This window comes from Pseudophryne corroboree, chromosome 7 (genome assembly GCF_028390025.1).
Source record: "Pseudophryne corroboree isolate aPseCor3 chromosome 7, aPseCor3.hap2, whole genome shotgun sequence".
Lineage (NCBI taxonomy): Eukaryota > Metazoa > Chordata > Amphibia > Anura > Myobatrachidae > Pseudophryne > Pseudophryne corroboree.
The window spans coordinates 466,457,656-466,601,834 of NC_086450.1; the positions used below are offsets into that span (position 1 = coordinate 466,457,656).

At 41.8% G+C, this 144,179-nt stretch overlaps 1 protein-coding gene across 1 annotated transcript; it reads left to right on the plus strand.

Moving 5' to 3' along the window:
- Positions 1-49,624: 49,624 nt before the first annotated feature.
- On the plus strand, positions 49,625-50,572 carry LOC134944314 (olfactory receptor-like protein DTMT). The gene has a single exon (XM_063932894.1). The coding sequence runs from the start codon at positions 49,625-49,627 to the stop codon at positions 50,570-50,572; it is 948 nt and encodes a 315-aa protein (XP_063788964.1).
- The last annotated feature ends 93,607 nt before the right edge of the window (positions 50,573-144,179 follow it).

Sequence of the window (144,179 nt, forward strand, 5' to 3'; positions counted from 1 at the left end):
TCTCACATGGGTGTAAGTATTTATAAGGTAAGATTGTATGTATTGTCTTTGTGTATCCTGATGATAGTGCAGAATAAAAAGCACTGAAACATTTATATTATAAAAAGCTTTTGGAATCTTCTTTGACTGCTAAGTACCGCACCTGTATGCTGTCTGTCTACTACTTGCTGTGAGGGCACCAGCTTTATTCTGTGAATGTTATTGTGAGTGCCGGACTGGTGTATCGTTTTATATATATATATATATATATATATATATATGTATATATATATATATATATATATTGTATATACAGAACAAGCAGGGTCAATTGGCATTGCACGGGTCTGATTTCTAAAGTTTAACAGTTTTTATATACTGTATTAACAAATTATTTGGTAAATTTACCAAATTACATTAAAAAAATAGATTTCAGTAAAATTAAATTCATTTTATGGTGACTGATTCAATAATTAATTAAATAAATGTATTAATGTAAACTTTTCTTATGACAATAATTATTTTATAAAAAATTAACAGCAAAAACAAAAAAATATTAATTTCTTTAATTTTAACAAATCTTAGTGCTAAAATTTGTACTAATATTTAATTTAAATAAAGTTACAATTAAAATTAGAATTTACAGTACTTTATATACAATATTGCAAGTATTTTTGAAAGGAGAGTACAGTATACATACAAGTTTGTATCTTTAACTACTCTAGAACATCCTACATACAGTTGACCATGGGAGAAGCACTACTCATGTAGTTGAAACCCAACAACTCTAAGTGTTTGTCCCTGAGATTTATTGATCGACATGTCAAAATGTAATCTTATTAGAAATTGCAAGCATTTAATTGGAAACGGTATCTCATATGTTATTAGTGGTATTATAGGAAGAATAGTATTTTCTACTTTGGTACAACCAAATTTGTATTTTCCTTGAATGACATTAGACCATTTAGCTTTTATTATTAGCCTTGTACCATTGCAGGGTTTAGGTGGATCTAAATTTCATAGATGCATTATAGGAGCTCTGATTTTAATTTGCAGTTGGTGGGGTGGCAATCCTGGAAATTCCAAAAAATTTAGAAACTCTGTTGGACAGTTGACATTATCATGTTGATCGATAACAGTGTCAATTGATTTGTAAATATTTGGATCCTCTGTAATGTTTTGCAGTAGTTGGTAGTTGATAGAATTAACTCACATTTTTTGGTGAAAATATTTTTCTTTCACACAGCCAAGTGAAGTCTTTATAGGGATAATTAAAGTTAGTAAATATTTGTTCTACTTCTTCAGCAGTCAATCAATTGTTTACATCCAAAAAATTATGTTTTCAATATTCATCACTATATTGAATTGTGCTTAACTTTATTGTCTAACTAAATAGTGAAGAATGGTATTTTGATTGTGGTATTTAATTCCAATAAAGACTATCTTTCTCATTTGATTGGAGTGTAATGTTTAGTGGCATTTCTTTTGGACTGTATAGATGCCCAAAACTCTTAACAATTTTAATACACCCTTATGTAAACAAACATATATTTGAAAGTATATACAGTATATATATATATATATATATATATATATATTCATAGAGGCAGTCCACACTCTGGCCTTATCCATATATGCTGGGGTGCCTTCCAAATAATAATGAATCCTCAGAGATCCATTAGTGCAAATATATCCAGTCAAAAAGTAGGAGCACTCACCAGTCTTCTTATTATTCTCATTGTTTATTAGCAGCAAAGCATCAATAGAGGGGTGTAATCGACGTTCCACTTGGGAACCGAAACGTCGATTACACCCCTCTATTGATGCTTTGCTGCTAATAAACAATGAGAATAATAAGAAGACTGGTGAGTGCTCCTACTTTTTGACTGGATATATATATATATATATATATATAAACAATTTGGCAAAATGATGTTTCCCAATGTTAACACAATATGATTCATATAATACACATTTTGATAGTTTATCAAAAGGTCTTCCACACCTAAATAATCTCCCTTGATCTATAGACACAAATTTCCTTCTGTGGATTTTCAGAGTGGGTCCTAAAATCTTTACCCTACGTGTTTTGCCTTAGAAAGACTTATTCAGGGGTTCAGAAAAAACAACAACGAGAATGTGCTTATTCAATCTGATTGTGTATTTTAATCTCTAAATACTGTAACATTAATTACAATAATGATACCGGCCAGCATCACATATAATACATTTAAAAAACATACAATCAAAAACACAAATTAAAAAGCTCCTTATAGGATAATAATCAATATACACATTATATATTTCTCCTCTGCTTTTTATTGTTAATGTTTAAACGGATCATGCAAGCGTCCTTATATTGTCCGTATATCCCAAAGCAAAGTTAGTAGAAATTACAGAATAACAGAGCAATAGGTCCTTTTCACAACTTTTGTTAGTATCAAATGGATCCTGTACTAGTACGGTATTATTATATAACAGTCCATGTATATACGAGATTTTGTTAGTAATCACACAATTTGTATACCAATGGATTAGTTATTGTGTAACAGAGTCCACGTTTCTTGGACCTTACTGCTAGCAGCAATTAATTTCAATTGTTAGGGGACATACTTGCATTTAGTCCGTAATGCTTCTAGGCAGTTTTGTGTTTATCCTCCCGGCTGACTCCTCTCTCTCTTAGCCTTATCAAGAGTACATAAGCAATAATATCAATACTCTCACCAAGGTCCCCTTAGCACTGGGGTTTCAAGTTGTGGGGCTGGCCGGCCAAATGAGCACTGATCTCTGAGCTCCATCCTTTCAGTGGAGATCCCGACAAATGCATATCTCCGCCTCTTTTTGCATGTCAGCGGTTTCCTCAGTGTCACATGTTCTCCCTCACCTCTCCACCATTTAAATACCGCTTTTTGCGGTTTGCGCATGTGCAGATGGCCAGCGGTTCAAACCTCTCTCTCACTTTGCTGCACTGCGCATGCGCTGGGTACTTTCAATACACCCCGGCTGTCCATACCTCGTTTGCAATTTCTATACTTGTGGACTTAAGCAGCTTAATATAGAGATATCTTTTTATAACTTACTATAAATATATATATATATATATATATATATATATAGGAGCATAGATTAATAATTTTACCAATAAAACATACAACTTTTTCCCTTTTATACATATAGTTCAATAAATTATTATTACAACTATCAATTATATACTTAACTTGGTATTGTTCACTCTCAGTTATTTATCCAGCGCTGCCATCTAGTGGTCAAGATTTATATATAAAAAATATATGTAATAATTTACTATTTATTTAATAATTTATTAACAGTTTCTTATATAGCACAGCAAATTCCATTGTGCTTTACAATTGGAAATAACAATGATATAACAAACTGGGTGATAACAAACAGTCATAGTGGTAGGAAGGCCCTGCTTACAATCTATAGGGAAATAGGCATGTATACACAAGGAAAGGTGCTATCTATTGCATAGTTGTCTGCCAGATTGCAAAGGTTCTTGGTGGGCTGTATGATATGGTCATACAGCAATGATAAACCGGGATCGAGAGGAAGGGAAAGTGAAGAATGAGAAGATATGTGAGGATATGTGTGGACTGTACAGAGTGGATGCAATTTGATGGGAAGGTTTATGAAAGTTATGTGGGCGGTTCTGGAATTTGATATGCTTGCCTAAAGAAGTGAGTTTTCAAGGAACACTTGAAGGTTTGGAGACTAGAGGAGAGTCTTATTGTGCATGGTAGGGCACTCCACAGAGTGGGTGCAGCCCAATGAAAGTCCTGCAATCGTGAGTGGGAGCGAGTACTGAGTGTGGATAAAAGACGTAGGTCTTGTGAAGAGCGAAGAGGTCTGGTTGAGAGATATTTTGGGATAAGTGAAGTGATGTACATTGGTGTAGTTCGGTTAATGGCCTTGTGTGTGAGTAAAAGTATTTTATATTGAATGCGGTAGAATACAGGTAACCAATGGAGGGACTGACAGAGTGGATATGCAGACTATGAACATCTAGCGAGGAAGATTAGCCTCACCGCTGCATTCAGAATGGATTGTAGTGGTGAAAGTCTCATTTTGGAAAGACCAGTTAGGAGACTATTGCAATAATCAATGCGGGAGATAATGAGAGAGTGGATTAGAGTTTTAACAGTGTCTTGTGTAAGGTATGGTCGGATTTTGGATATGTTTTTTAGATGCATGTAACATGATCTTGAGACAGATTGAATGTGGGGAACAAAGGACAGATCAGAGTCAAGGATGACACCTAGGCAGCGAGATTTGATATCCGGTTGATACCTACTTTTGGCCAGTGGAAATATAATTAACTCTGTCTTTGAAATATTAAATTTGAGGTGGCGAGATGTCATCCAGGATTAAATGGCAGAAAGGCATTCAGTGACATGCTCCAGTATAGATAGGGACAAGTCAGGGGAGGATAGGTAGATTTGAGTATCATCTGCATACAGATGATACTGAAATCCAAAAGAGCTGATTAGTTTACCAAGAGATGAGGTATAGATAGAGAAAAGCAGAGGACCCAAGACTGAGCCTTGCGGTACTCCAACTCAAAGAGGTAGCGAAGAGGAGGTAGATACAGAGAAGTGAACACTGAAGGAGCGATTAGATAGGTAGGATAGGAACCAAGAAAGGGCTGTGTCTTTAAGACCTATGGATTGTAGTGTCTGTATGAGAAGAGAGTGGTCAACAGTGTCAAATGCAGCAGATAGGTCTAGAAGAATAAGTAGTGAGTAATGGCCTTTAGACTTCATAGTGACCAAATCATTACCACTTTATTCAGTGCTGTCTGTGTGGAGTGTTGGGAATGGAAGCCTGACTGAAGTGGGTCCAATAAAGTGTATGAGTTAAGAAAGTGTGTGAGTCTAGTGTAGGCAAGTCTTTTAAGTAGCTTAGAGAGACAAGGGAGCTGAGAGATAGGGCGGTAGTTTGAGAGAGCGTTAGGGTCAGAATTTTGTTTTTTTTAAATGGGAGTAATCGCTGCATGCTTGAAGAGTAAAGGAAAAATACCAGTAGAGAGAGAGAGAGAGATTACAGATGTTGGTTAAGGTAGGGATGAGCACCAGAGACTGAACTTTACTTATTTGTGAGGGTAAAGGATCAAGAGGAGAGGTAGTAGAGAAGCAGGATGAGAAGAGTGATGATACTTCATGATCATTTGTTGGATCAAATTAAGAGAGAGTGCCAGAGGGTTCAGGTAAAGAACCGAGCAGGTCACTGGTTGCCGAAGAGCATACCATTTGATCTCAGATCTTATCAATCTTGTCCTTGAAGTAGGAAGCAAGATTCTGTGCCTTGATAGTGGCTGGTTGGGTAGGTGAGGGAGGATTCAGAAGTGATTTAAATGTATTAAAGAGTCATTTGGGGTTAGAGGCTTGAGCAGAGATAAGAGTTTCGAAATATGTTTGTTTGGCAGTGTCCAGGGCATTTCTATAAGAGTGGTAGACAGTCTTAAATGTGAGGAAGTCACTTGAAATATGAGATTTACGCCACTGACGTTCAATTTTTCGTGTGATTTTTTGTAGTTGTTTTGTAAATTTGGAGTGCCATGGTTGACATCTAGGCCTACGTAGAATGTGATGGGTAGCTGGAGCCACTTCATCAAGGGCTAGCTCTAGAGTCTCGTTCAGGTGTGATACAGCCATCTCAGGAGAGGTAAATGCAGAAATAGCTGAAAGCAGTTGTTGGAGTGTAGTGGAAAGTTCTTGAAGATTAATGGTATTAATATTTCTGTGGGTTTGAAGAAGATTGAAGGAATTCAGCAACACAGGGTTTGAATTAATGGAGGAGAGCATGCAGGTGATAAGGTTGTGATCTGAGAGGGGGAAAGGAGTGTTAGTGAGTTCAGAGACGGAGCATAGTCTGGGGAATACTAGATCAAGGCAGTGGCCCTCTTGATGAGTAGAGGAGTCAGTCCATTGGGAGAGACCAAGAGAGGAGGTTAGAGAGAGTAGTTTAGAGGCATGAGCAGCAGATTTTGGACAATCAGTAGCAATATTGAAATCACCCATGATAATGGGTAATAAAAAAGACTCTCAATTTAAAGTCTTTAATCCTTCAAGACAAAACATAGCACCACTACGGATATTCAGTATTAAATACTCTACTCTCCATTTCTCACATCAAAAGTCAAAGAAGTAGATAGGACCTTTAATTTTAAAATATAATGCTCTATAATCTTTATTTTCCAAAGGAACATGAATAAAAATATATATATCGGGATACTATTCCAGCAACCAAATCACATATACACATTTTTTTATATATATAGTAATATATTGTCATACATTTTCCTCTTAAATTCTTATTTGTAAACATTGTCTTACTTATATTAAGGTAAATATCACACAAACTTAGTAGTCATTTATAACATATAATTAACTCTTTGGATACTGATGATCTTTTCCTTATATCCCATTTAATTTGACTGTATCATTCAAACCAGAAGGAACAAATGTAACCAATCTAAATATCCAATAGGCCTCGCGTCTGCGTTGCAAACTAAAATTATCACCTCCCCGATTTATTTTAATATGTTCAATTCCAATCATAATCATATTATATCAATTAGAATTTTGACAATTGCTTACATTATTAGATAATGGGTGCTTGGCCCCTTTAATTATATTTCTACAATGTTCCATATATTGGAAATGCAAAGTTCTTGTGGTATGTCCTATATATTGTTTTCCACATGTAATTAGATATATGATATATGTATACATGAATCTTTTATGGGGAAAATTTCTTTAGTTGTAAAGGACTGGAAATTAGTACTTTTTCTAGGCACACTACAGAATTACTGACAATTATTTATCCCACATTTATGGTAGCCCAACAGTCTTTCTGGTAGCCATGTATTTTTCAGATCTCTCACCTTTTTATTTTCCTTTATAAAATTACTAGGTACCAGTTTTTCTATAAATTGTCGGCTCTTTGGAAAATAGTATAACCCCTCGGATCTATCTGAGGTTTTAATACTTCATCTAACAGCAATAAAGAGGTGTTCTTTCTAATCACCTGGCATATTATGTGGGCACAACTATTATATTGCGTGATGAAAACTGAACTTCTGTTGTCCCCTTTCCTCCTTAGTTTCTGGGGGGTTCTGAATTTTAGTAACTCCTTCCTATCCATAGCTTCTACCTCTAGATATGCTCTTTCCAATATTGCCTGTGGATATCCCTGTTCCAGAAATGATTGCATGAGATTACAAGCCTGTGCCTGGTATGTAGAGACAGAAGTTCAATTTCTACGTAACCTGACAAATTGACTACTGCGGATATTGTTTTTCCAGTCCCATTTATGAGAACTATTGTAATTCAAATATCTATTTTGATCTACTGGTATTATATAAGTTTTAGAAACCAATTTATTTTCCTCTACTAGTTGTTCTATATCTAGGAAACTTATAGTTGTAGTACTATAATTAAATGTGAACTAAAGATCATATTCATTAATATTCAGACTATTAGTGAATAAGTGCAGTGATTCCAAACTACCACCCCAAATAATAAATACATCATCGATAAAGTGGCATAGTAGACCAGATACGCCCTGAACCCACCTTCCACACATGTTGGTTTTCAAACACCCCCATATACAGGTTGGCGAAACTCGGGGCAAATCTGGCCCCCATGGCCGCACCCCGTGTCTGTAAATAATATTGTGAGTCAAAAACAAAATAATTATGAGATAATATAAACTTAATAGGATCCAATAAAAAGACACGTAGAGGGTCCGAGACATCACCCTGTTTTAAATAATGATCTACTGCTAAGGGTCCTTTCTCGTGCAGAATGTTCGAGTACAATGACTGTACATCGCATGTTAATAGATAGTAATTATTTTTCCATGTGATTTGATTTATAATATTTAAAAAAAGGAAAATATTTTAGTATGCACTCTGACAATCCACAGCCTGAAATTTGTGTCCCTAGATCAAGAATGAAAAGTGAGTATTCAGATGTGGAGGACCTTTTTATAAACTCCTGACAAAAGGGGTTCATCCCCTGAAATGTCTAGAATAATAAACTGAGGAAGATGCTGACAATCCTAATAAGTGGAGAAATGTGTTTGTGGTGGTCAAGACAGGTGGACAATACACCTTCTGACACGTGAGTGAAAGTGCCGGCAGGCCTGCATTCCTTCCCTAGTACCCCGTTGCGAATACCATTATTGGGGGAAGAGTGGGTTATCCTGTATGTGGACCCCAGTGCTAAGGGAGATAAGGATTGCGTCACCATTACCACAGTGCTGCTACTAACAACAGAGGGAAGTTGCTTTTTAAACTTGGCTTAGCAAATAAGCAAATACCTGGACATTTTAAATAAAGTCCGGAGGAGTATGCTATAATCTCTAACCAAGTACTAATTAACTTATTAACCCCTGCACACTTACATACAGCTGAAGTTTTACTAACATGCAGGTGCTTTGTATTAGAGGCATTGCTGTTTAGTGCGGGAAACAAAAGAGTGCTATATTCAATATGAATGGTTTTAGCTCATTGTGAATTTTTTATAGTGGTTTTATGAATTAATGGTTGTGATACTGGCAGGTAGCTTAGTTTTGTTTAAAACAGTGTATTATGCATTAAATGTCCTTTCTTGAATGAAAAGCGCAGTCCTGCATTGTTTCTTTTGTAATAATAAACTTTGTTTAAATAAGACTTTGAGTGCCACCTTGTCTATGCCAAGATACTGGAATCTACATGAGAGTGAGTGGTGAATACACACACACACACACACATATATATATATATATATATATATACAGTACACACACATTGCTCTTTAAAAATTGTAAAACAGTGGTAAATTATAGCAAAGGTTGTATTTTGCAATTATGTTTTAATGAATGTATTATGTTCTGTTGATGTATGAGAAGCAGATTAGTGTGAAAAGGTAATTTCTGATTAGCAAGGGTCTAGCTCATGTTTGGAAGGAGTTGCACAACTGTGCAATTTCATTTCATGAAAATTCAAATGGAACAGGAGGCGTCTGGAGGAGATAGATGCCTTCTGTTAGTATTTGCGAGATCCAAGTGCTACGTCTGAAGACACAGCCTTGGATCACCATTGTGACCATTGGTTGTGATTCATGATGGTTTCAGGCACCAGCCAGCCTGTGTAAGATAAAGCTTACTCAGGCTGGCCATAAAATCCGGACACAGGAGAGGAGTTTATTTGCAGACCTATTGGTTAGGTAGTTTAGCACACCTGCCATTCCTTAGTTTGCCGGTGTGATGGAGAGTAAATTCAGTGCAAGTCCAGAATGCATATTTCTCCTTCCTTACATGTTTCTATGCTGATATGCAATGGCAGTTTTATCAGAGGATCCTCATTCTTCTCAAACATCACAACGGTGAACTAAGGAAAGGCAGGTATGCTAAATTACCTAAACAAGAGGTCTGCAAATAAACTCATCTCCCGGCTGGAATGAATACATTAAACTCCTATACATGACAAGTGTAGTGGCATTCTGCAGAGATAAGTCGAGCATAACGCTGTGATTTCCAGCGCTTACAGCGTTCTCTCTGCCCTGCCTCTTAGAGACATTGGGGTTCATTCTGAGTTGATCGCATGTAGCAACTTTTTGCTGCTGGTGCGATCAACTAGACGCTGCCTGTGGGGGAGTGTATTTTAGCATAGCAGGGCTGCGATCGCTTGAGCAGCCCTGCTATGCTAAAAAAGTTTTGTGTAAAACAAGACTAGCCCTGCAGTTACTTACCCTATGCGATGGATCCACCAATGAAGGTCCCGGAATTGACGTTAGACATCCGCCCTCCGAACGCCTGGACATGCCTGCTTTCGGATCTCCACACCCGGAAAATGGTGTGTTGATGCCATGGAACGCCTTCCTCCTGTCATTCTTCTTGCAGACGCCGCTGCGACTGCTATCTTCATACGTGGTGTCGCTGACCGCTGATGACCGTCACCGGGCAATGACGCACCTGCACAATGCAGTGGCCGCGCATGCACAGTTCTACCCGTTCGCACCGCTGCGATGAACCACAGCGTGCGAATGGGTCAGAATGACCCCCATTATCTGACCGCAATCAGGGCTTCGAATCGTACTATATATTGTGTCTCCTGATCACATATATTCCTTCTGTGCTATTACCTGTGAAAGCGTTATAAGGTGGACAATGCTCATTGATTCTAGCACCAGGGATTCAACTTGTCATCAATTAGTCTTTTAATACACATCAAAAGGATTGGATCCAGCTGAATTAAGGAATTTATAAACAAATGGTGATTATAACCACTCCTTATTCACTATAGAAGCTATAGTTTTTTTTGCCATTACAGAGTAATATTGTTTGTAATATTTTAATGTGCGTGTGTGTATTTTAAATAGTGATGTGTTGCGGGCACATTTCGTGTTTTGTGTATTGGTTTTGGATCTGGATCCCCGCTTGTGTTTTAGATCCGGATTGGTTTTGCCAAAACCACCATTTTGGGTTTCGTTTTGGTCTGGATGATTTTTGAAACAAACAAAAAAACAGCTAAAATCACAAAATTTGGGTGTCATTTTGATCCTATGGAATTATTAACCTCAATAACATTTATTTCCACTCTTTTTCAGTCTATTCTAAAAACCTCACAATATTGTTTTTAGGCCAAAACGTTGCACCGAGGTCGCTGGAAGTGACCCAAGTGGGCGGCACAAACAGCTGGCCCATCTAGATGTGGCACTGCAGTATTAGACATGATGGCGCCTTTAAAAACTAGGTCCCAAAGAGCACATAATGCAAACAAGAAAAAGTGGTACAATGAGGTAGCTGGATGACTAAGCTAAGCGACACAAGTGGGCGGCACAAACACCTGGCTCATCTATGAGTGGCACTGCAGTGTTAGACAGGATGGCACTTTTAAAAACTAGGCCCCAAAGAGCACATAATGCAAAGAAAAAAATAAGAGGTGCAAGATGAAATTGTCATTGGGCCACCCTTATGTTGTATAAACAGGACAAGCACACTTTAACAAACCAATCATTTCAGCGACAGGGTCTGCCACACGACTATGGCTGAAATGATTGGTTTGTTTGTGCCCCCACAATAAAGAAGCAATTAATCCCCCCACCAAAAAATAAGCAATTCATCTCTCCTTGCACAAACTGGCTCTACATAGGCAAGATGTCATCCTCTGATTCCTCACCACTTTCAGTGTGTACATCCTCCTCCTCACAGAGTATTAAGTTGTCCCCACTGGAATCCACCATCACATGTCCTTTGTACTTTCTGGAGGCAATTGCTAGTAAATGTCTTCCTGGAGGACTTTATAATTAATTTTGATGAACATCATCTTCTCCACATTTTGTGGAAGTATTCTCCTATGCCGACCGCTGACATGGTTACCATCTGCACTAAACACTCTTTCGGAGTACACACTGGAGGGGGGGCAACTTAGACAAAATAAAGCCAGTATCTGCAAGGGCCTCCAAATTGCCTCTTTATCCTGCCAGTATACGTATGGACTGTCTGACATTCCTACTTGGATGCTGTCACCCATATAATCCTCCACCATTTTTTCAATGGTGACAGCATCATATGCAGTGACAGTAGACATGTCAGTAATCATTGAAAGGTCCTTCAGTCCGGACCAGATGTCAACACTTGCCCTGCATCAACTGTGGGCTAGGAAATGTTATCCTTTTCCTCGCAGGACCAGGTGCTGGTGAAAGTGAAGGAGGAGCTGTTGACGGGTCACGTTCCACTTGAGTTGACAATTTTCTCACCAGCAGGTCTTTGCACATATGCAGATTTGTATCTGCCATAAAGAGAGATACAGCAAAGGCTTTAAATGTAGGATCGAACATGGTGGCCAAAATGTAGTCCTCTGATTTCAACAGATTGACCTCCCCTGAATGAAGAGCTCCATCTACAAGTCCCACATAATTACCGTAATCACTACAATTTAACTTGATGAGGGGAATGACCCGACTCAAGCTGGCAGTTTCTGAACTGACTTCACGTGTGGCAGGTTCAAAGGGTTGGAGAACCTTGCACAAAATGGAAATCATTCTCCAAAGCGCTTGAGTCAGGTGCAGTCCCCCTCCTTTGCCTATATCGTAGGTGGATGTAAAGGCTTGAATGGCCTTTTGCTGCTACTCCATCCTCTAAAGCATATAGAGGGTTGAATTCCATCTCGTTACCACCTCTTGCTTCTGGTGATGGCAGGGCATGCTCAGGAGTGTTTGCTGGTGCTCCAGTCTTCGGCATGCAGTGGCTGAATGTAAAAATTTGCCAGCACTTTTTTGGGCCACCGACAGAAACTCCTGCACGCCCCTGTAATTTTTCTAAAAACTCTGCACCACCAAATTACATGTATGTGCAAAACATGGGACATGTGTTATGCACACCAGTGCCTGCAGGAAAGTACTGGTGTCAGAACTGTTATGCACTCCAGTGTCTGCAGGAATGTACTGGTGTTTGAACTGTTATGCAAAACAAATGGACTCACAGACAAACTGGGGAATATGACATAACGTACACAGAAGGTGATAGGGTAACAAAATACACACAAAGTGAACAGAGAAGCCCAGAGGCTAAGGAACTGGGTATCTCCCTTATATTAGAACTGCTCAGATGGAAAAAGCAAGATGTTGTGTTTTAATACGTAGAGAACCCGAAATGCTGTTGCTAAGGGCAACAGCAAAACCCTAAAGGGTTACCAACGGGTGTGGCAGTAAACTCCTTGGTCAGAGATAGAATGATAGACACAAGGAGAGTCTCCACAATCCTGATTCTCACTATCAGTGCACAGGTTTTAGCTTACTGCCACTAAACTGACCCCTGACACCTAGCACAGTGAGACAGGATTAGACAGGCAAGTCTTAGAATACAGCCGCAAACTTGCTAAGTTCACAGAGTAGTAACAGAACCCCAGCAAGCTAAACGACTGACTCCAGTCTTACTGCTAGGTCTGGATTGGCAGAGTGTAATACCAAATCCCCAGGCCTATTTGCAGTAAGCAACAAACAAATACAAAGCTACACAGTACTGGCTAACTTTCATGAACTGACTAACCAACAAAGATTCAGCAGCATCTGCTTACCCTGAAAAGAGGCCTTATAAAGCAGGTGCTGTCCACGCCCCACTCAGACCTCACAGACTGTGAGCACAAAAACCAGCACCGGATCCCCTGCCGTGCACAGAGCCTATAACCACTGCACAGCAAAAGACCCGAACCGGAGTATCAGCTGCGCTCAGGTTACTCCACTAGCACTTGTCTCCCGGTTGCCATGACGACGTGGCAGCACAGGGCAGGAGACCCTAACAGTACCCCCCCTCTGACGAGGGGTCAAAGAACCCCTACCACCGGGTTTATCAGGGAACTGCGAGAAGAAAGAGCGTATCAGTCTGGGGGCATGAAGATCACAACTGCGCACCCACGACCGCTCCTCCGGGCCATACCCCTTCCAGTGCACCAAAAATGACAGCCGACCCCGAACCACCTTGGAGTCAAGAATCCTTTCAACAACAAACTCCCTCTGGCCACGTATCAGAAGAGGGGAAGGTCTTCCACTGGAAGAAGGATTACTAATCGCCCGTTTTAAAAGGGAACAATGAAATGTTTTATTGATACCCAAAGAACGGGGCAGATCTAACTGAAATGCCACCGGATTGATAACCCTGGTGATCTTATAAGGGCCGATGAACCGGGGGCCTAACTTATGAGATGGCTGTCTCAACTTCAAATTCTTGGTAGACAACCAGACGAAGTCTCCTAATTTGAAGCTGCAGGGTCTTTTCCGCTTATCAAAAACCCTTTTGGTCACTAATGACACAGACACAAGGGCTTTCTTCACTTTCCACCAAATACCTCTAAGGACCGAAACCACAGAGGAACCACCAGGCGTGGAGTCCAGGGGGTCAAAAGAATTGGCCTTAGGATGATGCCCATACACACAAAGGAAGGGAGAGATCCCTGTAGCAGAGTGAGCCGCGTTGTTATAGGCAAACTCCGCCATGGACAGATGAGCAACCCAGTCAGTCTGACACTTGGAGACATAACACCTGAGGAACTGCTCCAAGGACTGGTTCACCCTTTCAGTCTGCCCATTAGACTGCGGATGGTAGCCTGACGACAAGCTGACAGAAATCTGGAGATCGGAACAAAATGCCCTCCAGAATTTGGCCACAAACTGGGATCCGCGGTCAGAGACCACATCAAGTGGCAACCCGTGGAGACGCACAACATGCAGCATAAATAATTCAGACAGGCGTCTGGCTGATGGCAGCCCAACCAGTGGAACGAAGTGCGCCATCTTCGAAAACCTGTCAACGACAACCCAGATGGCTGTCATCCCCGAGGATTTGGGCAAGTCCACCACAAAATCCATTGAAATGTGGGTCCATGGCTTAGATGGGATAGAGAGTGGATGTAATGGGCCAACAGGAACCCCTCTAGGAGTCTTATTTCGGGCACAGATGTCACATGCCCGAACCCACTGATCCACATCCTTAGCCACCGAGGGCCACCACACCGCCCTAGATAGCAACTCCCTAGTTCTGGCAATACCCGGGTGACCTGCCGACTTCTTGGCATGGAATTCCAGGAACACTCGCTGTCTTAACCTAGGAGGCACAAACAAAAGACCTACCGGAAGGTCTGGAGGAGCCTGCTCCTGTGCTCTAAGGACTAATGATAAGAGGTCCTGGGTAATGCCCACTTTAATACATGATGGGGAAACAATGGGCAACGGCTCCTCGGTGGTCTCCTGGATTGGAGCAAAACTCCGCGAGAGCGCATCAGCCTTGATGTTTTTTGACCCAGGGCGATATGTTATCAAAAAATTAAAGCGAGCAAAAAACAAAGCCCATCGTGCCTGCCTGGCATTGAGACGCTTCGCTGACTCTAAATATGCCAGATTCTTATGGTCAGTGAGAATTGAGACCACAAACTTAGCCCCCTCAAGCCAGTGTCTCCACTCCTCGAGTGCATCCTTAATAGCCAACAATTCCCGGTTACCCACGTCATAATTCATCTCGGCAGGCGAAAATTTACGGGAAAAGTAAGCACAGGGATGAAGGCGATTATCAGACACTCCCATCTGAGAAAGCACTGCCCCAATACCCATCTCAGAGGCATCCACCTCCACCACAAAAGGACGCTCTGGATCTGGGTGTCGCAGCACCTTGGCCGAAACAAATGCCCTTTTGAGACGGGCAAAAGCCGCTTTAGCCTCACAAGACCAGTGAGCAACATCCGCCCCTTTCTTAGTGAGTGCCACCAAGGGCGCCACTATAGACGAAAATCCAGCGATAAATCGTCTATAAAAATTCGCAAAGCCCAGGAAACGCTGAAGCGCCTTCAAACTAGTGGGCTGCACCCAATCCAGGACTGCCTGTACCTTGGAACCCTCCATTTGGAAACCTTCTGGGGAGATAATATATCCTAGAAATGCGATTTGCTGAACTTCAAATTCGCACTTCTCCAGCTTCGCCCCAAGCCGGTGGTCTCTGAGTTTCTGGAGGACTAAGCGTACATGCTTCCGATGTTCCTCCAGGGAATGGGAGAAGATTAGGATGTCATCTAAGTATACAACTAAGAATCTATCCAAATATTCCCTGAGCACATCATTCATGAAATCCTGGAAGACTGCCGGGGCATTACAGAGCCCAAAAGGCATCACCAAATATTCATAATGCCCTGAGTGGGTATTAAAGGCAGTCTTCCATTCATCCCCCTCTCTTATTCGGATTAGATTGTACGCACCGCGTAGGTCAATCTTAGAAAAAATGGTGGCAGTACGAAGCTGGTCAAACAAGACCGAAATGAGAGGCAGTGGGTATGAGTTTTTAATCGTGATACGGTTCAATTCCCTGAAGTCGATGCAGGGTCGCAACGAACCGTCCTTTTTACCCACGAAGAAGAACCCCGACCCAACTGGAGACTGTGAAGGTCTGATAAATCCCTTAGCCAAGTTCTCCTGAATGTACTCTGCCATAGCCTGAGTCTCAGGATGTGACAGGGAGTACAACCTGCTCTTGGGAAGCTTAGCATTTGGCAACAAATCAATGGCACAGTCATAGGGGCGATGGGGAGGTAGTACCTCTGTAACTTTTTTGGAGAACATGTCCGCAAAATCTGCATAACACCCTGGCAATCCTGGCAAACTTAGCTGCGAGAGCCTGACTGGAAGGCTCAAGCAACTCCTGAAACAATCAGTACCCCAACTAAGAATCTCCCCAGAGACCCAGTCAAATTGAGGATTGTGGGCCCTTAACCAGGGTAACCCCAACACCAATGGGGCAAAAGTACAGACAGTCAAATAAAAGGACAATTTTTCAGAGTGTGTGGCTCCAATAAACAAAGAAATCTGGCTAGTGCAAGAGGTAATTTTACCTTGGGATAATGGTTCCCCGTTTAACCCACAAATCTCAATTTCCGATGCCAAGGGTACTAAGGGAACAGAGTGTTTCAGGGCGAATTGGCGGTCCATTAAAACCCCGTCGGCCCCACTGTCCACAAAGGCCTCAGTCTTGACAGTTTGACCGAGGATCTTCAAGGTCACCGGAATGATAAAAGTCTTCTTGGGAAATTCTGACTTCTGGCCTGACAGGATATTTCCCATCACCCTCAGGCCCTGAAGTTTTCCGGCTTTTCTGGGCATGATACTACCACATGACCTTTATTCCCACAGTACAAACACAACCCCTGCTGTCTCCTCCGCATCTTCTCACGCGAGGAGAGGCGGGTAGCCCCAATCTGCATAGGCTCCTCAGAAAATTCCTCAGAGTCTGAGGTTCCCTTGGGAAGGAAGGAAATCTCAGTCTCCCTTTCAAGCCAACGCTCTCTCAGCCGTCTATCCACCCGGATGGATAACTGCATGAGCTGATCCAAGCTATCAGGCAAGGGATATTGTACCAGTTGGTCCTTTATCTGGTTAGAAAGACCTCTTCGGTACTGGTGTCTCAGGGCTGGGTCATTCCACTGGGTATCATGGGCCAACCTCCGAAACTCCGTACAGTAAACCTCAACTGGCCTTCGCCCTTGCTTAAGGATCGAAATCTGAGCCTCGGCTGAGGCCGTCTTGTCAGGGTCATCATACAACATGCCCAGTGCCGTAAAAAAAGCATCAACACTTTTAAGCGACGGACAGTCAGGCTGCAACCCATATGCCCAGACCTGTGGGTCTCCTTGTAGCAAGGAAATCACTATGCCCACCCGCTGAATCTCCGACCCAGAAGACTGAGGCCTAAGCCGGAAGTATAGCTTGCAGCTCTCCTTGAAACAAAAGAACTGCGAGCGATCTCCAGAAAAACGATCCGGGAGATTTACTTTCGGCTCCTTAACCCCTGCAGGTGCTGCTGCTGCGGGAGCTCCGCCAGCAGCCTGGGAGGTGTGCATTTTAATGGACAAATCATTAAATTGTCGAGTCAGGACCTGCACCTGATCGACCACCTGTTGCAACGTATTTTGAGGGGTATGCTCTATATTCCCACAAAATTTCAACAGGAGTATTAGGCTGCTGAATATGTTATGCACACCAGTGCCTGCAGGAAAGTACTGGTGTCAGAACTGTTATGCACTCCAGTGTCTGCAGGAATGTACTGGTGTTTGAACTGTTATGCAAAACAAATGGACTCACAGACAAACTGGGGAATATGACATAACGTACACAGAAGGTGATAGGGTAACTGTTAGGCGCCGAGGGTCCGCCCGTCAGTGCGGCCTGGCGCCTAGCAACTAGGGACGCCACAGGCAGACAGCCGCCGGCTCCCTAGCAACGCTAGACGCCGGGCGCACGGAGCCGCTCAGACCCTAGCAACGGGGACGCCACGGTCAGACCGCGTTCCCCGTTGCTGGGTCTTAATTAATCAGTGCTTGTGTATTCTGGCCGTGCAGCATGCAGCTGCACGGCATCATTATGTGATTACCCTGTCTGGATCATGATTGGAGGGCTCCCAAATTTAAGCACTCTCAGGACTTCTCACAGACGCCGGTGATAGCTTCCTGTTTGCTGTGTCAGTTACAGAGAGTTTCCAGTCCTGCTCAACCCGGTTGTTCCTGTCCTCAGTGATCCAGTACTCGGAATTTGTCATCTATTCCTGGAGTCCGACCGAGCACCTTTAACATCCTGTGGTGTTCGTGAGTCGCGGCGTAGCCGTGTGTTGCGGCTTGACCGCTTACTATTTATTATTTAGTTTATTGTGTTCTGGAGCTTTTGCGGAGGATTCCGCTCCCACAAATCCACTCTGGTATCCAGCGGTGCTGGATAGGAGTAACGGATCAGTGGATCTTTGGTTGTCCTTTTCCCTGGCGGTTTGTCCGCACATACTTTTGGTTTAAGTTAGATAGCTTGTAACTCCTGGCCTGGTTGCTTAGTCAGAGGGCCCCTTGTTATCACCCTGTCTCGGATTTCCCTTTGTCTCCCATTAAGACCTGAGGGGGCATCGGGGTTGGGCAGACATAATCCGCCCTTCGAACGCGGCTGCCATGGGCTCAAGCAACCATAGTCTCGCAGGGGATTTCTGATAACACGGGCGAGACAACGGAGTTAGGGCGCCAGGGGTAACTAGGCTTTCCTGCTCCCATACCAGCATATCCTTCCAGTACTCAGACCTCTGCCATAAAGATCTCCTCTGGTCTGGAGTACGGGAATCATAACATTATCACCGGCCAAACTAAAATTTAAAATTAAACAGGAGTTAATTTTTTCCCTTATTCTGTTGGGAGATTTGTCAGCCTCATGAATCCCTCCGGTGTTGGGCCAAATCCTGGCCAGCTTTTAGTTAGCCAGATTCAAGAGCTTACTCAGATGGTTCAAGATCTGTCCCTTCGGGTGAGGTCACAGGAAGATCTGTTACGGACTTCCCCGAGGGTCATTCCTGAACCAAAAATGCATCTGCCTGACCGTTTTTCTGGGGATAGAAAGCAGTTTTTTAATTTTAAAGAGTCTTGTAAACTGTATTTTCGTTTAAGACCAGTCTCCTCAGGTACGGAATCTCAGCGGGTAGGAATTATTATTTCTTTGCTACAGGGGGATCCTCAGACCTGGGCTTTTGGCTTAAAGACAGACGATCCGGCTTTATTGTCTGTAGACGCCTTTCTGGGGTCTTTAGGGCTATTGTATGACGACCCTGATAGAGAGGCATCCGCCGAGAGTCAGTTGCGTGCTCTCAGACAGGGTAGGAATCCCGCAGAGATTTATTGTACGGAGTTTCGCCGTTGGTCGAACGACTGTGGATGGAATGACCCAGCCCTGCGCAGTCAGTTTCGCCTCGGCTTATCCGAGTCTATAAAAGACAGTCTCCTTCAGTATCCCGCTCCTGAGACTCTCGATAAACTCATGGAGCTCTCTATTAAGATTGATCGTCGTCTCAGAGAGCGGAGGGCTGAAAAAGGAGCATCTGTCGGGTCTTCTCCTTGTGTTTTTTCCATTCCTGTGGACATAGAGGAGCCCATGCAGATAGGCCTCTCCAAACTGTCTCCTGAAGAAAGAACCAGAAGGCAAAATTCTGGTCTTTGTTTATACTGTGGGGGTAAGGGACATTTTGCCCGTAGTTGTCCGAACAAGTCGGGAAACGCCTCGACCAAGTGAGTTGTGAGGGGGTTCACTTTGGTCTGCAGCTTATCTCCTCAAATAATTCACTGTTGGTTCCAGCTAAAGTTTCCTTTGGCAGCCTCTGTTCCTCGGTCTCGGCTTTTGTGGACAGTGGAGCTGCAGGGAACTTTATGGATTTAACATGGGCTAAGGCCTTAGGTATTCCTCAGTTAGCCTTGGGTAGGTGTATCACCATGCATGGTTTAGATGGGAGTCCCTTGTCCAATGGGGTTATTTCTCTCTGTACACCTCCTGTTCTACTTTCGGTAGGAGCTCTGCATTCTGAAAAGATTGAGTTTTTCCTTACCAATTGCCCAGCAGTTCCTGTGGTTCTGGGTCACCCTTGGCTGGCCTTTCATAATCCCATCATTGATTGGCAGTCGGGGGAGATCTTACAATGGGGTACCATCTGTAATAAGGAATGTATTACGCTTCCCATCAGAATAGCTGCTGTCATTCCCGCACCCATTCCTGTGGAATACCAGGATTTTGTTGATGTATTTTCCAAGGGCAATGCGGATATTCTGCCTCCCCATAGGCCTTATGATTGTGCTATCGAGTTAATTCCTGGTGCCACTTTGCCTAAGGGAAGGTTATATGCATTGTCCGGACCTGAAACTGTGGCCATGAATGAGTATGTTAAAGAAAGCCTAGGGAAAGGATTTATCAGGCCATCTAAATCCCCTTTAAGTGCAGGCTTCTTCTTCGTGGAGAAGAAGGATGGATCACTCAGACCTTGCATTGACTTTAGAGCCTTGAATAAAATCTCAGTAAAGAATACTTACCCTTTGCCGCTGATTTCTGTCCTCTTTGATCAGCTACGTTCGGCTGTGATTTTTTCTAAGATTGACCTGAGAGGAGCATATAACCTCATCAGAATCAAGTCAGGGGATGAGTGGAAAATGGCATTCAGTACTCAATCAGGCCACTATGAGTATCTGGTTATGCCATTCGGCCTGTCCAACGCTCCGGCAGTTTTCCAGGATCTCATTAACGATGTGCTCCGTGAATTTCTTGGAAGATTCGTTGTAGTCTACTTAGACGATATTTTGATATATTCTGACTCTATTGAACAACATGTTACCCAGGTGCGTCAGGTTCTAAAAAAATTACGTGAAAATCACCTATATGCCAAGCTGGAGAAGTGTGAATTTCATGTCACGGAGGTATCCTTTTTAGGGTACATTATTTCCCCTCGGGGATTCTGTATGGAACCAAAGAAGCTCCAAGCCATCCTTAGTTGGGCGCAACCCACCAATTTAAAAGCAATTCAGCGCTTTTTAGGGTTTGCGAATTACTATAGAAGATTTATTCACTCTTTCTCTGACCTAGTTGCTCCCATTGTGGCACTGACTAAAAAGGGAGCAGATCCTACCAACTGGTCACGTGAAGCGGAGTTATCTTTTCAGGCCTTGAAACAAGCCTTTGTCTCAGCCCCGGTCCTCAGACATCCCAACCCAGAATTGCCTTTCATTGTTGAGGTTGATGCCTCAGAGGTTGGAGTAGGGGCTATCCTATCTCAGAAGGATCCGGATTCCCTGGAATTACATCCTTGTGCCTTTATGTCCAGGAAATTCTCATCTGCTGAATCCAACTACGATGTTGGTAACCGGGAATTACTGGCTATTAAATGGGCTTTTGAGGAGTGGAGGCATTGGCTTGAAGGAGCCACTCATACCATTTCAGTTTTGACTGATCACAAAAATCTTCAATACATTGAATCAGCTAAACGGCTGAATGCCCGGCAAGCTCGTTGGGCTTTATTTTTTACTCGTTTCAAGTTCATTATCACCTTCAGGCCAGGTTCCAAGAATACCAAGGCAGATGCCCTGTCACGCAGTTTTCTTCCAGTTCAAGACAACAGTCCTGTTACTCCCATACTTCCGTCTTCAGTCATTCGGGCAGGTCTCACACAAGATTTATTTACCCAGTTAAAGCAGCTTCAACATCAAGCTCCTGGAAATACTCCTGCTGGTCGTCTTTTTGTCCCCGAGTTTTTGAGAGCAACGGTTTTGACGGAGTTTCATGATAGCAAGGTTGCCGGGCATCCGGGGATCGCTAAAACTTTTGAATTAGTTTCCTGCTCGGTATGGTGGCCTGGTCTTTCCAAAGACATTAAGGAGTTTGTTTTTTCTTGTCAGGTCTGTGCACAGCATAAGGTTCCCCCGTTCCTTGCCTATCGGTCAACTTATGCCCTTGAATGTTCCTCTTAGGCCATGGTCTCATATTTCCATGGATTTTGTGGTGGACCTCCCTCTGTCAGCCGGATGCCGAGTCATATGGGTGGTAGTGGACCGTTTTAGCAAAATGGCCCATTTCATTGCTCTTCCCCGATTGCCATCTGCCCAGGGATTGGCAGTCTTGTTCCTCCGCCATGTTTTCAGACTCCATGGGTTACCCACTGATATTGTTTCTGATCGGGGTCCACAATTCATTGCACAATTTTGGAAGTCTTTTTGTGCCTCATTAAAGATGAAATTATCTTTAACGTCTGGCTACCATCCCCAATCCAACGGGCAGACTGAGCGAGTTAATCAATCATTAAAACAATATTTGCGTTTGTACTCGGCCAAACTCCAAAATGACTGGTCTGAGTTTCTTCCGTTTGCAGAGTTTGCTTACAACAATGCCTGTCATTCCTCCACCAATGTATCTCCATTTTTTACAGTTTTTGGTTTTCACCCCAGAGCTAATTCCTTTTTTCAACATTCCTCTGTCTCCTCACTGACCTTGACCTCTCATCTCAAACTCATTTGGAGAAAAGTGCACCTGGCTCTCAGAAAAGCGGCATTTCGGGAGAAAAAAATTTCTGACAGGCTCCGGCGGCCGTGCACTTTTAAAGTTGGAGATAGGGTATGGTTGTCGACTCGCAACATTAAACTTCGACAAACCTCAGCCAGATTGGGTCCTAAATTTATTGGACCATTTCATATTATCAAAAAAGTCAATCCAGTGGCTTTCCGGTTACGTTTACCAAAAACTTTACGGATCGGAAATACCTTCCATTGCTCCTTGTTAAAACCATATGTTTCGTCCAGTAGATTTCCTCGCAAGATCTCTCAGGGGAAATCACCAATAGATGTACAGGGTCAGCAGGAGTTCTTAGTGGAGAAGGTTCTCGATTCCAAGTTGTCCCGGGGTCGGCTTTATTTTTTGGTACATTGGAGAGGTTATGGTCCAGAAGAAAGGTCTTGGGTCCTGGATGAGGATCTCCATGCCCCGAGGCTCAAAAGGGCATTTTTTCGAGAATTTCCTCAGAAACCTGGCCTTAGGGGTTCCTTGACCCCTCCTCAAGGGGGGGGTACTGTTAGGCGCCGAGGGTCCGCCCGTCAGTGCGGCCCGGCGCCTAGCAACTAGGGACGCCGCAGGCAGACAGCCGCCGGCTCCCTAGCAATGCTAGACGCCGGGCGCACGGAGCCGCTCAGACCCTAGCAACGGGGACGCCACGGTCAGACCGCGTTCCCCGTTGCTGGGTCTTAATTAATCAGTGCTTGTGTATTCTGGCCGTGCAGCATGCAGCTGCACGGCATCATTATGTGATTACCCTGTCTGGATCATGATTGGAGGGCTCCCAAATTTAAGCACTCTCAGGACTTCTCACAGACGCCGGTGATAGCTTCCTGTTTGCTGTGTCAGTTACAGAGAGTTTCCAGTCCTGCTCAACCCGGTTGTTCCTGTCCTCAGTGATCCAGTACTCGGAATTTGTCATCTATTCCTGGAGTCCGACCGAGCACCTTTAACATCCTGTGGTGTTCGTGAGTCGCGGCGTAGCCGTGTGTTGCGGCTTGACCGCTTACTATTTATTATTTAGTTTATTGTGTTCTGGAGCTTTTGCGGAGGATTCCGCTCCCACAAATCCACTCTGGTATCCAGCGGTGCTGGATAGGAGTAACGGATCAGTGGATCTTTGGTTGTCCTTTTCCCTGGCGGTTTGTCCGCACATACTTTTGGTTTAAGTTAGATAGCTTGTAACTCCTGGCCTGGTTGCTTAGTCAGAGGGCCCCTTGTTACCACCCTGTCTCGGATTTCCCTTTGTCTCCCATTAAGACCTGAGGGGGCATCGGGGTTGGGCAGACATAATCCGCCCTTCGAACGCGGCTGCCATGGGCTCAAGCAACCATAGTCTCGCAGGGGATTTCTGATAACACGGGCGAGACAACGGAGTTAGGGCGCCAGGGATTACTAGGCTTTCCTGCTCCCGTACCAGCATATCCTTCCAGTACTCAGACCTCTGCCATAAAGATCTCCTCTGGTCTGGAGTACGGGAATCATAACAGTAACAAAATACACACAAAGTGAACAGAGAAGCCCAGAGGCTAAGGAACTGGGTATCTCCCTTATATTAGAACTGCTCAGATGGAAAAAGCAAGATGTTGTGTTTTAATACGTAGAGAACCCGAAATGCTGTTGCTAAGGGCAACAGCAAAACCCTAAAGGGTTACCAACGGGTGTGGCAGTAAACTCCTTGGTCAGAGATGGAATGATAGACACAAGGAGAGTCTCCACAATCCTGATTCTCACTTGCAGTGCACAGGTTTTAGCTTACTGCCACTAAACTGACCCCTGACACCTAGCACAGTGAGACAGGATTAGACAGGCAAGTCTTAGAATACAGCCGCAAACTTGCTAAGTTCACAGAGTAGTAACAGAACCCCAGCAAGCTAAACGACTGACTCCAGTCTTACTGCTAGGTCTGGATTGGCAGAGTGTAATACCAAATCCCCAGGCCTATTTGCAGTAAGCAACAAACAAATACAAAGCTACACAGTACTGGATAACTTTCATGAACTGACTAACCAACAAAGATTCAGCAGCATCTGCTTACCCTGAAAAGAGGCCTTATAAAGCAGGTGCTGTCCACGCCCCACTCAGACCTCACAGACTGTGAGCACAAAAACCAGCACCGGATCCCCTGCCGTGCACAGAGCCTATAACCACTGCACAGCAAAAGACCCGAACCGGAGTATCAGCTGCGCTCAGGTTACTCCACTAGCACTTGTCTCCCGGTTGCCATGACGACGTGGCAGCACAGGGCAGGAGACCCTAACAACATGTTGGAATTTGCACGCACAATATTGGTGGCTTTGTCCGATATCAAAAATCCCCAGGAAAATCTAAGTGGGGTAAGCCATTATGCGATGATGTCCCCCATTTTCCATAAGAGGTTGTCAGCGATGTGCCTCTTATGGAAACTGGTGATACACAGCGTAGCTTGAGCTGGCGTTTGTGAGATGCTGCTACTGGTGCCGCTGCTATTGTTGCTGCGGGAGGCAATACATCTACCCAGTGGGCTGTTACAGTCATATAGACCTCAGTTTGCGCATCTCCACTTGTCCACATGTCCGTGGTTAAGTGGACACCGGGTACAACTGCATTTTGTAGGACACTGAGGACATTTTTCTTAATGTCCCTGTACAGTCTGGGAATCGCTTTCCTAGTGTAATGTAATCTAGATGGGATTTGGTACCAGGGACATACTACATCCATCAATTATCTAAATCCCACTGAACTAATGGCGGATACCGGACGCACGTCTATCACCTCCATAGCTGTCAATGCCTGAGTTATCCGCTTTACAACAGGATGACTGCTGTCATATTTCATCTTCCTCGTAAAGGACTGTTGGACAGTAAATTGCTTAGTTGAAGTAGTAAAAATGGTCTTCCGACTTACCCTCTGGGATGACGATAGACTCCCAGCAGCAACAATAGCAGCGGCTGCAGCAGCAGTAGGCGTACCACTCAAGGATCCTCCGGAGGAATCCCAGGCAGGAGAGCACTCGTCAGACTTGCCAGTGACATGGCCTGCAGGACTACTGACATTTCTGACTTAGGAGGAAGTTGACATTAAGGGAGTTGGTGGTGTAGCTTGCAGGAACTTGGGTACAAGAGGAAGAAGGGATTTAGGTGTCAGTGGATTGCTTACGCTCTTACCCAAAGTTTTTGAACTTGACAATGACTTTTTATGAATGCGCTGCAGGTGACGTATAAGAGAGGATGTTCCTAGGTGGATAACATCATTACCCCTACTTTTTACAGATTGACAAAGTGAACACATGGCTTGACACCTGTTATCCGGATTTGTGAAGAAATAATTCCACACCAAAGATGTGGCTTTTTTGGTGTTTTGCCCAGGCATGACAATGGGCTTATTCATCCCTTGGACAACAACTGTCTCCCCCAATGTCTGATTTAAACAAACCACATCACCATCAGAATCCTACTTGTCAACTTCCTCCTCTGCACCAGCAACACCCATATCCTCATCCTGGTGCACTTCAACAGTGATATCTTCAATTTGAATATCAGAAACTGGACTGTGGGTGCAGAGGGCGTGCAAATGGTTGAAGGAGCCACCTCTTCCCGTCCAGTGTTGGTAAGATCAGGCATCGCAACCGCCGACACACTTTGACTCTCCTTGGGGATTTATGATGATACTTTCTTAGAACGCACAGTTCTTTCATGTGCTTTTGCCAACTTAACTCTTTTCATTTTTGTAGTGGGAGGATGAGAGCTTCCATCGTCATGTGAAGCTGAACCACTAGTCATGAAAATAGGCAGGGCCTTAGCCACTCCTTGCCACTCCATGTTGTAAATGGCATATTGGCAAGTTTATATTTCTCCTCAGATGATTTAAATTTATTTTTTGGGGTCATTATACTGAACTTAGGCTTTTTGGATTTTATATGCCCTCTAGTATGACATTGGGCATCAGCCTTGGCAGACGACGTTAATGGCATTTCATCAACTATGTCATGACTAGTGGCAGCAGCTTCAGCACTAGGAGGAAGTGGTTCTTGATCTTTTCCTATTTTAACCTCCAAATCTTTGTCCTCCATTATATTTCAGGAGTTTTATAACAATATGTGGCACAGGAGAGTGTACCCCTAAACAACACACACACGGCAAAGCCTGTAAATTTTTTTGGGATAATAATAACCTTTTTATTTGGAGTTATTATAATAATATGCAGCTCATGAGAGCGTACTCCTACACCACACAGGGCAAAGCCTGTAAAAATTATTTGGATTAAATATTAATAACCCCTTTATTTGGAGTAAATAAAATACAGCACAGGAAAGCACCACTGGACTTATACGGCAGTACCAGTGGAGTTATATGGCAGTTACGCTGGACTTATATGGCAATAGCGCTGCATTTACTCAGCACTACCACTGTACTAACACGGCAGTACTGCTGGAGTTATACGGCAGTACCGCTGGACTTATACAGCAGTACTGCTGGACTTATATGGTAGTACCTCTGGACTTATACGGCAGTACCCCTGGACTTATACGGCAGTACTGCTGGACCTATAAGGCATCACCACTGTACTGGACTTATACGGTAGCACCACTATACTGTACTTATACTGCAGTTCCACTGGACTGGACTTATACGGCAGCACCATTGGCCTGAACTTATACAGCAGCACCACTGGACTTATGGCAGCATAGGACACCACCACTGGAGTGACTGTACTGATACAGCACAAGACAGCACAACTGGCCTGGACTTATACAGCACCACTGGAGTTATATGGCAGCACCGCTGGACTTATATGGCAGTTCTGCTGAAGTTATAGGGCAGTACCCCTTGACTTATACAGCAGTACTGCTGGAGTTATATGGCAGTACCGCTGGACTTATACTGCAGCAGCCCTGGACTTATACAGCTGTACCTCTGGACTTATACTGCAGTACCACTGGACTTATTCGGCAGTACTGCTAGACTTATATGGCAGCACCACTTGACTGAACTAATATGGTAGCACCACTGGACTGGACTTATATGGCAGCACCATTGGACTGGACTTATACGGCAGCACCACTAGACAGAACTTAGATAGCAGCACCACTGGACTTATGGCAGTATAGGACACCACCACTGGAGTGACTGGACTGATGCAGCACAAGACAGCACTACTGGACTGGACTTATACAGCACCACTGGACTTATACAGCAGTACCCCTAGAGATATACGGCAGTACCGCTGGACTTATACGGCAGTACCCTTGGACTTATATGGCAGTACCGCTGGAGTTAAACAACAGTACCGCTGGAGTTATATGGCAGTACCGCTGGACTTATATGGCAGTAACCTTGGACTTATACGGCAGTACCGCTGGAGTTATATGGCATTACCGCCGGACTTATACGGAAGTACTACCTGACTTATATGGCAGCACCACTGGACTTAAATGGCAGCACTACTGGACTGGACTTATACGGCAGTACCGCTGGATTTATAGGGCAGTACCGCTGGAATTATACAGCAGTATCACTGGACTTATTTGACAGCAACACTGTACTGGACTTATACAGCAGCACCACTAGACTAGACTTATATGCCAGTACCGCTGGACTTATGTGGCAGCACCACTGGACTGGACTTATACAGCAGCACCACTGGACTTAAGGCAGCAAAGGACACCACCACTGGACTGATGCAGCACAAGACAGAACCACTAGACTAGACTTATACAGCAGAACTGGACTTATGGCAGCACAGGACACCACCACTCTACTTATGGCAGCACAGGACACCACCACTGAACTGATGTAGCACAAGACAGCACCACTGGACTGGACTTATACAGCCGCAATAGACTTATGGCAGAATAGGATACCACCACTGGACTTATGGAAGCACAGGACACCACCACTGGAGTGACTGGACTGATGCAGCACAAGACACCACCGCTGGACTGATGCAGCACAAAACAGCACCACTGGACTGGATTTATACAACAGCACTTGAACTTATGGCAGCACAGGACACCACCACTGTGACTGTACTGATGCAGCACAATACACCACCCCTGGACTGATGCAGCATAAGACACCACCACTGGAATGATACAAAAGAGCAGGTCGCCTCCCACGCGCCACGCCACTTTCCCGCACAGCACTGATGAGACACGTCCTCTTGCTACACTCTCCAGGATTGGAGTGAAAATGGCGGAGTCGCGCGGCTCATTATATGGAATCCAAAACCCACGAGAATCCGACATGATGACGTTTTGCCTCATTCTTGTTTCTGAGTCTGGCGGGAAATCTCCAGACTCAGAGCGTGAAGTTCGGGGAGGTTCGGTTCTCAGAGAACCGAACCCGTTCATGTCTAATTTTAAATTGTGTAGGAAATTTATTGATATAATAAATTGCTTAAGCATTTTCTTGATAAATTGATCTATTGATCTTATTATTGTATTTTTTTCTTGTATACTATTGGCAGGACAGTACTGCTAAATTGGGAGTGTCATTACAATTATAATTATATAAAAATTGGTTAAGCTTGGTGGCTTGGCAGCACTGGAACTTTGTTGCTGTAAATTATGATCATCAAATGTATGCCCATATTTATTTTTATGTTTTTAGCATAATGACCTAAACACCACAATGAGACAAATTATGACCAATAAGAGGACAAATACAATAGGAATTTGATGTGAGAATTTGTTAAACTGCAATATAATATGTTTAATTGTAGGCCATGAACAGGGAATTTGATTACAGTCCAAGCATTGTATCAATGAGCTGTAAAGGTGTCAATAAATTTGTCCACAACAGTTTTTTTGCCTTCCAAGTTTTGTAAGAGGAGGTGCTAAAACAAAAGGTTATGAGCTGTGGGATGTACTGTACTTTTTCAGGACATATTTGCTAAGAATTCTAAATTAAACTGATAAAATAACCACAAATGTAATCATAATTTTCCTTACAGAATTCACTGAATATGACATGGAAAACCAGACTTGTACTACAGAATTAAAGTTGTTGCCATTTTACTCCAAATCGGACTACACAACATTAACTACCAGTGTGTTTTTATTCCTATATATATTTGGAGTACTCATCAATTCTATTATAATAACAGTGATATATATTGATGCCCAGTTACACACCCCCATGTATGTATTTCTCTGTAACCTGGCCTTAATAGATATCTGTTATACCACCACTACTGTCCCTAAACTACTGTACATGTTGATATCTGAAGATTATACAGTGTCCTTCAAACAATGCATTACCCAGATGTACTTTTATGTTTTGGCTGCTTCCACAGAGGATCTTCTAATATTCATTATGGCATATGACCGATATGTTGCTATATGTGATCCTTTACACTATCACTATATCTTAAATAGCAAAAAATGTATCTTGTATACATCTGGTAATTGGATAACAGCATGCTTAAATTCACTTGCATTTGCAATCCCAGTGTCACACATGTCCTTCTGTCATTCATGTATTATACACCAATTTTTCTGTGATCCTAAAGCTCTGTTTAACATCTCCTGTGGTGGCCAAGAACAGTTTTATATTGTAATCTATGTAGAAGCATTAGTATATGCACTTTTTCCAGTCACGTTCAGTTTGACATCATATATAAAAATTATCAGGGTCATCTTGCAGATAAAATCTAAGGACGGCAGAAAGAAAGCCTTCTCCACCTGCTCATCCCACCTCACCATTGTCATAATGTACTATATGACAAGTCTGTCTGTGTATATGATGCCACCATCAGAAAACTCCAATATCCTGGAACAGACCTTTACTGTACAATACGCAGTTGTCACTCCCATGATAAACCCCCTAATCTACAGTCTACGGAATAAAGATGTGAAAAAACCTCTACTGAGATTACTATGGGGTAAGAAGTAGAATTGAAAAAGGTGTAATCAAAATGCAATTAAATTAGAATGAGCTAAATGTAATTGTATAACTGGGTATTGGTTATGCTATGTATTTCAATAATTATTTTTTGTTCTATTGTCTTTTGAATTTAAAAATAAAGTCATTTTAATCTATTGGGAACAAAAATAAGATAAACACTAAACATTAAATAATACTAATAAATACTACAATAATACCACCATTGTAAGTGTCTAGTTATTATGATATACATACAGAAAAAAAGCTCTGTTAAGAATAAAGTATCCAGTGGTAAAAGTAATTATATTTACAGGGCAAAGAGAGTGACAGAATAGTAGGTTTGTATATTGGTATGCAATAAAACTATTTCTAAACATTTTCTCCATATTTTATGCATATCAGATAAATAACATACTGTATAGTGAGAAGGAAACAAATACAGTAATATTAAAAAATGTTACGTATTGTATCTGAGGCATAGCTGGTCACAACCAGCATTCCTATGCATTCACAGTGTAGCTGCTCATAACCCAGCATCCAAGTGCATTTCCTGTATAGCTGGTCATAACCCAACATTCACACCTGCAATTGTTGTTCACCTGCCCCAGTGGGTTGAAAATAAATCTCCAAAAAAACAGGGGTTAACAGGTGTAACTATGGCACTAATGAACAAATCCGTGAACTTTTCAGATTATGTGAGTTAATTTCCATTAACATATGATAATACCCATTCACAGGCATTAAATAGGGGAAAAGTCAGAAGTCTAAATGAACAGCCTCAGGCACTAAAGCCTCATGCTACCTCCTGTTTTCATTTGGGTAGTTGACAATCTTCTTAATACTGTTACTAACAGAAAACAAAGATGTGAAACATAAAAGGTATGGAAATCCAAAATGTGCACACAGTAGCCTTAACAATTAAAAAATTCCCCAGTAAGGGTGTCACCACTCCCAATAACCAATGACACAAGGAATACATACTGTTCGCCGGCGGTCAGGATGCCGGCTGTCACATGACCAACCATGGCATCCCAACATTAAAGATCCCGTCATCGGAGGGGGTAAGAATTTCTACCCCTTCCCCTAATGCCTGCCGTAGCCCTATTGATATGAGTCACCTGAGCATAACATGAGCTAATAAGGAAACTACTTTTGCAGTGATCCCACAATTGTAACAGCTCCTGAACTGAATGAAGATGGTCAAGGTACAGTAAATGTAGCAGAAATAGTCAAAAGGAACAACATTTTCTCAAGCGTTATCAGTCAATGTGGTGAAAGTATGCCAGGAATAAAACATCTATAGTGTCTGCCAATAATGGTATCCGATCCTCAGCCTCCATATGCTGGGACGCAGCCTGGAGCACAGACCTGAATCAAAGTGATGGCAGTGGGTGATGGACATTGGCCATGCGCTTCCGTCTCCTCTTTGGTGACAGCCGCTGGAGTTGATGGTGAGGTTCTTTCCTTAGCCCCCAGTGCCAGGACCAGCTCTGCAGTTTGGGACAAGTGCCAGGTTGAAACAGCAGCGGTGAGTGACAGAGCATGTCTGTGCGCTCCCCTCCCCTCGTCAGTAATAGCTGCCATGAGTCAGTGCAAGGAGGCATCTAGTGCTTCACAGTGCAGTAAGGGTAACTGACATGCAGTAACACAGTGATACAGGGAAAATTCCTTGGTACTCGGTGGAAGACTATTAGTCACCCACCGGGGAGGTTCAGAAACCTGTGCCTTCAATGCGGTTCACATCACAGCAGGGTGGCTTTCTCAAAAAACAGGATTCCAATTACAAGGCAAAAGCATGCCTTGTATATAACTGCCGCTTTAAAAATTATACAAGATCAGCCAGCATCCTGCACCTCCAGAAATCTCGGCCTCTATTATATCTCACCTACTGTCTTTTGCAGGAGGACTTCAGGCTCTAGCGAGAGCCTCCCTACATGCATGCACTTGGAGAGCCATAAGTACTAGCATACGGGGCATTGAAGGATCAACTGGTACCTATAATACCCCTGTGAAAGAAATATTCAAATAATATTAGGACACAGACACACCATCATAGTAAATCGCTCTAATAAGAAAAAAATCATACTCACCTATCCCTGGTGCTGATCATGTCCTCTGCAGTCAATGTAGGTATCCTAGTTGTTTTTGTTTAAAAAAATTATCCTAGCAGTTTCCACCATTAAACTTAATAGGGAAATGTTGATTGTCAGTCTGGCCATATGAAATGGGACCTATTTTTGGGGTTCACATGTTGCTTTTCCACAGCAACTGCTGTTGCAACAGAAACATATTTTTGCACAAGGCTTCCATTTAACACATTCTGCATTACTGGCACATTCTGCACTGCCGACATATCTGACACATTTTTTATTTACAGACACATTTTGCACTGCTGGCATATTCTGCATTACTAGCACATCCTGCACTGCCGACATATCTGACACATTTTTATTTACCAACACATTTTGCACTGCTGGTATATTCTGCACTACTGATACATTCTGCCCTGCCAACATATCTACCACATTTTTATTTACTGACACATTTTGCACTGCTGGCATCACACTACCCTACTCTTCATCACCTCTGTTTTTGCAAATTAAACGTATTGCAACTTTTGCCCTTATAGGCTCATTAATTTGTACAAATATTGTTTCAATTAAATCTTTCTCTTGGTGACAGGGAATCTCTCTCCAAACAAGGCATACCTTGTGCTGTTTTTCCAAGCTGCCCAGACCCTGCAACCACCTTTGTCAGTTCTTTTCTAGTAGATACAGAGTACATTTGTGCGTCTTTGGTACCATCACCCAAAGTCATCCCTCCCCTTCATTTTTTCTATTTGAAACTTCAATAAAAATCTAATCTTTAAAAAAAGTTTTGATGTTTTCTTAACCAATGTTATTAAGAATTTGAAAAACAGGGCACCAACCCTCCGAATCAAAGAACAAAGGTGGCTTACATTATCATGTTGTTGACTGTGCAGGTTTTGGCTGGACCTCTCCCTTGTGAGAGATAAATTATCCCCTAGTAAATAGTAGTGTTCCTGTCTGCCTTTAAGAAAGTCTTTGATGAGCACATACAGGTGATGTCTAAATCTTCCACCATTTGCATCTGAAACAATTGACTCAATCCATGGTCAGTATTCTGTACATTTTAGGACCTTAGCTTCAGAGCTCCATTGGAATAAAAATGTCCTGTAAATTATTTACTGTATGTCAGGGATTATCAGAATGATTTAAGGTCAAATTGGCATCCAGAAAGCTGCTACTATCCTTGGATAATTTGGAATTTCTCTGCTTCATGGTGAATCTATGCAATAAGGAAAGGGCTGAAGCAAGGGACCAATTCTATCACTCCAGTTAAACTAACTTCCTGGTTTTCAGTTCCTCTTGAATCTCCTGAAGATCCTATGCATGCTGAAAAATGATGTCTCTTTAATGAGGAGCATGAAAGGAAGTTCAGGAACAAGCTCTGTCTGTACTGGGGGGAATCAGGACCAGCAATTGTCCCAAGCATCCAGGAAATGACAAGGCATATTTGATAAAGTGGTTGTTAGTCTTTTATGCCATTTTTGGATTCTGGAGCAAATAGAAATTTTATTACTGACAGAATAGTCAGAATGTATGGAACTTCTGGAGCCTTTACAGTCTCCTCTCAGTATAATTGGAGTGGATGGAAGTAAAATTCATAATGCCAAAGGTCTTCACCAAAATTTCTACTTTACATTGTAAGTTTATACCTTTCTTTGTGCTTCCAACTGCCGTGAACCCAGTAATTTTTTACCTTCCCTGGTTATAGTTGCATGCTCCAACCCTTAATTGGATTAAACACAAATTCCATCTTGGGAAACATTGCCATCAGAAGTGCCTGCAGACAGTAGTTTCATATGCAGGAGTATTCAAACTGTCTCTATCAGTTAGGTTAACTTCTTTCCTCCCCAAACAATCCTTTATCTATGTTTTCAATAAAATAAATAGACCTGTACTCTGAAAGTGGGATTGCGCCATTAATTAAATACCTAGAAAAATGCCTCCCAATGATTAATATTCCTTTTGTCACTCTCATAGACATCTGTAAAAGAATACGTTCAAGAAAACCTCAAACAGGGTTTCAACAGAGAGTCTAAACCACATGAAGCTGGGTTCTTTGTGTAAAAAAAACTTGGGTTCTTAGACCTTGCATTGGTTACTGGGAACTATATGTCATCATGATAAATAATCAATATCTATTACGTTTGATCTGTGAGCTTTTTGTTTTGATTAAAGGGGACATAGATACTTTCTACATCAGATCTATGCTGGTCATATAATTTAATAAGAATCAGATCCATGGAAGAGTGGAAAGTGCCATTTAACACCTATGATGGGCACTACAAATATTTGGTTATGCCATTCAGGTTTTACAATGCACAGTTTTTCAAAAGTTTATAAACAACAAATTCTGGTATCTCCTGTGTAAGAATGTCTAGGTCTAAATAAACAACATTCTTGTTTCTTCCCAAAAAAATTCTTCTCGTTGCAAACATAAACGAGATTTCTTAATAAAATTTTAGGTGAACAAACAATACTGGAAGTTGGGATAATACATCTTTGGACAGGAGGTGATTGCATTATTGGGGTATATAATCTCAGGTACCAGTCTTCGGATGGATCCTAGCAATCTTGCTACCATCACCAATTGGCCTCACACCACAGATTTAAAAGGTGTTTAGTAATTTTGGATATTTTGCAACTTTTATATACAATCCATTAAGAATTATTCAAGCATAGTGGCTGCCACCACTTCTTTTACCAAAAAGTCACAAAATACATAGGTTTGGTCTCCTGAATCTGAGATCATGTTTTCTAATCTATAACAACTCTTCACATCTGCACCAATTCTGAAACAACAAGATAACAATCTGCCTTCTGTTTAGAAGTGTATGCCTCTATGGTTGGTATTGGGGCTGTTTTCTCACAAAAATTGGGAATGGGAAGGAGTACACTTCAAACTTTGTTAAGAGAAATGGCAACACTTATTAAAAGGAGCAAAATCCCCTGTGATGGTCTTCACTGACCATAAAAATATACTTTATCTAAAAACACCACAATGTTTGTTTGAATTAATACTAGGCCAGGTGGTCGTTATTCTTTGACATTTTCAAACTAGTCACATATTGTCCTGGAATAAAAAATATCAAGGCTGGGGTGTTGTCTAGCTCATTCTGAATCACTGATAAAGAAATCCCTTGTGAGAATAAATCTATTTCAATCCAGCTTGCTTCACTTCTGTGTCTAATAAAGTTAGGATTACTCCTGGAAAATCATTTGTACACCTAAACTTGGTCCGATTCTACTCCATGTTTCATTAGATATGTGGATGTGAAGAAAACTTTTGTACAGTACCTGATCCTCAGGAATTTTTGGTGGCTTTCAGTGTGTATGTAAGCAATTTTATGACAGCCTGTTCTACATGAGCTCAGCACAAGATTCAGCCTCAAGTTGTATGGACACATACCTGTATTTCCATGGAATTTATTTTAAATCTACCCTCCTGCCAATGCTTCAATACCATCTGGCTAGTGGTAAATATGGTTTCTAAAGCTACCCATATTGTATTCTTAAAAGGATTACCCTTAGCTTCAAGGCTAGCCAATAGCTTCACTAAATAAACTGTATGACTACAGTACAGGGATTTCCTAAAAACATAACTTCAGATCAGGAAGTACAGTTTACTTCCAGGTTTTGGACATTAAATGAAACTTCTCATTAGCCTATCTTCAGATAAATAGCCTTTCATCATCAGAGTAGTGTCCAAACATACCAAGACCTGGTGAAAATTATAAGGAAATGCATCTTGGACTACTAAGATGACTGGGTTTCTTTATAAGGCCTCATGTTTTTTGCCTTTCTTAAGTCAGTTTCTCTTCTTGCAGTTTACAACACTAATAGACACTTTGTTGAAGTCTGTAGTAAAGAATAATTTACAAAAAGTCTCTTCTCATTGTAAGTTTTCTATTGACAGCAGAAGAAGGAATGTTCCTTTATTCAGTCCGGAAAAGAGGGGTGGGTTTTAACAAAACATCTCCATTTGATGCTGCCCACTAATAAATTTGCTCTTAAATTCATTGGGCCATTCCAAATTTATAGGTTTTTAATCCAGTGGTGTTCATGTTGAAGCTCTGTCTACAAGCAAAATCCCTAATGTCTTTATGTCTCCCTTCTTAAACCTCTAATTCTCAATTGTTTTTCCACTACTTAGTACTCTCCTCCTGCATATCTGTTGACCACTAGGAAGACTATTACGTGAACCAAAGAGAAGAGATATGTGAAGTCCTTGAATGTCAATGCTTCTCAACTTGTATGCAAGATCCATGAAAAACTTCCTCATAAAATGTTTGTTGATGCTCACCTGTAGAAGAAGGGGTAATGTTGCATTGTTCCAGAGCTAAGTTTCTTATTAAGAGTTCAGGTGGCACTGGTCTTCACCACACAGGTGGTGCTCTCTCATAGACCGGCTCTGGTCTTCTACTGTGCAGCATCTGCCTCACTACTCTGCATAGGGGCATATAGTTGTCTCTCACTGCTGTTTTTAATTTGCAGGCATGTTATTGCTGACATCAACCTGGTGCAAAATGAAATGGTCCTATCTATTTAAACTGCTCCTACAGTGTACACCACAGTGTCAGCCTAATTACAGATCTTGTCCTTAATCTCTTCTGAATACAACCAGCCTAACAATAGGAACCTATTCAGAAGGTCGTGATAAGTGTATTGTGTGCAGAGAGGTCCATATTGCCTTATGGGAGTCCCTAGTTAAGGCCTCCAAAGTGTTAGACACTGAACCTCTGTTCTGGGTCCATGATTCCAGCAAGAGTTGTGACAGATGCATTAACATTAACAATACTAATGGCCATGAAGCACTTTTACTTGACAGTTCCCATAGCAATTCCTGGACATTGCTGTGAGATCATACTGATATTATTTTGGATGGCATTGTAATGTGAGACCTAATCTTTACCTCAAATAGTTACATTTCACCAGTCTAAATTTGCCTCAACCTTTACTAACATCTTCTGTCACTTATACATTTACTGAGCAATTTCCTGTTTGTGCAACATTTCCAGCCAGAGTAACAATTGTTACCAAAGTACATTATGTACATTCCCATGTACCAAGGGTTGGTGTTTGCCAATGACCATCATTACAGGATGTCAGAATTTATCAATAGGTAGTTATCCAATACTTCCAATTAGATTACACCCAAAATATTACTGTCTTATTGATATGGAGTTGAGCGATATAATATTTAGGTGATGGAGAAGTTGGTAGAGAAGGTAGTAGTACAGCAGATTACTGTCATTGTCATGTGTCCTCACACACGCTTTTCCAGAACTCCTTCTCTGTTTGTTCCCCTAATAATAGATTGCATAGATTGGTTTCTGAATATAAATTTGGGAAAGAGTGGGAATGCATTACTATTTCTCCATATTTGTCTTACTAGGTAAACTCCATTATTGAGTCTTTTGTAATACTTATTACACTTTAAATAATCTTTACATTTTGACAGAAAAGAACTTTAATATGTGAAATAATTCAAATCTTTAAAACGTTTAGTTAAATTCACTGTAAAATAATATTTAGATTTGCCTTGTGACACTGTACTTGCACTATTTAGTTCTTTCTTAAAAACTATAATGTACAGAAAGCCAGAAAGGAAAGTTTATTTTTCAGAACTCTAAAATGTTTATAATTAAAACACAAGGGGAGAGTATACAGTATGGGTGATGTAACCTGGTAACAGATTCCACATGGTATTTGGAGCCACAGCATATAAGTAAGGTCCCTTCATCCCCAGTGTTCTACAGTATTTTTTGCTGATTTACAGGTGAGTTGTGATCATTCCACAAATCTGCATTACAGTATCTGCTGCACAATGTTTCTGTACCTGATCTGTGGTTATTATGTGACTTAAAATATTTTGATTATTTACAAAGGTCAAATTGTTTCTCAGTAGTAGTAATAACTATAAAAGCAAATATAAAAGTTTCAGTAATATAAAAATGAAGTACAGTAATTTTAAAATGAGTCTGAGATTGCAAGATCAGAACATTATTGTCCTTTGTTAGGTTATTTTTTATTTTATTTTGAGGAGCACGGTAGGAATAAATGTCTGAAAAACCTGATACACAATATGTGTTTGTTCTAAGCGGCAGACTGGAGTAAAAATAATTACAATGTGAAATATTTCAATACCTAAAAACTTAAGCACCTGTATAATATTACAAGATGGCATTTCCTGTTGGTAAAAAGAAAATAAATGTAATCATAGAATTTTATAGAAGGGAAACTCAAACAAATAAGAATACATGTGCACACAGCAGGGACAGTGCAAGATTTATGTGGGCAGGAAGCAGCAATTTCTGTGCGCCAGATGTCATATCAGACTTTTGGTGAAAGCATTGTGTGTGCACAGATAATGGGGGGAATGTAATAGGATGTGACTATCAGAAAGTGAGAGATTTAGTGAGTTTTCTTATTTTTTCAACTACAATCCTTTAAACAGCAAATCCAGGTTAGTATTGCTGTGTCAATCATTGCCGCTTTAAAAAAAACTCCAGAAAACTCTCACAAAACCTCTCACTCCTTGTTTCTCACACCCTATTACAGTCCCCCACAATATATGATTTTAATGGAACCTTATAAAATGTAATTCCTTCTGTCGTACAATTGCCTTTTGCTTTACCAGTCAGCTGCAGACCGTTCTAAATGTGTGCAAATGGGATCCACAAAAAAATTGCTGTGCAGGACCCTGATTTTGTTTTTTTAAGGGTCAAGCTGAAATGTTCCAAATATTTTTTCAGTTAATATTATAAGAAACTAATTGGCTGTGTAAACTTTATCGTGTACTCTAAAGGCCAGATTCAAATGTTTCAAATGTTTCTCCCTCCCTGCCACCCCCTATCATGCCCGCCGGCGGTATTCTAATGTTACTGCCGACGGGCGCGACAATTTAATTTCAGCTTGCTAGCCCGGAGGTAGTGAGCTGAAATGCGTGTGAAGAGACCCGTTTGGGCGCCCAAATGGGACTCTTTCGATCGCGCCCATTACTTTAGTCGGGTTTCGGTGCTTGATGCACCTAAACCAGACTGTAATGAACGCAATCAGCGCAATAATGGGGCACATTTGCATATCACCCCGCGATTTACCATCACTTTAGACGGGAGAAAGCGGGTGCGATATCATTTGATTACGGCCCTAAATCTGTTTTGTTTCTGGTATAGAACAATCAATCCCCCTACACTAACTTCACAGAAGTCTCATATTAATACTCAGTGCTGTTGGAAGACCCAGCTTTTCCTATTATATAACTATCATTGTCAGACTTTCTGTTTGTTTCTTTTCATCCTTGCATTATAAAGCTGATCCTGTTACATGCACAAACGCACCAGTCACTGACTGACAGCAGAAACATGAATCTCTCTTTTGTGCTGCTCTGTCATGATGATCTGATTATCCAGCTGCAGGTTGTTCTGTTCCCAACATCTCAGTCTGGGTTCCATAAATGGGAAAAAGCATAACAATGACTACTAAAGGTGCTTTACATTAACTCAGACTCACCTTTAAAGGTAAAAATTCCGTTTCACTAATGAATAATAAAATATAATAACTTACAAAAGTGTTTTTTTTTGTACATTTTTAATAACACCCTCAATGAAAATCACATTTCCATACTCATTAGAACCAAACATTTAACTAAACAATTGTCACTTGTTATATAAAGGAACAGGACAATACCAACATTTCCTTGTGTACTGGATTTATTTGCTTCTCTGTATTTACAAGAATCATGTGCAAATCAGCAGTGTTTGGTTTATAGAGAGTAATACATCAGCTATTTATAAAACCTATTTATGGCTAGATCCACATCCAATATTCAGAAAAATATTTTCTTGTATCGAATACCCGAGTACAAATAGACAGTTCCCTGACACTAGCACACGGTGTGAGCAAGGTAGATCCAGTATATGATACATGGTGAGAGTGTGACAAACATTCAGATGGATTTGTTAAAGGTTCTATCACTAATAATTGTAATGTTTGCAAACTCCAATGTTGCATGAATGAATATATATTCTCTGAAAAAGCACTGTATAATATTGAACTTGATTATAAAAACAAATGATTTTGAAAAAAAAATGGTTTTATAAAATACGATTAAACAAAGTACAAATGTATCCAAGAAGAATCATTATTAAGCCAAGAATGAAGTAATGTCACAGCTTTCCCTAGGCCAATAAGGTAAAAATGTTTATAAGGCATATATGTAGGCCAATAACATGTTTTTAAGTATCTAGGTATTGTGTGGCTGTCAAATAATTTTTTAAAGTTGAATAAACTTTTTTCATTTTTTTAGTTTAATACAGTGGTTCTCAAACTGTGTGGCGTGGCACCCTGTGCTTCCCTGGGACACTTGCAGGGGTGCTTTGGATTGGTGGTCCAGGACCACTTCAAATTATTTATGGTCAATGTAATAGGCAAAACCAGGGCTGGTTGCTGTCAGTCTTAAAATATGTGGACAAACAGAAGTAAATCTTGTCCCTGACCACACAATTGAACCTAAGGATGACATATAAACACAATTTACCTAATTTAATATTTCTTTCTAAATTTCTCAATAAGAAACTTTTGGCCTAGAGGTGTCGTGAAAAAAACAACAAAACAAATCCAGTGTTTTTTTGCCACCGTGATACCTATGTCAGTGTCGTCTGCTGATGTACCTACTGTATGTTTATGTACCCTGTACTTGTCCTATATTGTCTTCAACTGTAAGTCACTATTTTCCTGATTTGATTATTTGTTTATGTGCTCTGTAATTAGGAGCGGACGATCCCCTCAGGCGCCATATAAATAAAGGAAAATATTAATAATAATAATAATAATAATAATAATCTAGGGCGCAGTGATTAAAAAAGTTTTGTAACCACTGGTTTAAGAAGTTTTATTTTAACTTGTTGCTTTACAGTTGTTACTTTCTTTATAGCAATATTTACATGCCTAGTCCTGTAAGGGTATGTTTATATTTTCTATAATATAATTATATTTTTATAATATTCAGCAAATGGAAAATACTGTCCTTTTTACAAGTATTTTATGTCACTTACTTTGCACAAACTAAACTTTTACCTCTCTCTATGATTGTTTCTAGCAGGTTTATTGGATAATTCATTTTATTAATCCTTTGCACACTGATTGAAAAGTGTTCATTAAATGTCTTACTACAATTCCAAGATGGGCAAAGATAAAAAGGGCACATTTCTATTTCAGCTATAAAAAGACTGCAGAAAAAAAGGAAGATAGTTGTAAGAGTCTACTGTAACTTCATATGAATTAAGAAATTGACCAGTACTTTATCTAGCTCAAACACTAAGGGCCCCAATGATTCTCCAACCAATCAGCTACTTACTGTTACTTTCAAACACAGCCTGTAACATGACAGTTAGGAACTGAATGGTTGGAGCACCAATTAAAATTAGTAACGAGTAGAGGTGAGCGGGTCCGGTTCTCTGAGAAACGGACCCACCAAAACTTTGCGATTTGAGCCCGGATCTGAGTCCGACTCAGAGTTTCCCTCCTGACTTAGATTCCAAAATGTGGCAAAACATCATCCTCCAGCTGTTGGATTCACTTGGTTTTGGATTCTATAAAGGTCCCCGGTGATCACCCATCTTCACTCTGGATGTGGAGCTTGTATTGAATGGACATGTCCATGGGCTGTCTGTCCAAGGGTACTATGTTGTCCATTCAGGGGTGCTATTGTGTTGTCCATCAAGGGGCTGCAGCTGCTGTGTAATACAGGAGTACTCACTCCATCCACAAAGGGGTGCTATGTCAATTTAACAGTTCTCTGCTCCAGTTAAAACAAACTAAAAGCTAAATAAATAAATAAAATATTTATTATTTTTTGGGGGTGATATACCCCAGCATACTATACTATTACTTTTCTGGGCCACTGCTCGTCAGACTGCAGTGTATAATACATGTATTGAGTGAAACTGTAGGTGAAAGTAAACCGCAGTGTTAGATTATAATTCCTGACTCATACACGTATTGTGTGACACTTTAGTGAAAGTAAACTGCAGTGTTAGATTATTAATTCTAACTCATACACATATTGTGTGACACAGTAGGTTGATGTAAACCACAGTGTTTGATTATTATTTTTGACTCATAAACATATTGTAACACTGTGTTTCTTTTTTGTAAAAATTGGGCATGTAAAATAAAAGAAGCAATTCAATTTTACAGTGGTAAAGAAAAAACATCAAAAGGAAAGTAAGCTGCAGATAAACATGAAATTGGCAATATGCCATTCACCACACACTGTTACAAGGAAAGACTCAAGTCTTGGCCTTTATTTATAAGTGGTGGTTCTGCAGTAGTCAGTGAGGCATCATCTGTGTCTCATGATTATGCAAGAACTTTTTACTCAGAATCTAGAACAGATGTCAAAAATTAAAACCACTAAGGCAGTAGAAAAATCTGTAGAATGTTTATGGGTGCCAGGTTAGCCATATTTTAGTCTAAAATTACTCACACTGTCCTCATAGAGAGGTATCTTTCACCTCCTTCCACCATTTCTGCACATGTGGAGAGCAGTACAAGTAAAGATGGTGATGAGAACATAACAGAAATTGATGATCCTTGTGTGGAAGTAGAACAGGATGAGGGGGATATGTGTGTACTGCTGCTATCTGACACTTAAAATGATGATGTTGATGATGTTGTTTGTGTAAGTCAGAAACCAGTGGCTGCAATTCTTGCCTGTGATTTAAAGAAATACATTGTGTTGCCTGGGCATAAGACCAAAAAAACACCTCTTGGGTGTTATATTATTTTTACCCAAATTCTGACAATGTTTGTGAAGGCATCTGATTTATTTGTGAGGCGAAAGTTAGCAGAGCTAGGGACATTAGCCATCTAGGCACTGGAACGGAATGCTGGGGAAGGGAGCAGGACAGGAAAATAGCCCCTGGCGCCCTAACTCTGTTGTCTCACCCGTGTTGTCAGAAATCCCCTGCAAGACTATGGTTTCTTGAGCCCTTGGCAGCCGCGTTTGAAGGGCGAATTATGTCTGCCCAACTCCGATGCCCCCCGGTCTTAATAAGAGACAAAGGGAAACCAGAGACAGGTTGATAACAAGAGGCCCTCTAACTAAACAACCAGGCCAGGGGCTAAGCAAACTCAAAATTATAATATGTGCAGAGAAACCGCCAGGGAAAAGGACAACCAAAATATCCACATGTCCAATTCTCCTACCCGGCACCACCGAGTACCAGAGAGGACTTGTGGAAGCGCAACCCTCCGCAAATGCTCCAAACACAAAATAAAAAAAGGTAAAGCGGCTGCGCCGCAACACATGGCAGATCCGCTACTCACGAACACCACTGGATATAAAACGGTGATCAGTCAGGACTCCAGGGAACCAAACGACCTCTTGGGATGAGATGACAACTCCCGAATACCGGACTTCTGAGGACTGGAATGACCGGATACAGCAGGATCGGAAACAGACTCTCAGCAAACAAAGACAGCATGCAGGAAGCTATTACCGGCGTCTGTGAGAAGCCCTTGGAGTGTATTTAACAAGGAGTCCTCCAATCAGCTGCTAAAGGCTGATTAGAATAAATGCCGTGCAGCTGCCTTGCTGCACAGCCAGAGAGCAGGTGAATATCTTAATTTCCTAAAGCCTAGCAACGGGGAATGCGGTCTGCCAGTGGCGTCCCCGTTGCTAGGGTCCGTGCGGCTCAGCGCGCCCGGCGTCTAGCGTTGCTAGGGAGCCGGTGGCTGTACGCGCACGGCGTCTCTAGTTGCTAGGCGCCGGGCCGCGCAGACAAGCGGACCCCGGCGCCTAACAGTACCCCCCCTTGAGGAGGGGTCAAGGAACCCCTAAAGCCAGGTTTCTGAGGAAATTCCCGAAAAAATGCCCTCTTGAGCCTCGGGGTATGAAGATCCTTATCTAGGACCCAAGACCTTTCCTCCGGACCATAGCCTTTCCAGTGAACTAGAAAATACAGCCGACACCGGGACAATTTGGAATCGAGAACCTTCTCTACCAAGAACTCCTGTTGTCCCTGTACATCCACTGGAGATCTACCCTGAGAGATCTTCCGAGGAAATCTACTGGAAGAAACGTATTGTTTCAACAGGGAACAATGAAACGTATTTCCAATCATGAGAGATCTTGGTAAACATAACCAAAAGGCAACTGGGTTGACTCTTTTAATAATAAGAAATGGCCCAATAAATTTGGGTCCCTGTCTAGCTGAGGATTGTCGTAGCCTGATGTTGCGAGTCGACAACCACACCCTATCTCCCACCTTAAAAGTGCAAGGACGTCGGAGCCTGTCAGAAAATTTCTTTTCTCGAAAGGCCGCTTTTCTGAGAGCAAGGTGCACCTTTTTCCAAATGGCTCTGAGATGGGAGGTTCTGGTTAGCGAGGAGACTGAGGAACGATGAAAAAAAGAATTAGCTCTGGGGTGAAAACCAAAAACTGAAAAGAATGGAGACTCTTTAGTGGAGGAATGACAAGAATTATTGTAAGCAAATTCAGCCAACGGAAGAAACTCGGACCAATCATTCTGGAGTTTGGCTGGATACAAGCGCAAATAATGTTTCAATGATTGGTTAACTCGTTCGGTTTGCCCGTTGGATTGTGGGTGGTAACCGGATGTTAACGACAATTTCATCTTCAATGAGGCACAAAAACATTTCCAGAATTGTGCGATGAATTGTGGACCCCGATCAGATACAATATCAGTAGGCAACCCATGAAGCCTGAATACATGGCGGAGAAACAAAACTGCCAACCTTTGGGCAGAAGGCAATCAGGGAAGAGCAATAAAATGAGCCATTTTACTAAAACGGTCCACTACCACCCATATAACTCGGAAGCCGGCTGAGAGGGGCAGGTCAACCATAAAATCCATGGAAATATGAGACCACAGCCTGAGAGGAACATTTAAGGGCATAAGTTGCCCGATAGGCAAGGAACGGGGAACCTTATGCTGTGCACAAACCTGACATGAATAAACAAATTCCTTGACGTCTTTAGAAAGACCAGGCCACCATACTGAGCGAGAGACTAACTCCAATGTCTTAGAGACTCCTGGATGCCCTGAAACTTTGTTATCATGAAATTCTGTTAAAACAGTAGCTCTCAAAAACTCAGGGACGTAAAGACGACCAGCAGGAGTACTTCTAGGAGCTTGGTGTTGAAGCTGTTTTAAATGGGTAAATAAATCTTGTGTGAGGCCCGCCCAGATGACCGAAGATGGAAGTATTGGGGTAACAGGATTGTTATTGTGAACCGGAAGAAAACTCCCGAATACCGGACTTCTGAGGACTGGAATGACCGGATACAGCAGGATTGGAAACAGACTCTCAGCAAACAAAGGCAGCATGCAGGAAGCTATTACCGGCGTCTGTGAGAAGCCCTGGGAGTGTATTTAACAAGGAGTCCTCCAATCAGCTGCTAAAGGCTGATTAGAATAAATGCCGTGCAGCTGCCTTGCTGCACGGCCAGAGAGCAGGTGAATATCTTAATTTCCTAAAGCCTAGCAACGGGGAACGCGGTCCGCCAGTGGCGTCCCCGTTGCTAGGGTCCGTGCGGCACAGCGCGCCCGGCGTCTAGCGTTGCTAGGGAGCTGGCGGCTGTACGCGCACGGCGTCTCTAGTTGCTAGGCACCGGGCCGCGCAGACAAGCGGACCCCGGCGCCTAACACACTGCTGTGTGGCAATGTTTCATAGATATACTATAAACTGCCGTGTGTTTGTGCTGCTGCTCAGTTGGTTAGTAACGAGCCAGCTCGCTGCAGTCTTTGGCCTAAAATGGATGAAAACAATATTGTGAGATTTGACATGGTCAAAATTGACTGTAAATGACTGCAAATTACTGTCATTGATGATAGTAACACTGCAGGAACAAAAACACAATCCAAGACCAAAACACACACGTGTGTTTATGGAAAAAACAAATACATATCCAAAACACAAAGGAGATACAGATCCAAAACCAAAATCACAATCAAAACATGGGGTTCGGTGCACATCTCTAGTTACGAGTGATAACAAGCATATCACTTTTTATTTAATGGGGCCATTAATACTCAAACTTGTCCTTATCAAAGTTAAAGGGTCTTAATACTTCATATGGGATACTAATAAAGTTGATACATTCCATATGGGTATTGGGTAGTACTAAGAATCAAGTGTTAATACATATATATATAAAAAGTGTATAAGGACACAGATCTAGTATCCAGAATTTTTGTTATTTTTGTTGGTGGGAGTGAGTGCACCCAAAGAAACTGATCCCTTTTCTCTTTACCCTTTCTGTACTATTTTAGGATCAGTGGGTAGCACCAATCTATAACTTCATATCTGTATTATATACAGTTATAGAGAGATCATACTCCTACAGATATTAGTTAATATCTAATCAAGCTGGTGCGGGACTTCTCTTTTTTTGTCTTTCCAAGTCAAAGTTAAAGTAAGTAATTTACACAAAACATAAGTGATTTATACATACTTTTGTGCAACTGCAAAACCTTCTACAGTACATAACTTTACAAGTGTAGTATAGGTTTTTTTATGTTATGCTTTTCTGATGTCCAGTTGTAATAATAATAATAATAATAATAACTTCTGCATAGTTAGTGACAAGAGCAGCAGAAGGATGAGCTAAACAGTTATACATAGTAATAATACAAAATAGTAACATAGGCTGATTTAATTACGACTGTCATTAAAATGAGTTGGAAATGCAAGGAAAGGAAACAAGATTAGAAAAGAGAGGAGAAAGCAGTTACTGACTACAGATGTAGCCACGCTCCTGCATTGTAACCACACTAGATGAGCATGGCTACATCTGTAGCACCTCAACTAGTGCCAGGAAAGAACAGCTAATGGTCTTTCCTAAAATATCTGGGCATGGACAGTGGTACCGAGAGGGGGGGGGGGCAGGTACTATTTACCCGGGCCCAGTCCTGATGGAGTGGCCCAGCAAATGACCAAGTCTCCCTGCCCCCATTCTTGGTAGCAGCAGATGCAGCTCTTCTCCTCAGCCTAGCACATGCTGCGTTGTGCTGGGCTGCATTGTGACCAGTAGCAACTGAGAGTACTATTTTTTCTGTATTTTTTCTAAGGGTGCAGGACAACACCTCTTGTGATTAGGCCACGTCCCCTGAAAAGTACCTGGGCCCTGCCAGACCCTTTACAGCCCTGGGCATAGAGAAATAAAATAAAAACAAGCTGGACATTTACAGACACCATTTCTGGTTCTATAGATAGATGGACTCATCACCTAGTCTTACGCTGATTGAGTACAAAGACTATATGTCTTGGCCTGCTGAAGGTAGGACACTATGCTTTATCAAAAATGAACCAATAGATTAGCTGAGTATGGGTTTTAACTCCCAATGCCTCTCTAAGCCCCCAAGTCTACATACTGTATGGGTGAAAGTGGAAGATTGTTTTGTGCACATAAGCAGAACAGAAATCCAAGAAGTTGAAAATGTCCAAGCCAACATCAGACCCAATGCTTCGAAAAGCAACTAATAGGTCAATATCAAAACCTGAACTGAATTATAAAACTGTATTTCCTCTCAACTAGTTATGTAATAATTGAAGGAAGCATTCAGGTTTAATTTAAGAAGAAATGTGTCCTATGTACAGTAGGTGATTTTCAGTGCTCTGCTTTTCTACTATATTCATATGTGATAAGCCATGAGGGCTGTATTTAGCATGTAGATATATATCTAGGCCAGGACAGTTCCTAGGTCACTACAGCTCCATTAGCAGCAAATACTGTAGGTGTCTCTGTTTTTCATTTATTATCTGTTATGAAAGTTCTGATCCTTGGACTTGCTTCTTGCTTTGAAGTACTGCAGCACAATGTGGGTATGTAGCAGTCTTGGACTTGCTTGAAGTTATGGGAAGCTCCGGTTCTATTAGGATGAGTATCCTATATCCCTCAAGAGGCTTTTCTCCATTAGCAACCCCCTGCAATCCCCTTAGTGCTTGTTGCATACACCGGTATTTAGGGTGCCCCTGGACTGTATTCCTCTAGCAGTAGAAACACACCAAATAGACTAGAGATCCAAGATAACAAAAAATAAAACTAAAGAGAGAAGACCTGACTGTGTCCCGATAGCTAGGACTAGACTTGATACACCTTCGGTTCTACTGGGTCCTCCATGATTTCCCAGTACCAGAGGTTGCATAGAGGCAGAGAAGTAAATTGCCAAATGTGGGCAGAGTAATAGTAGTCAGGTCAGATGTTTTGGAACTGTTGTAGCTTGACCTAACAGGGTGATAGCCGGCAGGTTGGGTATGCAGGTTTAGCTGGAACAAGATCTTGCTGGTTGTTAGCAGAAAGGCCCAGTATATGGGATTGTCTGTATGTTTGACTTAGCAGAATATTAGCAGGTGGTCAGGAGTACAGAATGGATCCAATCCTGAACCTGCTGCGTGTTAATGGACTGACCAGGTGTTCTGGAGCTTGGCCTTGCAGGATGTTAGCAGATAAACTTGGCGTGTAGGATAGGTAAAAGCTTGGCCTTAAAGAAGTTTGCAGACTGAACAAATGTGCAGGATTGGCCGAAATTTAGCCTAGCAGGATATCAGCTGACAGGCCAGGTGAGCAGGGTTGACTGGAGCTCGGCCTTGCTGGATGTTTACCGACCAGCCAGAGGGGACAGATTTAGTGAGGCTCAGTCTTGCAGGAAGTAACTGATAGGCCTGGTATGCAGAGTAAATCAGAGCTCGTTAACTTAATGGACAGATGTGCATGATAAACTGTAGCTCAACCTTGCAGAACATCAGCAGGCAGATCAGGTTTTCAGGATAAACTGTAGCAGATGAAGGAAGCCAGGTTAATCCAAAGTGCTTCACAGAAAGGCAAGGGTTCCCATGAAAACAAAGGACTGTAACCGGCAAAGTCCAACAGGGATGTTTAGAAGATTAGACGATAAAGGAGAGGAAAGCCAATCCGGAGGCCATATGATACAAGCCCCTTTAATTACAAATTCTGTACAGCCGGAGCGCTGCACATTCCTATGGACCCACAATTCCCTGTGTCCGCACAGCATTCCTGTTGAATGGGCGACCATCGCGCAAGCCCCCGGGCAGAAGCCCTATGATGTCCAGGTTACCTAGCAATTACCAGGACAAGTGCTGAGCCACCACAGCAGCTCATAGCATTATCTTATATGTCTTTATTTTATTTTTCATACAGTATTTGTCTCTAGCCAGCAGGGCACAAAATATCTAATTTACCACATTCTTTCTCAGCTCTATCTTAAGAAATGGTGCCCATCACAGTAACCACTAATAGTAGTAATACTTCTTCTTTGCAGAATGTCTGGAATATAGCATGGATAATGAGACTTATATTAAAGAATTCATCCTGGTGCCATTTTCGCTAAAACCTGGATATACATCATTAACTACCAGTGTGTTTTTCTTCCTATATGTGTTTGGAGTGCTCATCAATTCTAGTATAATTGCAGTGATATACACTGACGTAAAATTACACACTCCCATGTATGTATTTCTCTGTAACCTGGCCTTTGTAGATATCTGTTTTACAACCACCACTGTCCCTAAACTGTTGTACATGTTACTATCTGGAGATAATACAGTGTCCTTCATACAATGCTTCACCCAGATGTATTTTTTTGCTTTGATTGGTGGTGCAGAAGATATTGTAATATTTATTATGGCGTATGACCGATATGTTGCTATATGTGATCCTTTGCACTATCATGATATCTTAAATAGGAAACACTGTATCTCATTGGTATCTGGCACCTGGATATTAGGAATCTTAAACTCATTTGTGTTTACAACTTCAGCCTTACACATGTCCTTCTGCCATTCTCACACCATACAACAGTTTTTCTGTGATCCAAAAGCTCTGATTAATGTCTCCTGTGCTGGCAGTGAGCAGTTTTATATTGTCATCTATCTTGAATTATTGATATTGGGTTTTTTCCCAGCCATGTTCAGTTTGACATCTTATATAAAAATTATCAGGATCGTCTTGCAGATAAAATCTAAGGATGGAAGGAAGAAAGCCTTCTCCACCTGCTCATCTCATCTCATAATTGTCATTATGTACTATATGACATGTTTTTCTGCTTATATGATGCCAAATTTAGAATACTCCAATGTCCTAGAACAGGTCCTTACCGCATTGTACTCTGTTGTCACTCCCATGATAAACCCTCTGATCTACAGTCTACGGAATAAAGATGTGAAAAGTGCTCTGCGGAGGCTGCTGGGGGTTATTTTAAGTTTAAAAAAGATCAAGGTAAAGTGAATTTAAAGCAGTAGGTGTCTCAGTAATACACTATTATCACTAAATGAATTTGATTCCTGAATAAAGATACTGTATACAGTATGTGAATATGGCCTACTAGTTTCAATATTACTTTAGAAGATCTGTCACATTCAAACATCATGATGTGACCAGCTGAAGACAGGAAGTGTGAGGCCAAATGCTCCCATCAAACATAATACAGATGTATCTACACTCTCCACTGCTGTAGTTTTGCCATACACGCTTCTTAGTTGCGGTATAAATATTGCGCATGTTGGCGTAGTAAGGTGTTGCAAACATAGTGAGAAGATATAGGATCCACAGCAAGCAATACACAGATTCTCCACTGGGTGGCGATTGCTCCACTAATGAAAACTACAGAGTTGAAAGCAATAGCCGCAGATGAATACAGCATTACAGAATTCTTATTATTATTATCCTTTACACCACAAGGGATAGGCTGCGCCCAACTACAGAGTACAAAAACAAATAATCAAAACAGAAAAATATTGACTTAAAGTTGAAGACTATATAGGACAAGCACAGGACACATAAACATAGCTACAGTAGCAGACAACACTGACATAAGTATCAGGGTGGTAATATCCATGGGATTTGGTGCCGTCAAAGATGGTTTAAGTAAGAGAAGGATAAGCACAGGAGGGATGAGAGCCCTGCTTATGATATCTTACATTCTAAAGGGGAGGGGCACACAGACATGGGTGACACAGATGGGGTAGACAGTGCGCATGGAACAGAGGGTTAGGATTTGATTAGGCTGGGTTTGGTGAAGACATGGGTCTTGAGAGCCCATTTGAAGTTTTGTAGAGAGGTGGAGAGTGTGAAGGGGAGAGGTAGATAATTCCAGAGAAAGGGAGCAGCACTTGAGAAATCTTGAAGGTAGGAGTGGGAGGAAGTAATCAGTAGGCAGGAGAGGCAGCATATATGCAGGGCAAAGAGGATAGGTGGGAGTGTAAAAGCAGATAAGGTCAGAAATGTAAAGGAGTGAGGGCTTTATAGGTGAGTGTGAGAAGTTTGAATTGGATTCTGAAAGGGAAGGGAAGCCAGTGAAGGACATGTAGGAGAGCGGAGGTGAACGTAGTGCATTTGATGAGAAAGATGAGCATGGCTGCAGCATTAAGGATAGATTGGAGTGTAGAGAGGCATTTGTTAGGGATACAAGTTAGGAGGATATTACAGTAGTCCAGTCTGGAAATGACAAGTGAGTGGATAATGGTCTTGGTAGCATCCTGAGTGAGAAAAGATCTGATCCAGTAAATATTTTTTAGATGGAAATGGCCGGTTATTGAGGGGTGCTGAATGTGTGGTTTGAAGGAGATGAGGGCCATGACTTCCTCACCAGATACATGAGAGAAAGATGTCAGAGTAGGTGAGAGGGATGGGGAGGGGTGATAAGGGATAGGAGGTGGCTGATTGCTGACGGTCTGGTTTGATATGATGTCCAGAATACAGATGTGTCCACTTACATATAGCCATCCTGCACGTTAAAAACAGCCCTTCTAGTCATGTCATGCTGTGGCGAGAGTCGGTAATGCTGAGGGTATTTATGTGCGACTTTTCTATTAAAATGCGTCTTATTTGCAAAAATTTTTAGAAGTTCCTGGAAAACACTGTAACGTAGTATTTTGTATGCAGATACAGCCACGGTCACACATACAATATAGGTATGCTGCATATAATTTTAATCAGCAGAGTCTGCTTGTGTGCCTTATTCGCATAGCGAAGTGAGTAAAATGCATTTTTGGCAAAAAAAATAAAAGTCCAACATCAGGCACTTTTAGGTGCATGATGTATTGAGGCAAGATGTATGAGGACGCATCTCTGTACTGCAGTTAGCAATAAAAATCCCTGACAAGTGGGACAGACACTTATACTGTAAGTACTGTAAAGTTTTACAGTGTAAATAATGTTCTTTATGTACAGTAATACATGGCACGCATAGTCACTACAATTTCCGGCAGTGATACTGTATGCAGTGGCAGAGATGCAGTAATAGAGTATCTTACAAATAAATGGTGGGCTCCAAGGGCGCTGTTTGAAATCATCACTTTGTGTCAGGGCCGAAAAAAGACTTTTGCAGTGAGCTGACTTCATCTTTTGTCCAAGTAGAAAAAAAAATCCTTACTAACAGTGACATTACTGTAGTATATCACTGTGGGTGTGCAAGAACTGACAATGTGCCTTCTTTTTTTAGCGGTAACTTGATTGCTTAATCAACAATGTGCCAGGGTTCGATTCTCAGAAAGAGCAGATTTTTTTATACATTTTAATAAAACAATTTAGAATTTTATTGTTATCAATATTGTACAGCAGACATATGTATAATCTCATTTTTATTACACAATGGAAAAGGTCTGTATGTTCTTAGGAAATACTGACCTTGCATCTTTGAATGCACAGTGAAAGTCACACTACTTAGCCACACAGATACACAGCTCCAGAGGGGATTACTTCTTGCTGCTTGTTGTGTTCTCTGGGTCTCTTCCCCCACAAACTAAAGCCAGTATGAGTCATTCATCACAAATCTCACATGGGATTTGGGGGCAGGGAGGCTGCCCACAGTATCAACATGATACAAACTGTGATTTTTAGCATGCCATTGTCATGGTCCTTGCAATTTCAGCAGTGAAATGTGGCAGGGATGCATTGATACTGTAGCAAGTCTTATAAATAAATGGCAAACTCCAGGGCGGCTGCTTGAAATTAATACAGTAATTTGCTCCCAAGACCGAAAAAGGACTTTGGTGTTTGCATTGAAGTGACTGCATCTTTTTTTTCCAACCAATAAAAAAACATCACTATTACACTGCGGGTGTGGAAGCATTGACAATGTGCCTTCTTTGGTCTAGCAATAGCAAGACAGTTTAATATACCCTGGTACCCGAGTTCGATTCCTGGAAATGGCAGATTTAGATTTTTAATAAAACAATTTAGAAATCTCTTGTTAGCAATATTATCCTCAGATATATTTAGAATCTCATTTTATCACACACAGAAAAAGGTCTGTCTGCTAATAGAAAGAACTGACTGTGCGTCTTTGAATGCACAGTGAAAGTCACACTACACATATGTAAAGTGAGGACAGTTTCATGGATGGACCCCTGGAGCCCAGTGATGAAATTGCAAAGTCCATTACCATGGCACTTTTGTAAGGCATGCAATGGAATAAAAAATTTGATTTTAAATACCTACCGGTAAATCCTTTCCTCGTAGTCCATAAGGGATATTGGGGGACACATTAGTACGATAGGGTATAGATGGGTCCAAAGGATCCAGTGTACTTTACATTTCTTCAACGGAGTGTGCTGGCTCCTCCCCTCTATACCTCCTCCTACAGGCAGTTATGGGTAAAACAGTGCCCGAAGGAGAATGACATTCTTGAGAGAAGGAACATATTGTAGCAACAATAAGCGTGGTGAGATTTACACACCAGCACACCATAACATAACCTGGCCAGCAATGGCTGGCAATACAAAACAGCAACAGCTTAACAGGTAACACATAACAGAGAACCTGCAGAAAGTCACCGCACAGAGGCCCCAATATCTCTTATGGACAACCGGTAGGTATTTAAAATCCTATTTTCTCTAGCATCCATAAGGGATATTTTGGGACACATTAGTATGATGGGGATGTCCCAAAGCTTCCAGAATGGACGGGAACATGCAGAGAAATCTGCAGCACCACCTTCCCAAACTGGGTATCCTCTTTGGCCAGGGCATCAAATTTGCAGAACTTCACAGCGGTGTTCTTCCCCGACTAGGTAGCAGCTCGGCACAGTTGCTGGGCAGAGACTCCACGGGCAGCTGCCCAGGAAGACCCCACTGATCTTGTAGAGTGGGCCTTCAGAGACTGTGGAACAGGTAAGGCTGCCGACACACAGGCCTGTTGAATAGTAAGTCGAAGCCAATGAGCAATGGACTGCTTTGAAGCAGGGCAACCCTTTTTCTTTGCATCATACAGCACGAACAAAGAATCAGTTTTTCTGATTTGAGCCGTCCTCCTGACGTAGATCTTCAAGGCTCACACCACATCCAAAGTATCTGGAGGAGCAGAAGTGCCAGAACCGGATGGAACCACAATTGGTTGATTCAATGAAACGCGGAGACCACCTTCGTCAGGAACTGCTGGTTAGTCCTGAGCTCCGCTCTGTTCTCGTAAAAGACCACGTATGGACTTTTACACGATAAGGCCCCCAATTCTGAGACACGCCTAGCAGAAGCCAGGGTCAGTAACATCACTGTCTTCTACGTGAGGTATTTATCTTCTACCATTGTCTGAGGTTCAAACCAGGAGGACTGTAGAAAACTTAACATTACATCCAAATCCCAAGGTGAGTAGGCGGCACAAATGGAGGTTGTACGTGAAGAACATCTTGCAAGAATGTCTGGACTTCTGGCAACATAGCCAAATTCTTCTGGAAGAAGATCGAAAGAGCTGAAATCTAGACCTTAATCGATCCCAGATGTAAGCTTTTATCCACTCCAGCCTGCATGAAACGAAGGAATCTTCCCAAGTGGAACTCTGCAAATGGATAAGTGCGTTCCTCGCACCAGGAGACATATCTCCACCAGATATGATGATAGTGTTTTGACGTCATGGGTTTTCTGGCTTGCACCATAGTGGCAATTACTTTTTTGGAAAGACCTTTCTGAGCTGGGATGTTCCGCTCAACTTCCATGCCATCAAACGAAGCCACCGTAAGTCCGGGAAAACAAACGGCCCTTGCTGAAGAAGATCCCATCTTATTGGCAGAGGCCAAGGGTCTTCTATGAACATGTCAAGAAAAGCCGCGTACCACACTCCCCGGGGCCAATCCCGGGCAATCAGGATTGCCTGAAACTAAATCCTAATGAAATCCTTTAGGCAAGAGCAATGGAGAAATCCCCTTCCAGTTTCAGAAGTGTATCCACAATTAGATGATCAGAAGCAACTAGCTGAAGATGGCAAACATTATTCACATTGGGGTGTATTTACGCTAGCTCTCAGGGATATACAGCATACTGCCTCACTTTGCAATTTTTCAAACTCGCTCTTACTTCGCTAGGTCTGCTTTTGCATAGCCATTCCCACCTCTCTTCTGCTTCTCTAAGTGCAAGAAATGAAAGTGGCAGATATGAATGTGGACATAGGTTTTCCTCTTTTGATGGCATGCTCAGTACATAGTTGAACATTTTACAGTAACAACATGGGTGTAAGACCCAACTGTCAATGTGGACTCTAAATATGTCATATTTTCTAATGGTCCACTAATTTCCAAAGACCTCTGAAAAAAGATTAAAAGCTCTCAGATAATTTTTTGGGAAATTTTAGAAGTCAATGATACCCACAGACATGTACTTGACTGTGCAGTGTGCATAGAGGCACCCCAAAGTATGTTTCTAACATACCTTAAGTAGACCCTCTACAATTAATAACAGTCTCTCAGTTTTTAGATTTTGGTCATTCCAGTCACAATCTAAAAGTGCTGCAAATTTACTTATTCATGCTCGGAGTTTATAGAAAAATATCAGATCTTCAACACTTTTTAATACTATGAGGGGTGGGAAAATTATGAGCATCAAATATGTGCCTATTTTTAATTTTATGTTTTTAACATAATGATCTAAACATCACAAGGAGACAAATTATGACCATAAAAAGGACAAATACAATAGGAATTTGATGTGAGAAATAGTTAGGCTGCAATATAATATTATGTTTAATTGTTGGAAAGGATTTTTTTTATTTCAATTCTGGGGAACATGCAAGCACTTTCTTAAATGTATTCATTTTCAAAAGTCAAAGCTTATTGTAATCACTGTAAAATAAGTTCACATACAATGTCGAGCATCAAAGTATGTGAGCTATAATAAGATATCTTATACTTAGGGGGAGACCAATGCATGTTGGCTAAATTTGATATGCTATTTTTTTTAAATATATATTTGATAATTAGTTTGCGAGGGCAAAGTTCAATGAGCATCGTCTATGTATTTTAAGTGACATTTATTTTTTCAATTTTTTAAATGTTTTTAATTTTGTACAAGTTTATTTACTATTCTCATTCTCTTTCAATTACAAAACACATACAGTCGTGGACAGATTTGTTGGTAAACTTCCATGAAAAAAAAAGTATTTGGTATCCTCCATTGTATACTGTACCAGAATATTTTAAGTAATAAAGCAAATTAAAATAACATGAACAAAAATGATGGGAACCTTAATGTAGTATTTTGGTTCACAACCTTTAATGGTAATCACTGCAATCTTGCACTTTCTGTAGCTCTCAATAGGATCTTTTCACCAGTCAACAGATAGTTTGGCTCAGTGTTCCTGAGCAAACTGCTTCATCTGTCTCCAGTTTAATGGAGGCCACTGCTAAGAAGTTCCACTGCTAAGGAGGTATTCAACTATCCACTGCTGATTATTGAGGGGTCCCAGTCCGCCTGCAGGAGAAACCAGTACTCATCATCAACGTGTTTGGATCTGCAGCCATACACCGGCTCTGGGACTCAGGCATAATCACAATTGGGACATACTGTCCCTAGCCGTGGCGTGCCTGGGGATCAAATGAGGAGGTCGCCGCTACCTACTACTATATAGTGGTGAGATACCGAGCGCAGTCTCAAATTAAGTGCACGATCTAACATCTTGACTTCACTGCTGATTTCCCAGCCACAGGAATATAGAGATAAAGCCTCCATATACTTATACAGATATATATTCATGTTGCAGTGGTGCCACTATATATATCTATTTCAGGAACATTAATTTTTCAATTATTACCTACAATGGACCCATTATAAATACCTGTGATCCACAAAACAGGTTACATATTATTGAAAAAGGAAACCCCACATTTGTCAACATAATTGTGCAACGTATATTAGTAGATTTTTTTTTATCTATGTGTTTTTATTTATGTGATACTCTTGCTTACATACATGTGATATTTTAAGAAGAAATATGTTACCAGTTTTAAAGAAAAATAATTTTTATTGATAGAAAATATTAAAGAAAATGTATTACAAAACTCTTCTGGTGGTTTTTGGTACATATCAGACTGGGGTTAATGAAATTAGCTCACACTTTTATCAGAAAAAAATCTGGTTTGGTTTTGCCAAAACCACCTTTGCAGGTGAAAAAAATCATCAAAACAGCTAAAATAACAGAATTTGGGGGTGTTTTTGTTCCTACAGTATTATTAACTTCAACAACAGCAGCCCTTGGATGTTCAGTATATACTTTGAGGACAAAATATAAAAAAAGGATGTATTTAAAAAAGATGCATTAGGCAAGGCTCAAGATGTAATTTCACAAAAAGATGATTGAGGCAAAGAGGAATAAAAAAGACAATATCTTAGATTTAATTTATTTTAATTTCAATTTATTTTAATTGAATTAATTTAATTTATTTAGAATCAAATTAATTTCCTCAAAGATATCTTTGATATGCAGAAAGTTCACTTTATGAGTGTGGAGAGTTTATTTTTGTTAATTTAATTTTAATTTATCTAATTTATAATTATTATTAATAATATTAATTTGAATTTAATTCAATGTGGTGATAAGTAGAGTTATGAAAACAGGACAATAAGTTATAATAAGAATATGAGCTACAGGATAAGAATAAGTATAGGGCAGTACGGATGGTGTAATGGTTAGCATTACTGCCTCACAGCACTGAGATCATGGGTTCGATTCCCACCATGGCCCCAACTGTGTGGAGTTTGTATATTCTCCCCGTACTTGCGTGGGTTTCCTCCGGGTACTCAGGTTTCCTCCCACAATCCAAAAATATACTGGTAGGTTAATTGGCTCTCAACAAAATTACCCTAGGCGCGAATGTGTCTGCGTGTACATGTGCTAGGGAATATAGATTGTAGGCTCCACTGGGGCAGGGACTGATGTGAATGAGAAATATTCTCTGTAAAGCGCTGCGGGATATGTGTGCGCTATATAAATAACTGGTAATAATAATACTAATACAGACACCACACTCTGAAATGGACGGAGCGTGCCTGGATGTATTCTCGGAGGATACAGCACAAAATATAAAAAAAAGATAACTTTTATATTGGGTGGACTGACAGAACACCCCTAGATGGACGGAGCAGCTGCTGTCCCTGGATATATACTGGGATGACACAGCACAAAATATACATTTAAATAATAATAATAATAAAAATAAAAAAAAAAATATATATATATATATATATATACAACAGAATGAACTCCGGCACTTGGATGGGTCCCTTGCACGGGACTGTCTTGCTCAGGTGCCCTCCTCCGTGGACAGCGTCCACCTTACATGCAAACAATGAAAAACGAGGCGGCACTCGGAGTCTTCAGAAAAGCAGCAAACTTTGTATTAGTGCAGATCAACGTTTCGGGGTCTCCCCCTTCGTCAGGATTAGTGCAAAATGTCAAACAGTGCAAATAAATACCACTTACCCCCAATCAGAACATCCCCGCATGCTGATGCCGCTAGCCACGGCCGCCGGACCTCCGGACTGACGTACCCGCGTCTCAGCGGAAGTGACGCGCCGGGAGCCCGTCGGCGCGTCCACGGCAACGCACCCTGGTAACGGAGTTGTAAACATTACATGAAAAACCCAGTGTCAGTATCTGATGCCAGCGTGACATGCCCAATTAAAGTGCTCGCTGCTGTATAATGCAGCACCATGATTAAAAACATACAGTGAACAATTAATATATTACCAGGTTGCTAAACGACATATAAGTGATAAAAACGTAATGCACATACAAACAGCCTACGAGATAAAAATACACATCAGTGACCTGCAACAAACCGGCCATTACTAGATACAAATATATTTTATAGTGAATATTGCATCTACCTCCTGGGCCAAGCATCTAATCCTAAATAAAATTGATGAGCCCTAGGTTATCATTAAGACCCACAGGCCTGAGAGTGTTAAGCCTGTGGATCCACCGGGATTCCAGCTGCAATAGCTTTTTCCCTCTGTTGCCACCTCGCATAGATTCAGGCACATGATCAATTATTCTATGTTTGAAAGTGGCCATCGTATGTCGGTGCTCCAAAAAATGTTTGGCCACAGGTTGGTCACCTTTCCCTGTGGCCAAGGCATTCCTAATGGCCAATCGATGCTGTGCCATCCTGATCTTAAACTGGCACTCTGTTTTGCCTATATAATATCTGCAACAAGGGCACATGATGGCATACACGACAAATTTAGTGGTGCAGGTAAGAGGCCATCTAATCGGGAATTGTTTGGAGCACCGACATACGATGGCCACTTTCAAACATAGAAAAACTGAGCGAGAGAGTTGGGCTGGACAAACCTTCCTGTCTGGAGAACCGCAAAAAGCCTATTTTGACTTTGAAAACAAGAAATCTTAACTCAGTTGAGAGGCACATTATTTGGTCATGCCCATTCCCCACTGGGAATGCCAAATGGAAAAACATCCCCACTCTCAAATAGATTTATGTCTTTAGTCCCTACCTACAATCCTGCGCAAGAGGGAAAGCCACATGGACCATAAAACAACAGACCAATTGGTTAAAATGGTGGAGAGGTATGTGGCAGCTGAGGAACTATTAAGTGTACTCCACTGGGCCCTAATCCCACAATGGTGATTTCAAGTGACCACTGGCAATAATATTTCAGGGAAGAAGGGTGCAGATCAGTGAAATGAACCTGACTATAGGTTAGGAACCCAGAAGAAGGCCAGCAGTGCCAGCAAGGTTCCTACCCATTAAAAGACATGATAATATATGAGCCAATGTTTTTGACGTGGTGGTTTGGAACATATTGCTGCTAATTGTTCACTTACCTTTGAACCTATGCAATGTGATTCTGTTTATGTCAATCGCAGAGTGTCTTCCGTTGCTCACCTATCATGCACTGCAGACCAACAGGTTTTGTCAGATTAGCAAATCTGTATAGTCACTATAGAAGGCTCTGTTATATTCTGTTAGCATGGTTACTCTTATGAAAGCCAAATTCGGAACCTCTTAAACCATAAGGGGAAAACTATTGGTGTGACTTGCATATATGCGGATGCTCGGTATTATGTTACTGTGGAACTTTTCCTTATCAAAGTTAAAGTAAGTAATTTAAACAAAACATACAGTAAGTGATTTATATATACTTTTGTGCAACTGCAAAATCTTCTACATAACTTTACATGTGTATTATTATTATTTTTTTTAAATATGTTGCTTATGTACAGTTGTTCCAATAATAATAATAATAATAATAATAATAATAATAATAACTTCTGCATAGTAAGTGTTAAGAGCAGTAGAGTATGAGCTAATGTGTGATGTAACATAGGCTGATTTAATTAGTACTGTAGTTTAAAATTATTTGGAAATGCAAGGAAAGGAAACAAGATTAGAAAAGAGAGGAGAAAGCAGTCAATGACTACAGATGTAGCCACACTCATCTTAGCTTCATCTGAGCCCTGGGTGCATTATAAGCACCAACGCATCTCATCTGCATGATTCGGAGCAACACTGTATGCTACTTTAGCGCACTAGGTGCCGTTTCACCTAGCTGTGCAAACAGTGACCTCCTGCATTGTAGCAACACTAGATGAGCGTGGCTACATCTTTAGCACCACATCTAGTTCCAGGAAAGAACAGCTGATGGTTTTTCTTAAAAAGTTCTGGGTATGGACAGTGGTGCCGAGAGGGGGGAGCAGGTACTATTTACCCAGGAACAGGCCTGATAGAGTGAATGCCCAAGTCTCCCTGCTCCCATTCTTGGTAGCAGCAGTAGCTGCAGCTCTTCTCCCATGCCCAGCATATGCTACTGTGTGCTTGGCTACAGTGTGGCCAGGAGCAACTGAAAGTAATGTTTTTTTCTGACTTTTTTCTAAGGGTGTGTGCCACACCTCTTGTGATTAGGCCATGTCCCCTGAAAAGTACCTAGGCCCTTCCAGACTCTTTAATGCCCCGGTCATAGAGAAAGTAAAAAAAGCAACAGGCTGAACATTTACAGGCACCATTTCTGGTTCTATAGGTAGATGGACCCATTACCTAGTCTTAAACTGATTGAGTCCAGAGACTATATGCCTTGGCCTGGTGAAGGTAGGACACTATGCTTTCTCAGAAATAGACCAACATTTTAGCTGAGTATGAGTTTTAACTCCCAACGCCTCTGTGAGCCCCTGAATCTACATACTGTATGGGTGGAAGTCGAAGATTGTTTTGTTCACATGAGCAGAACAGAAATCCAAAAAGTTGCAAATATACAAGCCTACATCAGACCCAATGCTTTGAAAAGCAACTATTAGTTCAATATCAAAACCTAAACTGAATTATTAAAATGTATTTCCTCTCAACTATTATTGTAATAATTGAAGGAAACAATCAGGTTTAATATAAGAAAAAATGTGTCCTATATACAGTAGGTGATTTTCATTGCACTGCTTTTCTACTATATTCATATGTGATATGCCACGAGGGCTGTATTTAGCATGTATACACATATCTAGGCCAGGACAGTTCCTACGTCACCACAGCTCCATGGGCAGCAAGTACTGTAGGTGTCTCTGTTTTTCCTTTATTATACATGTATGTTATGAAAGACCTGATCCTTGAACTTGCTTGTTGCTCTGAAGTACTGCAGCACAATGTGGGTATATAGCAGACTTGGACTTGCTTGAAGTTGTGGGAAGCTCCAGTTCTATTAGGGAGAGTTTCCTAGAGACCTCAGGAGGCTTTTCACAATTAGTAACCCTCTGCTATCCCCTTAGTGCTTGTTGCAAACACCGGTACTTAGTGGACCCCCTTGACTTTGTTCCTGTAGCAGTAGGAGGTCACCAAATAGACATGAGATCCCTAGATAACAAAGAATAAGACTAAAGAGTTAAGACTGTGCCCCGATAGCTAGGACTGGACTTGATAAGGATTCAGTACTACTGGGTCCTACGTGATTCCCCAGTACCAGAGGTTGCAGAGAGGAAGAGAAGTACATTGCCAAACATTGGCAGGGTAACAGCAGTCAGGTCAGATGTTATGAATCTGTCGTAGCTTGACCTAGCAAGATGACCGCAGGCAGGTCAGGTATGCAGGTTTAGCTGGAACAAGATCTTGCTGGTTGTCAGTGGACAGGACAGGTACTGTATACAGGATTGTCTGTAGGCTTGACTTAGCAGAATATTAGCAGGTGGTCCAGGAGTGCAGAATGGACCTAAGCCTGAACTACTGTAACTGGGTGTTAATGGACTGAGCAGGTGTGCAAGAGTGGCTCACGCTTGGCCTTGCAGGATGTTAGTAGACAGATCTGGCATGCAGGGTAGGTAAAAGCTTGACCTTAAAGATGTGTGCTGACTGACCAGGAGCGCAGGATTGGCCGAAATATAGCCTAGCTGGATATTAGCTGACGAGCCAGGAGCACAGGGTTGACAGAAGCCTTGCCTTGGTGGATGTTTACTGACAGGCCAGAGGTGACAGATTGAGTGAGGCTAAGTCTTGCAGACAGTAACTGACAGGCCTGGTGTGCAGAGTTTGGCCTTTTCTGGATGTTACCTAGATGGCTAGATGTGCAGGAAAACTTTAGCTCAGCCTTGCAGAATGTCAGCAGACAGAGCAGGTTTTCAGAATGAACTGCAGCAGACTAAGGAAGCCAGGGTAATCCAAAGTACTAAACAGAGAGGCAAGGGCTCCATGGAAACTAAGGACTATAAGTAGAAAAGCCCAGCAGGGGTATCTAGAAGATTAAGGAGAGGAGAGCCAATCTGGAGGCCAGCTGAGACAAGCCCCCTTTAATTTCAAACTCTGTCCAGCTGGAACACTGCACCTTCCTATGGACTCACAATCCCCCATGTCCGCATGGCATTCCTGTTGCCTGGGCAACCATCAGAGAAGTCACTGGGCAGAAGTGCTATGACATCCTGGTTGCCTAGCAATGACTGGGACTAGCGCTGAGCCGCCGCAATGGCTCGTAACATTATCTTATCTGTCTTTATTTTATTTTTCATACAGTATTCGTCAGCAGGACACAAAATATCTAATTTACCATCTTCTTGCTCTGCTCTGTCTGACGAAAATGTCCCCATCACAGTAACCACTAATAGTAGTAATAATTCTTAATTATTAATAGTAATAAATGGAGAACAAGACATATTACGGGATTCATCCTGGTGCCATTTTCTGTAAAACCTGGATATACATCATTAACTACCAGTGTGTTTTTCTTCCTATATGTGTTTGGAGTTCTCATCAATTATAGTATAATTGTAGTAATATGCAATGACGTAAAATTACACACCCCCGTGTATGTATTTCTCTGTAACCTGGCCTTAGTAGATATCGGTTATACAACCACTACTGTCCCCAGCCTGCTGTACATGTTACTATCTGGTGATAATACAGTGTCCTTCATACAATGCTTCACCCAGATGTATTTTTTTGCTTTGATTGGTGGATATTCTAATATTTATTATGGCGTATGACCGATATGTTGCTATGTGTGATCCTTTGAAATATCATGATATCTTAAGTAGGAAACACTGTCTCTTATTGGTATCTGGCACATGGATAGTAGGAATCTTAAACTCATTTGTGTTTACAACTTCAGCATCACACGTGTCCTTCTGCCATTCTCCAGTTTTTCTCTGTGATCCTGAAGCTCTGATTAACATCTCCTGTGCCGGCAGTGAACAGTTTTATATTGTTATCTATCTGGAATTATTGATATTAGGAGGCTAGAATCTGGGCAGGATTACCACTACCTGCACCGCCCACCAATGCCCATATCAACAGATGGCTTGCCCTGCCTTCAGAGTTGAAGTCAGATCACATGGCTCCTATGAGGAGGGAAGCTGTCCTGCGAGGAAATAGAGTGCCCTTGCGGACGCTGAAGACTGTGAGTGTGAGTCTCACCAACAGAGACAGCTAATAAAAAGGTTACTAAAAAGGGGACCACACAGTGATATATGAGGGGTATTTATGAAAGTTCCTAGATCACAGAGATGTCTGGTATTAGTAATATATAGAGGAGAGGGGACCACGCAGTGATATATGATGGAGAAAATAACAGATCCGGGACTCTTTCTTTTCCTTGCAGCCCACTCAAGACTTAGACAATAATTATTCGGCCCAGTAGGGATTTTGAGTTTGATATGCCTGCACTACAGGATCCACAGAATGCATTACACAGCTTCTCCACTGGGTGGCAATTGCTTCACTAATTAAAACTACAGAGTTGAAACAATAGCAGCAGATGGTCCACGTAGATCTAGCCATTCTACACGATATACAGCCCTTTTATTCACACCATGCTGTGGCGTCACTTGGAAGCGCCGAAAGTATGTGCAACTTTTACCATTAAAATGTGTCTTATTTGCAAAATTATGTGAATTGTACACATAAGCAGCTTTTTCTGATTAAAACAATAGAAAACACTAGAATTTTCCAGAAATTCATAGAAAACACTGTAACCTAGTATTTCGTATGCAGATACAGCCATGGTCTCACATAAAATATAGGCATGCTGCATATCATTTTAATCAGCAGATACAGCTTATGCATCCTATTCACATAACGATACAAAAAAGTCCAACGCTAATGGAGTTGCATGAGACCTGTCAACTTACACCAGGCAATTCCCAGTGCGTGATGTACTGAGATAAAATGTATGAGGACATATCTGTACTACTGTAAACAATATCAAGTGCTGACAAGTGGGCCGGTCATTTAAACTGTAAGTACTGTAAAGTTTTACAGTGTAAATAAAGTTCTTTATTTACAGTAATGCAGGGCATGCTTGGTCCCTGCAATTTTAGCTGTGATACTGTATGCAGAGACACAGTGATAGTGTCCCTTACAAATAAATGATGGGCTCGTAGGGCGCTGATTGAAATCATCACTTTGTGTCAAAACAGAAAAAAAGACTTTTTGCAGTGAGCTGACTATGTCTTTTGTCCAAGAAGAAAAAAAAATCCTTGCAACCAGTGACATTACTACAGTATATTAGTGTGGACAGAGGTGTAGGGTGCAGACATGGCACCCAGAGCAAGCTCATGTCACGGTGCACCCCCACCGCCCCCATATATGTGCAAATATATCCCCATCACCTTCCTCCCACATTACTTTCCTCAGCCCCAGACCCATCACCATCCTCAGCTCCCAGCACCTCACATTCCTCAGCCCCAGCTCATTCACCTTCCCTGCAGGGGCAATCTGAATCTTGCCATGGTAGAGCCTCTTACACACACTACACCTCAATAAGAGCTTACACATTAGGCCAGGTAGACCGTTATATACATTACACCAGGTAGTCCTTATATATACACATAACGCCAGGTAGCCGATAAAACACTTTATGCTAGGCAGTCCCATAAACGGGTGTAGTATGGTATGCCGGCGGTCGGGCTCCCGGCAACCAGCATACCGGCATCGGGAGCCCAAACGCCGGCAAACCGACAGTGTGGCGAGCGCAAATGAGCCCCTTGCGGGCTTGCTGTGCTCACCACGCTGTGGGCATGGTGGCGCGCTACACGCGCCACGCTGTTTTATTCTCCCTCCAGGGGAGTCATGGACCCCCACGAGGGAAAATAAGTGTCGGTATGCCGGCTGTCGGGATACCGGTGCCGGTATACTGTGCGCCGGGATCCCGACAGCCGCCATACTGAAGGCCACCCCCATAAACACATTACGACAGGTAGCCCTATATAGACATTACGCCAGGTTGCCTCTTACACACATTAGAAACATAGAAACATAGAATTTGACGGCAGAAAAGAACTACTTGAGTCACAAAAGAACAATACTTGGCCCATCTATTCTGCCCCTTTTTTATCCTTTAGGTAATCTCAACCCATTTTGAAACCTTAATTATTTGTAAGGATATTCATATGCCTATCCCAAACATGTTTAAATTGCTCTACAGTCTTAGCCTCTACCACCTCTAATGGGAGGCTATTCCACTTGTCCACTACCCTTTCGGTGAAGTAATTTTTCCTTAAATTTCCCTTGAACCTGCCTCCCTCCATTTTCAGTGTATGTCCTTGAGTTCTAATACTCCTTTTCCTTTTACGAATGTTTCCCTCCCGAACTTTGTTAAAAACCTTGGTATATTTGAAAGTTTCTATCATGTCCCCCCTTTCCCTTCTCTCCTCCAAACTATACATGTTAAGATCTTTTAGCCTTTCTGGGTAAGTTTTGTGATGTAGGCCATGCACCATTTTGGTTGCCCTTCTTTGTACACTCTTTAATGTATTTATATCCTTCTGGAGATATGGTCTCCAGAACTGGACACATTATTCAAGATGAGGCCGTACCAATGACCTATACAGTGGCATTATTACTTCTTTTTTCCTGCTACTGATTCCCCTCCCTATGCAACCAAGCATCTTGAAATAGTGACTCCTAAATCCCTTTACTCCTCAGTAGTTTCCATTATAGTACCCTTGATATTATATTTAGCATTTGGGTTTTTGAGACCCAAGTGCAGGATTTAGCTTTTTTGACATTAAACTGTAGTTGCCACATTCTTGACCATTTCTCAAGCCTAGCTAGATCATCAATCATTTGTTTTACATCCGCAGGTGTGTCTAACCTGTTGCAAATCTTTGTATCATCTGCAAAAGGGCATACTGTTCCTTTAATATCATTTACAATGTCAAATTGCGCCATGTAGCCCCATATACATTTAATTTGGAGGGGAAGGAGTGCCCACTAAAAGACTTCCTGGACTACATGAACTCAAATCACAATACCTTAAAACTCACAACAAATTACAGTAGAACAAATGTAGAATTCCTGGACCTGAACATATTCATCGATAATGGGCATCTACAGACAAACACATTTCGTAAGAAGATTGATGTTAATACTTTTATCCTATCAACCAGTTGGCATCACCCCAGTTGGCTGAAGATCATACCAAAGGGACAGTTAATCAGATAACGCAGAAATTGCTCTAAAATAGATGATTACATTACACAAGGAAAATAATTATCTTCACAATTCGAGGAGAATCAGTACAATCAAGAACAAGTGAGACAAGCCTTTGAACAATTTATAAAGAAGGGTTGTGTGAGGAACTGCGCCACTCCTAGATGCGGCTATAGGGTCTGGGTAGCAGCTATAGAACAGATGGAGAGTGTACTATACACACCCCCTAGAGGTATATAGGTGCAGAGAAAAAAGTGTTCAGCGCTCTCCCTTTCCCCTTCCTGAGATATTATATATACAATGTATTAAATAATTTTCACAATCGAGAATGGTGTATAAAAATATATATTTTTATTTAAAGTATATATAAGAACAATGAATATAGATTCCTCTCAAATAATTGATCAATTAATTAATTAAGATGTAATAAAAATAGATGAAGAGGACTTTTATGGTAAAAATATATATAAACCTATACTAATATCCAGTTGATGTCAGATATAACTAAAAATTGAACCAATTAAAATAATGACTTTGTTAAAGTGACCTGAATAAATATGTTACACACCTAATACCGGTATACAAAAACAGAAACAGACATGCAACACAGATGTGGACACAAGTGGATGCTGCAGTACTTTCACCTGTGGGTACACTAATTAGCGTTTTACCCCATTCGGTGCATGTAAAGTCTCTATAAGGTGCAGTAACCTATGGGCAGTCTGTAGTAATAGCGTTGATAGAAATCACTTAGATCTTTAAAAGTGGAGATGTTCCAGGAACAAGGTACTAAATTCCTTGCTTGGAATTAGTCTTTGTTGGTACCTTAATCCGTTGGTGGAGTGGTGAGATTCTCGTGGTCTGCCGGCAGACACCCGCTGCTCCGTGTCCCTCTAATTCCGGACTCCGTGCAGGGATCGATTGTTCCGCAATCGATGCGTTTCGCCTTGGTACAGGCTTCGTCAGGATGGCTGGATAATCGATTTCACGGATCCCCTCCGTCTTTATAGCCGCTGCTGTGCTCCGTTCTCTTCCGCCCTTACTTAAGATGGCCACACTGTATTCTTGCCTTGGTTAGAGTGTGTATTTTGCCCATACATTAGAAATAGCCATATATACTGTTTCTTTGGCTTAAAATGCTCATAATCTATGGCGGTTCAGTAAAGCAGAGTAAATCCAAGATGATTTTTAATACTTTTTTGTACTTTTTTGTAGTCTCCACATTGGTTGCTATTGGTTACAGCCGTTTGAATTATATCACATAAATGTGAGGATCCCTTATAGAGACATTGATGGACATAGGGAGGGAAAACGACATGCAACAAACACAGAACACAAAAATACTTTAGAGGTTTATATTAGGAGATTTAAAAGTCTGTTGAATAGTATTTTATATTATTGAAGGGATTTTTACAAATTTATATAAATTTTATTATTATTTTATTTTTATGTTTCGGATATAAAAATATATAAAAAATATATATAAAAATATATAAAAATATATATAAAGATATGGGAATGATGTTCTATCCTCTATTTTTCCTTATATTAAGTGAGCGAAGAAGTACTAGTATAATGCTTACATATAATAAAGAGGTTCATTTTATTTCAAAAAAGATGCTAATTCTATATCTATACTGAGGCCCCTTGGAACCAGGGTACCTAGTTCATAGATCATTTTTGTTTCTTCTCTGGACAGGAGGTCTTCAGTATTTCCTCCTCTCCATGGTTTTATGATTTGCTTCAATCCAACGAATTGTAGAAGACTTGGGTTTGAATTATGTTTTTCTTTAAAATGCACGGGTACGCTATGGTTATCTTTTCCATTCTTTATATTGCATAGATGTTCCTGTACCCGTACATGGAGTTTTCTTTTTGTTCTACCTACATACTGCAGGCCACACGGGCACCACAGCATGTAGATTACTCCTGTAGTGTGACAGCTTATTCTCCCTTTTATTGTGATCGTTTTTTTATTTGTGAAGGACTCTACCTCTTTGATTATTTTTGTAGAGTTGCATCTTGTCTTTCTGCAGGCTGTACAGACTCCGCATCGTGAAAAGCCATTCATATTCTTTTTCTGTCCACCTACGATCAAGCTCTGATGACTTCTGACCAAGGCTGTCTTGATGGTGGGGGCCCTTCTGTAAATTATCCGTGGGTATTTTGGCAGTATTTCCTAAAGGTCTTCATCTGTTTTAAGTACGTGCCAATGCTGTTTTATACTTTTTTCGAGTAATTTACTCTGGGCGGAATAGTCTGATATGAAAAGAATTTCTTTCTGATCTTCTATTTTCTTACTCTTATATTTCAGCAGATCATTCCTGTCTACTTCTCCGATTCTTTTTCTTTCATCCTTCAAATACTCTGGACTATATTTCTTCTCTATAAAATTGTCCATCATATTATTTGCTTGTAGTTCAAAATCTGATTTTCTGGAACAGTTTCTTCTAATTCTCCTGAATTGTCCTCCGGGAATGTTCCTTATCCATTTTTGATGATGGTTGCTGGTTGCATTGAGATAACTATTACAGTCTGTTGGTTTGACAAATGTCCTTGTTTCCAATCTGTTATTATTTTTGAAGATGGTTAGATCCAGGAAATTGATGGATTCCTCACTGATGGTAAAAGTGAATTCTAAGTTTTCTGTATTATTATTCAGTTGTTTAAGGAACATCTCTAGGTCTTCTCTCTTACCTTTCCATATAATAATGATGTCGTCTATAAATCTTGCCCAAAGTTTCAAATTGTGCAGCTGGGGTTGGTTATTCCATATTTTCTTATTTTCCCATTCTGCCAGGAAGAGATTAGCGTAAGCTGGCACAAATTTACTGCCCATGGCGGTCCCTTTCGTCTGGACAAAAAACTCTTCTTTGAATTGAAAATAATTATGTTGTAGAATGAACATCATGGATTCCACTAGGAACTGTATTTGTTCTTTCTTGAGGCTTGCATCTTCAGATAGTCTTTTCTCCACATATTCACATCCTATCTTGTGGTGTATGCAGGTGTACAGTGATTTGATATCACAGGTTGCTAATAAGAGGGCCTCCTCGTATTCTATGTTGTTGATCAGGTTTATCACATGTGTGGTATCTTTGATGTAACTCCGTTGCTTTACCACTACCGGTTGGAGGAATGTATCCACATATCCTGATAAATTAGCTGTCAGGGATCCAATGCCTGCAATTATAGGTCTTCCTGGTGGTTTCTTCTGATCCTTATGGATCTTTGGCAGGTGGTAAAAATTTGGGGTAATTGGATTTTTTTGATTGAGATATTCAAATTCTTTTTTATTTAAAATTCCTTGGTCCATCCCTGTTTTCATAAGTATCGTCAGTTTCTCCATATATCTTGTAGCAGGATTTGTTTTCAGTTTCTGGTAAGTGGTGCTGTCTTCTAATTGTGATAGCGCTTCTGCTTCATATGCTGATCTGTTCATGATCACAACTCCTCCTCCTTTGTCAGCTGGTTTAATCGTTATGGTGTTATTTTTACTTAATGTCACCAGTGCTTTTCTTTCCTCCTTGGACATATTCCATTTTCTCTTGGGGATGTCCTCTGTCATATTCTCTATATCTCCTTCTATTAATTTCTGAAAAGTTTTTATGGATGGTCCTTTCAGGTAATGTGGATAGAATGTAGATGGTTCTTTTAGACCTGAGTGTATGAATTCTTCCTCGTTTTCATCCTGTTCACCTGCATTTGGCTGTTTTTTCTTATGGAATTTCTTGAGTGTTAATTTCCTGATAAATCTATGTAAGTCTATGAAAGTTGTGAATTTGTTCAGTTTATTAGTTGGTGCAAACTTGAGTCCTTTCTGTAGTACTTTTATTTCCGTAGGGTTCAGACACACATGTGATAAACCTGATCAACAACATAGAATACGAGGAGGCCCTCTTATTAGCAACCTGTGATATCAAATCACTGTACACCTGCATACACCACAAGATAGGATGTGAATATGTGGAGAAAAGACTATCTGAAGATGCAAGCCTCAAGAAAGAACAAATACAGTTCCTAGTGGAATCCATGATGTTCATTCTACAACATAATTATTTTCAATTCAAAGAAGAGTTTTTTGTCCAGACGAAAGGGACCGCCATGGGCAGTAAATTTGCGCCAGCTTACGCTAATCTCTTCCTGGCAGAATGGGAAAATAAGAAAATATGGAATAACCAACCCCAGCTGCACAATTTGAAACTTTGGGCAAGATTTATAGACGACATCATTATTATATGGAAAGGTAAGAGAGAAGACCTAGAGATGTTCCTTAAACAACTGAATAATAATACAGAAAACTTAGAATTCACTTTTACCATCAGTGAGGAATCCATCAATTTCCTGGATCTAACCATCTTCAAAAATAATAACAGATTGGAAACAAGGACATTTGTCAAACCAACAGACTGTAATAGTTATCTCAATGCAACCAGCAACCATCATCAAAAATGGATTAGGAACATTCCCGGAGGACAATTCAGGAGAATTAGAAGAAACTGTTCCAGAAAATCAGATTTTGAACTACAAGCAAATAATATGATGGACAATTTTATAGAGAAGAAATATAGTCCAGAGTATTTGAAGGATGAAAGAAAAAGAATCGGAGAAGTAGACAGGAAAGATCTGCTGAAATATAAGAGTAAGAAAATAGAAGATCAGAAAGAAATTCTTTTCATATCAGACTATTCCGCCCAGAGTAAATTACTCGAAAAAAGTATAAAACAGCATTGGCACGTACTTAAAACAGATGAAGACCTTAAGGAAATACTGCCAAAATACCCACGGATAATTTACAGAAGGGCCCCCACCATCAAGACAGCCTTGGTCAGAAGTCATCAGAGCTTGATCGTAGGTGGACAGAAAAAGAATATGAATGGCTTTTCACGATGCGGAGTCTGTACAGCCTGCAGAAAGACAAGATGCAACTCTACAAAAATAATCAAAGAGGTAGAGTCCTTCACAAATAAAAAAACGATCACAATAAAAGGGAGAATAAGCTGTCACACTACAGGAGTAATCTACATGCTGTGGTGCCCGTGTGGCCTGCAGTATGTAGGTAGAACAAAAAGAAAACTCCATGTACGGGTACAGGAACATCTATGCAATATAAAGAAAGGAAAAGATAACCATAGCGTACCCGTGCATTTTAAAGAAAAACATAATTCAAACCCAAGTCTTCTACAATTCGTTGGATTGAAGCAAATCATAAAACCATGGAGAGGAGGAAATACTGAAGACCTCCTGTCCAGAGAAGAAACAAAAATGATCTATGAACTAGGTACCCTGGTTCCAAGGGGCCTCAATATAGATATAGAATTAGCATCTTTTTTGAAATAAAATGAACCTCTTTATTATATGTAAGCATTATACTAGTACTTCTTCGCTCACTTAATATAAGGAAAAATAGAGGATAGAACATCATTCCCATATCTTTATATATATTTTTATATATTTTTATATATATTTTTTATATATTTTTATATCCGAAACATAAAAATAAAATAATAATAAAATTTATATAAATTTGTAAAAATCCCTTCAATAATATAAAATACTATTCAACAGACTTTTAAATCTCCTAATATAAACCTCTAAAGTATTTTTGTGTTCTGTGTTTGTTGCATGTCGTTTTCCCTCCCTATGTCCATCAATGTCTCTATAAGGGATCCTCACATTTATGTGATATAATTCAAACGGCTGTAACCAATAGCAACCAATGTGGAGACTACAAAAAAGTACAAAAAAGTATTAAAAATCATCTTGGATTTACTCTGCTTTACTGAACCGCCATAGATTATGAGCATTTTAAGCCAAAGAAACAGTATATATGGCTATTTCTAATGTATGGGCAAAATACATACTCTAACCAAGGCAAGAATACAGTGTGGCCATCTTAAGTAAGGGCGGAAGAGAACAGAGCACAGCAGCGGCTATAAAGACGGAGGGGATCCGTGAAATCGATTATCCAGCCATCCTGACGAAGCCTGTACCAAGGCGAAACGCGTCGATTGCGGAACAATCGATCCCTGCACGGAGTCCGGAATTAGAGGGACACGGAGCAGCGGGTGTCTGCCGGCAGACCACGAGAATCTCACCACTCCACCAACGGATTAAGGTACCAACAAAGACTAATTCCAAGCAAGGAATTTAGTACCTTGTTCCTGGAACATCTCCACTTTTAAAGATCTAAGTGATTTCTATCAACGCTATTACTACAGACTGCCCATAGGTTACTGCACCTTATAGAGACTTTACATGCACCGAATGGGGTAAAACGCTAATTAGTGTACCCACAGGTGAAAGTACTGCAGCATCCACTTGTGTCCACATCTGTGTTGCATGTCTGTTTCTGTTTTTGTATACCGGTATTAGGTGTGTAACATATTTATTCAGGTCACTTTAACAAAGTCATTATTTTAATTGGTTCAATTTTTAGTTATATCTGACATCAACTGGATATTAGTATAGGTTTATATATATTTTTACCATAAAAGTCCTCTTCATCTATTTTTATTACATCTTAATTAATTAATTGATCAATTATTTGAGAGGAATCTATATTCATTGTTCTTATATATACTTTAAATAAAAATATATATTTTTATACACCATTCTCGATTGTGAAAATTATTTAATACATTGTATATATAATATCTCAGGAAGGGGAAAGGGAGAGCGCTGAACACTTTTTTCTCTAAGCCTTTGAACAAGTAGGCTCATTAGATAGAGCCGATCTGGTGAAATACAAGGAGAAAAAAGGACATACTTTGTGTACATGCATAGATTCCTGACATATACAGACCAATACTAGGCTTCATGCACAGCAATCTGAAATCAGAAAAGAACAATCAAAGTTCCACACAAACAATTCATTATTGATACAAAAGTAACCATAAAGAACAATACTACTAAACACACAATATGGCTATAATGTTAATAATAGTGCATTCAATTTACATGACAGCATGTTTATTTAATGATATCACAATAAGGCATTAAGCCTCAAACTTGAAAGGAACCATTCAGGAATGATTGATGACTATAGGAACAAATCACATTTAGGCTCGCCAATTTAAAGAGGAGACGAGCTATATTGACGAATGAAATTTCAAGACTGTGAGACCAATCACAAGTGAGCTCTCCCTACAAAAAACAGAGACAAGACTGAGACATTTATACACAATTCCCAGAAGAAGACCTCAAGAGGGTTGAAACGCGTTGGTGGCACCCATTATTGTTACAGAAGAAACATCATCTACAGTTCAGCAAGGATAAAGCGTAAACAGCTCAGATATAGCAGCGGTCATGTGACATGCTGCACCTGGAAGCAGCCACTAATGAGACAGACGGACAAGAGAGGAGAAAGTAAGCCGGTGGGACACTGAGCGTGCGGCAAGGGGGGAGGAAGTAAGGTGAGTCTCTGTTCTCGGAGAAGTACACGTGGTGGGTTGCCCAGCACAGCCCAAACCAGCAAGTCTCTATCCTAGACAGGATCCACCTCCAGCATTAATCAACTCTCATGCCATGTCTGTAAACTGACAGGTACTTGAGGGCTGACACTAACAAGGTAATGATTGGGCGAGAGCTCCCACTTCCCCTAACCCACCCAGTACTCACCATTGTCCAGACCCCGGGGCAACACTGTGATCACCCACTCAGCTTATTCCTAGAGCACAACTAACATCACACAGGGTAGAGGGACATCTGACTCTGTTCCACAAAAACTTTATACTTACAAGCTGACTTGCAGTTAAGTCATTTAGACAGCTGGTTTAAAGCAAAAAGGAACTCACCTACAGCTGGTTCACAGCGGACTATATTGAACTTACTTTATTCAACCTTAGTGGCTATTTTACCGTATCCACTATATTGAACAATTTGCATATGTTGGTTTTGTAATTGGTTTTTTTTTTTTTTTCATTCATTATATTTGTTTCAAACTCCTCAACATAATCCATTGTCCTTTTGGAGATCCATATTGGTATCTCAAAACGGTTAATACATTTCTCAATCAGTGTGATTCATATTGTAATACAGGTGCACATGTAATTTTTTGGACTTTATGCATCTATTTATAAGTACAGCTCTCAATTTAGTGTGATTTATAATACTGTGCAGGTGCACTTTATTTTCTCATCTATTTATAAATATTGTGTTTATTCAGTAAACAACCATATTGATACTACCTTTGTTGTATAGCACAATTTTTTTCATGACAACGTGTAGCAAATTGAGTGAGCATACAACACCCTAGGGGTTGAGCGCTGCATCACCTTATTCTAACCAGCCCCATATACACATTACGCCAGGTAGCTCCATACACACATTATGACAGGTAACCCCATATACACATTACGCCAGGTAGCCCCATATACACATTATGACAGATAACCCTATATGCACATTATGCCAGGTAGCCCCATAAACATATTATGCCTGGTAATCCCATATACGCATTACGCCAAGTAGTCCTTACATACACATTATGCCAGGTAGCCAGGAGAGAGTGAGAGTGTGTGTGTCTCACACTCCCACCAACTCTGGAACCCATCACCCGCTGCTCTGCTACTCACCCTCACTGCATCTCCGGGACCCGCCACTCAACTACTCAGCAACCCTGCAGCTCCATGAACCACCTTTCTGCTACTCAGCCACCGTGCAGCTCCATGATCCACCGTTCTGCTACCGCACTCTATCGGTTTTGGCGACTTTAGCTTGCACTCCGCTGGAACCACCCTCCCTACTCCCCTGACTGTGGGTGTGCAAGAAATTATAACCTGCCTTCTTTGGCCTAGCTGTAATGTGACTGTTTGGCATACCCAGGCACCTGGTTTTGATTCCCAGAAATGGCTTTTTTTTTAAATAAAACAAATTAGAATATTATTGTTGTCAATATACTGCAGAATTATTTATAATATAATTTTATTACACAAAGAAAAAGGTCTATATGTTCATAGGAAAAACTGACCTGGCATCTTTGAATGCACAGTGACAGTCACACTACACAGCCACAAAGATACACAGCTCCAGGGGGGGATTACTTCTTGCTGTTTTTTGTGTTCTTTGGGTCCATGCCCCCACAAACTAAAGCCAGCATGAGTCATTCATCACAAATCTCACAGGGGGTGTGGGAGCAGGGATGCTGCCCACAGTATCAACGTGTTACACACTGCTATTTTCAGAATGTCGTTGTCACTTGCAATTTCAGCAGTGAAATGTGTCAGGGATGCAATTATACTGTAGCATATATTATAAATAAACACCAGCCTCCAGGTCTGCTTCTTTAAATGAACACACTGCTTTGCTGCCAAGACCGAAAAAGGACTTTGATGTTTGCATTGTAATAACTGCAGGGTTTTTTTCCAACCAAGAAGAAAACATCACTATATCAAAGTGGGTGTGTAAGAATTGACTATGTGTCTACTTTGGTCTAGCAGCAGCATGACTGTTTAGCATACCCAGTTATCCGGGTTTGGTTCCTGGAAATGGAAGCTTTATTTTTTTAATAAAACAATTAAGAAATCTCTTGATATCAATATTATACTGCCAATATATTTATAATTTCCTTATATCACACACAGAAAAAGGTCTATCTGCTAATAGAAAGAACTGAATGTGCATCTTTGAATGCACAGTGAAAGTCGCACTACACATACAGTATGTAAAGGTAGGTATGTACTGTATCTTGTATTGACCTCTGTAGCCCACTGTCAAAATTGCAAAATCCATGACCAAGGCAATTTTTTTTGTGTAAGGCATCCAGAATTTAAAACATTTTTAAAAAGTAATTCTTAAACTGCAATCATTATTTGACTTTACATTGGAAAATTCATGCATGCACAATGGTGGTTTTAAAATGTGACACCTGGTGGATGAACATGAATATTGCACATGCCGAATACATAATTATTTACACTGCAACTGCATACGTGCCCTGCGACCGAAAATGCCGCCCTGTGGCCAGGCGCAGGAATATGTAATGTCACTGTTTTCTCCCACTACATGCCATATGGAGGTAAGATGAGCATGGCTACATATGAAAGTTAGCAGTACATCGTAGGCAGTGGTGAGCCTGCACCCTGGTCTGCCGCAGAGCGAACACAGACGCTCCCATTCACTTTGAATGGGGCGCTTCCGCGCCTACGATGCAGGCACCCTGTTTGATCTGTTTTCTGTTACCTTAGGTACTATATCTAAAACTGTTTGCAGGTTACAGGTTGTATTGCAGGTTGAATTTAAATTCAAGAATAATGGCAGAATATTGAATTAAAACAAACACAAACATTAACAATGGAATATGGTTATGGAATAAAAGACCACTCCAAGATGGATGCCTTCTCATTGTAGTTGGAAGAGAGAAGCATTTCCCTCTATTAGGTATTCTATGAGAGATCCCTGTATGATGTCATCTCCGGCTGAGAGCAGGATGACAGGGACCACTTCCGGTCTGGACAGATAACAAGAAGTACAGTATTAGGCAGGAAAATGGCAGTGGGCCAATTTTAGTAGTTAAGATCTGTTGAGTAATTAGGAATGGACTTTGTGAACTGCGTTCTACTTTGTGATGTACAGTATTATATAGTACATTGTTTAATATACTGTAGGTGATCCATGTTTGGTATAAGGATTGTTGTATGTATAATTGAGTGTGGTATAAGTAGCTGCACCTGCCACATCCCCCTCATACTGTATGTTGAAATAGATTATTGTGTATAAAAATGCATTGGTGATGAGGATTATCTGTGGAAAGATTGGATTATAATGTGACTGCTCTGTAAAGGCGGGTACACACTAGCCGATGCAGGGATGCCGGTGATGAATGACTACAGTATATCGTTGAACGACATAGCATTCAACAATATAGCGCATACACACTGAATGTTATCGTTCACCGATAATGATCAATGACGTCACTGCCGACATTCCCAGACATGCAGCTCAGCACGACATTGACAGGTTGAGCTGCATGTCAGCTCAATATTGGTGATAGCTGAACGGTGTGCGGGAGGGCGCATCGTTCATCGGTCACCGATATTACCCCCATACACACTGTACGATATATAGGCCTAAAAATAAATGTTAACGACATTTATGTCATTATCGTTTATTTTTTATGCTGAAATCGCCTAGTGTGTATGTACATGCGAGGATGTTTAATGTTTATTCCATAACTACCTTTGTGTCTACTATTACAGTGTAGACCGCACCATCTGATATGAGTACATTTTTCTACCATATTTTATCCATTTATTTGTTGTTTTACCTGTAAATACATTGCAATGCTACACTATTTGGATTTTTCCTGTTTTCGATGCTCTATGGTGGGAATTCTAAGCTCATGCAGTGCGGCAGGACCTTAGGACTGAAAAGAAAAGATCTTCTAAGGGCAGACCCCTTTCCCAGCAATGTTCCTTTGTTAACACTTAGTGATGACCACTGAGTTGTATAGAAGATTCAATAGCTTTCTATGGACTCTTTACTTTTTATTACTATCAGTATTCATTTATTGTACATGTTATGCCTTAGTTTAAACTAATTTTATTTCTGTGTCAAAGTAGTCTGTGTAATCAACCTTCTCCAGTGGTCAGCACAGAAGTAGCTCCAAAGGTATCTATTCTTTTGACCCTTCTTGCCTGCTGTAGCTAGTCTAGCAATGCATAATGGGCCAAAGGAGCTGTGAGTAGCCACTTTCTATTCCTACATGAACATAGAGATACACCTATTTCACATGGTCCTGTCCACTCTCGCATTCAATCAGGGGCTGGCTGGCAACTTTCAGCCAGGGGGCTCAAGCCAAGTGAAAATCCCAGCTTTTCACAGGGAATGCAATGCAAAAATGGCCCTAAAACACTTAAATTGCACTGTGGATTATCACAGTGTGTGTGATAGAACAGTTCCCTGCTCATCACAAGGATACTCTGCCTGTCTCTGGTCATAGAGGATAATAATGGTAACATAGTAACATAGTTTTTGAGGTAGAAAAAAGACAATGTCCATCAAGTTCACCCTGTTAGTCTTAAAAATATTCCAGTATAGGAGATCACTCAATTTAACTTTGGAGAATGTTTCTACCAATTCCTCTCTTTTTTTATTGTTATATTATTTTATTTTATTTTATTACTATAGTGCATGATTTACCCACCATAACCCTGTATATCCTTATTCATTAGGAATTTATCTAGACCATTCTTAAAAGTAACGACGGAGTCCGCCATTACTCCTCTCTCAGACAGAGAATTCCAAATACGTATTGTCCTTACTGTGAAGAAACCTTTTCGTCTCTGTGTGCGAAATCTCCTCTAACCTCAGCGGGTGTCCATGTGTTCTTTGTGTTGATCTTACCCCCAAAAAAATCCCCTGCTAGCTCTGTGTATTTCCCCCTTATATATTTGTAAATGTTAATCATGTCCCCTCTTAATCTTCTGTTTTTTTTCCAGTGTAAACATGCCTAGCCTATCAAGCCTTCCATTGTATTCTAGCGTCTCTATCCCCTTAATCAATTTGGTCGCCTGTCATTGAACCTTTTCTAGTTCCAGGATATCATTTATGTAGTATGGTGCCCATAGTTCGGCACAGCATTAGAGATGTGGCCTCACCAATGATTTATTCAATGGGAGTATAACACTCTCATCCCTTGCATCCATTCCACGCTTTATGCATGCTAATACCTTGTTTCCCTTTTTTGCTGCATTCCTACTTTGGGTACTACTGATAACTTTGTTATCTATGTGAACAACTAAATATTTTTCCAGTACATAATCCCCTAGTTTTTCCCCATTTAAAATGTAGGTAGTATTTCAACTGTATGAGCGCCTGATAAAGAATAATAATACAAAAACACAGTGAGGAAAATTATATGTTCTACATCCCTTATATGTGATTAATAAGTGTCCATCCTCTGTTTCTTAGTTTCTTTCCTTGCCCAATTTCTTGATAGAATGTGTCTCAATTCCAAATAGCATGTTTGGGAATAATTAAATAAGGAACAATGGCCCTCATTCCGAGTTGATCGGTCGCAAGGCGAATTTAGCAGAGTTGCACACGCTAAGCCGCCGCCTACTGGGAGTGTATCTTAGCATCTTAAATTTGCGACCGATGTATTCGCAATATTGCGATTACAAACTTCTTAGCAGTTTCTGAGTAGCTTCACACTTACTCGGCATCTGTGATCAGTTCAGTGCTTGTCGTTCCTGGTTTGACGTCATAAACACACCCAGCGTTCGCCCAGACACTCCCCCGTTTCTCCGGCCACTCCCGCGTTTTTTCCGGAAACGGTAGCGTTTTCAACCACAAGCCTATAAAACGCCGTGTTTCCGCCCAGTAACACCCATTTCCTGTCAATCACACTACGATCGCCGGAGCGAAGAAAAAGCCGTGAGTAAAAATACTATCTTCATAGCAAAATTACTTGGCGCAGTCGCAGAGCGATTATTGCGCATGCGTACTAAGCGGATTTTCATTGCGATGCGATGAAAAATACCGAGCGAACAACTCGGAATGAGGGCCAATGTGTAATATTGTTTAATATAAAGTCTTTATAGTTAGCACTCCAAAATCCCACATGCCTCTAATCACTGGAGAATGGATAAAGATACATTTAACCAGGGGAAAGAGTACCCCAAATCACAGTGGAACCCCCAAAATGACGTAAATAAAGTTATCCTTTTATCCTATCAATCACCCTTTGTGGCCTCCACCAAATAGATGAAATGGTTCGTACCTAACTTACTTTAAAAAGTAAATAGGTGAAACACATAAAGGTTTTTTTTTTCCTTTTGTATGGTGGTTCTAATATAATATGCGTACCACACTCACGGATTTACTTGAGGAAAAACTCCTATTTGGGTTTCTTTGTGTTCCACCGTAGCTTAAAAATCCCTTACAATGGTGTAATGGGTGTATTTCCAAATCAATGCATAAATAAAGTGCAATTGCATAGACAAATCCATGTATGCATCCTAAAAAGGAATATTTTATTCACAAAAACCCCAAAGTTGTGGTGTACATAACAAAAAAAGCAAAACCATACAGGCATAAAAAATCTTAAACCATTGTTTAAAAAGTCCAAGTCCATAAAAATGAAGCAATATCCAATGGATATTATCCTAGGCCTTCAACCAGGTAAATAATTGTAAATACTTCAGTTTCTGTATCCTGGAACGCCAAAAAAGTAGTCACAGTGCCAAAATGAGTGCCCAAATGAGTGTCGACACATTTCGGCTCAGCTGGAGCCTTCCTCGAGACTTCTCTTGTTTTAAGACTTTTTATGCCTGTACTGTTTTGCTTTTTTGTTATATACCATATAGAAGGGAAAAAAAAGATACTTTTATATGTCTCACCTATTTCCTTTTTAAAGTAAGTTAGGTACACACCATTTCATCTATTTGGTGAAGGCCACAAAGGGTGATTGAGAAGATAAAAATATACCTTTATATACGTTATTCTCAGGGTTCCACTGTGAGTTGGGGTACTCTTTCTACTGGTTAAATGTGTCTTTATCCATTCTCCAGTGATTAGAGGCATGTGGGATTTTGAAGTGCTAACTATAAAGACTTTAAACAATATTACACATTGGGGTATATTTACTAAGCTCCCGATTTGGACCAATTTGGTGGGGTTTTTTTTCAAAGTGTCATCTCTGGAATTTACTTAACTCAAATCTCCGTAGCGAGGAGGGCATTCATATTTTTTTTTACGGCTGTGTAGTAATAATACAAATGAATACACCATCGGTCAAACGTGGCTGTTTAGGTATAGAACTCGGTCATTCACTATGCATTCGTATTTGAAATCTCTACCTTGAAAATGGATTTGCGTCCGTGAAAAAATACAAATCGTAAAAAACCCTAAAAAAGTAGACCTGCTTTTGAGAAGCGTGTTTACATGTGTTTCCAATTATACATTAGTCACACCTTAATTTTTTGACCTTTAAAAGGGACCCAAGCACATTTTTCAAATCTCTCACTCTGAAATGGCTGCTGCCATGTGTAGTACTGATTTCTTTTTTGCTGGGGGATACCTGAGACTGCTCCATGAGGCTACAATAAACCAGGGCCAGGAAACTGAACATGGTCAGCAAGTTGTACAGGTGCCGCGGAGGACTCAATTTTTTAGGGGGCATTTAAACTTGAACGCATTGGCCGATGACCAGGTTATACAGATGTTCTGGCTAAATAGAAACAAAATTTTCCATCTGTATGACCTTGTCAAACTGGACCTAGACCCTGAGACAGCATGCACTCACTCTGTCTACGGCCTGCACAAACTCCAGGCTGTGTTGCACTTTATGGCTACTGGTAGCTTCCAGGCTGTGACTGGCGATGTAATTGGTATCTTCCAGCCCACCTTTTCAAAATATTTTGTTCAGGTGAGTTAAAACATACGTGTACACGTCTATGTCTAAATGGTGATTCTGTTATGTAAGTATAGTATTTTGTACAGGTCATGACACTCACCTTATATTTTGTAATGTCCACTCAGGTTTTGGATGTATTGGATTCCCACATAGATGCCTCTATCTGCTTCCCTACCCAAGAGTCGCAGTGGCATGCAGTCAGGGTAGCTTTCTATGAGCTTGCTGGCATGCCCAATGTGCTGGGTGCCATAGATTGCACACACGTTGAGCTGAGACTACCTAGGGGCAGGCAATATATTTATACCAATAGACATCAGGGCCAATCCACTAATGTCCTTGTGGTTTGTGATGCAAATTTAACAATTATGAGTGTTGTTGCGGGTTACCCTGGTTGCTGTCATGACTCCTTCATCCTCAGTCAGTCATCCCTCTTTGATAAGTTTAAGGCCAGACAAATGCCTGATGGCTGGCTGCTGGGTATGTTCCAAGTGTGTTGTGTGTATGTGTGTTAACTTCAACCTCCTCATTCTTTTATTTTATTTCTCATAATCTACATGTCCTAATTTTGCCTCTATCTGCCTTTCAGGTGATGGTGGTTATGGCTCCTACTCTTGGCTCTTTACTCCATTGTCCCAGCCTGATTCTCCTGCTGAACACAATTATAATAATTCACATAAGTCCACGCGGAATGTGATAGAAAGATGTTTTGGGGTGCTGAAATCAAGGTTTCGGTGTCTGGATAAGTCTGCAGGGCTTTTGTTGTATAGTCCCTCAAAGGTGACTAGGATTGTGTTCTGCTGCTGTTTTCTTCATAACATGTGTTTGCGCCAACATCTGCCACATGTTGTTGATGAAGAAAGTCAGCAAGTAGGTGATTTAGAAACATCTGGCGACAGTGTGAGTACATATGTAGGGAGGCAGGTAAGGCAAGAGGTGATTCTGCATTTTTTTAATGGTAAGTATTATTTAGTCATAAATAACCTTTCCTAACCACTATTCTAACATGTTTTATAGGTCTTAAGTCTGTTCGTGTTGCGTTATTGTTTGTTATTTCTCATGTTGTTTACAGTTAGGCAATTCAATTTATCACTTACACTGTCACTAATTAGCACATTAAACAATACACATATTCCGTGTGAATATTTTATTACCTTGAACACAGGCATTTTTTGTGTAACAATTCCAAAAACATTATTTGTAAATAACTATTTGCTGCAGCCGTCATTATTATTTTTTTTTTGTGTGTATGCTTGGTGCAGAGGATTGCCCTGGTTCGTTGGTCCGGGTTCTGCTGGAGAGTCTAACTGGGAAGTTAACTGGGGTCTGGCTTGGTGCAGTTGTTCCCGAGCTAGAGCTTAGTTGGTGTGATGCCAACACATTAAGGCTTTGGCTCAGGTTATTTAGGCTTGCAGTGAGTTGGTTATTAGCGGCAGTGTTGTTTGCAATAATTCGGGACAGGTTTTCGTTAATCAGTTGGTTGTGTTGAATCAGTTGAATGAGGGATTGTTGCTGCCGATGTTGGTCATCCATGATGCATTGCAAATTGGCTTGCATTTGGTTGTTGTCTGCCCTCATCTGCTCCATTGAATTGGCAATTCTGCCAACCTGAACTAACAGTTTGCCTGAGTTCCGACTGAATCCAGGCAGATGATGGGGCAGACTGGCAAGGTATTGGCTGTGGGTGTTCAGGCACGCATAGTGTTGCGCCTGTTGTGTGGCCCAACTGCTCCAAAACTCAGTGGCAATTTGTTGCTGGGGTTGTGTTGGGCTCAATTGGGGGCTGTGGGATGTTTGGGGTGGTTGGGTTATGTCCTGCGGCGTGGTTGGCTGGGTAGGATCTATTGCTTGCAGGTGTAGTGTGTATGTATCCTGCTGGTCAGTTTCCTGCTGGTCATCCTCGGGCATGATGGGTGGTTCTAGACATGACACAGGGCTGAGTATCTACAGCATCCACAAACAGCTGCGGTGAAGGCATCCGAGGAGATGTCACTCTATCTCCAAAAAGAACAATCACAAACAATACAATGGTTCGCCTTCCACTGCGCTATCCGCCAGTTTTAGAATGTAAAATAATGGTCACTTTTCACACGGCAGTAATAAAATCCCAAACACAAGGGGGAGCAGCTTCCAACAGTTGAAATGATTCAGTCAGAGTGGTATATTTGAGTCTAATGGGTGGTGATTGATAGATGTAGGTCGTATACGGGTACTCACCGAACTCACATGTGCAGTGTACATGAACTGTTCATAAAGGTATCTTTCTCCTCCTTATGTGTCGTGGGTTCCCTCACTCTTCTTTCCCTTTTCAATCGCCACTCATAAAACAGAGAAGGGCAGAAAAAGGGGTAGAGAAACCCCGATTGTGTAATACGTTCAATATATGATTATCAGGATAATGTATGTAGAACGAAGAAATCGATATTATATCAGGAACATACCCAACTTACGTCAAAATAAGCGGGTTGCTCATATAAATGTATCTTTTCAAAAGTGCTGATAAAAAAAGAGGGAAATGCGTTCCCCAAACTCACGTTCTGCATATATTGCACAGGCACATCAAGGTTTCTTTAACGGATTATTTCCTGTTCACCCCCTTCCGTGCTATTGCCGAGGCCACAGGATACACGGACCCTCACAAAGGAGAAGAGCAGAAGGGTACAGAGACCCCAATAGTGTAATACGTTCGATATATGGCTATCAGAAAGGTGTGCAGGAAATGAGGAGGTGATGCAAGATCTAGAACGTACCGAACTTACATAGATATAAAACAAAATAATCTTATAAAGGTATCTTTCAAAGGTATTAGTAGTGTGGGGGTGATGCGTACCCCAAACTATAAACTATATTATAAAACAATTTCACCAACCAATCCATACACAAAGGTGCAGAATGCACAATATTATACTACTTAAAACCCAAACGTGGTAGCTTAACACAACCAGAATATTGCTCTATATTTAAAAAAAAATTGCTGCTAACAACAAAACACTACCCCCAAATATCTGCGCAAAATTGTAAGCATCAAATACAAATATGCATGAAAAATCACATCAACCACACAAAGGACAACCCAGAACAACACACAATAACCATAAGTCCATTGAAAATATTTTTCTACATTTTTTTTCCAAGTTGGAGTGTATTTCAGCTTTGCAAGTGTGGGATCGCATGTGCAGCCGAGCTGTACAATAAAAAATAGTGCAGTTTCTGAGTAGCCCAGGACTTAGTCAGCCGCTGCGATCACTTCAGCCTGACCGGGACCAGAATTGACGTCAGACCCCCAACCTGCAAACGCCTAGGAACGCCTGTGTTTTTCCAACCACTCCCAGAAAATGGTCAGTTGCCACCCACAAACGCCTTCTTCCTGTCAATCACCTTGTGATTGGCCGTGTGAATGGATTCTTCTCACAAACCATTCACACAGCAATGAACTGCTTTGTACCCGTGTGACGCGCCTGCCCATTGCGGTACCTACGCATGCGCAAATCTGACATGATCGCAGCCATGCAAAAAACGCTATCGAGCGATCAGTTCTGAATGACCTCCTTAGTTGGGCCTATTTATATATACATGGGTCCTTCATTATCTTGGTGTCTTCTGTGACTTAGCGCCTAGTCACTTTGAGCGTCTTCATCTGGATGGTCGCGCGCACTCAGATGGAGACGCTCCCCATTCACTGTAATGGATAGCGTCTCTCTGTCCGTGGGCCTGGGCAGAGACACTCGTGCTTGCTCTGAATAGGGAGCGTCTCGTGCACTCCCGGCGTGACTAAGCAGACAGATCGCCTAATCACGCCGCAAGTGCACGCCTGTGACTAGAGCCGCCAAGATAACGAAGAACCCATTTGTAGGGCTGCTTTTAAAAACTGATATTGAATGTGACCATATTGTGGTAGCTGTTTCCCATTGGCTCCACTACTAAAATATTTGATATCAAATCCCCATTGTTTGTTAATACGAGATCTAAGATTGCATTGTACATAGACGTTTCCTCGATTAGTGGAAGTTAGAGATGTGCACCGGACATTTTTTGGGTTTTGTGTTTTGGTTTTGGATTCGGTTCCGTGGCCGTGTTTTGGATACAGACGCATTTTGGCAAAACCTCCTTGAAATTGTTTTGGCAGATTTGTGTGTGTTTTGGATTCGGGTGGGTTTTTTTTTCAAAATACCCTCAAAACCAGCTTAAATCATGGAATTTGGGGGTAATTTTGATCCTATAGTATTATTAACCTCAATAACCACAAATTCCACTAATTTCCAGTCTATTCTGAACACCTCACACCTCACAATACTATTTTTAGTCCTAAAATTTGCACCGAGGTCGCTGGATGACTAAGTAAAGCGACCCAAGAGCGCGGCACAAACACCTGGCCCATCTAGGAGTGGCACTGCAGTGTTCGACAGGATGGCACTTAAAAAAATTGGCCCCAAACATCACATGATACAAAGATAAATTAAAGATAAAAAAGAGGTGCAATATGGAATTGTTCTTGGGCCCTCCCACCCACCCTTTTGTTGTATAAACAGGACATGCACACTTTAACAAACCCATCATTTCAGTGACAGGGTCTGCCACCGACTGTGGCTGAAATGACTGGTTGGTTTGGGCCCCCACCAAAAAATAAGTAATCAATCTCTCCTTGCACAAACTGGCTCTACAGAGGCAAGATGTCCACCTCCTCATCGTCCGATTTCTCACCCCATTTACTGTGTACATCCCCCTCCTCAGAAATTATTAATTCATCCCCACTGGAAGCCACAATCTCAGGTCCCTGTGTACTTTCGGGAGGCAATTGATGGTGAATGTCTCCACGGAGGAATTGATTATAATTCATTTTGATGAACATCATCTTCTCCACATTTTCTGGAAGTAACCTCGTACGCCGATTGCTGACAAGGTGACCGACTGCACTAAACACTCTTTCGGAGTACACACTGGAGGGGGGCAACTTAGGTAAAATAAAGCCAGTTTGTGCAACAACCTCCAAATTGCCTCTTCTTCCTGCCAGTATACTTGGATGCGGTCACTCATATAATCCTCCACCATTCTTTCAATGGTGACAGAGTCATATGCAGTGACAGTAGACGACATGTCAGTAATCGTTGGCAGGTCCTTCAGTCTGGACCAGATGTCAGCACTCGCTCCAGACTGCCCTGCATCACCACCAGCGGGTGGGCTTGGAATTCTTAGCCTTTTCCTCGCAGCCCCAGTTGTGGGAGAATGTGAAGGAGGAGCTGTTTACGGGTCACGTTCCACTTGACTTGACAAGTGTCTCACCAGCAGGTCTTTGAACATATGCAGACTTGTGTGTGCCGGAAAGAGAGATTTAACGTAGGCTTTAAATGTAGGATCGAGCACGGTGGCCAAAATGTAGTGCTCTGATTTCAACAGATTGACCACCTGTGAATCCTGGTTAAGCGAATTAAGGGCTCCATCCACAAGTCCCACATGCCTAGTGGAATAGCTCCATTTTAGCTCCTCCAATTTCTCCAGCTTCTTCATCAAAAGCCTGATGAGGGGAATGACCTGAATCAAGCTGGCAGTGTCTGAACTGACTTCACGTGTGGCAAGTTCAAAGGGTTGCAGAACCTTGCACAACATTGAAATCATTCTCCACTGCGCTTGAGTCAGGTGCATTCCCCCTCCTTTGACTATATCATAGGTAGATATATAGGCTTTAATGGCTTTTTGCTGCTCCTCCATCCTCTGAAGCATATAGAGGGTTGAATTCCACCTCGTTACCACCTCTTGCTTCAACTGATGGCGGGGCAGGTTCAGGAGTGTTTGCTGGTGCTCCAGTCTTCGACACAAGGTGGCTGAATGCAAAAAGTGGCCCGCAATTCTTCGGGCCACCGACAGCATCTCTTGCACGCCCCTGTAATTTGAAAAAAAATTCTGCAATACCAAATTCAATGTATGTGCAAAACATGGGATGTGCTGGAATTTGCCCACATGTAATGCACGCACAATATTGGTGGCATTGTCCAATGTCACAAATCCCCAGGAGAGTCCAATTGGGGTAGGCCATTCTGCGATGATGTTCCTCAGTTTCCGTAAGAGGTTGTCAGCTGTGTGCCTCTTACGAAAAGCGGTGATACAAAGCGTAGTCTGCCTAGTAATGATTTGGCATTTGCGAGATGCTGCTACTGGTGCCGCCACTGCTGTTCTTGCTGCGGGAGGCAATACATCTACCCAGTGGGCTGTCACAGTCATATAGTCCTGAGTCTGCCCTGCTCCACTTGTCCACATGTCCGTGGTTAAGTGGACATTGGGTACAACTCCATTTTTTAGGACACTGGTGTGTCTTTTTCTGACGTCTGTGTACATTCTTGGTATCGCCTGCCTAGAGAAATGGAACCTAGGTGGTATTTGGTACCGGGGACACACTACCTCAAACAATTCTCTAATTCCCTGTGAATTAACGGTGGATACAGGACACACATTTAACACCAACGCAGCTGCCAAGACCTGAGTTATCCGCTTTGCAGCAGGATGACTGCTGTGATATTTCATCTTCCTCGCAAAGGACTGTTGGACAGTCAATTGCTTACAGGAAGTAGTACAAGTAGTCTTTCCGACTTCCTCTCTGGGATGACGATCGACTCCCAGCAGCAACAACAGCAATGCCAGCAGCAGTAGGCGTTAATCTCAAGGATGCATCGGAGGAATCCCAGGCAGGAGAGGACTCGCCAGACTTGCCAGTGACATAGCCTGCAGGACTATTGGTTTTCCTGTCTATTGAGGACATTTACACTGAGGGAGTTGTTGGTGTGGTTTGCAGGAGCTTGGTTACAATAGGAAGGGATTTAGTCATCAACCAAATTTTTTTAACTTGTCAATGACTTCTGATGAATGCGCTCCAGGTGACATATAAGGGAGGATATTCCTAGGTGGTTAACATCCTTACCCCTACTTATTACAGCTTGACAAAGGCAACACACGGCTTGACACCTGTTGTCCGCATTTCTGTTAAAATAATTCCACACCGAAGAGGTGATTTTTTTTGTAATTTGACCAGGCATGTCAATGGCCATATTCATCCCACGGACAACAGGTGTCTCCATGGGTGCCTGACTTAAACAAACCACCTCACCATCAGAATCCTCCTTGTCAATTTCCTCCTCAGCGCCAGCAACACCTATATTCTCATCCTGGTGTACTTCAACAGTGACATCTTCAATTTGACTATCAGGAACTGGACTGCGGGTGCTCCTTCCAGCACTTGCAGGGGGCGTGCAAATGGTGGAAGCCGCCACCTCTTCCCGTCCAGTGTTGGGAAGGTCAAGCATCGCAACCGACACAATTGGACTCTCCTTGGGGATTTGTGATTTAGAAGAACGCACAGTTCTTTGCTGTGCTTTTGCCAGCTTAAGTCTTTTCATTTTTCTAGCGGGAGGATGAGTGCTTCCATCCTCATGTGAAGCTTAACCACTAGCAATGAACATAGGCCAGGGCCTCAGCCGTTCCTTGTCACTCCATGTCATAAATGGCATATTGGCAATTTTACGCTTCTCCTCAGATGCATTTAATTTAGATTTTTGGGTCATTTAACTGAACTTTTGTTTTTTTTATTTTACATGCTCTCTTTTATGACATTGGGCATTGGCCTTGGCAGACAACGTTGATGGCATTTAATCGTCTCGGCCATGACTAGTGGAAGCAGCTTCATCACGAGGTGGAAGTGGATCTTGATCTTTCCCTATTTTACCCTCTACATTTTTATTCACCATTTTTTAATGTGTGGAATTATATGCCAGTAATATATCAATAGCAATGGCCTACTGTACTGTACTATATATGTATACTGTTGGTCACCAAAATGCTGCACTATAATACTGTATATACTGCTCACAAAAATGCCGCACAGATATGGAATGGATACTTGCAGTGACACAGAGCTGCAAGATACAGCAATGGCCTACTGTACTGTACACAACTATATACTGTTGGGTCGCCAAAATGCTGCACTGTAATACTATATATGCTGCTCACAAAAATGCTGCACATATATGGAATGGATACTTGCAGTGACACAGAGCTGCAAGATACAGCAATGGCCTACTGTACACAACTATATACTGTTGGGTCACCAAAATGCTGCACTGTTATACTATATATACTGCTCACAAAAATGCAGCACATATATGGAATGGATACTTGCAGTGACACAGAGCTGCAAGATACAGCAATGGCCTACTGTACTGTACTACTATAATTATTATATACTGGTGGTCCCCAGTCCCCACAATGCAGCACACTGATAAGATATTTGAAGCAATAAAACTATATATATATCAGAATGCTGTGAAAAGAAGGGGAGGGGGGAGGGGAAGATACCAGTTTGTTTACAGCTCTTTTTTTAAATTAGTGGGGTGAGTGTCCAGAATTTTTATTCTTAAACAGTATTTTTGGATTCCATATATACGCCTTTTGCGGTGTCCTCAGCAGGTAGTTATAAGCTAGCTTTCCCTGTCTCTACCTTGCAGTAGTGATGTCTTATGGCTCCCGTGGCTGGTTTCCAAGCTCCTGTTTCACTGGATGCACGGCCGAATTGTGAGTGCGGAGCACTTTCGGTTGCAGCAATGTCGTACTTCCGGTCACCCGGCACAACGCGTTTCATGCCTCAGAACTTAGTCATGGAGTCCAAACATACTGTTTAAGAATAAAAATTCCAGACACTCACCCCACTAACTCAAAAAAGCTGTAAACATACTGGTATCTTCCCCTACCCCCTCTCCTTCTTTTCACAGCGCTCTGATATATATATATATATATAATTTTAATTGCTATTTTTTAAAAATTGGAGCAGCTTACATATACAGGCACAGAACTGGGAATTTCTATACCCCCTCTTCAGATATTTGAAGCACACTGAGCACAAATATGGAGCGTTTTCAGGTAGAGAACGTAGATATTTTAAGCACACTGAGCACAGATTATTTGCAGCACACTGGGCACAGATATTTGCAGCACACTGAGCACAGATTATGGAGCTTTTCAGGGAGAGAGCGCAGCCACGTCCTCTCCATTCAATCTCCAAAGCACTAGTGAAAATGGCGGAGACGTGCGGCTCCTTATATAGAATACGAAACTTGCGAGAATCCGACAGCGGGATGATGACATTCGGGCGTGTTCTGGTAAACCGAACAAGGCGGGAAGATCCGAGGCTGCCTCGGAACCGTGTAAAATGGGTGAAGTTCGGGGTGTTCGGATCTCGAGGAGCCGAACCCGCTCATCTCTATTTGAAGTAAGTAGTGATCATTTAGTGTGTTTAAAAACCTATTACCCCTAGCAGTATCACATGAAACATTTCTCCAATTAATCTCTGGATAGTTAAATCTCTGGATGGTATATGTGTATATCCTATTTAAGGTCAGGTTTGGGAGCCCGGCAGTTAAGATTTCGATGTTCTAAGGCCCTCATTCCGAGTTGTTCGCTCGTTATTTTTCTTTGCATCAGAGCGATTAGTCGCAAACTGTGCATGCGCAATGTTCGCAGTGCATCTGCGCCAAGTAATTTTGCACAAAAGTTTGGTATTTTACTCATGGCTTAACAAAGTTTTTTCATCGTTCTGGTGATCGGAGTGTGATTGACAGGAAGTGGGTGTTTCTGGGCGGAAACTGGCTGTTTTATGGGAGTGTGCGAAAAAACGCAGGCGTTTCAGGAAAAACCGCGGAAGTGGCTGGAGAAACGGGGGAGTGTCTGGATGAACGCTGGGTGTGTTTGTGACGTCAAACCAGGAACGAAAAGGACTGAACTGATCACAGTGGCAGAGTAAGTCTCGAGCTACTCAGAAACTGCACAGAAATTTCTATTCGCAATTCTGCTAATCTTTCGTTCGCAATTCTGCTAATCTAAGATTCACTCCCAGTAGGCGGCGGCTTAGCATGGGCATTTCTGCAAAAAGTAGCTAGCGAGCGAACAACTCGGAATGAGGGCCTAAATACCAACCCTGGTATCCTGACTGTTCTCAAGCCTGGCAGGGGCTCCATACTAAAGGAACTCTAATCCTAGCCTTCCCCTAACCCTAACCTTTCCTCCCCGCAGCCTAACTCTAACTCTCCCCTCCGGCAGCTTAACCCTAACTCTCCCTCCTTACAGCCTAAACCTAACCCTATCTACCTGCAGCCAAAACCTTCCCCTCCCCCTGCAGCCTAACCCGCTCCCAGCAGCCTAACCCAAACCCTTCCCGGCATACTTACATTCAGGATCCTGGCATTTGGGATTCTGGCAGGTCGGGATTCCAGCGCCGGCATCCTGACCACCAGAATCGCGAGCACTGGCATGCTGACTACATCTCTCCTATTTTACATTGAAATATTTTCTATGTGCACCTTTTTTAATGTGCCTGATGAATAGTAATATCAACATTTTAATCTAATTGAATTAGAAAAGTTATATTTTAGATTTCATCTACATTAGAGATTTTATAACAAAAAGAATGCCCCAACAAAGAGTCTTTCTCCTCTCTCCTGCATTATGTCTAGCATTGTACAGTACTGAATGTGGGTGTACCACAAAAAATATACAGGTTGAATATCCCATATCCAAATATTCCGAAATACGGAATATTCCGAAATACAGAATTTTTTTGCGTGAGACTGAGATAGTGAAACCTTTGTTTTCTGATGGCTCAATGTTCACAAACTTTGTTTAATACACAAAGTTATTACAAATATTGTATTAAATGACCTTAAGGCTGTGTGTATAAGGTATACACAAATTTTTTTTTAGAGTAGTCCACAGGCGCCACTAAATATAGGACAATCCTGATGTACAATCTTCCCAAGTACAGACTCTGGTTGGAAATTTCTCAGCCAATCAAGATTCCTCCCTTATAGGTGGATTCGCACCTCAAAACTGACCTCCACACCGTACGGGATGTACAACAAAAGGTTTCTTTATGTCACCCTTGGCCTCACTTCTTATAATTTCAATTGGTAATCGTCCTAGCCCATATAGGAGACACTCACCTCCAGTCTGGGCCCTATGTTCCTTGAAAGGTTTTTTTTATTCTGCGTCGCCGCTTCAAGCTCTGTTGTGATTCCTTATGTCATCCACCATCGACACTAGGCAGGATGGGCGCAGACAGGCCAACACCAAATGTATAGTATAAAAAGGACTTATACGTATGTCCAAAAAAAGGAATTTATTCCAAACAAAAACAGATAAAAACAGAAAATACAATAAAAAGAGTGAATTGATCCTCTGGTCTAAAGTTTGTTCCGAAACATGCCCCCCAAAAAATAGCAAAGGAGTAACTTCATAAATATCCAAATGGGGATAAATACAGCAAAAGGAACAACTTACAGACCTGGGTCTATTTCACAAAAGCAGGTACCTGCTTTTGTGAAATAGACCCAGGTCTGTAAGTTGTTCTTATACGTATAATTCCTTTTTATACTATACATTTGGTGTTGGCCTGTCTGCGAAATGTTCTCTCTGGAAATGTTATATCTGCCCCACCTGCAGTGCACGTGGTTTTGCCCATTACTTAACAAATTTGCTGCTGCTGTGATCATATCTGAATTAGGCCCTAAGAGGACGGAGTTAGTAATGCTAGGAACCGGGCTGGGACTGGTGATAGTAAGAACCAGGCTAGACAAATGATGCCAAGAACCAGGACACAGTGGGACCAGTAATGTCTAACACTGGAACTGGTGATGAGTAATACTGGAACCAGGCTGGAACCAGTAAAGGGAAACATTGGGACCAGGCTAGGACCAGTAATGCTAAGAACTGGGCTGGGACCAGCAATGTATAACACTGGAACTGGGCTGGGATAAGAAATGCTAAGAATTGGGCACTAACCAATGATGATGGAGACTGGACTAGTACCAGTGATACTGGACACTGGGCTGGGGCTGGTTACACTGGAGACTAGACTGGAACTGGAGATGTGATTGGTGGCACTGGTCTATCCCAGGCAGGTTGAGCTCTCTTACAAGCAGGCTCTGGTCTTCTTCTGTGCAGCACCTTCCTCAGTAGTCTGCATAGGGCTGTCCAGTTGTCTCTCACTGCTGTTTTTAAGTTGCAGTCATGTTATTGCTGACATCTTGCAGTTGCAAAATTAAATGGCCCAGTTTACTTAAACTGTTCTGTTAGTGTAAACCACATTGTCAGCCTGATGTTTGACCCTGTCTGTTGATCTCTCTACTGTATAGCTCATGGTGGCAAGTTTAACTAACTGTATATAATCTCTTATGAGTACCACAAGCCCTTACACTAGGAACCTATTCAGAGGGTCATGACCAGTGCTGAAACTAAGGTGGTACGGGGTGGTACGGAGTACCATTAAGAAATATGGAGGTGGTACTCAGTACCATTAGCCCACCACTGGGGCATTATTTATATGTGGCATTTTTGTGTGCGGACACAAAATGGTGTCAGTGGCATAACTGTGTGTGGCATAATATGTAATAGGTAGTACGGTGTGTGGCATAATGTGTAATGGGCATTACGGTATGTGGCATAATGTGTAATGGGTGTTACGGTGTCTGGCATAATGTGTAATGGGCATTACGGTGTTTGGGATAATGTGGCCATGCCCCTATTGTCATGTAGCCACTCCCCTACTTTCATATGGCAACGCCCCCTCATGACACGTGACCACGCCCATTTTTACTATCAGTATCACTTAGAAAAAATTTCTACTTGCACCACTGGTCATGACCAGCGTATTGTGTGCAGAGAAATCCATATCACCTTATGGAGGTACCTGGTGAAGGCCTCCAATGTGTTAGACTCTGTTCTGGCTCCATAATTCCAGCAAGAGTTTTGACCAATGCATTAACATGTGCAATACTAATGGAATGCAATACTAGTTGGCATTTAATGGAGTACAGCAACAATTACTATGCTGTGAGATAGTACTGATATTATATTAGATGGCATTGTGATTTGAGACCTACTTATTATTTAAAAAGGTTTCATTTCACCAGTCTAGATTGCCTCTACCTTTACTAGCATCTGCTGTCACTTACACATTTACTGAGCAATTTCCAGTTTGTGTAACATTTCCAGCCAGAGTAACAATTGTTACTAAAGTACAGTATGCACATTCCTATTTCCCAAGGATTGGTATTTGCCATTGACCATCAGTACAGGATGTCAGAATTTTACAATGGGGGCCATTCCAAGTTGATCACTCGCTGCCGATTTTCGAAGCGCAGCAATCGGGTAAAAAAATGGCAAAACTGTGCATGCGCATCATACGGGTACAAAGCGCATTGTTGCTGAGTGATGGATCTAGCGAAGAATCCATTTGCACAGCCGATTGCAAGGTCATTGACAGAAAGAGGGTGTTTATGGGTGTCAACTGACAGTTCTCTGGGAGTGTTTGAGAAAACACAGGCGTGTCTAGTCATTTGCAGGGCAGGTGTCTGATGTCAATTCCGGGACCTTCGTCGCTGGATTCATCGCACCGGATAAGTAACTGCAGGCCTAGTCTTGTTTTGCACAAAATGTTTTTGCAGAGCTCGGCTGCAAAACCATTCGCATACTTGCAAAGCACAAATATACTCCCCTGTCGGCGGCGACTATGCGTTTGTACGGCTGATACAAGTAGCTAGCGAGCGATCAACTCGGAATGAGCACCAATAGGTAGTTATCCAATACTTCCAATTAGATTACACCCAAGAATTACTTGGATGTATAAATTAAAAACATAACAAATTATTTTTAAAAACTAAGCTCTGTTTTATATTTGGGTGACGGATGAGTTGGTAGAGAAGGTAGTAGGAAAACAGATTACTATCATTGTCAGGTGTCCTTACACACAATTTTCCACAACTCCTCCTGTGGATTGGGAAGGCACTACTATTTCCTCCATATTTGTAATTTTGAAATAAGGCAAGATAAGAACATTCATTTCCTATGTCATTTTTTTTTTTTTTTGAGGAGTGCGGTAGGAATCAATGTCTTAGAAACTTGATTACTCACAATATGTGTTTGCCCTAAGCGGCAGACTGGAGTAAAAATAATTGCAATGTGGAATATTTCAAAACCTGAAAACATAAGCACCTTTGCAATATTGCACAATGGCATTTCATGCTGGTAAAAAGCAAAATAAATGTAAGCTTAAGATTTCATAGATGGGAAACACAAACAATCGAAGATATAAAGGTGCACACAGCAGGGACAGTGTAAGATTTATGTGGCTGGAGCAGGAAATTCTGTCTGCCAGATTCCCTATCAGACTTTTGGTGAAAACATTTTGTGTGCACAGACAGAAAGGGGGGGATGCAGTAATAAGGTGTGAGAATCTGAAAATTAGAGATTTTGTGAGTGTTTACTGGGATTTTTAAAAGTGACAATAATTTAAACAGCAAATCCAGCAAATAGTTGCCGCATTAAAAAAAAAAACCTCTCTGTCTGGCTGATTCTCAAACCCTATTCTATCCGCCCAGTTTGTGATTTTAATGGTACCCTATAAAATGTAATTCCTTCTTTCGTACAATTGCCTTTGGCTTTACCTGCCAGCTGCGGATCTTTCTAAATGTGTGCACATAAAAAGTTGCTATGCAGTAACCTGATTTTGTTTTTGTTTTTTTAGTGTCAGGCTGAAATGTTGCAAATATTTTATCACCTAATAATCTAAAAAACTATTTGGCTGTGAATCCTTTATCATGTAAAAATGAATTTTACAGAACAATCCCCCTACACTAACTTCACAGAAGCTTCATATTAATACTCGGTGCTGTTGGGAGACCCAGTTTTACCCATTGTATAACTATCAGTGTGAGACATCCTGCTGGTGTCTACAGAGCCATCTTAACAGCAGTGTAGGCCCCTGGGCACAGCAATGCACTGGGCCCCCTACCCATCCTCCAGCGGTAGGGGTGGGGGGAGCTATCAGCGGCAGCTTTGATGTCCCTCGGGCGGTAGGGGGTGTTCTGTCTGACGCTCAGCATGTAGGACCTGGAGCAGTAATTTCTGCTAACTATTCCTTTACTGCACAGATGGGGCTAAACTGTAGAAACGGGCATTGGGCTGAATGAAGAAGCCCTGGTACATGACTTCTAGGGTGGTAGGTGGTGTTTAATACGTACGGGAGGGGTGGATAGTGTAGTGGGCTTAATATTTATCATTTTCCGGTGGGAGGGCAGCTTGCTTCACTGCAGATATCTCCAGCTCCTGAAAATATATTTCTTAGCTTTGAATGGGAGTTCAGGAGCCAGAGCAATTCACCAATGAAAATCTAAAACTGCATATTAGGCATGTGGAGCTGGAGCAGGGACCAGCTGCTTCAAGGCTGATATCTCTGGTTCTGGGCATAGTAGAGACAAGCTGCCAGTGTCCACTAAAAGGGGAGAGTCCCAGATTTTGGCTTGTACCCTCAGAAATACTCTAAGTCAGACAGAACCTGAGATATCTGGCTGGGAAGAGCAATTAAAAGGCTTGGATGGGGACCACTGCTTTCAAGTCTGATATCTCCGGTTCCCCAGGTCCAATTTTCAAAAATCTGGTACCCCTGGAAAGAGGGGACCCTCAGCTATCAGCCTAGGGCCCTTATATTCCTGGGGCCCTTGGGCAAGAGCCCATTGAGCCCATACGAAAAGACGGCCCTGGGTGTCTATCCTTGCATTATAAAGCTGACCCTGTTACATGCACCGCTGTCCTCACCGACATACTCAGACAAGTGCACAAGTCACTGACTGCCACCAAGGTAACAAATCTCCCTAATGTGCTGCTCTGTCCTGATGATCTGAGTATCCAGCTGCAGGTTACTCTGTCCCCACTATCTCAGTCTCTGTACCATGAATGGGAAGCATCATAAGAATAACTACTAAAGGTGCGTTACATTAGGACACAGGTTTCACTAATGGAGGAATAAAAAATAATATGTTCCCTTACAAAATGCTGTTATTTTTTTGCTTATTGTTTTATTTATTTAAGGTCCTTTATTGAATACCTGAGTGTGAACAGACAGTTTCCTAGCACAGGGTGTGAACGAGGCAGAGCCAGTGCATGATTCATGGTGAGTGTGTGACAAAAATTCAGGTGGATTTCATAAAGGTTCTATCACTAACAGCATTTTAACAAATGCCAGTGGTGCAGGGAGCGGTGTGAATGATTCTATATTCTCTGAGAAAGCATTGTGCAATATTGACTATAAAATCATTCAATCGTCCAAGTCTATATCAGCCCCAAATGTTCTGAGGAGCAACTATTAGATCAATATCAAAACCTGAACTAAATAATAAAATAATATTTCCTCTCACCCTGTAATGTAGTAATTGGAGGAAATATCTGTAAATGTAGTTCTAAAATAAGAAGAAATGTGTCCTATGTACAGTAAGTAATATTCACTCTTCTGCATTTCTACTTCATGCATATGAGATATATTGTGAGGGCTGTATTTAGCATGTAGAGACGTACCTAGGCCAGGACAGGTCCAATGTCACCTCCGTTCCATGGTTATTTTTCATTTACTATTTCATCTATCTTTAAATGACTAATTTACCAAATACTTGCTCAACTGTAACCAAACAATGGGGGCAATTCAGACCTGATTGCTCGCTTGTGTTTTTTGCAGTCCTGCGTTCGTATAGTCGCCGCCTACAGGAGAGTGTATTTTAGCTGTGGAAGTGAGCGATCGCATGTGTAGCAGAGCTGTACAAACAGATTTTTTGCAGTCTCTGAGTAGTCCAGAACTTACTCACCCGCTGTGATCGCTTCTGCCTGTTCGGGACCGGAACTGATGTCAAACACCCGCCCTGCAAATGCTTAGACATGCCTGTGTTTTTCCTGACACTCCCTGAAAAGGGTCAGTTTCCACCCACAAACGCATTCTTTCTGTCAATCACCTTGCGGTCGCCCATACGATCTCCATTTTTGCACCAACCCGCTGCTATGCCCGTTGCCCTGATCAGTCGTCTGACGCGCCGGCACATTGCGGTGCATACGCATGCGCAGTTCATACCTGATTGCAGGCTGTGAGAAAACGCAGCCTAGCGATGAACTCTGAATTACCCCCTATATGTCCCCAGCAAAGTAACCACTATCACTAATACAGTAATAATGCTTCTTTGCAGAATTACCTGAATATAGCATGGAGAATGACACTTATATTACAGGATTCAACTTGATGCCATTTTCCGCAAAATCTGGATATACTTCATTAACTACCAGTGTGTTTTTCTTCCTATATGTGTTTGGAGTGTTCATCAATACTAGTATAATAACAGTGATAAACACTGTCCCTAACCTGCTGCACATGTTACTATCTGGAGATAATACAGTGTCCTTCATACAATGCTTCACCCAGTTGTATTTTTTTGCCTCGGTTGGAGGTGCAGAATATATTCTGATATTCATTATGGCATATGACCGATATGTTGCTATATGTCATCCTTTACATTATCATAATATTTTAAGTAAGAAACATTGTACCTTATTGGCATCTGCTACATGGATAGTAGGATTCTTAAACTCATTTGTATTTACAACTTCAGCATCACACATGTCCTTCTGTCAGTCACATGTCATACACCAGTTTTTCTGTGATGCTACAGCTCTGATTGACATCTCCTGTGCTGGCAGGGAACAGTTTTATATTGTCATCTATCTGGAGTTTTTGATATTAGGATTTTTCCCAGCGATGTTCAATTTTACATCGTATATAAAAATTATCAGAGTCATCTTGCAGGTAAAGTCTAAGGAAGGCAGAAAGAAAGCCTTCTCCACCTGCTCATCCCACCTCACCATGGTCATTATGTACTATATGACATGTTTCTGTGCCTTTATGATGCCAATTTCAGACTACTCTAATGTCCTAGAACAGGTGTTTTCCGCACTGTACTCAGTTGTCACACCCATGATCAATCCTCTAATCTATAGTCTACGGAATAAAGATGTGAAAAGTGCTGTCCTGAGACTACTGGGGATATATTTCAATGTTCAAAAAAGATCAAGCTAAAGGGTATTTCTCTTATGTCTCAGAGGATACTGGGGTTCCATTTAGTACCATGGGGTATAGACAGGTCCACTAGGAGCCATGGGCACTTTAAGAATTTAATAGTGTGGGCTGGCTCCTCTCTCTATGCCCCTCCTACCAGACTCAGTTTAGAAAATGTGCCCGGAGAAGCCGGTCACGCTTATGGAAGCTCCTGAAGAGTTTTCTGCATTTATTGTATCTGTTTGTTATTTTCAGGCAGGACTGGTTGGCGCCAGTCTGCCTGCTTCATGGGACTTAGGGTGGTGGGGGGGCAACCTCTTGAAGAGTTAATGGTCCCATTCCCCGCTGACAGGACACTAGCACTGAGGGAACTATTCACAAGCCCCACCACGGTGAGCGTACATTCCCGCAGCACGCCGCCACCCCTAACAGAGCCAGAAGAATGAAGAGCGGTGAGTACTAAGCCGGCGTCCTGGTTAGCAGGTCGCTGGCCATTATGGTGGTATGAGGGTATGGAGACGCACGGCTTCCAACCGGGGCGGAATGCGCCTACACAACTGCGTCTCAGTACACTATACTGTTATGAGCCATGGCTGTGGCTCATTCCTGTTTTGCATTTTGGTTCTGTATTTTATGTTTAGTTAGTTGTCTTGCATGCCAGGATTTCCCATTGCTCTGTTTTAGATTACTCTTGTCTGCTGCCGCTGGTGAGTCTGTGCAATTGCAGCTTGTTCCCATGTGTTCAGCCTCATCTGGCTGCTAATTGCATCTTGTCAGCTTGGAGTCATGCAACAGGCCAGCTGCTCTAGATAATTAATTAGGCCTCTCTGTTATATGCTGGCTCACTGCAGTTCGCAGATGCTGGTGATATTTCTTGGTTTGCAGTCTGCTTGAAGTCTGTCAGTCCCTGTGTTGATTCCTGTGTCAGTCCCTGTGTCGATTCCTGTGTCTGATTCCGTGTCCTGCTGTGAGGCGTTCCTGCCCTGAGGTCCAGTGGCTTTGCCTGTCCCTGGTCAAGTCTTCTGGCTTTCTGGTGTCCACCGGTCTGTCGTTTGGGGTTCTGCCTGTCCTCCAGTTCTGAGAGTCGGTGTCGGCAGCATTAGAAGTTCCTGTCCGTTTGCCAGTATTCGTACCGGTTCCGTGAGTAGCGGTTCTGCCGCGTCCGTTGGCCTAGGCCGGTGTATTCCATTATTGTTTCTGTCCCTGGTGTTTTGCAGAGGGTTCTGCTTATGCTGTCACCGCCGGTACACAAAGGCATTGTGTCGGCATGTGATCAGCATTTCCTTTGTTGTTCTTTTCCTTTGGCGGTTTCTCCGCACATACTTTAGGTTTTTAGTTAGCTTGTAGCCCCTGGCCTGTTTGCTTAGTTAGAGGGCCTCTTGTTATCATCCTGTCTCGGATTTCCCTTTGTCTCTCACTAAGACCGGGGGGCATCGGAGTTGGGCAGACATAATCCGCCCTTCAAACGCGGCTGCCAAGGGCTCAAGAAACCATAGTCTCGCAAGGGATTTCTGACAGCACGGGTGAGACAACAGAGTTAGGGCGCCAGGGGCTATTCCCTTTCCATTCCCCTTTCCCAGCGTTACGTCCTAGTGCTCTGGACTCACTTCATGAACATCTCCCTTGTTCTTAGCACCAGGAACCTAACATTATCACCAGCCATACCACAAAAAAGAAATAAAACTTTTTTTTCTTTTTTGGCCCAGTCCAGTGTCTAGTCTAGAGATCCAGTCCGGTGTTTAGAGATCCAGTCCGGTGTTTAGAGATCCAGTCCGGTGTTTAGAGATCCAGTCCAGTGTTTAGAGATCCAGTCCGGTGTTTAAAAAAAATAAAAAATAAAAAAAAAATTTTTTTAGTCTTGCCTTGTCTAGTCTTGCCTTGTCTAGTCTTGCCTTGTCCAGTCTTAAATCCTCCTATGTCTACTATGCAAGCCCTGCAGGCATCTCTCGCAGCCCTGTACTCTGCTGTCAGTGCTTTGAGACCAGAGCGACTAGAAGTTTTGCAGCAATCCCTAAAGCAACTGCAAAACCTTCTGACTAAAATCTTGCTCATCTTGCCAGAAGTCGTTGAGAGTACATCTATCTCTAAAGAGACTCTAGTTCACAGTATGGTGACAAGAGAACCCTCTGGTTTATTTGAAGAGAAAAAGTTTAAAAGTTTTCTGCGGCCCAGGCTTTCAGAAGAGGAGCGTCTGCGTCGCAGAAACTTAAACTTATGCCTATATTGTGGGATTTTAGGCCACTAGCTGCAGACCTGTGAGTTGCGCAAGCCAAAGTGTGGTGACGAGTCTTGCCCTCTGGCCAAGTTGAGTCAGGATTCAAGTCCTACTCCTGTCTCTACTGTGGCAGAGGTACTTGTCACACAACCCACACTAAAAAGCTCTCTGTCCTTTAATTGGGGTACTTGGGCAAGGGAGCCCCATTATAGATTCATCAATCAAAAGATAATGTTTCTCTCCTCTCTTGAGGTTCCTGTTGAAGCAGAGTTGCAAACCCCTGGAGTGGTTCCCATAGCCCAGGGTCCTGGAGTGGTGCCCGTAGCCCAGGGTCCTGGAGTGGTGCCCGTAGCCCAGGGTCCTGGAATGGTGCCCATAGCCGAGGGTCCTGGAGTGGTGCCCGTAGCCCAGGGTCCTGGAGTGGTGCCCATAGCCCAGGGTCCTGGTGCGGTACCCGATGCCCAGAGTGCTGGTGCGGTACCCGATGCCCAGAGTGCTGGTGCGGTACCCGATGCCCAGAGTGCTGGTGCGATACCCGATGCCCAGAGTGCTGGTGCGGTACCCGATGCCCAGAGTGCTGGTGTGGTACCCGATGCCCAGAGTGCTGGTGCGGTACCCGATGCCCAAGCTTATAGAGGGACATCAAATATTGTAGTTCAGGTGTGCATACCAGAAGGGGTCTCAGAAGCTGTTACCCCAGGTAGAGACTTGAAGAGCGCAACCCCAGAAAGGGTATCTAAAATCATAGTTCTTGAAGGGAACTCGAGAAGCAAAACCCCAGAAGGGATCTTTGAAGTAATATCCCCAAGTGGGGTCTCGAGAGACGCAGCCCCAAAGAAGGGTCTAGAAGTCCCTTCCCCAGGAAAGAACTTAAGCATAGCATTAGTGGAGGATCTGAACGTTATTGCTTCAGCAAAAGTCCCGGAAGTCATAGTCCCGGGAGAACTTTCGATAATTATCGACTCAGAGAGGGAGGCCGATGGCCCGATCCCAGTCAGGGAGGCCAACGGCCCGGTCCCAGTAAAAGAATCCGAGGTGCTGACCCCAGCGGGGTTCCCGGAGGCCACTGCCCCAGCGGGGTTCCCAGAGGCCACTGCCCCAGCGGGGTTCCCGGAGGCCACTGCCCCAGCGGGGTTCCCTGGAGGCCACTGCCCCAGCGGGGTTCCCGGAGGCCACTGCTCCAGCGGGGTTCCCGGAGGCCACTGCCCCGGGTGGGGTTCAGAAAGTCACTGCCCCGGGTGGGGTTCAGAAAGTCACTGCCCTGGGTGGGGTTCAGAAAGTCACTTCCCCGGGTGCGGTTCAGAAAGTCACTGCCCCGGGTGGGGTTCAGAAAGTCACTGCCCCGGGTGGGGTTCAGAAAGTCACTTCCCCGGGTGGGATTCAGAAAGTCACTGCCCCAGGTGGGGTTCAGAAAGTCACTGCCCCGGGTGGGGTTCAGAGAGTCTCAGCTTCGAGTAAGGTCAATAGTGACCAGGTCCTAAAAAAGCACTCCAGTCAGTCAGATGAGAAGGAAACAGATCCTGACTCTGATATCTCAACATCCATAACCTTTGATGGGGACTTAGCCCAATTTCTGGCGCTTTTCAAACACTATTACACTATTATGTTGTCTAGACCATTTCTGGGCATCACTTCAGAGAACCTTGGGCTCTATCTGATTTATTCTTTTAGAGGAGAGCCTTTTGAGTGGGCGACCAGCCTAATGAAAGCTGAAGATCCCATTCTTCAGGATCCCCTAGCATTCTGTGATGCAATTATTAAAAGATATGGTTCCAAAGAAATTGGTTCAGGTTCCTGTAGGTCACCCGTCTTATATGCTGAGAGTCCACCAAATACTGTAAACTCAGCACAAGAGTCTCAGCCCGTTGTTTTGACTGCAGGATGTGCTTTTCTGACTTCTAATAATAGTACTTTACCAGAAAGTTCAGCTCCCAAGGGTAAGAGACCTGTCTCTGATTTGAACGCAGCCTTGCTGGGTGGTACCATCAGTTCAGACAATGTTTGGGGAATTACCTTGGTCAGACCTAAAGAGCTTTGTAAAAAGAAGAAGAAAAAGAAATAATTTTTGACTCTTGCCTTGATAAAAAAAAAATATTTTTTTCCCTTGTCTTGTGTCCAGTGGCCACCATCAAGGGGAGGGCACTGTTACAAGTTGTTGCTACAGCTTGTTTTTGTTTTCTTGTCTGTTAGACCAGAGTGTCAGGTTTTTTTTTTGTATCCCTTGTTCTGGATAGTCTAAATTTTGGGGTCTTTTGACCCCTCCTCAAGGCGGGGGTAATGTTATGAGCCACGGCTGTGGCTCATTCCTGTTTTGCATTTTGGTTCTGTATTTTATGTTTATTTAGTTGTCTTGCATGCCAGGATTTCCCATTGCTCTGTTTTAGATTACTCTTGTCTGCTGCCGCTGGTGAGTCTGTGCAATTGCAGCTTGTTCCCATGTGTTCAGCCTCATCTGGCTGCTAATTGCATCTTGTCAGCTTGGAGTCATGCAACAGGCCAGCTACACTAGATACTTAATAAGGCCTCTCTGTTATATGCTGGCTCACTGCAGTTCGCAAATGCTGGTGATATTTCTTGGTTTGCAGTCTGCTTGAAGTCTGAGCTGGTTCCTGTCAGTCCCTGTGTTGATTCCTGTGTCAGTCCCTGTGTCGATTCCTGTGTCTGATTCCGTGTCCTGCTGTGAGGCGTTCCTGCCCTGAGGTCCAGTGGCTTTGCCTGTCCCTGGTCAAGTCTTCTGGCTTCCTGGTGTCCACCGGTATGTCGTTTGGGACTCTGCCTGTCCTCCAGTTCTGAGAGTCTGTGTCGGCAGCATTAGAAGTTCCTGTCCGTTTGCCAGTATTCGTACCGGTTCCGTGAGTAGCGGTTCTGCCGCGTCCGTTGGCCTAGGCCGGTGTATTCCATTATTGTTTCTGTCCCTGGTGTTTTGCAGAGGGTTCTGCTTATGCTGTCACCGCCGGTACACAAAGGTATTGTGTCGGCGTGTGATCAGCATTTCCTTCGTTGTTCTTTTCCTTTGGCAGTTTCTCCGCACATACTTTAGGTTTTTAGTTAGCTTGTAGCCCCTGGCCTGTTTGCTTAGTTAGAGGGCCTCTTGTTATCATCCTGTCTCGGATTTCCCTTTGTCTCTCACTAAGACCGGGGGGCATCAGAGTTGGGCAGACATAATCCGCCCTTCAAACGCGGCTGCCAAGGGCTCAAGAAACCATAGTCTCGCAAGGGATTTCTGACAGCACGGGTGAGACAACAGAGTAAGGGCGCCAGGGGCTATTCCCTTTCCATTCCGCTTTCCCAGCGTTACGTCCTGGTGCTCTGGACTCACTTCATGAACATCTCCCTTGTTCTGAGCACCAGGAACCTAACATATACACAGTAACCACACTTGCAAATACAGCCTTAAAATGGTTCTCACTCCATTTTAAGCATTCGATTACCACAGCCAGAATAAAAAAGCAGGAAGACTGCGCACCATTGAAGGGGTGGGGCTTCACTATGAGCGGATCCAGCAACTCACCAGCGCCATTTTTCCTCTGCAGTGGACACAGATGCTGACTGACAGGGTTGTGCAGCTCCTCCGGAGTGACTCCAGATTACCTCAGCGGTACCAGGGGGTCATAGATGGGGGGGAGCGATTACTAGTGTACTTAGTCCCCAATCTGGGTACATGGTCTGCAACCCGGCTAAGTTTGGCATTAGCGATAAGGGCGCTGTGTGCTGGCTCCACTATACCTCTGTGTCTCCCTAGAAGGGCTCTTTGTGGGTTAATTGTGCTTTTAACTTTTCCCGTGTGTGTACTGTCACATTTACAATATGTCAGGCAAAGAGTGTGTTTTGTGTACGGCAGAGTGTTCCTCTTCTCCAGGGAGCTCAGTACTATGTACTCAGTGTAGTGCACCTTCCCAGGCTAATGGGACAGAGCCAGCATGGCTGGATTCCATTAAAGGAATGATTTCTAATATTTCGAATAAATTGACCCGCAATTAGAAAGAGACGCAAAACTTAAGACAGTCTGTGGATGAGTTTATGAACAGAGACTCAGTCCTCAAACCAGCATCTCAGTCCCTGCCATTTGTTCCCAAAAGCGAACTCTGGCCCATGTCCTGCAGTCTGACTTTGACGCTGAAGGGTCAGACATGTAGGAGAGGGAGGTGGATACAGAAGGGGGGGTGCTGCTCTGTCACAGGGAATAGAGGCTTTTATAGAAGCTATCAGAGACATTCTGCAAATTCCTGATAAGGTGACAGAGGAGAGCGAGGAATCTTATTTTAATGTAGAAAAGAAGTCCTCAGTCACTTTTCCTGTGTCAAAGGAATTAAATACCCTCTTCGAAGAACCATGGGTTAATCCTGAAAGGAAATTTCCAATCCCTAAAAGGTTACTCTCATGTTTCCTTTTCCTCCTGAGGATAGAAAAAAAATGGGAACATCCACCGATAGTGGATGCATCAGTGTCCAGTTTGTCACGGAAAACAGTATTGCCTGTTCCTGGTGCAGTCTCCCTAAAAGACACAGCTGATCATAAAATTGAGACTACACTCAAATCCTTGTACACAGCTGCTGGGGTGGCCCAGAGACCCAATATTGCATGTGCGTGGATTACAAAAGCCATTGCTAAATGGTCAGGTAACCTAATTGAGGGGTTAGATTCCTTACCTAGGGGGGAGATTGTTTTACTCCTGCATTATATACAGAACTCTGCGAACTTAATGGTGGAAGCCATAAAAGAGATAGGCTTGCTTAATGCACGCACCACTGCTATGGCAGTGTCAGCTCGCAGGGGCTTGTGGCAATGCCAGTGGCATGCTGATGCGGACTGCTAATGTGGACTCCAGGAAAGGTGTGTAAGGTCTACCATTCACAGGAGAGGCCTTATTTGGAGATGTACTAGACAAATGGATCTCCAAAGCTACTGTGCATAAATCTACATATCTTCCTTCCGCAGCTCCCCCAGCCAGGAAAGCCTACTCAGCTTCAAAATTACAGTTCTTTCGGACGGCCAAGTTTAAGAGCAAATCCAGAGGTGCTTCTACAGCCACCAGAGGTGTAAGAGGTAAAACACTCAAACCAACAACTGCCGATTCTCAGGATCAGAGCTCAGGCTCTGCTTCCACAAAGCCTTCAGCATGAAGGTGGACCGCAATGCCTGAAAGACTGGCAGGTGGGAGCCCGACTAAAATACGTCAGTAACATCTGGACAAGTTCATGCCAGGATCCCTGGGTTATAGATCTTATTTCCTGGGCTACAGACTTTAAAGAGCTCCCATCTCACAGATTGTTCAAATCAGGCTTACCAGTTTCACAAGAGGCAAGTATAACTTTACAGGACACTATTCAAAAACTGGTACAGACTCAGGTCATTGTTCAAGATCCACCTCATCTGTGAACCAAGGGGTACTATTCCAACTTGTTTGTAGTACCGAAACCGGACAAATACACGAACCAGCTGGACTGAAAGGGGTCCCATGTTTACACATGGGACCCCTTTCCCACGAATGCAGAGACCCCCTGTGACTACTGTCACAGAAGGTCCCTTCAGCCAATCAGGAAGCGCCACGTTGTCGCACTCTCCTGTTTGGCTGTATGCGCGTCAGAGCTGTCAGACAGCGCATCGCACAGCTCCCTCCATTACTTTCAATGGTGGGAACTTTGCAGTCAGCGGTGGGGTTACCCGCGGTCAGCGGCTAACCGCAGGTAACCCCACCGCTGACCGCAAAGTTCCCACCATTGAAACTAATGGAAGGGGCTGTGCGATGCGCAGTCTGATAGCTCAGACGCACAAAGCCAATTAGGAGTGTGCCACGAAGTGGTGCTTCCTGATTGGCTGAAGGGGCCTTCTGTGACAGTAGTCACGGGGGGTCTCTGCATTTGGGGAAAGGGGTCCCATATGTAAACATGGGACCCCTTTCAGTCCGTCTGGTTCAGGTAAATGTGTTTTTTTGTTTTGCCAAGTACGTGGATTACAATAAAAGAACCGGACACTGGATTAGGTGAGTATAATTTTATTTTCAGGTACCCCGGATGTCAACATTGGAGACGTGGCCAGAGTCGGCCTGTCAACATAGGGAAGTATGTGTGTCGGCATGTATGTTATAAAGTTTTACTTTCACAGTGTCTGTGTTTATTTGGGTATTTTTTTTGTAGATGAACTACAGGTACCAGCGGGCCTTGATTGAAGGGGTCTCCACTCCTCCAGGGTACCCCAGCCAGGGGTAACTAGTTGGATATTTAATGCCACGGCTGCAGGGTGCTGTATAAAAGTGACCCCCGGCTGTGGCATTATCTGTCCAGCTAGTGGAGCCCGGTGCTGGTACAAAAATACGGGGGACCCCTACGCTTATTGTCCCCCGTATTTTTTACACCAGGACCAGGCGCAGAGCCCGGTGCTGGTTGTTAAAATATGGGGGATCCCCTGTAATTTTTTCCCCAGTATTTTGGCAACCATGACCGGCTCAAAGAGCCCGAGGCTGGTTATGCTTAGGAGGGGGGACCCCACACATTTTTTTTCTGATTTTTATCCCATTCCATAAAAAAAAATATTAAAAAATATATATAAATAATACTTGTGCCTCCTAAATACACAATATGCTATTACCAATAAAAAAAACACCAAAAAAAAACATGTTTTTTAAAATTTTTATTAGATTCCGCCAGCAAAATGTGGCAGATTGAAAATGACGAATTTACTGTCTAAAAGCACTGTTGTCGAATTTACAATCTTCAATTGAATAAACTTTTGTCGAAATGCCGCATTTGTAGAATGTCGAATTTCAAAAAGTCGAATTTGGAAAGTCTGTTTTTTTGGCCAAAAAATACTGTATTGCATTGTCACATATTTTTGGGGGGGCACAAATGTCGCGTTTTTTGACATTTTCGGGAATTCGACCGCAATTGCATAAGGCCCTACGGCTTAATATTTAGATTTATTTAAAATGAAAAATACTTGAAAACATTCAAACCATAAGGGAAAACTCGCTGACAGTGAGATCATCAATGTATACCTAACATTGGTCCTGTATCAGGGTATAGAGTCACATGGAGATGGTGATTTAATAACTTTTAAAAATCCCTATGGTGATCATTCTCTCAAATGTACTATATATAGATCTAGGTCACACCTATATAAATCTTATTATATGAGGTTACTACCTGCCAGCAGGCAATAAAAGTTCTGATCCATATACTCCCATCCATATATATATATATATATATATATATATATACTTCTGGAATATCAATCCAGACAACAATGAATAATAAATATTTACCTTTAGCTATTGGGCTTGACTGCATGGACCGTATTTGTTAAAATACATATAAATAAATTAGATAAGTGATTAACAACAAACCTATATGGCATATTTTGGGTAGACACTGTGCACACTTTTTGATGTTACTATTAAAAGTTAAATTTTATTTATAAAATATTGTGCACCAGCTTAAGGCAACTTCTCTCTCTCTTTGTGCTCATATACAGTATATTATGGACTAGACCCCCATTTTAATAAGGGCTGTGAACATTCTATATTTATATCAGGGGGATGCTACCACAGGCAAAAAGGTATAAATTATAAACACTCTGGAAAGGGTGTGAGGAAAAGATCGATTGACCTAAAGTTGGAGCAATCAATATTTTCCCCACACCCTTTACCGAGTGTTTATGAAGTATAGTTTCAGTCCATTTGAAATTATTTTTCTTTAAACATATTAAGTGTTGGGGGCAAGGAAGTAATCCATTGTTGTAATAGGCATTTTCTGGCTACCGAAGAGACAAACAGCAATCATTTTTTGCATCCAACTGAAATTTTTGGAATGTTTGGCAAGAATCCGAGGATTGCCCACTCTGGGGTCAATGATAGAAAATTCACCAGGTGGTCTACTGTAAACTGTTTTATCGTCAACCAGAAATGCTGAATCTCGGTGCATTCCCATGGTATAAGGTTACTTCAGGGCAATTACATTTGTGACATGTGGATGTGCTAATCATACCTATTAGATTACAATGGTGTGGAGATAAGTATCCTCTTTAAAATATTTTAAAAAACATTTCCTTGTAGGATGTGGCTGAAATTGCTTTAATTAAGTATAATAGAGTTCTCAAAATGTCCTCTTCCTCTAAGTTGGGGAAGTGTGATTGCCATTTATTAATACCCATTTGGAATTGACCAGTATTATAGGGCAATCTTAATACTTTGTATAAATAAGTTATGGCTTTCTTGGAATAACTCACAATTAGAATGGCATCATCTAGTGGATTACACCAGTCCTCCTCGCTTAAGTAAGTCAGTACTTTATTAGTGTAATGTTGTGCCTGGAGAAAGGCCAAATTGCACACTGGTAAAAAAATCATGAGATTTTGCTTGTACATAAGTAAGAGGCTTTTTTGTTTCCAAATTTGCGAGGTGTCTGACTGAACATATTCCCTGTTCATGCCACGATCTAAATGGATGTCTTGCCATGCCATGTTGAACGCTGTCATTGCCCAAAAAGGGAATATGTAAATAATATAGAGTATGAAGTTTGGCTTTATTACGTATTGTGTCGACATTAGCAAGGGGTTTTTCAATAAATGCGCAGGGATCTCATGTTTGGGTAAGTGTAAAAAGTATGTCAAATCCAGATTTGTGAGAAATAGCTTTTCAAACGTATATTTAAAAGTAAAGGAGCTAAATACACTATTTTCACTTTAAATTTGCACAGCATTTGCTGTTGCATGATAAAACATTTGCCTGGCATGGTCTCAACTGTTGCGACCTGTCAGAAAGCTCACTGTGCAGCTGCAGGAAGAGAATGTTCCTGAAGTTGCTGTTCACAGAGGTACCTCCGTTCCCTCTGCTTTCTGGTTCCCTCCCTGCCAGTGCCGTTGGTCACAATGTTCCAACAATCAATGTTTGTACCAATGTTTATAAAAAATGTATATACAGTATTTTTGAAAATGTCTTTTTTTAAATAAAATTTAAATGGATACATTTTAAATAAATGTTCTTAACCTAATTCAATTATAAAAAAATTACAATTTCTGACCGTTTTTTGGAAAAAATATTAGTCAGTTAAGTGGCGAATAAGGAGAAGAAGAATTATTATTGCTATATTTATTGTAGAATAAAGTTACTTTTTATGTGAATATGGCCTAGTAGTTAGAAGATTACTTTAAAAGATCCATCAGTGCCAAAAACCTTGATGAATAGGGGCATGATGTGACTGGCTGAAGACAGACAGCGAAAGGCCAAACGCTCTCATCAAACAAGATATGTCGGCACTAAGTGATGATTTCTGGTAGAAACTCTCTCTAAAACTGATCACAGTTTTAAGGTTGAATTGCAGGTTGAATTTAGAAATAATGGCAGAATATTGAATTAACCAAACACAAATATTAACAATGGGGTCAATAAATCTGAAAGGCTAAATTCATCCATCTCCAGACCTTTGGACAATATATATTTTTATAATAGCTGTTTACGGTCTCATGTATTGTCTACTCACTACATATCAATATACTGTATTTTATCCCAATGTCACGCTTATTATACAGGCTCATTCAAAGCCCCTCCAGTGGACTTGGCTGTCCATTCATGAATGTTTGCAGTTGTCAACCTTCCCAAATTGGTGAAGACAAAACTGGACAAGCTCTTTTGGGGCATTTATGGGTCTATTTACTAAGTCTTGGATGGAGATAAAGTACTAGCCAATCAGCTCCTAACTGCCATGTCATAGACTGTTTGAAAAATGACAGGAGCTGAATGGTCGGTACTTTATTAACGTTCACTTTATCTTCATCCAAGGCTTAGCAAATAGACCCCTTAATTGCAAAAGGTCTAAATGCTATTTCTGCGCTGCACTTTTGTAAGGATCCTAGTCCATTTTTTTATTCTAGAGACAATTATAAACTGGTAAAACCCCAAGTGATTCCTACGCTGGCGGAATTCTTTCAGGTGAGCCATAGACTTACTCCCCACAGCTGCTCATATAGGGGTCTATTTATTAAGCCTTGGATGGAGATAAAGTGGATGGAAATGAAGTACCAGCCAATCAGCTCCTAACTGTCATTTTTCAAACACAGCCTGTTACATTTAAGTTGAGAGCTGATTGGCTGGTATTTTATCACATTCACTTTATCTTCATCCGTGGCTTAGTAAACAGACCTCTTAATGAGAAGTACTGTGTACTACACCAGTCCCTAAATCAGATAAACACATGCTTCCTAACTCCCCCTTGCCTTGCTAAATGCAGATTTCCAAAACTATGGCAACAGCACTGCAGTTCATCTCTCTGCCACCTTGGCCCACTGACTGTCAGGCTTCATCTATGGTGCAATGCTGTTAGAGGACTAAGGACTGCTATTGATGAGGTGATTGCCACTGCACAGCAATTTTAATTTGGGCTCTGAACTGGGCCCACTGGGCATGGCTGGTTATAACTGGGCTGAATGAAGCTAAGAGGTTGATTGATGCTTTCCTTTGTTCAGTTCCACCCTTGGGCTACTGAGTAGGAAGGAGAACAGACTAAATACTTGTCTGAGGATCAGTTATACTACCTGGTAGTGGGAGCAAGACTAACTGATGCCTAAAACTCGAATGATCAAGAGGCGTGTCAGCAACATGATAGAATGTAAAGCAGTTTGAGTATTACACACCAAGGGGGTATATTTACTAAGCTCCTGATTTTGACCGATTTTGTATATTTTGTTCAAAGTGTCATCTCGGCAATTTACTAAACTGAAATCTCGGCAGTGATGAGGGCATTCGTATTTTTTGGGAAGGCAGAGAAAAAAATACGAATGAATACAAAATCGGTCAAACACGCTTGTTATTTTATACAACTCTGTAATTTACTAAAAATTCGTATTTTCAATCAATGCCGTCAAAAGCCAAACACTGCTGTGAAAAGGTACAAATCGTAAAAAAAAGCAGTTTTCAATAGACATGCTTTTTTTTTCACGTATTCTGATAGGCATGCACGGATCTGTGAGATCCGTGCATGTTTATCTGTGGGAAGGGGTGTGAAAGAGTCAAAAATAAAAATAGAAATTGTGTGTGCATAACCAGCCTTGGGCTCTTTGAGCCTTTCCTGGTTGTAAAAATACAGGGGAAAAATGACTGGGGTTCCCCCATATTTAATCAACCAGCACCGGGCTCTGCACCTGGTCCTGGTGCAAAAAATATGGGGGACAAAAAACGTAGGGGTCCCCTGTAATTTTAACACCAGTACCGGGCTCCACTAGTCAGATAGATAATGCCACAGCCGGGGGACACATTTATATTGGTCCCTGCGGCCCTGGCATTACATCCCCAACTAGTCACCCCTGTCCGGGGTACCCTGGATGAGTGGGGACCCCTTAAATCGAGGGGTCCCTCCCTCCAGCCACCCAAGGACCAGGGGTGAAGACCGAAGCTGACCCCCCATCCATGGGCGGTGGATGGGAGGCTGATAGCCTTTTGTGTAAAATAAGAATATTGATTTTTCTAGCAGAACTACAAGTCTCAGCAAGCCTCCCCCGCAAGCTGGTACTTGGAGAACCACAAGTAACAGCATGCGGGGAAAAATGGTCCCGCTGGTACCTGTAGTTCTACTACAAAAAAATACCCAAATAAAAACAAAACACAGACACCTTGACAGTACAAGTTTAATTTACATACATGCACACTTGCATACACACATACTTACCTATGTTGACACGGAGCCCCTAGGTCCTCTTCTCCAGTAGAATCCATGGAGTACGTGTAAATAAAATATATACTTACAAACAATCCTGTGTAGATTGGTCCTTTTTATTTCTCCTAGTAATCCATATACTTGTTAAAATAAAAAAACGAAATACTCGAACCACAAACTGAAAGGGGTCCCATGTTTACACATGGAACCCCTTTCCCTGACTGGTGGGACCCCCCATGACTCCTGTCAGTGAGGGTTCTGCCAGCCAATCAGGGAGCGCCACATCATGACACTCTCCTGATTGGCTGTGCACTCCTGCCCTGTCAATTAGGAGGAGCACACTGGTTACAATGTAGCGTAGTGGCGCTCCATTATAATCAATGGTGGGAACTTTACGGTCTGCGGTTAACCGCAAGTTAATTGGGGTCACCCACAAACATGGGGCCCCTTTCAGTTCGTGGCCGGGATTCATTGTGTTTTGTCAGGCAGTGTTTTACTAATAACTCCTGTAAAACACTGCCCGACATTACAAATGACATCGACATCGGAAAAAACAAAAATGCAGAATACGACTGCATAGTAAATGCCACGTAAAAAAACAAAAAGTTGCAAATTCACACTACTGATGTCATTCATGTTTAATCTCCCACCAAATCCCGACAATTACGAATCTTAGTAAATATACCCCCAGGAATATGAGCAATCTGCAGATATCAATGTAATAACTGAAGACTGCTAGTTGCTATAGGCACGGCACATAGCTTACTGCCACCTCTAACACACAGTATGGTATACGCAGACTTGTAGCAGACAGTGCGTGCTGATAGCAGACAGTAGTTGGCAGCAAATGGTAATTGCCGGCTTGAAGCAGCAAGCACACTAGTGGAATGGAGTAGCACTGAGTACAGCAGAGAGATAGAGCACATTGCTGTGATGACGTGGTGCTGAGTAGCAGAGAGTGACTAGATATGGAGCACACTGCTGGCAACTAGCAAACACAGGAACAATAGTAAACAGTGGAGAGAACAGTATCGGGAACTACAGAAGTCAGAAAACAGAGCTGCTGAAAATGTAACCAGTAACTAGTGAAGACAAGCTGAAAAGAGAAGTTTAAATACTGCAGGGTGCTCTGGGCCAGCATTGGATACACAGGTCATGTGGAAACTAAGCACTCAGCAATTGGGCACAAAGCAGTCAGCTGATTAAAGTAAGATGGCGGTGGCCAGGCATCAGAAGTGTCAATAACACCATCATGCACACCTTAGGGAACAGGTGCAATCAGAGAAGATAAACAAGTGAAGACATGTCAGCTAAAGAATGGTAAGAGGGACTGAGAGCCTGCTGTGTGACACGTTCCAAATATGCTTTCAATCTTGGATACCCATAAGGCATTCAATATTGTGCTATGTCCCTATATCTGCATAGTGCTTGAGACCACAGTATTTGAGCTGGATTTTGGTTTAAAATGTATATTTTTCACTAATCCCACAAGTTCTCATCTGTGTTATGGACTCAAGAGAGACAAGATCCTTATGGAGTGTGGGACCCTTCATGGCTGCCCATTGTCACCCTTCTCAACCAATGCTGTCTTAGAATTCCTACTGCGCACAAAACATAGGTGGATGACATTTACAGGTATCCATATTGCTCAAAGAATGTTTACATTTTCAGCCTTTGTGGATAATGTTATTTTATATATTGCCAAGCCATAATTAGTGCTCATGACAATACTTCAAAGTACAGTATTAACTCTTTTATAAGGACATAAGTAGTGACAAATCTATTACAGAGCTACTCACAGCAAACTGTGTGCAAAACCATGTGCACTGAAGGTGGGACAGATGTAACATGTGCAGAGAGAGTTATATTTGGGTGGGGTGTGTTCAAACTGAAATCTAAATTGCAGTGTAAAAATAAAGCAGCCAGTATTTTCCCTGCACAGATACAATATAACCCACCCAAATCTAACTCTCTCTGCACATGTTACATCTGCCCCACCTGCAGTGCACATGGTTTTACCCATTACAGAAAGATTTTGATTTTGCGTTCAGGTTCTCAGATGCTGCAATCAACCCATTTTGTGTCATCTCCACTAGGCATAACCTTTTACACCCAGTGTAAACTTACGTAGGTGGCCAACATGGCTGCCTTGCCTGGTACCTGTGGTGGGTGAAATATGTAACCCATGGAGGTTATTACCCAAAATGTTGCTACCAAACCTGCATTATGTTTATTGTGCGCTGTAGGTTTTTCCTTTACTAGTGTATCACGGGTGGTCTTCAGTATGCCGGCTGTCGGTATCCCGGCGCACAGTAAACCGGCACCGGAATCCCGACAGCTGGCATACCGACACTTATTCTCCCTCGTGGGGGTCCATGACCCCCCTGGAGGGAGAATAAAATAGTGTGGCGCGCGTAGCACGCCACCATGCCCGCAAGGGGCTCATTTGCGCTCGCCTCACTGTCGGTATGCCAGCGGTCGGGCTCCCGGTGCCGGTATGCTGGTCGCCAGGAGCCCGACCGCCGGCATACCATACTACAACCGTGTATCACTGTATTAATCTTTGTACTATGTGCTGTGTTTTTAATGCCTGAAAAGTGCCTGCTTGAGAAAGAGTGGTATATACTTTAAATAAACTCTATTCTACTATTTCATAAATGCAGACATGCCATACGGGTTGCTACCCATAGACTCCCATAAAGTGAGAATAGATCCTGTTGGCGAGGACAGCGAGCCCCCGAACCTACAGCGCGGCAAGCACAGCGAGCCCACAAGGGGACTCCTACTGCTCGCCCCACTGACAGCATTCTGGCGGGCAGGATGCCACTGTAGGGATCTTGACAGCCAGCATCCCGCCCGCTAGTTAATAGTATGTATTCCTGCCATGCATTACTTTACTTCTGTTTGGGTCCTGGCTTACCATGCACATAAAATTGACAATTACTGGAATTTGATTTGAAATATGCAGAAAATGTAATCCATATATTTCAGTGGCCAATCCCATCTAAATAGTGCCAACTACATATTGATGTTATACTGTACTTTGTTGTTATACTGTGCAATGCATGTACAGATGGGTCCGCCGTTATCTTGACTGTTTCTGCACCTAGACGGAGGTTTAGTCACGTTTAGGTGATAGCTTAGCTTGCCGAATTTAATCACGGACAGGCGCGTTGAGGCGATATTAGATACTCAGCATGGAATACACATCTCCACCACTGGGTGGCTAATGCTCCACTAATCCAGTACTTTAGATCGAATAGTGGCAGATTGATCTACAGCTCTGGCAAATGGTCAGTGATGACTGTAATGTTAATAGATGGCGAGCAATGGTCAGACAAAAAATAGTTTATACAGACACAAATGAACATGTTAAACACTTGTGTATATAGACACAAGATTGTGTATGCAGACGCAACTAATTTATGAAAGGAAGCATGTACAGTGCATGAATACCGTGCTTTTGAAATTCATGTATGAGCGTCCGAGTCCCCTAAGGCATAAACCAACACCAATGGTAAGGGATCGCTCTTTGCATTACTTTTACACATGAACTTGTGAATCTCTCATGAAGCGTTGTGAGCTAACGATGAAGGCTCCCACCTCCCACGTTGAGAGTCCTGGGTTCGAGTTCCAAAGTGCCAACCTTTTATTTTATTTTTTAATGTGTTCCCGTGACATTCACTTTATTAATAATATTTTTCTTTGTTAAACATTCAATGGAAGGTTGCACACAGGTTTCACATAAATCAGAGTAAATCTGCAGGAGCAATTCATTCCGCTATATACTGTACAAATACACAGCGGGAATGAGCATAAATTAGTGTATTCCGACGAAACTAACTGAGCAACACAGTACTGTAGATCATTTGCGTTTGTGTATTTTACCTGACCTGAAGTACCGCCCTGTCTATTGAATTACCTGTGCAGGCTCCCAGTGGGGAAGGTCGATGGGGGTAGGGGAAGCGGTGGAAAATACCGTGCTTTTGAAATGCAAGTATGAGCGTCCGAGACCCCATAGGCATAAACCAACACCAATGGGAAGGAAGTGCCAACCTTTTTTTTAATGTGTTCCCGTGACATACACTTTATTATTATTATTTTTCTTTGTTATACATTCAATGGAAGGGTGCACACAGGTTTCACATAAATCAGAGTAAATCTGCAGGAGCGATTCATTCCGCTATATATTGGACAAATACACAGCGGTAATGAGTATAAATTAGTGTATTCCAACGCAACAAACTGAGCAACACAGTACTGTAGATCGTCGGCGTTTGTGTATTGTACCTGACCTGAACTCCCTCCCTGTCTACTGCATGACCTGCACAGGCTCCCAGTGGAAAGTGCGATGGAGGTAGGGGGAGGCGGTGGAAAATACCATGCTTTTGAAATGCAAGTATGGGCGTCTGAGTCCCCAAAGGCATAAACCAACACCAATGGGAAGGAAGTGCCAACCTTTTTTTTATGTGTTCCCGTGACATTCACTTTATTATTATTTTTTTTCTTTGTTATACATTCAATAGAAGGGTGCACACAGGATTCACATTATCTTTTTTTAATGTTTTCCCGTGACATTCACTTTATTAATATATTATTTTTTCGCTCCATATCTGAGTGCTGCCACGAGGTGGGGGTTCACGGGCGGCGGTCATTTTGTCACTTTGCAATGCGATGGAGTCCGGTGTATCATTATGTGCATCGACCTTGCTTATCCCTATCGCCCCTGTGTATTTTAGCTAGGGGATTCTGATGCTCTTTCAGCATTGGCCCATAGCCTGCAAAACCTATGCCATTGCCCGCTTCACAGCTGAGTGCTGCCACAAGGCGGGGGTTCACGTGCCTCGGAAATTTTGTCACTTTGCGATGCGATGGAGTCCGGTGTATCTTTATGTGCTTAGACCTCGCTTATCCCTATCGCCCCTGTGTATTTTAGCTAGGGCATTCTGACACTCCTTCAGCATTGGCCCGTAGCCTGCAAAACCTATGCCGTCGCTAGCTCCATAGCTGAGTGCTACCACAAGGCGAGGGTTCATGTGTCTCGGACATTTTGTCACTTTGCGTCACTACTGGTTTTATGTTGCTTTGTCTGTGGGTCTTAGACGCTCACATATCCCTTAAGCACTGTAAATGGACCATATATGCTGTACTATTTTGCGTCTGTACTGTATATATTGTATTAAATAATGTAGCGTAATGAGACACTGTATATACTGTATGCAGCGTAATGAGATGCACTAGTAAAGTGATTCTTACTATTTATTTCAGTATTGTATTTTACGGGAGACCCACGCATGCGCAGTGGTGATTGTAAAAAGCGACATCTGGTGGAGGATCGCAGGTATTACACTTAAAGGTAACGCCAAATGCTCTATCCGCCACCGTGAAATTAGGCACACCTCTCTGTGACTAGTCGCGCCTCCCGGCACCTTGGTATGCTGCGTATGACCGATAGTGACTAACGCCTCAGCCAGTCAAGATAACGGAGGACCCATCTGTAATTGTTTTCTAGAGATATCTCCTCGCTAAGCTTTTCATGCTTTTGTGTACCAGTTCGATGAGCTGGATTTTATTTGTGCCAAAACCTTAATGACTTTCGCAATTGAAACGTAACCCAGAGTCTACTGACAGCACAGCAAACTATACACAAAAAGGTTTACATGTAGAAGGTAAACATTAGGGGGCATATTCATCATAGCTTAAATTAAGTTTTAGGGAAATTCATCATGAAGGTAATACAGGAGATATCACAGATATCACATGCTTAACTTTCGCTCCCGGTCTGGCCCGTCATTGCCATACTCTAGTATGGGGACCTAATTCATCGTGGTCCAAACAGACTAAATTTTTGAAGCCTCACTGCAGGATCATTCACCATCTTCAGATGGCATTTGCTCTTGCAACCCGCTACTTACCTATAGGAAGCAGTCCAGGAAGATAAGAGGGATTTTTCTGGATCCGTCCACCGCTGGATGTCTGCTCATTTTGTACCTGCGTGAACCCTTGTTCATGCAAGCATCCTGGCACTGCCAGGTCAGACTTAGCAGCGCTCACATTCACTGCTATGAAAGTAGCAGAGATAAGATTTGTGGAGGCAGCTCATTTTTGGATACAATGTCTTCGCTTTGGAGCAATGCTGACTTGCTCCAATACTCGTGGCAGTTTACAATGTTAATTATCAGGGGCTGCCTGGCATTAGCAATGCACTATTTAAACATACAGTACCCCTATGATCAAATTGACAGACAAGAGTGTGATTTTGAACTGGCCAAATGTATCTTGAAAATTCTAATTTGAATTGTAGGTTGTAACTTTAAAGGATGAAAGAACACAACTCATACACAGAACGTAATTCATTGCAATCCCAAACACTTTAAAACCTTAGAACAGACTCAAACTGCCATTCTTAAGTACCAATGCCAGGCACCAAACTAGCTACATCACCACCAATATGCACTAACAATCTAAAAAAACAAAAACAAAATAATATACACAGTACAACTACAACAAACTAGCCACATCTCTAAACTAACCTTCTAAAAACAAAAACATGCCATCATCACTAACACACTCCATCCGGTAATCAGCCAGGTTGTCAATTTCACAATTGTCTGTTACAAACCTAACCAATATTGTTAAAAAAAATTAGATGGAAATATCCCATAAATAGTCCAGCTCCAATAATAACAACCAAAGTTTGCAGTAATAATTATTGCTTGGGTGTGATAAAGCCTAATGATTTATCCTATTTTAAACACTCTAAAAGGTTAATGAACACAGTACGCAATTGGAGTATGATATACCGTAAGGGTACGCACTTAGCGTAGTAGACGCTATATGCTGCCAACTACCGTAATGATACGCTACCAGCGTAGCGGACGCTCGAGACCACGAGGAGATCACAAGCGGCGCTGACGCTCACAGAATTAAACCTTAATAACTATACCATAAGTAATGTACTTATACTGTAAACCTTTGTGCAGTGATAAGGTGTAAATGCAACGCAGTGTAACCTTGTTAGTTTAAAAGCTGTATGAGCGTCTGTGACGCTCTGAGAACACTTAGCAATATAATAAACACTCAAATACCGGTCTAAGGTTCTAACACCTTTAAGGGAGAGAATGAACGTTCAATTGCAAAAGAATACACAATATAATTTATACACTACCAAACTAACATAAAATGCCTAACAGGATTACTACACGTTAAAATACAATAGTGGCACAATTACATTTAAGGGGAAGGAGAGCGAGAAATGGCTTACAACAAATAGGAGATAAATATGGTTGCAGAGAACTTACGCACAAGGGGAAACAATCGCAAGCGCCTTTCTGGATATCCAGCTCCCGATTATCAGTGATGAGAACCGTTGAGAAGAGTAGAGTGGAGCTGGCCCAGGTCGGCTTGTCTTTATATACACTACACACAATACAGTACAATGGTCCCTACATTCTTATTGTTCATTGGACACAGGAATCCGTCTCCGCATTATAACAAAAGGTCATAGGTTGGTTCATACAGGTGGGCTGTGACTATTTCAAACTGCTCAGGTGGGAGGGAAACTCAGGTTTCCCGCCGCATGGGTAATAAACTGCAAATATAGTAAATGTCCATAAACTTCTTATAGTCATAACTATTTGCACGAGCGATTAATCTGGTTCTAACCAACACCGGAATATTGCTAATTAAATACTCCTCCGATGGATACTAAACAGTAACCCCTGTCTGACGCTTCATATCAAACCAAGAGGGATCTCTTTGTCTCTGAACATGCTACATTAACTTAACTTTCAGATTCTATCAAAGGGACCATAATCTACAAAATAAATTACATGACTAAAATATGTAACAATCGAGTCGCTCGCTAGACGCACACAAACTCTACCGTAAATTTGCATACCGTGCGCCTGCGAGTGCACGCGACTGCGAGTATACGAACGCACGGGAGGGCTCATGCACGTGCAGCGGGGACACGCATGAGGTGCATATATGGCAATGTGCAGCGTGATATTTTTCTGACTTTGACAGGTGATAAAGAGATTAATTATGCGAAATATCTCTCTTATCCGGATCTTTATAAACAGTCCCTTTAGCACAGGTGTGTTGCCATAGTAGTGCCCCAAAGGGGAGAGTGCAGACTGGTCTCTTGTTTTGTGCAGTGCGCTATGGTCCACCCTTACGTTGATGTCACAATAAGGGACGTGCTGGGGGGAGAGCGCTAGTCGTTGATGGTCTCTGGCTATGGTGCTATGCTCAACCCCTCTGTCCCCAGTGAGCCCTCAGTGCCTTTATCGCTGTAGCGTTGCTTCTTTTGTCTGATCTTTTTGATGCAATATATGAGCAGTCACTTGCAGTCTCTTTCCAGGGGAAATATGGCTATCACCGCTGTCCTAAAATGATGGAGCTGGCATGGATAAGGTCCTTTAAAAACGTCCTTAAATGTCCATGCAAAGTGGATGTTTTCAGCTGCTGAAACCGTTCCCTTTACATGGACGGAGAAACATGTTAGCAACCTGCAGTCTGTCACCGTATGGTGGCAGGGAATCCAAAGACAATAGAGCAATGTGCACTACGTCCATCTCTAAACGAAGCCTATAATTCCAACAGCCACAATGAACCATATGTTTGGGTCCCTTTTTATTACAGATGTGCGCAAATCCTTTGTTGTTTTTTATTCCTTTTAAAATTGATTAAACCATCTAAAATCATGTAGTTTGGACCTGTCACATAGAGCTTTTACAGTATTATTAATATATGTCTGATTCATTGTTGGATGTTACATCAATAGCAGCTGTGATTGTGCATGTTGATATGTGAAATTATTTGAAAAACCCAGTAGTCCTTGAAAAGTACAGAGATGCCCAGTGGAGAAATCGCAAAGGCTCAACAAATACGTACACATACAGCCTTCCATAATCAGCAGCACAATAAAATCAGCAGCCACATACAGTAGCATGGAATTCTGAACAGAGATGCCAGAGGCATGCTACTTTAGTATGAATTTATAATGGCACCCAGCAGAGGGACACACCTGCATTGTTGCCATCACTCCCCCATCATTGCCCACAAATGGTGCCTGTCTGTCACTCTGCTTAAAGGTAAGTGCTGCAAGTGGCATCGCTATCAGAATATGGCACATGCGCTTAATTGCAAAAAAACATTGGCATAACATCCGTCATCTCTTCTTTTTTTAGGCATCACAATCATTTCCAACCAACAGAATGTTGTACAGAAATTAGAATCACTGTACTGTTATTAGTCTATCATTTGGGGGATTTGTAGTTCGATTTTCAATTTGAGTGTTAGTAAATCAGGGTGTCAAAGTCAGAAAAATATCACTATGCACACTGCCATATTTGCACCTCATGCGAGCTCCCGCTGCGCGTGCAAGAGCTCTCCCGTACGTGCGCATACTCGCAGTCGCGTGCACCCGCAAGCGCACGATATGCGGATTTACGGTAGAGTTTGTATGCGTCTAGCGGGCTACTCAATCGTTACATATTTTAACCATATAATGTATTTTGTAGATTATGTTCCCTTTGATAGATTCTGAAAGTTTAGTTAATGTAGCATGTTCATGGACAAAGAGATCCCTCTTTGTTTGATACGAAGGGTCAGACATGGGTTACACAGTGGTGTTTAGTATCCATCGGAAGAGTATTTAATTAGCAATATTCCGGTGTTGGTTTGAAGCGGATTAATCGCTTGTGCGAATAGTTATGGACATAAGAAGTTTATGTACTTTTACTATTATTTGCACTCACTTTTCCATGCGGCGGAAAACCTAGTTTCCCACCCACCTGAGCAGTTGGAAATAGACACAGCCCACCTGTATGAATCAACCTATGACCTTTTGTTATAATGCGAAGACGAATTCCTGTGTCCAATGAACAATGAGATTGTAGGGACCATTGTATTGTACTGTGTGTGGGGCATAAATAGACAAGCCGATCGTATCCAGCTCACTCTCTTCAACGGTTCTCATCACTGATAATCGGGAGCTGGATATTCGGAAAGGCGCATGCGATCGTTCCCCTTGTGCGTAAGTTTTCTCCGCAATCATATTGTCTTTATTGTTATTGTGAGCCATATCTCTCTCTCTCCCTCCTCTCCTCTTTCTCTCTCTTTTCCTCTTAAAACATAATTGTATTGTATTGTATTTCATGTGTAGTTATCTGGTTAGTTAGTCTATGTTATATTGGTAGTGTATGACTTGTATTGTATTATTCTTTTGCAAGTATAACATTCATATAAGGCGTTAGACCCTAAGCCCAGTATCTGTGTATTTCTTATATTTCTAAGTATTCTCAGAGCGTCGGAGACGCTCAAACAGCTTATAAGTTAATAAGGTTACACTGTGTTGCATTTACACCCTATCACTACATCAAGGTTTACTGCATAATACACTGTTTTATGGTATAGGTATAAAGGTTTAACATTGTGAGCGTCAGCGCCGCTGGTGATCTCCTCGTGGTCCCGAGCGTCCGCTACGCTAATAGCGAACCATTACGATGGTTGGCAGCCAATAATGTGCTGCCTGCCTGTGATCTCTTGGCCGTGAGCGAACGTGACGCTTGAGCGTCTCGACTACGGCTAAGCGATTGTTATGCAACGTGCGTACCCTTACGGTACTCCATACGTCAATAGCGTACAGTGTTCTTAGACCTCTTAAAGGGTTTTAAGTAAGATAAATATTTAGCTTTATCAATTGGCGGCTCGTCCGTCCTTCACATATCTCTGCTAGGTAATTTCAGCAGACATTATCCATCAGCAAAGGGCGGGAGATCATATTCCTCGTAGTGCTGTCTGGATAAGCATCTGCTTCGCTTAGTAAAGGGTGCTGAGGTAATCCGGAACCGGAGGTAAGAACAACACGCTAGTGTCTTTTAAAACTGTTTATTTCTGTTTTGCGTACGCACGCACGCACATATATCTGCATTTCTTTTCATTCGTGTATTTTCATATATCACTCTCCTGGTTGCCATTTTATAATTGATAAACGTGCTAAGAGAGATTTGTCGCTATTTAATAGTTAAAGAGTAAAAGTAATACATTAAGGTGTAAATTGAAAAGCACGCACATAGCTCTGCCTAAAGATACAAGGAGAGATCGGTGTGGTGCTCGGTAGATGATCGAGGATCATCTACATTGATAAACGTGTACATTGTGTTACGGTGGATATTTGCTTTGTGTACACGTGTCTCTAACAAAGGGCTGAGACTTGCGTACGCAACCCAAAGGCCGACGCACGCAGCGTATATTACGCAACGGAGCGTCCGGGTACGCCCACGTAACTCAAATCACACGCTAGTGTTATTTTAACAGGCGAAAAGGTGACAACGCGATAAATAGCGCAAGTCTATTTTAGTGTCCGAAATTTAAACTAACAGATCCTTCTCCAAATTTACAACACATCTGGTCTAAAGGAAAGAAATTTCTGCGCAGAAATAGAAATAGAAACAAAAGTGTACTTGTGGTGAGTGAGTGTTTTGCATATATAAGTTTATACAATTTTTTTGAGGTTGAACCACAAGAAGTCGAGTTCTCGCAGGGTACATACATGTAAGTGACGTGCATGGTGGCTAGGGAGGCATCCCTTGTTAAACATAAAATCTGAGCATTAGAGTATAGCAGACAAGGAGGTCATACTGTAGCACAGACCAGGAGGTCCAGAACAGACCAGGAGGTCCAGGTACAGCAGACAAGGAAGTCCGCTATAAATAGAGAAAAGAGCACAACCCAGGGGGTTGGTGCAGAACCCATATAGGCCAGTAAAGCTCATGCTGAAGGAATTCGCAGCCGTAATTTTCGATTCCGTTGGTCGCTCCGTACATAAGATTAGTTGCTTCTGTACTGAACGATTGTACCGCATGTAATTGTGTGCATTAGTTAGTAACCTGACCAGTACCATTTGTGTACAAAAGGGGTCATAAACACTATTTGTACATTCTAACGTGATTTGTGTAATTTTTTTTATTTTAAGGGAAGTTCGCTGGTCACTAAGGAACTATCCAGCAACCAATAGTTACTGGAAAGAGTAAGTGCTCTGCGGATCACCCTCGCATGTTCCAGTAAATAGAGGTTCAGGTCGCAGGGGCCCTGGGTCGAGTACGCCAGCACTAGAGCAGTGTGTAGGTCGTATTGGTCGGCGTGGGCGAGTGAGTGGGGTACTCGGTAAACCGCCACCATTGGCCTATCTTGAACATTTTGGTTTGTTTGTAAGGGTTCGCTGAAAACCCTGATATAAAGGTCAGAGGTAGTGAAAGCAACACCTGCAAGTTATGGGGGCCAGTTGTTCAAATAGGGGGCGATCAACCTCGGTTCGGGTTGATTCAGTAAACCGACCAATCGGGTCGGCAACGTACGTAATGTGTGAAAAATACGGTTCACACACAGAGGTTTTATGTGATGAATGGGAGAGAATGACGGTACATGACGGGGAGAAGTTCCCAAGAGTAGGCAGCTTTAGCCCAGAAGTGTTACAAAATCTAAAGAGGAGGATATGTCTCATTAAGTCAGCAAAGAGACGAATCAAACATTATGATTATTTGCAGTTATGGCAACAGGAGGGTGAAATACAGAGAGGATTGGCTCAGGCGGCGGGATCTAACCCTATCAGGAAACTGATAGCCACGGCACCGCCTCCACCATATATATCAGGAGAGAAATTGGTTGCGGAGAATGACGCACTAGGGTGTAACAAACAAACACTTAGCAACTGTATAAATGTTAAAGATAATGTTAATAAGTTAACCAATGCAAGTATTAACCCGTGCAAGTTGTACCCTATTTTAAACTTTCCCCAGGAGTGTGATCAAGAGGACGAAGCATCAACAATATCGGCGCGCTCTCTAGCAGCCACCATATCAGAGACAACAGTAGGCACGGCCCAACCCTTAAGATTAGTAACAAAGGCCCCTAGCGGAGGGACAGGTGAGGTCGTATCAACGGGTAAGTACGGCACCTTACACTATGCTGAGACCATTTCACCACAGGCTGTAGAATCTAATCAGAATGAGATTATTAAACTTGCTCCCGTTAGGGTAATCGCAGTTCCAAATGGGAAAACGGACACTACAGGAGTCACTCCTATCAGAAACATTGCCATGTACAGCCCGTTTTCCCGAATGGAATTAAGAACCATAGTGTCTGAATTCCCTGATCCTAGGAAAGATCTAGTTGCTAGCCAGAAATACATCAGAGACCTAGGGAACACTGTAGAGCCCAATAACAAAGACTGGCAGATATTGCTGAGGGCATGTTTACCCTCCAATGTCGACTCAGCTCAATTTTTAGCTGACTGTGGATTAGATCATGATGTACCCCTTTCAGATGTGTACAATCAAGACAATGTAAAAAGAATAAATTTACAGTTAAAAGAGTATTTTCCAGCTGTAGTTAAATGTAACAAAATTTTCTCCCTTAAACAAAAGGAGTCAGAAACAGCTGCAGAATATTTTCACAGGGCATTATTAGATATGGCTAAATACACAGGCATAGAGGACATTAAAACCAACATAAATCATAGAGAAGTAGCAGTATCTGTGCTAATGGATGGTTTAAAAGAAGCATTAAAGACAAGGGTACAGACCATGCAACCATGTTGGCGAGGTCTGTCGGTGGCTACTTTGAGAGAGGCAGCTATTGATCACGATCGGAATATCACCAGACACAGGGAATTACAAGGTGATAAGTAAATGGCCGTAAGTATACAGGCCCTGACCACAAGGCAGCCTTTGTATAAATCACCAAACCCTGTGGGTAAGTCGAATGTGGTAACCTGTTATTCCTGTCATAGAGAGGGACACTTTGCACGAGACTGTAAATCGAGAAACATACAAAAGTCTTATCAACCCCCTAGACAACGACACGACACACGACATTGGGATCAGGGTCCGCAGAAACGGAGTTATGAGCCACATGCAGGGGAAACAAAAAGATACCCCCCGAAAAGAGACTGGCAAGCCTCTGGTAGTTCCCAGTTAACTCCCTCTCAAGTAGTTGCTGCCAGCGGGATTCAGGGAGGTCACCATACCCAATAGGGGTGTGGCCATACCTGTAATCTGCAGCCAGTAAAATTGATTGCAAGTCTTGGAAGTGAACCCGAAATTGCAATTGATGTAGCTGGTAAAACCTTAAACTTTCTTGTAGATACGGGGGCGGCCAAATCAGTGATAAATTCGACAGTGGGCATGAGAACCACTGGTAAGACAATTCCAGCCATGGGAGTAACGGGAGTAGTCCAGTACTACCCTGTTAGCAAACCAGCCAAGATTACAATAGGGCCTTTACATACCAAGCATTCCTTTTTGCTGGCTGCATCGGCACCGACTAATCTCCTGGGAAGAGTCTTATTGTGTAAAATGGGGTGCGTCATTTATTGTACTCCTGAAGGTGTATTCTTGGACATACCTGAGAATCACGCTCAGGAAGTGCGAGACATGTTAGACTCCCCATCAAAATTAATGACACATACCGTTATGACAAATAGGACTCCATCCCAAGTAGAAGAGATGACATCCCAGATACCAGAGTCACTTTGGACTAAATATGGACAAGACACTGGATTAATGGCAAACGTAGCTCCAGTAGTTGTGCAAGTAAAAGATGGTAGGATAGCTCCAAAAATCCCACAATACCCTCTGAAGCCAGAGGTGGAGTTAGGAGTATATCCCGTAATAGAGCGCTTGCTACAACAGGGCATTCTGGTAAGAACATCCAGCACAGCCAATAGTCCCATCTTCCCTGTGAAAAATAGTGGGGGGAGGGGTTACAGGCTAGTGCAGGATCTAAGGGGGATTAACAAAATAGTTGAGAGTCAGTTCCCCGTAGTGCCAAATCCAGCTGTCATCCTTATGTAAATCCCTCCCACTGCAACATTTTTCACTGTTATTGACCTCTGCTCCGCTTTCTTTTCGGTACCTCTGCACCCTGACAGCCAATATTTGTTTGCATTTACATACAGAGGAGTCCAATACACATGGACTCGATTACCACAAGGTTTCATAGATAGTCCAAGTATATTTTCCCAGGCTTTGCATGATTGTTTACAGTCTTTCCAACCAGAGAGTGGATCAGTATTGATACAGTATGTGGATGATTAACTACTGTGTTCAGATTCATTGGAAGCGTCCCTGAAGGATACGAAACAGCTCCTGTTTCATCTTTCAGACACAGGACACAAGGTTTCCAAAGATAAGTTGCAATTATGCCAAACTAAAGTAAAATATTTGGGACACTGTCTAACACAAGGACTGAGACACCTGACCTCTGATAGAATTCAAGCAATTAGAGACATGACTCTGCCTCAAACCCAGCAACAGATCAGAACGTTTTTAGGAATGTGTGGGTATTGCCGTAACTGGATCCCAGGATTTTCCATTCTAGCGTTACTTTTGCAGGAGATGGTCTCCTCAAACAAACCTGATCGGATTTCGCATACAGACGAGTCCGAGATGGCATTTGAGAGACTTAAACAATGCCTAACGCAGGCACCAGCATTAGGTATGCCAGACTATGGGAAACCCTTTGAGCTGTACGGAACAGAAAGTGCTGGTTGCGCGGCAGGCGTCCTAACCCAAAAGCACGGTGATGCCAGCAGGCCGGTAGCATACTATAGCGCTCAGCTAGACACGGTAGCGCGATCCCTCCCCACATGTTTGCGAAGCGTTGCTGCGATAGCATTGCTAGTAATGAAAAGCGAAGATGTAGTGCTAGGTCACAACCTCACAATTCATATACCACATGCAGCGTCAGCCTTGCTAAATTCTGCCCAAACCAGACACGTCTCATCAGCGCGGTTTACAAGATGGGAATTGGCACTAATGGCCCCCGTAAACATCACCATAAGGAGATGCAGTGCATTAAATCCTGCAACATATCTCCCAGGTGTGCCTGGACAGGCACAAAGGGTGGAGGATGAGAGTGGTGGGGAAGGAGGATTTAATACAAAGGAGGACACACATGATTGTATGGAATATTTGAACCAAAATTTCACAGCAAGGCCTGACATCAGTGACAACCCACTGGAAGAGGTAGATCTTACTTTCTACACGGACGGTAGTTGTCACAGACAGTCAGACTCGGGAGACTTGTGTACTGGATACGCAGTCGTAGATGACCAAGGCACCATAGAAGCAGAACCGCTAGGCCCACCTCACTCAGCCCAGGTTGCTGAATTGGTCGCCCTAACCAGAGCGTGTGAATTGGCTAAGGGCAAGTCAGCCAATATCTACACCGATTTCAGATACGCCTTCGGGGTAGTCCATGATTTCGGAGCCCTATGGCGCCTCAGAAATTTCATGACGGCAGCTGGTACACCGGTAGCGCATGCAGCTCACATCAAAAGGCTTCTAACAGCGATACAGGAACCCGACAGAGTGGCTGTTATCAAGTGTAAAGCACACACATATAGCCAAGACCCAGTATCACTTGGTAACAGCCGAGCAGACGAAGCTGCTAAGTTAGCAGCTGGTACCCCCAGACAGACAGACACCACACAACTGATGGTATTTAATACCATCAACACACAGAAGTTGTGTGAAATGCAAAATTTGTGTTCCACACAGGAAAAGGCAGTCTGTAAGGCAAAAGGATATGGCCAGAAGTCCTCAGGACTCTGGACGGATGGACAAGGTAAACCAGTGGCCCCCAGAGCATATCTTCCATGTTTAGCTGAGGCAGCACACGGGCTGACTCATCTGGGCAAGGAGGGAATGTGTAAGTTGGTAAGAGCATATTGGTGCGCCCCAGGAATTTCATCTCATGCAGGTAAGAGAGCAATGTCATGCCTTACCTGTTTGAGAAAGAATATCGGAAAGGCAATACCAACAGAACTATCTCATATCCCACCTAGAGGCGGCCCTTTTCAGGTAATACAGATTGACTTTATACAATTACCCCCTTGTCGAAATTTGAAATATGTACTTGTTTGTATAGATGTATTCTCAAATTGGGTCGAAGCATTTCCTGCGGCCACAAATACCGCTATGTTTACAGCTAAGAAAATTGTGCAGGAATTTGTATGTAGATATGGTATCCCTAGAATAATCGAAAGTGATAGGGGTACCCATTTTACAGGTGATGTCTTTCAAGGAATGTGTAACTTGATGGGAATTGATAGCAAGCTGCACACTCCATACCATCCACAGGCGAGTGCGAAGGTGGAAAGAGTGAACAGCACTATTAAAAATAAACTGAGCAAAGTTATGGCAGAAACAGGATTGACATGGCCAGAAGCTTTACCCATTGTACTATACAGCATCAGAACCACTCCCAGGTCCCCTCTTAATCTGTCCCCCTTTGAAATCTTGTTTGGTCGACAACCGCATGTTATGATTAACCCTCAGGATGATTTGAAGTGCAACAATGAAGTGACTGTAAAATACTTGATTAACATGAGTAAACAGCTAAGGAATCAAAATGATAATTTGAAGTTGGTGATTCCTGATTTACCAGATAGTAATTGTCATGACATTGAACCTGGGGATTATGTAATGATACAGAATTTTCTACGCTCAGGTTGCCTTATTGACAGATGGGAAGGACCATACCAAGTCTTATTGACTAGCACTACAGCATTGAAGGTTGCCGAGAGATAGACTTGGGTTCATTCGTCCCACTGTAAGAAGGTTGCTGATCCAGAGAGGTCCCGTGATAAGGAACAGACGGTAGAGGAAGTTGTATCACTGGAGTGTCTGTTCCAAGAGGACTGAGGCGGCACCTGAGCATTGAAGATCATAAGATCAAAAGCAGTTGTCGATTCCCTGTTCCCTTTTATTGTTTTTCCACACTTCCCATCCCCTCTCCCTCAACTATTTTTTCCCCCTTCTCATTCTTCTCCGTTTCCTCCTATAAGATGGACTTGCCCCAAGAGACTGTGATCCGGATTTTCCTGTTGACCATGATGTTGACCAGAGCAGTCTGTTCCGGCGAGAGTACCATGGAGGTCGAGAGAGGTTCTGGAATGGGTTCTGATGATAAAGATGGAGGCATAGTTTTCCAAGAACAACTTAACCAACAAGTAAAGGCGAGTATCAGAAAACGATCCGATAGCATTGACAATATAAGGAATTGTGAAGGATTGTTAGCTGAAGAAAACTGTATCTTTAGGCTCTGTGACAATGTAGTTGAGGATGGGTGCATCAAGAAATGCCAATCCAGTTTTAATATCCACATGGACCGACATCCATTGAGTGACTATCACTCCTTAGTGGGAAGTGTGTTAAATCAGACAGATTGTTGGGTATGCTCTCAAGTACCTCAAGGTCATAGCAAATCAGGATTAGTACCATTCCCTTTAACGGTAGGGGAGGTACTTGAGCTAAAGGGTGGGAGACCGGTGGACAGGAGGTTTAATATCTCCAGTCCTCCTAGTTTGAAGCTCCACCAATATCATGTGGATAGATCCCTAATATGTTTTAACATTTCCAATCCCCGAAAGCCGGGAAATTGGGAAGTGTCATGGAGTAACCAAACCATGACCTTTTCATATAGAGCAGATAGAATGCCTACATATACAGAGCTTATATGCCACATAGCTAGTAGAGAAAAATCTTTCCGATATAGGTATACCCTAGGAAGTAGGATTACGAGAGTTGGAGAGGTATCACCAGGATACTGTGCACATATCGTACAAACTGATACGTGTACTAGACAGATGGGAGAATTAGGGTTAGGAGATTTCAAATGGAAGATGTGTAATATGGTTATGTCCTACTCCGTCCCATATGTTCTCCCCGATGATGCATATTTCATATGCGGGAGGAAGGCGTATAAGTGGCTTGCCCCAAACTCTGAAGGATTGTGTTATATTGGAAAAGTACTGCCTGAGGTAATGACTGTATCACATGCCAAAATGAAAGATATACACCGTGGTGCCCAAGCTCCTTATACTCATACTCATTACGAGCACGTAGTTAAAAGGCAACTGACAGAAAGGACAGAGCATCCGGCCTCTGATCTGATCCATGAATCCACCGGGATTCAGGTTCTACTTGCGTTAGATTTCACTCGCACCGCTAGAGGAGTGTTGAATTATAGATATATATCTGCGCTTGCAAATTTATTAGACAATATCACTGAAATGTATGATGACACTTTTAGGTATACTGGAAGAGAGCTTCAAGCTTATAAAACAGAACTGGTTCAGCATATGGTTCTTAATTATCTCACAGCAGTGACAGGTGGATATTGTGTCACACTGGCATCGCAGTACGGCGTGAAATGCTGCACTTATATTACGAATAGCACCGAGGATCCGGTCGAGGTCATAGACCAAAAGATGGACGACATTCTCCAATTAAAGTGGGAATTTCGCAGGAGACACAATCTCACCCTTGCTGCTGTGGGTAATGAGCTGACTGGTTGGGTGTCATGGTTGAACCCGCAAAATTGGTTCTCTGGTTTAGGAGAATGGGCTCAAGGAGTCATAATGGATGTTGGGAAGTTTCTCCTATGTATCTTGGGTGTTGTCATATCGATTGGCTTGATATTTAGATGCGGTCAGGCTTTAATGAAGTGCAAACGTAGTACCAGGGTAATGAGTCTAAGGAGTGAGGAAATAATGGATGTGATTTATGACCCAACGGTAGAGACAATGATGTGATGAAAATGCGATTATACGGTCCGTTTCTTTCACCTGTTTTTTCCGTTTTCTCCAAGGTAAAAAGACCCACTTGGACGAGGAATTTGACGAGCCTGTATACAGACAACTGATGGATTAAAGAAGAAGTTTTGACAACCTTATACACAGATATTTGATGAACTATGCCATAGACCCCCAGTTTCCCTAGAAATTTTAAATTTACGCTAGCCCAACACTTTTGTAAGTCTATGGACATTGACAAAGCTTTTTGCCCACACTTTTTGGCAAAAGCCCAAAGAAGACTGCATTCAACAGACACCGAACAAGACTTCAACCGACAAATGTTCATTAACCTGACATAGAATACCACTGCATTTACCATAATTGTGTCTTATCTTCATCTCTACAAACTTCAGGTAATGACACACATAGTCGATAGGAAATACCGGCACATATATCAGCAATCACATATTCCCCCATTCTTGTATCATCAACTAAAATGTGCTCCCCCATTTTGTTACAACCAAAAGCCGAAAAGAGCTCGGTAAAGTTTGACAGCCCATCCACAGACCCCTAATACGGGATAAGAAGGAATTCAAATGTATACTTCGCAATACCTCGAAGCTTGATTTAAAACACGTACGGCACGATGATACATGACCCCCCAAACATGGATTCATACACACATGCTTCTGCTATCTCACTAGGTCATACCCTTTTCACACCTTCTTCTCTCCTCCCTTACCAGATCATGGAAATGTATTTACACTTGACATATATTTTTCTCGTTTTGAAATGTTTTAGGAAGTAGCAGTTATTGTTGACTGCCAAAGGGTGGACTGTCAAAGTCAGAAAAATATCACTATGCACACTGCCATATTTGCACCTCATGCGAGCTCCCGCTGCGCGTGCAAGAGCTCTCCCGTACGTGCGCATACTCGCAGTCGCGTGCACCCGCAAGCGCACGATATGCGGATTTACGGTAGAGTTTGTATGCGTCTAGCGGGCTACTCAATTGTTACATATTTTAACCATATAATGTATTTTGTAGATTATGTTCCCTTTGATAGATTCTGAAAGTTTAGTTAATGCAGCATGTTCATGGACAAAGAGATCCCTCTTTGTTTGATACGAAGGGTCAGACATGGGTTACACAGTGGTGTTTAGTATCCATCGGAAGAGTATTTAATTAGCAATATTCCGGTGTTGGTTTGAAGCGGATTAATCGCTTGTGCGAATAGTTATGGACATAAGAAGTTTATATACTTTTACTATTATTTGCACTCACTTATCCATGCGGCGGAAAACCTAGTTTCCCACCCACCTGAGCAGTTGGAAATAGTCACAGCCCACCTGTATGAATCAACCTATGACCTTTTGTTATAATGCGAAGACGAATTCCTGTGTCCAATGAACAATGAGATTGTAGGGACCATTGTATTGTACTGTGTGTGGGGCATAAGTAGACAAGCCGATCGTATCCAGCTCACTCTCTTCAACGGTTCTCATCACTGATAATCGGGAGCTGGATATTCGGAAAGGCGCATGCGATCGTTCCCCTTGTGCGTAAGTTTTCTCCGCAATCATATTGTCTTTATTGTTATTGTGAGCCATATCTCTCTCTCTCCCTCCTCTCCTCTTTCTCTCTCTTTTCCTCTTAAAACATAATTGTATTGTATTGTATTTCATGTGTAGTTATCTGGTTAGTTAGTCTATGTTATATTGGTAGTGTATGACTTGTATTGTATTATTCTTTTGCAAGTATAACATTCATATAAGGCGTTAGACCCTAAGTCCGGTATCTGTGTATTTCTTATATTTCTAAGTATTCTCAGAGCGTCGGAGACGCTCGAACAGCTTATAAGTTAATAAGGTTACACTGTGTTGCATTTACACCCTATCACTACATCAAGGTTTACTGCATAATACACTGTTTTATGGTATAGGTATAAAGGTTTAACATTGTGAGCGTCAGCGCCGCTGGTGATCTCCTCGTGGTCCCGAGCGTCCGCTACGCTAATAGCGAACCATTACGTTGGTCGGCAGCCAATAGCGTGCCTGCCTGTGATCTCTTGGCCGTGAGCGAACGTGACGCTTGAGCGTCTCGACTACGGCTAAGCAATTGTTACGCAACGTGCGTACCCTTACGGTACTCCATACGTCAATAGCGTACAGTGTTCTTAGACCTCTTAAAGGGTTTTAAGTAAGATAAATATTTAGCTTTATCAAGGGGATCATATATTTGTCTATAAAAAAATAAGTACCGATGTTTTTCCAATAATCTATTTTGAGTGGGATTTGGCTTAATATTCCATTTTACTTTTGATTTTGCCTTTAGTAGATCTCAAAATGCAAAATCGAGTGCAAATCAAATGTAAAATCACCCCCAAAAAGTTGTTCATTAGTAAATATGCCCCATAAAGTCTATGGGGAAAAATGTACTAAGGTGGGAGCTTTTAGAACTGGTTATGTTGCCCATAGCAACTAATTTGATTTTCTCTATTATCTTCTTGAAGCAGCTAGATAAATGTTAAGTTGAATCTGTTTAGTTGCTATGGGCAACATCACTGGTTCTTAAAAAACTCCCACCTTAGTAAATTTACCCCTATGAGGCACAGGAGTCAATGCATCAGGATGCAAAGGTAAACATATTGTAGGTCAAATACACCTCCTCCCCAGCTCTTCACCATTTTCCAGATTCTGAATGTGCTTCCTGATCTTATGAGGTCAGGGTAAACATATTAACATACTTGCTCTGATGTACAGTACATTTTGTGAACCTGACCCAGCAAAGACTGGATTAAGCCCTAGGGGAGGGGCTGCTACTTAAGACAGTGCGGCCAGGAGAAGGTAGTGTGTATATTGGATTGTGCATACATTCCAAGATGACCCTTTCCAGGAGGGACAACATGTTCTCTACCTGGACTTCCTTCTTAATATATGATTGGTGTCAACTGTGTTGAATTATTTAATTGATAAGAAATATATTTTAACACAGGTGATTGCAATCTTATCTTAAGTCCAGGTAGAGAGTATTTTGTCCCTCCTGGTGCCCTAGTGATGGCTGGGACCCAGAAGTAGGTGGTGAGCCACTGTGGTGCCTGAAGTGGCACCTAAGAGTATCTCCCTTAAGGACGGATTAAGGAACCCCCAGAACCAGGTTTAGATGGAAACAATTGAAATAAATCCCTTTTCCTATCCTGTCAGGATCCCAAGAACTTTCCTCTGGCCCATATTCTTTCCAATGGACAAGGAAAGGTACTTGACCTTGAACCTTCTTGGAATCTAGAATTGTCTCCACCAAATATTTCTGGTGACCTTGAACCAGCATTGTAGATGGTTTCCTGGGGCAGAAAAATTTTAATTTTCTGTTAGTAATCACAGATTTAATCAATGGACAAAATAATTGCTTCCCCAGTCTGAGATAAAAGGCAACAGAACTCACTTGGTTGATAATCCAAAAAAAAACAATATGCTAAGGACCAAACTTTCTCAAGGGTTGAATACACCAGATTTTATTAGTGGATAAACACACTTTATCACTCACTTTCAATGTTTGTCTACATAAAATTGAGTGAAAGGATGACTTGTTGAGGTCAAGGTGCTCTTTCTTACAAATCATCATTAGACAAGAACCCGTGTTGTGGATTGGGAGGCAGATTATTGGGTAACAGAGAGGAAAAGGAATTCACTCTTTGTTGGTATCCATAGGTACAGAAAAATGGTGATACTTTAGTGGAGGAAAAACACATTATTGTAAGCAAATTCTGCTAAAGGTAAATATTCCGTGTGAAAAATAGAATAGATTTCTGAAGTGCGCAATAAGTGTTACACTAGGCAGCCGTCACACATCACTGGGGGAACACCACATCCCACCACATGTAAGGCAAACAATGGAGAAAGTGGATATGTGCATAGGCGCCCTTGTAACAAAAGATGCTTACAACTGTTTTAAAAGATAAATAACAATACTTTAATAATTAAAATCACATGTATATGCCAATCCCAAAAATATCTCACCCTGAATGGGATTTGCGGTGGGCAGAGAGCCTTTATGAAAAAAGGCAATCCGGTCCCGGTGGAAATGAATGTGGCACCACCGCAAATAGCTTATTCCAATTGGAGGTAGAGTAGGGAGTCAGGCAGTGTAGATAAAAGGCATCCGTGTCGTCCAAACGACGCGTTTCGGAGACTATACTCCTTTTTCAAGCTTGGATAACATGGATCCCCATTGTGCAGATATTTATACCCACTATGATTACCCTAATTAGCCAATTAGGATTTCCTTACTTCCGGGTTTCGTCTACCGGAAGTGACGTGTGCGGTTCATTACTCGCTTCCGGTTTCGTTCCATAGATCTATAGTTCATTCTATTTATACAAGATAAATATATAAGCAGCAAAAATACACCATAATGCACAACCATTTGAGTTTAGCAGTCGGTACTAGGATGTCTTCATAGGGAACTTTCGTACGACGGCCGTGACAGTTTTAACTTCCGCCATCGAATACCGGAAATGGTTATGCGTTCCACCCTTGCGTTCCAAAAGGCGGCCATTTTAGACATAAAGTCCGGTCACATGATCGGACTGTATCAGAATAGGAAAGCATTACGTCCGTTCATTATCATTTTTCGTGACCCGGAACTAGATGGATGCGTTCCAAATTGCGTTCCATATGAAAGCCATCTTGCCAAAAAGTTTTCTCTTTGTTCAAATAGGGGTTTAGTGTATTTTCAATTAAACTTTGATTCCTTCGCTCTCTTTTTCCTTTTTACACAGCCTTTATTGAGAAATCTCTTTGGCTTTTCTTTTGTGTACAGAGGTAACATCACTTGGAATTTGAATCAATAAACCATAGAGCCATATCACCAAAACCAATCTTAGCTGTACTTTGTATTCCAGGCCAGTCCATCCCTAAATACCAGGAGATAGGCCTCTAGTTTAAACGAATGATCTTTTTATTCCAAGTACCTCAAAGAGAGAGAGGAAGAGAGAAGATAAAGTAGAATAAGTTAGTGCAATAAAAAAACTAAATATAGCAAACAATGATGGCAAATATATTACATAAATTTCATTCTAAAAACCATTTCAGTTCAAAGTCTGAATTATGCCCCTCTGGTATGAGAGTATTAAGGTTAAAAATCCACCGCATTTCACTTTGTGCTAATTTAGTTTCTATATTTTTACACTTCCAATTGCCTCTAATTTGTTGAATCCCCAAAAATCTTTTTATTCCTTTTTCACATCTGTCATGAACCCTAGAAAAATGTTCAGAGAGCGGATGAGTGTGAAGGCCCTTTCTAATATTGTAGATGTGTTCTGCCATTCTCGTTTTAAGGCATCTCGAGGTTTTGCCTATATACATTTTTCCACAGTGGCATTCTATGAGATAGATGATATTGCGTGAATGACAAGTGATAAATTCTCTTATTTTATACTTCTTCCCATGTGCTTCAAACTCAGAAGTTTTCCTTTCTATGCCATTTTTCGTAGTGGATCTACACATGAGACACATTCCACACCGGTGGAACCCGACACTTCGTTCACTTGCTCCTTTTTCCTGTAAACTACTTTTCACCAAGATGTTTTTAATGGAAGGAGCTTTCTTGTATATAAATCTCGGTTGATCGGGTATGATATCACACAAAATAGGATCATCTCTTAAGATTCCCCAGTTCTTTTTTATAATACCCTCAACTTTCTTATGGTGGGCTCCATATTTGGTAATGTAGGCCCATTCATAACGTTTATCCTTTTCAATCGGTTTAGATTTCTCTTTTAAGAGATCTGTTCTATCAATGGTAAGTATTTTCTGTTTGGCCGTTTCTAGAAGATTTTTTGAATATCCCTTCTGTTTAAAACGTGAGCTCATTTCTTCCATTTGGTCTTCTAAAGTGCCTTCATTAGTGCAGTTACGTTTTAACCTCATAAACTGGCCCAAAGGAATATTTTCCAACCATCTTTTATGATGTTCACTGGATATTTCAATATATGAGTTGGAATCCGTGGGTTTTCTATGTGTTTTTGTACATATGAGGTTGTTTTCTATATAAACAACTAGATCTAAAAAGGATAGGGATTCCTTGCTTATATTAAAAGTAAGTGTGATATTAAAAGTGTTTTGATTAAGATCCTCACAAAACTTGCTTAGAGACACTTCGTCCCCCTGCCAAATGAAAAAAACATCATCGATGAACCGCCACCAGCAAACCAGGCTCGCCCCCGCCTCGCCAATGGTACTGGATTCCCAATAGGCCATAAATAAATTAGCATAACTGGGGGCGAACCTGGTGCCCATGGCGGTTCCCCTAGTCTGGAGGTAGTATGTTCCATTAAAATAAAAATAATTATTTCTAAGAATGAAATCTATTGATTCTAGGATAAAATCTTTAAGATCTTCTGAATAGTCACTTAGATTCAAAAAATGGGAAATTGCTTCTTTTCCTTGTTCCCATTCAATGATTGTATATAAACTAGTGACATCTGCACTAATTAAAGTGCAGTTCTCATTCCATACTATATCCTCCAATTTTCTCAAAACATCCCCCGTATCTTTCAAAAATGAGGTTGTTTTAGAAACAAGGGGTTGTAAAAAGAAATCAATCATAGCCGAGAGATTAGAGGTGATACTGTTTACTCCGGCTATGATTGGTCTCCCAGGTGGCTTTGTAGGATGCTTATGCACCTTCGGGAGTACATAAATAGTAGGGATTGTTGGATCCTGGATACATATAAAGTCTACTTCATTTTTGGACAGAAGACCTTTATCTAGAGCCCTTTTAGTGAGCTCATTCAATTGTTTTGTGATATTGGGGGTGGGGTCACTTCGCAATTTTTTGTAAGTCTGTTGATCACCCAACTGTCTATTTATTTCCTCTAGGTAATCTGACTTATTCATAATCACGACTCCTCCCCCCTTATCTGCTGGTTTGATTATTACATCGGCATTATTTTTCAATGACTCTATTGCAGCAAATTCTTTTTTAGAGAGATTCTTCTTCCTAGTATTGGTAAGTTTCTTAAAATCTTTAGTAACAATTGAATTAAAACAATCAATGTTTCCATTTCTAACATGTTTGGGGTAGAATTTGGATCTTGGTTTGAAAGGGGTTAGAGGGGTTAAAGTGTCAACAACTACCGTCTCCTGGTTCTCAGATTCTTTTTGTTTAAAAAACTTTTTATACTGACCTTTCTGATGAATTTTTGGAGATCTAAAAACATCTCAAAGGGGTTAACTTGAGATGTGGGAGCAAAGTTGAGCCCCTTCTCCGGAATGGATTGTTCTGTCTCAGTCAGGGGATAATTACTGAGATTGAACACCTTCCCTGTCCCAATCTTTTCCTTTGCTGTATTGCTCCCTTTATTTCTTGATCTCTTAGTATTATTTTTCATACCTCCTCTCTTTCCTCTACGAGTTTTTTTAGGGATTACTTCAATATCTATTCTCTCCTCGGAGTCCAAGGGTCCCAGTTTAAAAAAGATGTTTGTCTCTGGCTTATATGGGGAGAGTCTATTCTTAATGGATTAAATCTGTTCCTAATGGGTACATGAAAATTTATTTCTCTATCTTCATATCTTGAATTATTTCTCCATGATGATTGGTTCTCCCTTCTTTGTTGTAAATGATTAGTTCTATACTCCTTTGGGTTTCTTTTATATTGGGTGTCTCCTGAATATGCATCTGAAAGTGCAACCGGGGGTCTGAACGAGAACCGTTCATTTTTTCTTGTGTCTCTCTTGAACCTGAATGAAGTATCAGGCTGCTGAGGACGTGGATATTTAAACTGGGGACCTTTTTTCTTTTTGGCTATTTCAATGGGAGTATTGGGAATCTCTTCATCTACTTCTATCTGTTCTTTTTTATTTCCTCTAGAGATTTCTAGGTCTCTTTGGAATTTTTTCCGTTTCTTAATTCTTAGATCTCTGGAACTCTTTTCAAGTTTCATTATGATCTCTTTATCTTTTAATTTGACCTCTTCCAGGTCTACAAAGGGTTCTATATAGGTTTTAAGTTTCTCAATATTATGATTTACCTCTTTTAAATCTTTATGTCTCTCTTTTAGAATCAAATCTATTAGGGATAGAGAGCAGTTGTGTAATATGCTACACCATTCATCTTGGAAATCCCTTGTTGCTGTTTCAAAGGTGGCAGTTTTCTGTATTTGGAGGCCCTTCGGAACCATTTTGTTTTTATAGTAATGTTCCAAACTGATAACCTCCCACCACAGGCGGTTTTCTCTCAGCATGAATTTCTCAAGTTTATTAAGAATTGTGCTGAGGTCCTCATCCTCTATATCAATATCATTTGATTCTTGGGAGGATAGAAAATTGAGAACCATATTCTTCCTTTGGTCTCTATATGCAAACATCTTTGCAGCACTCTAGAAATCAATGGTGTAGAGAACCGTGTGAAAAATAGAATAGATTTCTGAAGTGCGCAATAAGTGTTACACTAGGCAGCCGTCACACATCACTGGGGGAACACCACATCCCACCACATGTAAGGCAAACAATGGAGAAAGTGGATATGTGCATAGGCGCCCTTGTAACAAAAGATGCTTACAACTGTTTTAAAAGATAAATAACAATACTTTAATAATTAAAATCACATGTATATGCCAATCCCAAAAATATCTCACCCTGAATGGGATTTGCGGTGGGCAGAGAGCCTTTATGAAAAAAGGCAATCCGGTCCCGGTGGAAATGAATGTGGCACCACCGCAAATAGCTTATTCCAATTGGAGGTAGAGTAGGGAGTCAGGCAGTGTAGATAAAAGGCATCCGTGTCGTCCAAACGACGCGTTTCGGAGACTATACTCCTTTTTCAAGCTTGGATAACATGGATCCCCATTGTGCAGATATTTATACCCACTATGATTACCCTAATTAGCCAATTAGGATTTCCTTACTTCCGGGTTTCGTCTACCGGAAGTGACGTGTGCGGTTCATTACTCGCTTCCGGTTTCATTCCATAGATCTATAGTTCATTCTATTTATACAAGATAAATACATAAGCAGCAAAAATACACCATAATGCACAACCATTTGAGTTTAGCAGTCGGTACTAGGATGTCTTCATAGGGAACTTTCGTACGACGGCCGTGACAGTTTTAACTTCCGCCATCGAATACCGGAAATGGTTATGCGTTCCACCCTTGCGTTCCAAAAGGCGGCCATTTTAGACATAAAGTCCGGTCACATGATCGGACTGTATCAGAATAGGAAAGCATTACGTCCGTTCATTATCATTTTTCGTGACCCGGAACTAGATGGATGCGTTCCAAATTGCGTTCCATATGAAAGCCATCTTGCCAAAAAGTTTTCTCTTTGTTCAAATAGGGGTTTAGTGTATTTTCAATTAAACTTTTATTCCTTCGCTCTCTTTTTCCTTTTTACACAGCCTTTATTGAGAAATCTCTTTGGCTTTTCTTTTGTGTACAGAGGTAACATCACTTGGAATTTGAATCAATAAACCATAGAGCAATATCACCAAAACCAATCTTAGCTGTACTTTGTATTCCAGGCCAGTCCATCCCTAAATACCAGGAGATAGGCCTCTAGTTTAAACGAATGATCTTTTTATTCCAAGTACCTCAAAGACAGAGAGGAAGAGAGAAGATAAAGTAGAATAAGTTAGTGCAATAAAAAAACTAAATATAGCAATCAATGATGGCAAATATATTACATAAATTTCATTCTAAAAACCATTTCAGTTCAAAGTCTGAATTATGCCCCTCTGGTATGAGAGTATTAAGGTTAAAAATCCACCGCATTTCACTTTGTGCTAATTTAGTTTCTATATTTTTACACTTCCAATTGCCTCTAATTTGTTGAATCCCCAAAAATCTTTTTATTCCTTTTTCACATCTGTCATGAACCCTAGAAAAATGTTCCGAGAGCGGATGAGTGTGAAGGCCCTTTCTAATATTGTAGATGTGTTCTGCCATTCTCGTTTTAAGGCATCTCGAGGTTTTGCCTATATACATTTTTCCACAGTGGCATTCTA

Coding starts and splice junctions, on each gene's coding strand:
- LOC134944314 (XM_063932894.1), top strand. CDS start 49,625: ATGGATAATGAGACTTATATTAAAGAATTCATCCTGGTGCCATTTTCG.